Genomic DNA, 144,179 nt, shown 5'->3' on the forward strand with positions numbered 1-144,179 from the left:
AATACAGCTGTGAACCTGTCAAAGAATGGACACCTTTTTAAAATTAGTACTGTTAACTTGAGCAGCTGACAAAATAAGAGTATCTAAATGCATTTCTGAAATAAAAGTAATCTATAACTCTGATCATTACAGTTATTTATAATTGTAAACTCTCCACGTTTTCTTCCAAAATTGTCATTTTACAGAGGGATTAATAAGGGGAGAGCAACATTTTGAGCCAAAATTGGAGACAGTTGAGAGGTTTAGATATTCCTAATTCTATAAAGCGATTTATTTACAAGTACCTCTCAACCTCTTAATGCAGGAAATCTGGATATGGCCAAATATATTGGGGGAACATACAAACAGTACTAAAAAGACAGTTGATAGAATAATAGGTCTTACTTTATCATGCATTTTTCTGAAGGTTATGACGTCTGAAACTCAATGTCTGTCTATTTAGTGACTTCATTCCTAAAAGATTTGGCAAAAAACCAAAAATTTTATGAGGAACAAACCAAAAATAAGAAGCAAAAATCTATTCATTCTGCAAAAGTCTGGACAGTTGAGAGGTATAGTTCAGCCGGGGCTGTCTGAGTTTGCTGCCCCCCCCCTCACAAAATCATGGTCAAATGGAGCATCCCCCTGCAGCCATTCTAATGTCCCATTCCTTGGTTATTTCACCCCATTTGCCATAAACACTGTAATGTGCATACTGCTTTACTTCTGCGATGATATGGATTTCATTTGAAAGTTTTATTTTATATTTTTACAGCATAAACCCTAATAGATATCTGTTAAACAAAGCAATGCAGTCTCACAATGAAAATAGACTTAGCATTAAAACTTCTCTGCCCTTGAAACTCACATTCATTGAAACAGCATTGAAACCCACATTCAAAGAAAATACATTTTGCCAGTGGCAGATAAAGATTAATTTTGGGCTGTTTTCAAATCATAGGCCCCTTGAACATGAAACATACACATGCTCTTTGATACACCTTTCTGACTGTATTAAAAGTATATTCCTTGTACAATACAGTACAGTTGAACTGCCCAATTCAGAACATTTCCACCATAAAAGTCTACTCAAACTTCAACAGTCCACCAAGATCAGTAAATATGCACGATCTCTGAAGAAGTAAAAGCCATCTAAATAATTCCACATTAAATAAATCTGTTAAGTAATGAAGAGGTTACTGCTAGCAAACAACTTTATATGTCATTGTTTCATCTACAAATAAAGTGCCTGTTGCCCTTGAGGAATAAATTGCTTATGTTGCATTAAAAAAATTATAATGCTAGTAATATTGCAATAGGGAATGGATGGCAAACTGATAACAGGTTCATAGTTACTAGGTATCTTCGCCAAAGAGGACTGCAGCATCCATCCCCTTTAAAACAGAGTACAGTATCAGCAATGGATCTACCTACTGTGGGAGTAGAACCCACAGCCTTCAGCATCAAAACCAAGTGCATTACCTGTTGTGCTATTTACAATGCAAGCAGACTTGACATAAGCAGCACTAAACTTTTGTTCCCCTGCAGCTCTCAGCTCCTTGTAAAATCTACTTGATACTCAGCTGTATCTCTGAACTTTGCAGCACAAGAAATTTGGACAAAGCCAAAATGTATTGGGGGGGGGACAAAAACCAGGGACACATTTTAAACATTGCTTGTATAACGTTGGAAAGTTTCTAGAATAAAATGCTGTGTTGCCATCATCTATCTCATTGCCAAGTATAGAACCCAGTTCCTTGTGTTAAACAGCCAGAGCAACATACCACTATGCCAAATCACCTATTTTTTTGAAAGAAAGGAAGACTGAAACTTAAATGGCTACCATTTAGAGAATTCAGTTCTCACCATAGCTGTCAACATCATCTTAGCACAAAACAACTAAACAAAGCCAATAATGGGGGAGTACAGCCCCCAAACATATTCAGTGAGTTCAGTTATCACCATAGCTCTCAATCTTGGCCCAAAAAACCTGGATGAAGCCAATAATGGGGGAATACAGTCCAAAAAATAGGGACAAATATCCACTAAGGACACCAGAGCAAACCCACACAGAAGGCACACCAGCCAAGAATCAAACCAGACAACCCATAGCTGTGAGACAACACTGTTACCACTGCACCACTGCACTACTGTCTGCTTTAAGTAAAACTAATACAGAAACCACAGAGTTTATGAGGAACAGAACAAATATGAGGCAAAAATCTGTAAGTGTCTTAGAAATGGTGGTGGGTATGGAATTCAAGCTCTTGTCACTTGGGCCCAAAGTGCAGGGTTCAAGCCTTATTCTCTACCCACCACCATGAAGCAACTGGGGAATTTCACAAACACATGAGCACCCACAGTCATCTAAATAGGCAAAACCACCAAATCCTTAACTAGCAACTGATGTGAAGTAGTACCAATAATAACAGAGATGGACTCCTGTGACACATTTTACTTACCTGTTGTTATTTACTACCTTGTTTAATAATCTAGATTTTCTCCTGGGTCTTTGCTATAAAGGGTGCATTCCCAGTCAGACTTATCGACTACATAACTGCAATAAATATGTGGAATATATAAACTGAAATAAGTAACAAAAAAAAAACATTTTTTTGCAGGCAAACAAAATCTCCCTTTCTAGTATTCTGGAAATTTGCCTAACAGTAGAAGCAGACAAAGCTGTCTAGGTCTTAGGCAGCTACAATGTAATCACTTTATAGAAAAGCTGCATGTGCAACATTAACAATATTATTTTATATATTTTATATTATTCAGTGACTATCTATGCATCATGCACTCTTTTAATTGTCACTGGAATATTTTCATATTTGTATTTTAGATGTCACAATATTATGATCTCAATCTTCCATTTACAGTGTACATGAGTTTTATTGCTATATTAAGCAGCACTTTTAGTTTGTCTCATTTATGCATTACTAAATGCTACCAATATATTAACCTAAATCTAATAGTTTGGATACTTGTATTCATTTTATGGCCTGATTTGCTGTGTAAGTAAGCTGTAGTAGAAAAAGCAACCCAAGGTAGTGACTACCATCAAAAAATACGTAAATAAAATAAATAAGCAATCAATATTAAATCTCAGAGGCACAGAACATGGTTAACCATATCTTCATCCTGATATGTAATTTAGGATTCCTTCAGGACTATTGTGTCTCAAGATTTGATTTTTAAAACTGGGGTTCCCTAAGACTCATTCCCCTGGACCTCCCCTATTTCATTATTTATTAGACATCTGCTTATTGACATTCTAAAAGCTAATCTCACTTTATATACAAATGCTGCAACACTGAGGGTCAGCTTTCTCAGTTAAAACATCTTGTTCTTGTCTGAATCTTATTGCTTTTTAATAAATTGACTATCAATGCACTAAATCAAATCATGCTTTGTTAGAACCCCACAAAGGCTTTCTAGTCCTCCCAAAACTGTAATTCAAGATCCTATAATGGTTACACTTGAATGAGTTGACCGCTAGAAGATCCTAAGTGAGGTCACAGATTAAAGTCTTTCTTTTACAACACAGACTAACAAATAATGGAAAAAGTCATGAACCAATTGAAACACATGTATAAACTGTTTAATTTGTTAGCCACTAATGTGAGTCTTGCTATCATATTTAATGGTCTGTACTAAGGCATGTATATAAACTGCCTACTGTGACCACAAGCTCAACCCACCAATTCCTCACTGCTACAAGCTTCCAAAAAATTCCCTTTCTCAGAAGATGGAATACCACTGCCTGTCTCTGACAAAAACTAACTGGAAGCTAGCCATGGCTGAAGCTACATTTCTGTAAAACTCATTTCTTAAGGTGATTAATAATCAGTTTTGCCTATTCATGGCAAGGAAATGATGTTTTAAGACTACTGTCTGTTCTTTTAGTTCATACTCTGGAAGCACCATTCTGTCAAGGTCCTGCATTCCTTTGTTCCCTTGGTGAAAGGGCATTTTTCATTAAAGTATCAATATCATGGAATAGCTGAAATAACTAGCAACTATGTGGATTTAGAAAAAACATTTTGAAAATATCTTGATGAAGATTATAAATATAACTGCTTTTTTTGTTACAGGATTGCTATTTTGGCTTACTGTTAAAAGATAGGTCCACACCTTCACTTCTTTATTTTCCTTCATGACTTTGATGATAAATTTCCTACTGTTGTTGTTGTTACTTTGTTTTCTTAATGTAAGTTATTGCTACCTTATTATTTTAAATTGTGGCGGAAATGACTCCTCAGAGTGATTTATTTATTATTTTATTTATTTTACATTTGTTAACCGGGAGAGTCCGACTGGATACATGTCCATTTTCAGTGGATGCCCGGGGAGAAAAGCTCCAGGTACATAACAGACATATGAACATTGTTAATGCAAAAAAGGAAGATAGTTGAGTTCTAAATACAATATAAAGATACATCACATCTTGGGACAGCAGCATATAAAAGAAAACATAGGTCAGTTACAAAGGTGAGGCACCTTGTTGATAGTGAGGTAAGAGAAGGGTAAATGATAGTGGTTAATCAGGTTTGGAACAGGGACATTGCCAGAGTATTGAGATGGGGTTTTTTTTGAATTGTAGGAGTGAAGGTTCTGAGGTGAGCATGGTCGGTAGGGAGTTCCACATTTTACCTACAAAGTTTGAGAATAGAGAATCCCCAGAAGAATTATTGGCTTCGGTAGTTTGAGCTAAGATCTTATTGGAGGAGCGTAAAGATTTCAGGTTAATATTGGGGTGAATGATGTTTTTCAGAGCTGGTGTTTTCTCTGGGTGATACAGTATCTGGTGAACCATTTTGAGTTGGTTGAAATGGAGTTGGCTGGAAAACTCTAACCACTCTAAGTGCTTCAAGTTAGTGCAGTGGTGCGTTCTAAAGGTGGAATTTGTGGCAAATCTAGCTATGTGATTGTAACAAGAAGCAAGTTTGTTAAGGGTTGTCTTGTTTAGGTTTGTAAAAAGGGGGGAGGCATAGAAAAGAGTTGATAGTAGGTGTGTGCTGGCAATTGTAATTTTAGCGTGAGGAGTGAGAAAGTGTTTTACTTTATAGAGAGCCAAGCTTTTATTGATGGTTTTGATGGTTAGATTGAAATGGGTGTCAAATTTAAGGGAGTTATCAATGGTAACACCTAATAGCTTTGTGTGAGCGTCTGGTGATATAGTGATTCCATTGGAGGATGTAATAGAGAAGGTGGGGGGAAGAGTCTTGTTAGTGGGTGAGAAAGTAAGTAGTTTTGTTTTGTTGGGGTTGAGAACTAGTTGTGAGAACCATTTTTCTATTAGGTTGAAGGTGTTTTGGGTTGAAGCAGTGAGGTCTGCCAGGTTGGAGGCAGTGCTGATGATAGTCGAATCATCTGCATATTGAATGCATGTGGCATGGGGGGTGATTGTGGGCAGGTCATTAACAAAGATGGTGAAGAGAAGAGGGCCAAGAATAGATCCTTGGGGAACTCCAAGTGTAACAGGTAGGCATGTGGATAATTTGTCCTGCCATAGAACAGCCTGTTGCCTATTGGACAGGTAGGATTGGAACCATTTCAGTTTTGATCAGTTCAGATCAGTTCAGATTTGTCTACAGTCTTAACAGATAAGGCTCTTTAATCAGACGTTTAAAGCAATGTCATCTTTCTGAAGCAAACTCAGACATCTATGAATATTATCCTAAGGATGTTTCTGTGATATGCTACAATCTCACATATTTCAATGTGCCTGGTTTCCAAACAAGAAAAAAATGGTAATAATAGCTTTTTGTCACTAGTTGGCATGAAAAAAAACACAATTACCCAATGCAGTAGGTAACAAAGTTACAATATCTTAATCCTTGATTTCATGCCCACACTCAGACTAAATGGCAGCAGTGGACTAAAGGTTTCTCTTTGCCCCTGCTTATTATACTAGTAAGATATTTTCATAATGGAATTTTATTCATTTAAGCATAAAATACAGTTGCCATTACTTTTTAAATACTACCCCTGAAGGGCTGATAGTGGATCAGCTCAAACATGATCACCATATGTGCAGCCAATGTAACCAACTATCTGCATTTTATAAAGTACAGTGGAAGAGAAACTAGGCGCCATTACATGAAACAATGAGACTGGGGAAATCATAATTATTATGGATGTACTATTATATTCAAAACTGATTAATGAACATTTTTTCAAGCCTATTTTTATATTACATTTACATAATCTTTTATTAACTATAAAAAGAGAATTAGCCTACTTTTATAAAACCATAATTCTGAAGCAAATTTTGGTGATATTTTGAATTTTTAAGCTGAGTTTTTTACAAATTATCTACGGACTTCCAAAACTTGTACTTTCTTCAGTCTAGTTTATACAGCATATTATTTTTAGAAGGGCTGGCTAATTTATTTATCACTGTTTAAGATAAATATAAAGTAATGTCCAGCTTATAGTAGAGAATTTTAATATTTCACTGTTTATGTAACTATGCATTATAAGGACATAATTAATTTTTTTATTTCATGTGTTAAGAACCTATACTTATTTATTTAACATGTGTTTACCAGGAAAGTCTGACTAGGACAGAGTCTATTTTCAGAAGAGGCCCAGGGAGAAATGCTCCAGATGCCATGTCTTTGAAATGAGGAAGAAAACTGGAGCATCCAGAGGAAGCCAATGTGAACATGGGGGTGATATGCAAACTCTGCACAGAAGACACCCCTGCCAAGAATTGAACCAGAGAACTTCTTAATGTGGGGCGACAACACTAACCACTGCACCACCCATTAAACGTTCGACCCTTTCCATGGTAGAGGTTTGTTATACAAATATTTTCTTTAGCAATTAAATACATGAGTACAGATTTTTCATTTCAGATTGGCTTTCTTAAAATGCATATAGTGATATATTTATTACAATATTGCAGCTTATTTTTCCTATATGCTTTTTTTAACCCAAAGCTTCATTACACACATAAAGTTTACATTATACTTACTAAAACATAATTCTCTATTCTAATTTCTCTGAAATACTTTCATATGTTATACTTTTATCTTGAACTAGAACATGTCATGGTTACTTCCTCTGATCTTACCCAAAACTAGACTCACCCTGACTTCTGCAGCCCTCACCCTTAATCCCCCCTCTAAAAGCACCATTTACATTTAGCTTAGAAATGGGAGGGCTGTCAGATTGCGCTATGTTCTTAGACAGTATGGTGTGCCAATGAAGTTTTGTTGAAGTTCTAATGGCATTACCTAAAAAGAAGCAAACAGAATGCAAAGCTCCTATAATAAATTGTTTCATGCTTTAAGATACTGTTGCAATATACTGAAAGAATATATGTTTAGGCACAGGCTATGCACTACTAAAAGGCTTCAACCTGTATTCCTGGGATTAATTCTATAATTCTATCAGTCTATTTTTGCCTGGTGTATGATTCAGAGCAAACCAGTTAGACAGACAGTACTTCTGGATCTCCAATCCAGCTAACAGCCAGTTAGGATCTCCAATCCAGCTAACAGCCAGTTAGGCGGACAGTACTTCTGGATCTCCAATCCAGCTAACAGACAGTTAGGAAAACAGTACTTCTGGATCTTCAATCCAGCTAACAGACAGGCAAACAGTACTTGAATCTCCAATCCAGCTAACAGACAGTTAGGCAGACAGTACTTCTGGATCTCCAATCCAGCTAACAGCCAGTTAGGCAAACAGTACTTCTGGATCTCCAGTCGAGCTAACAGCCAGTTAGGCAGACAGTACTTCTGGATCTCCAATCCAGCTAACAGCCAGTTAGGCAAACAGTACTTGGATCTCCAATCCAGCTAACAGCCAGTTAGGCAAACAGTACTTGGATCTCCAACCCAGCTAACAACCATGTTAATAAAATCTATAGATAGGTACTAAAAATCTTGCACGGCATATTTGCAGCAAAGTAGCCCACAGTGTAAACTGTTGCATTGGTAACTGTGCCATATTTTATCTGCCCTTCTTACAAAGAATCTCACTTAAATGTTTAGTCTGAAATAAAAGTACCTTTATTTTTTCATACACAAGTAAAGCAAAATGTTGCCACAGTTGTAGCCCTGTTAGAAAAAGGTAGACATACTTTAATTGTTAACAAAGCTGTAAATCTTCAAATATCTGCAGCACTGTTTTGCATCCAATGAGCACTTAAGCACTGTAGCTCTGTCTCCTGTGATCTGATCTGCTTACTTAAAGATGCTATTTTAGTTAAAGTAGAGTGATTTTTCATACTGAAGAAATACTTATTGGCTATCTTAATTCTATAGTTATTACAGATGGAAAATAAAGTGCCTTAGATTTCTTAAAAATAAATATATGATTTATTTATTGGAAAGTAGTTAGGCCAAGTGGCCCTTTTTAGTCATCTGATGCTTATATTATTTAAGCAGCATGGCATGCTGGGAGAATAGCATTCTAGAATTATGTCTTGCTTCATAGTTGTGGGTTCTTATATATAGACTTAGCTTAACCATACTGAAGGGCTGTTATCCTAACAAAATTATCACCCCTATTAGGTTGTCTGATTTGATTCACAAAATGAGTGATGTTTCTCTAACATGTATACCTTTTTAATAATATTAATCTGAGGTGGGCTAGTAAATGTAGCATAGTGATTCAGCTGATAGTGAGAAATTAGAATGCCAGGTCTTTCTACCATTTGTTAACTGTATGTAGAATGTTAAGAGATAACAACTTCACGTGCTCTAATAATAGAAAGTACATGGTTGTTTAGGTATGTCACTGATAAAATGTTATATTGGAAGCCATACACACTGGGAATGTATTTTAAAAGATGAAGAAGTGACACAAACTACAATATGTTACTAGTATAGCTGCACATACAGTTAAGTCTGGCTTTCGCATATTTGTTTAGCTACCCAGATGTTGTAGTCTAAGCTCCATATAACTTCCATTCCAGTTTTATTTATAAAATAAAACTAAAATGATCACCCTGATAAAAATGCAGCTTTACTTATAATTGTACTCTTCTTACCAGCATTCTATCATTTTTTATTTTTTTCTGTACATTGACCTGATGGGCTATTTGAAGACATAATAGAGTTCCCAGACTCTGTGTCCCAGGCTGGTATGAGCCTAGCATTGTGCAGCATTCTACCCTCCCCAGTGATGATGCCACAGTGCCAACAGAAGATAGATGACTTTAATAATTAGTTTAGTTGTTGGTGTCACCCCAAGTGGTTACAATATTTGTCTGGGAGGAGATGTTAGACATGCCACACTGTTTTGCCAGTGATGGTCTGCACCTGTCCTAATTAGTTTTTTTTGTTTGTTTGTTTGTTAATGTTAGCTAAACTGCCTTTTTCAGACACTGCCAACTTAATAAACCTACCAACATAGCTAAACTGACCCACAATAATCTAAAGGTGTTACTGTTCAATGCCAATATTCTAAACAGGCAACTGCACTCCCTTTTAGCTGTTCTCATCCTGCATAGATACAGACATCTGTGCAGTTGCCAAAACTTAGTTTAAAGCCATTTAGATTACCCCAGCAGTACAAGGCTACAATCCCTCCCACACATTTAGATCAGCTAGTACCCAGGTGGCATCTAAAGGTATGGAGGATTCTCAATTTACATCAAATATGAACACACATCGAGGCTGGTCAAACACTATGGCTCATTTGAGTTTCTCCACATCCAACTTACTATAAGTAAAGTCCCATACCATATCCTTGCAAGCTATAGCACCCCCTCCATGACCCAGAAAGCCCATACTGCCTACTTGAATGTTCTAGAAACACTTCCCATTCAACCAAACACAAAATTCATGGGTGGCATTAACTACCCCAACATTAAATATAAATCATACACAATATCAGACATGCAGGTCCAGAGATTCCTAGACTTTCCTAACACAAACACTTTTTAACAGCTAATATGCTTGGTCTGGTCCTCACAAATGTGGGTGAATGATAAATAAGACATGCTGGAGGGACAGATTCATAACCCAGAGGCTCCCTTCACTCTGGAATAAAATCCCAGTCCAGGTTAGGCAGAGTCCCTCATTGACTCTCTTCAAGAGGAATCTTGATGAGTGGATGGGAGATCGTAGGTTTACCCCGGGTATCACTTCTGTGTCACTGTTAGACAGAGGCACAGTATACTAACCTCAAAAAAGAGCATAGCAAAATTAATTTAAAATGGGTGGTGAAAGCCAAACACACTCTGGCTAGGCTTATAAATGCCCTAGGGCAGATAGCCTAGTATGAACCTATGAACGTATGAACCTATGAATGATACACTACCCCTAGTGTAAAGTCTTCACTGTTCTAGTCAGACGACAAAGCTGCCTTGTTTGAAATAAATACAAAGTCTGGGACCTCAGCTATCCATAGAACATTTAAAAAATAGTTGAAGGGTAACTACCTCCTTTCAAAGGATAGCCAATCAAAATTTCAAAGTCCCCCCAACCTCTGATAACACAGCTGCCAAAATCCTGTACAATCATGTAAATAGCTGCATAGAGGTAGCTGTATCTATGAGAAATAAGCATAGGACAACCTCCAAAAACAAGCCAACATGGTGGAACAAAGAAAACAGTGTGTCTAAAAATCACAGCATTGCCCTACAAGGTAAAATGTCCCTCACTATTTTTCCACTATCACTGGGTCTTCACTGTGCTCTCTAAAACCAAGAATAATGCATTGATGGGCCCTAATAATATCCCAGAATGCCTCCCAAAAAGCACGAGACATGACCTGTCAGGTCCATTAGAATCTTTATTTAACAATAGCTTCCAGAAAGGCTTCATATCAAATGAATAGAGTACTGCAGCAGTTATCCATTTACACAAAGGGGGCCTTCCACAGACACAAGGAACTGCATCCCCCAAGTCTGATTAGTCTCATATGCAAGATCATGGAAAGAATTATCATGGATCTTATAAACAGTGATAGTGGAAATCTACGGACACTGGAACCTACTCAGATTGGCTTTGTCAAAGGTAGGTCATGTCTACTTTACCTGGTGGTATTCTATGAGAAGGTCACTAAAGCTATGGATGAGGGCAAAGCAGTGCACATTGCCTACCTCAACCTTGCTAAGGTGTTCAACACAATACTTCACTTACAAAATTAGGTATAAACCCATATATCACCCAGTGGACAGTTATCTGGCTCATTGATAGGACACAAGAAATTAGGACAGGTGAATCCAACTCCTCAAAGAGACTAGTCACTAGTGTAGCCACAGAGGGATCAATGGTGGGGACTGTCCTTTTTGGCATCTTCTTCTCTGAAGTAAAAGCAAATGTTAAGGGCCTCTGGACGACCAGGTTTGTAGATGACTGCAAACTAGGTGTGGTCATAGAATTCCCTAAAGATACAGATACCCTTTAAGTGGGCCTAATGCAGACAAACAACTCATGCCAGTGCCATGGGCTAAAACTCAATATGAAAAAAATGCATAGAAAGATATCCACCTGGAAATTATCACATTGGTAATAAACCCCTAAAAGTAGATGCATTGATCAGGGATCTGTGAATGCATGTTGACAGTAACCATCATGCGTCTACTGTGGTAAGAAAATCATTCTGTGTGGCACAGCTTATAAGTTAAAGGATGGTATCCAGGTCCAAGGAGGTCACTGTTGTTCTGTAATCGGTACTCATCAGACCAGTCATTGAGTATAATACACCCTACTGCATGTACCTGACCAGGCAGTTGCAACAGCTTAAGAGATCACAGAGGTTCCTCATAAAAAGAATACAGGGAGTACACAACAAGTCATATGCAGACCATCTCAAAATACTATGCCTGAACTCAAGGATGTTGGCAGGCATACGCTATGCACACAATAGCGTACACTTGCCTAGCCGGGGGGCGGGGGTAGTAAAACTGTCAAGAAAGAAAAAAAATGTTACCTGTCCCTTCCACAGTCCCCTCCCCACCTGAAAAACTTGCCTCAGCAGACTTGCAAGCATAGAGGGAAAAGAGAGGAGGTGGTGACCTGACCAGAGTTCTTCATTATTGGCTGCAGTTGTATTTGGTAGGCTGATTAATTCCGGGTAAATATAGCTCCAGTCAATTGATTTTCCATTTAATCTTTCTTACTTGCCTTGTTGCTGGCTACTTCATACCTGTGGTGGACTAGACAGGTGGTATTCCTAAATCCAAAATCCTGGTGTAGATCATTTGTGGTGGTCTGTTCATAGCGCTGAGTCTTGTGGCTTGCTATTTATGATATTTGCTGATGTATTTTGACTATTTATGCACCCCATAGAGTAAGACCTTTCCTTTAACAAAATAAAATTGGTGCATTTCTGCCATTGTGTGCATTTTTCCATCATGTCACCCGGTAACTGGAACCGGTCAGAGTCGGAAGAGTTGAGAACAAGCAACAGAAATTCAGAACAGAGGGACAGTGAGACAAGACTGAGCAGAGTTTCTTTAGGAAGTGAGCTACAGGGACTAATTGGTGGGTTTGTGTTTCAGAGAGCAGGTAAGTGTGTGTGTGTGTGTGTGTGTGTGTGTGTGTGTGTGTGTGTGTGTGTGTGTGTGTGTGTGAGTGAGTGTATGCATGAGGCTGACTGTGAATGTGTGAGAGACAGAGAGAATGAACTAAAAGCTTGAAGTAAGAACAGATTTTGCAGTGTGTGTTTGTGTGTGTGTGTGTGTGTGTGTGTGTGTGTGTGTGTGTGTGTGTGTGTGTGTGTGTGTGTGTGTGTGTGTGTGTGTGTGTCTGCATATGTGCATGGCTGTAGGGGCAAGAATTAAGCTGGGTGAGTGTGTGTTAGTTTATGTATGTATGTTGAACTGAGCATGTATGTCTGTGGAGGCAAGAATGTGTGTGTGTGTGTGTGTGTGTGTGTGTGTGTGTGTGTGTGTGTGTGTGTGTGTGTGTGTGTGTGTGTGTGTGTGTGTGTGTGTGTGTGTTTGTCTGTGTGTCATAACTATCAACCATACCTCTCATCCTCTTAGTGGTAGAAATATGGAGAAAGCCTGACAAAATGGGGGGACAAAGGCCCAAAAATTGGGACAGATTTTAAATATTGCTTTTATAAACATAGAAAGTTGCTAAAATAACAGCGTCTGTGTTAACATGCATTTTTCGAAGGCTTTTAAGTCTGAAACTCAACTGTATGTCACTCTCTCTCTCTCTCTCTCTCTCTATATATATATATATATATATATATATATATATATATATAAAACAATCACCAGATCATCACAGTGATTTGCCAGAAAATCACAAATTTTATGAGGAAAAGACCAAACATATGAGGCACAAATCTGGACATTCTGTGAAAATCTAGATGGTTGAGAGAAAATCTGTGTCACATCATTATGATAAAAAGAAAAAAAAAATATTTGTCACAGATAGATATCTTTCCATTCATTGCAGAAATTAGATGCATAGCTCATTTACAAAAGCACATGGGCTTTATTAGCAAAGCCCATCACTACTTTGGAGAGGCATGCTCTCAACTAAGCAGATTTTTACAGAATGTCCAGATTTTTGCCTCAGATTTTTGGTCTGTTCCTCATAAAACATGTGTTTTTTTGACTAATCACTGAGGATAGCCAGTGCCACTAAATAATACGTTTCAGACTCCATACCTTCAGAAAATGCATGCTAACACAAATTCTTTTTAGCAACTTTCTAAGTTTATAATGCAAACATTTTAAAATTTGTCTCTATTTGTGGGCATTTGTCCCCCATTATTTTGGACTTTGTCCAGATTTCTTGCACTAACAGGTTGAGAGATATGGTGATGCAAGTGTCTCTGCTTGGATTGTTGACCTAGGGGAATTAGATAGGGAATTGTGAGTCTAGATGTATGTGTGTGTGTGTGTGTGTGTGTGTGTGTGTGTGTGTGTGTGTGTGTGTGTGTGTGTGTGTGTGTGTGAGAGAGAGAGAGAGAGAGAGAGAGAGCATATATGTGGGTAAATGGGTGAGGTGTCAATAAGTCCAAGTGACTGGGGGGGGGGGGCTTGTTTAATGCTATCTGGTGTGTGTATGTGAGAATGAGATAATGCCCTAAAAAGTAAAGACAGATTTTGCAGAGTGTGTGTGTCTGCATGTGTGCATGTCTGTAGGGGCAAGAATAAAGATGGGTGATTTTGTGTGTGTGTGCATGATATGTGTGTGTGTGTGCGTGTGTGTGTGTGTGTGTGTGTGTGTGTGTGTGTGTGTGTGTGTGTGTGTGTGTGTGTGTGTGTGTGTGTGTGTGTGTTGTGTGTGTGTGCATTTTTCTCTCTCTCTCTCTCTCTCTCTCTATATATATATATATATATATAGATATATATATATATATATATATAATCATCAGAAAAAATCACATTTTATTCACAAAAGAAAAAACAAAAGGAAAATCAAAAAGGAGAGAATCTAGAAACATATCATGAATGAGAGAAAAAATTCTGTGAGAGAAAATTATGATAAAAAAAAAAAAAAAAAAAAAAATAGATGTAAAAAAAAAAAATTCATTTTCCAGAGATATGAGTGCATAGATTTATTAAAAAGCATGGGCATTAGCTAGTTTTATAAGCAATTTTGAGAGGCATGCTCTCAAATGAGCAGATTTTTGCAGAATGTCCTGATTTTTGCCTCATAATTTTTATGCTGTTTCTCATAAAACATGTGGTTTTCTGGCTAATCATTGAGGATCGTCACTAAAGTTTGAGATCTCATATCCTTCAGAAAACGCATGCTAACACAAATCCTGTTCTAGCAGCCTTCTAAGTTCATAAGAAGATTTAAATTAAAAATCTGTTATTTTTTTTTTTTGGGCCCCCATTTTATTTATTATCCAGATTTCCAGTTTCATACACAACTCTTCCCTTCCTCATATCCCATCCCCTAACATCATACCCTCCTCTTACTCCCTTGATTTACCCTCTTCCCCCTCACCACTGTTCCCACAACTACTTAGGCTTTCTCATTTCAACCTGTCTCCCCAAGTACTATTAAATGGCTCCTTCTCAAACTCAAACCCTGCATTAACTCTCCAGACAAGCTTCCAGTTGAGTACCTCAAAATGTCATCTGAATCCATAGCATATCCTATTTCCATCCTCATTAACAGATCCATCCTAGAAGCTTACACCCCATCACTCTGGAAAAGATCCTTCATTATACCTCTACACAGAGGCGGTAACTCCATTCAAATGTCCAACTTCCGGCCCATTAACCTTCTGTCACCCATCTCCAAACTTCTTGAAAAATGCATCCACTCTCAACTTCTTCACTATCTCAACTTTTCACACCATACAGCATGGCCTGAGGCCTGATCACAGCACTAACACTGCCCTGCTATGATTCACTGATAGTGTTAACAAAGCATGGGACTCTGGAAAACGTGTCTCCTCTTTGTTCCTCTACCATTCTAAAACTTTTGACACTGTTCCACATCATCTTCTTATTCAAAACCTAAATGACCTTGGACTATCCCCTCCATCTACCAGGTGGTTTACTAGCTATCTGTCCCATAGACAACAGACAGTTAAATGGCTAGACTCCATCTCCTCATTCTTGAATACCTCAGCTGGAGTTCCCCAAGGCTCTATCCTTGGTCTTCTCTTATTCAAGATCTTTACCAATGACCTACATGCCTCCACCCTACAGAGTACACTCATACAATGCATCAATGACTCAACAGTCATCTGCTCTTCCAACTCTATTTCACACCTTCAGCAAATCACTCAAGCTGCTTATATATCCATCGAAAGTTGGCTTACTAATAATCATTTACTACTCAACCCCTCTAAAACTAAACTTTTACTTTTCACCCACAAGTCTCTCTCCCTAAATAAAAGCCAATTTACAATTCTCTCAAAGAACAACACCAAAATAAAACTTGTTCCCCATAACAAACTTCTAGACATCACCATTGATGAACACCTCAAGTTCGACCTCCATATTCAAAATAGTATAAAGAAAACACACCAGAAGCTAGGTATTCTATACCGGTGCAAACCTTTCCTTGATCCACACACAGAACTCACTGTTTCACCTCCTAATTTCTCCCCACTCTCTTATAAGGTGCCCCCATTCTTACAAACTTACACACTAACCTCAAATCTGAGCTTGAAACTTGCTTCAATAAAGTTGTAAAAGTTGCCATTGATGGAAAACACTCCACTCATCACTGCAGACCCCTTTGCTCTCTTAACTAGCTCAAACTTCCACAATATCTAACCTTCCTACAACTTAAGATAGCTCACAAGATCATTCATAAACCCTTGTCCTGCCCAACAATCAACACTATCTTCCATACCTACATACCCACTAGATCTCTTAGGTCAGAAAACAATCAACTATTAGTCGAACACCATCCCAGGATATCTGCTGTTAAAAGTCTATACTTCTTCTCCATAGCAAAAATCTGGAACACCCTCCCCTTTACTGTCAGGTCCAACCACATACCCTCTGTCTTTAAACACTCACTTAAGCAACACCGCTCTAAGTTATGGAGCTGTTCCTGCTCAACCCCAGGTTGACAAGCTATATACTAAATTATTCACCCACCTCTTATCAACCTTTTACTCAGGCTTCTCCTGCTTGACCTTACTCTCTCTTTCCATCTTCTGTATACAGTTCCATCTCCCCTTTCTTCTTTAATTCCTATCTCACCATTTGGAATTCTCTCTAATAGGACCTCTTCAAGTATTCCCACACCCATCCCATTCTTCTTGAATGTTCCCACTAGGAATTTTCCTGCATTTGTAATCATAGTATCCTATTCACTTTTGTATAAGTTTAATGTTTTTTTCCAGATTTGTAATACTGTATATATTGTTCAGCTAAAAATGAAAAGTCATTTTGAAACTTTTGTAACTTCTGTCTCTTACATGTTGGAGCTTTTCTCCCCAGACCTCCACTGAAAATGGGTTCTCTTAGGCCCAGTGGACTTTTCTGTAAACAAATATCAAATAAAAATAAATAAATAAAATGGCAGAATGGCTATATGTTAATATGAAGTGTGTGTGTGTGTGTGTGTGTGTGTGTGTGTGTGTGTGTGAGTGTGAGACAGAGAGATTACAAAGGCCCAACACTAGGGACAGATTTTAAATATTGATTGTAAACTTGGACATTTGCTGGAATAATTTGATCTGTTAGCATAGATTATGTGAAAGATATGAAATGTGGTTTCTGTATCATGCAAAACATGATGGTGGGACAAAGGCTGAAATATAGATTCAGATTCAAAGATTCAAAGAAACTTTATTGTCATTTAGGAAGCATAAGTGCTACCTAAATGAAATTTTGAGTGTCAGCTGTTTTACAGGAAAAAAAAAACATACACAAAAATACAAGACATGATAGGTATTAAAGAAAAAACAATAACTATAGTAGAATTACTAAAGTACAAGTAGGGACAGATTTTAAATATTGCTCTTATAAATTTAGAACATTGCTGGAATAATTGCATCAGCATGTGTGTGAAGAACAACACAGTAATATGGAGAGATTTAAAATATTGCTCTTATTAAATTAGAACGTTGTTGGAATAACTGGATCTGTGTCAGCATGCATTTTTGTGTCAAAGACCCAGAACTGGTGGCAGGTTTTAAATACTGCAGTTTTAAAACTTAGAAAGTTGCTGGAGTAACTATTTCTGTGTGTGTGAACATAGACCCAGTGATACGATCAGGGTTTAAATATTTCTCTTAGACACTTGCTGGAATAACTGGATCTGTGTTGGCATGCATTTTCCTTGTGGTTGGTAGAATAACTGGATCTATGTTAGGGCTCATTTAAAAATACCACTGTTAGAAACTGGAAAAGTTGCCAGAATAGCTAGATTGTATTAACGTGCATTTTGTGTGTGAGAACAAAGACCCGATAATAGGGACAGATTTTAAATTTTGCTGTTATAAACTTAGAAGGTTGCTGGAGTAACTGGCTCAGTGTTTGCATGCACTTTTGTGTGTGTGTGAACATAGACCCAATAATATGAACAGATTTTAAATATTTCTGTTAGAAAGTTGCTGGAATAACTGGACCTGTGTTAGTATCCATTTTTGTGTGTGAGCAGACCCAGGTATAGGTTCTCATTTAAAATGTGCTGTTAGAAACTGGAAAAGTTGGTGGAATAACTGCATCTGTGTTAGCATGCATTTTCCTTGTAGTTGGTAGGATAACTGGATCAGGGCTAACATCCATTTTTGTGTGTGAGCAGACCCATATATATGGGCTTATTTTTAAATACTGTTGTTATAAACTGGAAAAGTTGCCAGAATAACTGGATCTATATTATTTTCTATGTGAAAACAAAGACTCAATAACAGGGCCAGATTTTAAATTTTGCTGTTATAAACTTAGAAAGTAGTTGGAAGTAACTGTCTCTGTGTTAGCATGCATTTGCAAAAAACAAAATTTGCCTCCATTTACCATGTAAATGTTTCCTACTGTAACTATTTATATATACTGTGTATGTCAGTCTTATTTTGTAATTGTGATGTTTTTACAATGATATTTCAGAGTTATTATGTGCAATTTATTTTTGTCTATGTATTGGAGTTTTTCCTCCTCGGGTCTCCACTGTAAATGGTCCTTGGCTCATTTGAACCAACCCGGTTAACAAATGTCAAATAAATAAATAAATAAATTTTTGTGTGTGTGTGAATAGACCCAATAATATGGACAGATTTTAAATAGTTGTCAACTTAGAAACTTGATGAAATAACTGGATCTGTGTCAGCATGCATTTTCTTTGCTAGAATAACTGGATCTGTGTCAGTGTTTATTTCTGTGTGTGTGTGAGCAGACCCAAACATAGGGATTCATTTTAAATACCACTGTAATAAACTGGAAAAGTTGCTGAAAGAACTGTATTGGTGTTAGTATACATTTTCTGAGGTGTATGAAGTTTGCACAAAACTAAACATGAGGGGTAGGGGAGAGGTGAGAAAATAGCGACAGCTTACGTACTGCTCTTAAACTTAAAAAGTTTACAGTTTGCTGGTATCAGTTGCAGTTTCACTGTTTTGCACTCTGTTTCATTTTTCTGTTGTATTATATGCTGAGATTCACTTTGGTTTGTGTTTACTGTTTAGGACATAAGTAGTATATCCATCTTCATGCTTTGTAATAACATACCAAAGGGAAAGCCTTTCAAAGACTGATCCAGTTCTAGTTCATGTCTTGGCTGTCATAGCCTTAGTTTAAGGTGCTGTGCTATTTTCTCAGTGTTGCAAGCACTGTTGGCTGGAAATTCTTGATACAAATACATCAGCTGGGGAGAATTATTTGCACTTTTACTTGTAACATAAAGCAGCCTGAGTGAAGGATAGCAAGTCAGAGGTGTGTAGCACCGTTAGCCAAGATAGAATTGCAGCTTAACTGTTATAACTCACTACCCCATTGCCATTTTATCCCAATGTAATACCATAGATATGCTGGTCAGTACCCAGGATTGCATTTAGTAATGACTGTCCATGTCCAGAAGGGTTGTGGGTGCTATCTCCGGTAAGAATTTAGGATGCCCCATCCACTCATCCAGGTTCCTCTTAAACAGTGTCATTGAGATGTTCTGTTTCACATGAATTGGTAGCCTATTCCAAAGGATTGGCGGTCGCTGGGAGATAAATCTGTCCCTCCAGCATGTCCTATTTAAGTTGCAGGCCATATTGTGTCTCTGGAACTGTAAGTTCTAGTCCCGTTTGATTTACAGATATGCAGCAAGTTCATTAAGTTTGGTTCTGAGATTGCAATGTAAGCCAGGCATAAGTCTCTCCTAAGAAGTCTATATGATACAGAGTATAGTGACAGGGAATTTACTCAGTCTGTGTAAGGCACATGCTGGAGTCCCTTGATCTTCTTTGTTAGAAACCTCTGAAATCTCTCCAGTTGCTGCAGGTGCTTTTTATTGTAAATTGTCGAACTGCGCATTATACTCAATTATGGGCTGGGTTAATGCTGAGTATAGAGGGGTTAGAACCTCCTTTGCTCTCGAGATGATGCCTTTACTAATCAAGTGTGCTATGTAGAAAGCCTTCCTTACTACAGTAGACACATGGTGGTTGAACTTAAGGTTGCAGTCAACTTGTGAAACCAGATCCCTTACCACTTCATGGGTACTTAGGGTATTGCTGCTGATTTGATAGTTTGAAGGGACATGATGCATTTCTTTGCATTCAGTTTGAGACCATGTCTAAGACATCAGTCATTGGTCTATGTAAGACCCTCCTAGAGTATACTGACATCCTTTGGGGATTCAATAATTGCACCCAGTTTGTTGTCATCCGCAAACTTGATAAGCCACAACCCCTTAGTTTTGACCTGAACATTTGAGACGTATATACCAAACATTAGGAGGCCCAGCACTGACTCCTGTGGAACCCCACTGGTGACAGGTCCGCTGGTTGATGTGGAGTCACTCATTTTGATAGCATGTGTCCAATTTTTGAGCCAGATGGCAACCCATCTTACAACAAAGGGGTTTACATTCAGTTTGCTAAGTTTATCAGTAATGCCTGAGTGTGGGATTGTGTCAAAAGCCTTTGCCAAGTTGATGTATGCTGTGTGGACAGATTTGCCCTTGTCAATGGCCCTGGTTACAGTTTTGAAGAAATCAACCAGATTTAACAGGCAGGATCTGCCCTTGATGAAGCCGAATTGGGTTGGATCCCAGGTTTGGAGGTCACCTATGTCTTTATTTATGAGGTCCATAATGATATGTTCCATGGTCTTACAGATAAGGCTAGTCAGGCTTATTTATCTGTAATTCACCAGGTCTGCTGTTAGGTCACCTTTATGGAGGGGAATAGCTGTTGCTGTTCTTAATTTCACAAGAATAAAGTCTGTGGTTAGGCTATGGTTGAAAAGGGTACTTAATGGTGATGCTAGTAAATGTTTTAGCCTGTTATAGAAAATAGCCTAGGATGCCATCTAGTCCCATACAGGCTGCATTTTTTTGCCTTGGATAAGGTTTTAATGACCTGCTCTTCAGATATGAAGGGTGTGGGGGGGGGGGGGGGTTGTGATAAGACTGGAGGGGATAAGGGAGTGAAATTTTTGCCAAACCTATGTGCTAACGGGATCAGTGTTTGATACTGTTAGTCACTAGTTCTGTACATGCTGGGGTTCTACCTTTTAGGCTATGTACATAGCTATAAAAGGCCTTATGGTTATCCTTAGCTGTGTTTGCTAATTTCTTCTCAAAGAACCCTTTAGAGAATTTGACATGTTGTTTTATTTGCCTGTTGAGGCTGAGGAGTGTGTTTTTCCATTGTTGGGGCTTTGCCTTTGTTTTCTTGGACAGCATCCTTTTGCATTTATTGTAAAGTTTGTTGATGCTGGATGTCCATCATGATGACTATTTTTACTTGGGGCTCTAGCTTTGATTCTTTCTGGTACAGCCAAGTCTGTACATTTATGCACTTGATTGTATAGGGCTTTAGTGCAAGCTTCGGTGCAGTTACCACTTCTAGCTGGGGGTGGGGCTTGGAATGCATTTATACATTCTCCTGGGAGGTTATAGTTTGCCTTGGTGAAGTTTTTTAGTTTGATTTTACCCTTTGTGAGTTCTGGTTTTAGTGCTAGCTTGAAGGTGACTGATTTGTGGTCAGATTTAACTAATGAGAGTCAGACAGTTATGACAGTGCATCTGTTTGACATGTTAGTGAGGCCCAGATCTAGTATGTTTGTTCCTCTTTTCAGGATATGAACATTGTTTCCAGGCATTTGACTAAACAAAATCAAAAAAAAAAACTAAAACAATAAGTGAGAAGGTCACACTGAAAAACCAATCAGTAAAAACTAAATGAAAACCCCAGCAAAGCTGGAACTTCCAATGAGTGACCTCTCAATCCTCTTCAGTCAGAGGCACATAGGATATATGCAAATGACCCTTATGAACACCAGGTGTTTCAGCTAATTGGCGATTCTGAATGCCCATGACTTGTTTCATTATTTTAATGGACAGTTTTAGGCCAATAAATCCAAACCCCCACTAGCTGTGGATATGCATATTTCGGCCTTATTATGAACTCATCAACACAGCACAAGCAGAGTGTTTGACTACGCATAAGAAACACAGAGATGTTATACCCAACTGATGTCCATTATCATTAGGGTGACTGCAAAATATCTCAAATAACAAACTTGGCTGGGGTTTTCATTTAGTTTTTACAAACTGGTTTTTCAGTGTGACCTTCTCACTTATTTTAGTTTGTTATTTGGGTTATTTAGCAGTCACCCTAATGATAATGTACATCAGTTGGGTATAACAGTCCTGTGTTTCTTATACATAGTCAAACACTCTGCTTGTGCTGTGTTGATGAGGTCGTAATAAGGCCGAAATATGCATATCTGCAGCTAGTTTAGCTTTATTGGCCTGAAATTGTCCATTAAAATCACGAAACAAGTCATGGGTATTCAGAATCGCCAATTAGCTAAAACACCTGGTGTTCATAAGGGTCATTTGCATATATCCTATGTGCCTCTGACTGAAGAGGTTTGAGAGGTCACTCATTGGAAGTTCCAGCTTGGCTGCGGTTTTCATTTAGTTTTTAGTAAACAAAATCAAGGAACTTTTGTGATAGCGAGTTAGGGCTAGCGTAGGACAAAAAAAGTAATCGGACAAAACTGTTGATAATATATCAAATTGAACCAGGAATCCAGGACACCAGTAGAATGATGTAAAAGTTTAACAATGACTCACTTTGGATGGTACTTTATATAGCGCTTAAGGAAGTGACATCAGACATTTAATTTAAATGTATTATATACATAAAAGTTTATACATTTTATATAGAAATATAAAACAAAAACAATGTTTGATAAATGCTTAATAAATACTTAATGATGTTTAATAAGTATTTAATAAATATTAATAAAAATATTAATAAAAACTGGCACAAAAGATGTATTTTAAAACACATTAATTAATATAAAAACTTGTAAATAATTCATTGTAAACTATTGGTTTTGTTGATGAATATTTTTATATTTTTATAAATAAGTAAATATATATAAAAATATATGAATTGAATATTTAAAACATTATTAGAGTTCTTGTTTTTGTTGTTGTTATATGTAAATATCATATAAATGAACTTAGAATAATTCAAATATTGTTGGCCCGTTCAATAAGAACCTTCTTTTAATAGTCTATTTTAACAGTGTCCAAAATACCAAATACAAATTTCTTGAATTCTGAACAGGATATACTATGTTTATAAAGAGAGTTAGTATTCTTGTGGTTCTTTATATCATTAAGATGTTCATATATCCTGTTCTTGAATAATCTAAATGTTGACAAGTATAACATATAGCAAGATACACCACCCCCCTGGTATTACAATTGCCATCTTGTAAATATACTTTACTATTCATGACATTGTTAAGCCTTATGATGGGTTCAACACAAATGTATTTTTGTACCCGTTTGTTATGAAGAATACAAGGTCTTTGTATTCCAAAGTTGTTTCATGTTAAAGCCCACTCTATTAACAAAACTTCTTGTGTATACCCTCATTTGTTCTAAAAATGTTCTTATATGTTAAAACACAAGTAGTGTGAAAATTATGTGTGTCTGCCCTATCCACTATATTGTTTTCAAAAGAGCCCAGTAGGGGAATGTATTTTTTACCCCATTGTTGGTGTATATTATGTAAAGTAGAATTAATCAAATCTAAAGGGTATCCCCTCTCTAAAAACATTTCCCTTAGCACAATAAATTCTGCTTCCAGATCTTCTATATGCGAAGTCATCCTGGCATTGATTATACTGACTTTTTGTGATATAGGATGACAACTATCAAAATGTAAATAAGCATTGCAGAATGTTTTCTTTCTAAATATTTTAGATTTAAACTCTCTATTAAATGTATCTTTATGTATACAAGTGTCAAGGTAATTAATATTCATGTTGTTATACTGAAAAGTAAAAGAGAGAAAGGTAGTGCTGTTGTTAATGTAATTTATGAAATTGATAATTTCCTCTTTACATCCCCCCCATAAAATAAAAATATCATCCAGGTATCGGAGATATAATTTGATATGGGGCCAAAATGGTCCATTGAATACATACTGTGATTCCCAACCTAATAGGACCAAATTAGAATACACCGGTGAACAGTTAGCACCCATGGGGACACCAGTGACTTGTTGGTAAAATTCCCCTTCAAAGCTTAAAAAATTATTTTCAAGAACTATGTTCATCAATTCACATATTAATAAAATTTTATCATTCTCCAAATCAGAATGTTTGAAAAGTACTTCTTCAAACAGATTCATTCCTTCATCTTTAGGAATACATGTAAATAAATCTCTTACGTCTATAGTTAAAAATAGAACGTCATCTTGAAATAAATCTTGTTTGATACTTTTCAAAAATTCCCATGAATCTTTTAACAAATGAGAGGTCTTTTGAACTACATGTTGTACATAGGAATCTATATATACAGATAGTGGGTGTATTTTCGATCCCTTTGCTGCCACAATGGGTCTAAATGGAGGCCTAGAAATATCCTTGTGTATTTTTGGTATTTACAATGAATTATTTACAAGTTTTTATATTAATTAATGTGTTTTAAAATACATCTTTTGTGCCAGTTTTTATTAATATTTTTATTAATATTTATTAAATACTTATTAAACATCATTAAGTATTTATTAAGCATTTATCAAACATTGTTTTTGTTTTATATTTCTATATAAAATGTATAAACTTTTATGTATATAATACATTTAGGTTGATATATATTTTTAGGGCTATGTTAGTTTAAATTTTTAATTAAATGTGTGATGTCATTTATTTAAGGGCTATATAAAGTACAATCCAAAGTGAGTCATTGTTTCTGATGAAGTCTCTACAATGAGATGAAAGCGCTTAAACTTTTGTTTAAAATAAACGGACTTTTGTTTTTACATCATTCTACTGGTGTCCTGGATTCCTGGTTCAATTTGATATATTATCAACAGTTTTGTCCGATTACTTTTTTTGTCTTCCGTTTTGGTGTATTTTTTGAACCATGGACATTTCTGGGGAATTGAATCTATCTAACAATACGCTTCAATACGCAAAATCTCCCACAACAAGAGTGCTCGGGAATATTTGGTTTGACTCCAGTTTGGTCAAGTAGGCTTTGGGCATGTCATGACCCATGGAGGGGGATCATTAGCTGGCAATGACTTGAATAGGGGTCTTACCCATAGTAACCTGAAAATGGAGTAACTCCATGGAGTTGTCGAGTCTAACTAGACGGGAGGTGAATCTATCTCTAATATAGATAGAAACACTGTCTCCTTTGGTTTTCATTGTTCATTTTGCAGTCTGAAGGTATGTAAGGCATTGTAGCCTTGCAAGGCCAGGGTACTCTCTGAGGCCTTGAACCAAGTTTTAGTGACTGCACAGACATTTGCATCTTTCAATGACAGAAGTGCTTCCAGGGTGAGCAGTTTTGGTTTAAGCTCCTAGCATTTAGCAGTATGACCCTTATTTTGTTATAACTGGGAAATTTCACATCAGTAAGTTTGTTTTCGAGACCATGCCTAAAAAAGGCACTATGGGGGAAGCAAGAACCTTTGCCAGCAGACAAAAGCTTAGTGGTGCCAGGTGCAAACCGTCTCTGGCAAAGCAGTGAGGTTTGTCGACCATGGCTTCCCAGGCTGACAGAAACTGGATCCTCTTTGAATGACACCAAAAACTAAGCCAGTTATTGAAATCAATAATTTTTTGTTTATACTGTGGCATCATTCTAGGTGAAGATAGTATGCTGCTCAGGGCTAGGGACATACCTGCCCGGGACACGTACTCAGAGAGCTCAGTCATGTCTCTCTTCATATAGTCCAGTGAGGTACTTCTCAGGTTGTTCACTTCAATATGAACTATGACAGAGTCATAATGATACTTGTTGCTGAGAGAACTGAGAGCATATGTGATCTGATGAATCCTGGCACAGGACAGGCAGCTGGTGGTGACTTTCTCGTCGTCCAGCCTGGTGAGTGGGACATCTGTGTGTCTCACTATGGAGACCCCAATGACAAAAAAAATTGTTTTTTGAGTATTATACCTTACGGGCTTGGTAGGTGACACACTGATGTTACTATGTGTCATGAGTCCTGTGGGAACTGTGTTGTTGTAGCAGTCTTGTGTTTTGGAGGTCTCTGGTGTTTCAGTAAGTTTTTGAGAGAAACTCTGAATTTGTTGATTTTTGTGTTTGATGCATACTATATGTATGAGTAGTGGTACTATGTGTATGAGTAGTAGTGGGTGGGTTGACAGCCTCTTCAGTGTTACTGTTTTCAGTGCAACAGAGTATGTATTCAAGATTCCTGGTATAGATACATCTATCACACTCTTGTACTAGGGTGAGTTATTCATAGATGGTTGTCAGTGTACATAAGACAATTGCTACACTGCCTTCGGAGACCTAAGTCAACAAGGTTGGCAGGAGAAACAAGGGTAGTCCAACTGTCCATAATGCTAGGTTGAAGAACTGTTATCACAAAGGGGGGGGGGGGTGTTTCACGACCAATCAAAGAGGAGCTCAGTGGATGGATATTTCTGCTGTTTTGTTTTTAGTTTTTTTTTTGCTGGTGGTTTAGTAGGTTACAGCTCACTAGCAGTATTTATTTGACAAGAAAAGTACTAAGGATGAGGACTACACTGATGTGCTACAGCTGTATTTAAGGGAAAAACTGTTGAAATTATTGTTCCGGCTATGGTGCACAATTGTGCAGTGCTGCGAGATGCTGTGCGATGCACAAACAAGCAGAAACCTCCTCAAATGTAGGGCTTAAATACCAGAAGCTCAAAACTATATAAACAAGTTTAAACAGGTTCAAAAGGACCAATGAGGATGCTTAATCCAAGCCATAGATGAACCACTCTTCACCAGACAGGTTCCCATCAGCAGACTTCTCTCACTATGGCCTGGAAAATGTGCTCAGAATAAACAGCCACTACAAACAGACCCAAATGCAGAAAACCTGTATCTGGACTATACTACAGCTGCTAGCTATCCTAGTTCAGAGAGAAACAGTAAAGAATGTTTAACACAGCAGAAAAATAGCAGTAAGACACTATAAAACATTTTAAACAGCAGAAAAACAGCATGGAAACTCTAAATAATGTTTTAAACAACTAACAAATCGGTTATTTTAATACTGCTTGGAAGGAAAACTAAAACAAGCAGAACAGATTGCTTTGCAACAATGAAAAGTACCAGCAAATAATGAACAAACAGGAAAAATAGTAAAACAAGTTTTGCAAACAGTGAAAACAGCAAAAAAATATAATTCAACAGGCACAGTAAGGCAGACAATTGCAGTACAACAGTGCAGCTTAGTACACAGTATTTAAATACAGTATTAAAGTAGGTGGCAAGCAATATAAAGTGCAGTAAATAGTATAAATAAGCAAAAAAAAAACAGGCAACCTATGGATTTTGGGAAGCTCTGAAGCCTCCAGTCATCTGGTATCTCAGCTCAGAGTTGTTGCTGGTAGCCATCCTCATTTCAGCTTGGTAGAAACAAGCGGACACCTGCTCAGATGCAGGATTTAAATACCAGAAGCTAAAAATTTGAAAACAATTTTACAAAGGTTCAAAAGGACCAATGAAAATGTTTACTCCAAGACTTAGATGAACCACCCTTCACCAGACAGATTCCAATCAACACAATTCTCTCACTATCGTGCAGAAGGGCCCCTTCCAATCAAAGATGGCCTGGAAAATGTGCTCAGAACAAACAGCTACTACAAACAGACCCAGATGCAGAAAACCTGTATCTGGACTATACTACAGCTACTAGCCACCCTAGTTTTGGCGGGAAACACTAGAGAATGTTTAACACAGCAGAAAAATAGCAGCGAGACACTAAAAAACATTTCAAACAGCAGAAAGACAGCAACGAGACTCTAACTAATGTTTTAAACAACTAAACAATCAGTTATTTTAACACTGTTTGGTGGGAAAACCAGAACAAGCAGAACAGATTGCTTTGCAACAGTGAAAAGTACCAGCAAATACTTAACAGTGAAAATAACAAAAAGAGTTTGCAAACAGTGAAAACAGCAATAAAATACAATTTAACAGGCACAATAAGACAGACAATTGCATTCCAACAGTGCAGTTTAATACACATTATTTAAATACAGTATTAAAGTAGGCAGCAGGCAATATAAAGTGCAGTAAATAGTATAAATAAGCAAAAAAAAAACAGAAGAAATATGTTTTATTTTTAGATTGTGGTAAGTTACAGTATTCCTTTCATAATTCAGACATAATAAGATTATTTGTTTTAGGCATGTCATGGAACCATCAGTCCCTGTGGCAGCAGCAGAGCTGGGTGTTGTAGGCATGTCATGGAACCATCAGTGCCTGTGGCAGCAGCAGAGCTGGGTGTTGTAGGCATGTCATGGAACCGTCAGCACTTGTGGCAGCTTAGCTGGCTGTTGTAGTCATGGCATGAAACCGCCAGTGTCTGTGGCAGAAGTAGATCTGGGTGCTGTAGGCTTGTCATGTAACCATCAGTGCCTGTGGCAGTAGTAAAGATGGGTGTGGTATGCATGTCATGAAACTGTCAGTGTCTGTGGCAGTAGCAAAGCTGAATGCTGTAGGCATGTCATGGAACTGTCAGTGCATGTGGCAGCAGCAGAGCTGGGTGCTGCAGGCATCTCATGGAACCATCATTGCCTGTGGCAGCAGCAGAGCTGGGTGTTGTAGGCATGTCATGGAACCATCAGTGCCTGTGGCAGCAGCAGAGCTGGGTGTTGTAGGCATGTCATGGAACTGTCAGTGCCTGTGGCAGCAGCAGAGCTGGGTGTTGTAGGCATGTCATGGAACCGTCAGTGCCTGTGGCAGCAGCAGAGCTGGGTGTTTTAGGCATGTCATGTAACCATCAGTGCCTGTGGCAGCAGCAGGGCTGGGTGCTATAAGCATGTCATGGAACCATTAGTGCCTGTAGTAGCAGCAGAGCTGAATGCTGTAGGCTTGTCATGGAACTGTCAGTGCATGTGGCAGCAGCAGAGCTGGGTGCTGCAGGCATCTCATGGAACCATCAGTGCCAGTGACAGCAGCAGAGCTGGGTGCTATAGGCATGTCATAGAACCATAAGTGCCTGTGGCAGCAGCAGCACAGAATGGTGCTGTAGGCATGTCATGGAACCGTCAGTGCCTTTGGCAGCAGCAGAGCTGGATGCTATAGACATGTCATGGAACCATCAGTGCCTGTAGCAGCAGCAGAACTGGGTGTTGTACGCATGTCATGGAACCATCAGTGCCTGTGGCAGCAGCAGAGCTGGGTGTCATAGGCATGTCATGGAACATTCAATGCCTGTGGCAGCAGCAGAGCTAGGTGCTGTAGGCATCTCATGAAACTGTCAGTTCCTGTGACAGCAGCAGAGCTGGGTGCTGTAGGCATCTCATGGAACCATCTGTGCCTGTGGCAGCAGCAGAGCTGGGTGTTTTAGGCATGTCATGGATCCGTCAGTGCCTGTGGCAGCAGCAGAGCTGGGTGCTGTAGGTATCTCATGGAACTGTCTGTGCCTGTGGCAGCAGCAGAGCTGGGTGTTTAAGGCATGTCATGGATCTGTCAGTGCCTGTGGCAGAAGCAGAGCTGGGTTCCGTAGGCTTGTCATGGAACCGTCAGTGCCTGTGGCAGCAGCAAAGCTGGGTGCTGTAGGTATGTCATGGAACCATCAGTGCCTGTGACAGCTTCAGAGCTTGGTGCTGTAGGCATGTCAAGGAACCGTCAGTGCCTGTGGCAGCAGCAGAGCTGGGTGCTGTAGGCATGTCATGTGTTGTAGGCATGTCAATGAACCATCAGTGCCTGTGGCAGCAGCAGAGCTGGGTGTTTTAGGCATGTCATGGAACCATCAGTGCCTGTAGCAGCAGCAGTGCTGGGTGTTGTAGGCATGTCATGGAACCATCAGTGCCTGTGGCAGCAACAGACATGGGTGTTTTAGGCATGTCATTGAACCGTCAGTGCCTGTGCCAGTAGCAGAGCTGGGTGTTGTAGGCATGTCATGGAATCATCAGTGACTGTGGCAGCAGCAGAGCTGGGTGCTATAGACATGTCATGGAACCATCAATGCCTGTGGCAGCAGCAGAGGTGGGTTCTGTAGGCTTGTCATGGAACTGTCAGTTCCTGTGGCAGCAGCAGAGATGGGTTGTGTAGGCATGTCATGGAACCATCAGTGCCTGTGACAGCAGCAGAGCCTGGTGCTGTAGGCAGGTCATGGAACCGTCAGTGCATGTGGCAGCAGCAGAGCTGGGTTCTGCAGGCTTGTCATGGAACTGTCAGTTCCTGTGGCAGCAGCAGTGCTGGGTGCTATAGGCATGTCATGGAACCATCAGTGCCTGTGACAGCAGCAGAGCCTGGTGCTGTAGGCATGTCATGGAACCGTCAGTGCCTGTGGCAGCAGCAGAACTGGGTGCTGTAGGCATGTCATGTGTTGTAGGCATATCAAGGAACCATCAGTGCCTGTGGCAGCAACAGACCTGGGTGTTTTAGGCATGTCATGGAACCCTCAGTGCTTGTGGCAGCAGCAGTGCTGGGTGTCGTAGGCATGGCATGGAACCGTCAGTGCCTGTGTTAACAGGAGAGCCGGGATTTGAGCAAGATGATCTTCAATCAAGTGATGTGACAGTGGACTACACAAGTACTGCAACAGGATATGTGCAACTCTCCAAACATTCTGCCCCCCACCCCCACCCCCACTGGAGGTTGTAATACCATGAATGATGCCATAAAAGATTACGCCACTGGCTTGTACAAGCATCGTCATCTTACAGATCTTACAGATATCGACAAAAATACCATCTTGACCATGTGGTGGCTACCCCCTGAAGGCTTCAAGTTCCCTAAGCATTTCATGAGGTATTCTGGAATCCAGCAAAACAGAATATTCAGTCCACAACTTCTACATGAATTCCAGTTTGAAAAGTATTCAGAGAGTTTGGATGGGGCCTTCTGTGGTCCATGCTTTGTCTTCAACACAGCTAGAGAGTGTGTGTTGGTTTTTATGCCTATGACCAATTGGTCTAATGCAAGGAAGATTTTTGAATGACATAGCAAGTCAAAGAACCATGGAAAACCACTTGCAAAGTCAGAGGAATTTCTAGAAGTATGGTCTGGCCAACTGCAAACAGCTTATCAGTGCATTGCACAGAAAGATAAGAATTTGCAAGTATACACAGTTCTTGTCTTGAGACATATCATGCAGAGAATTCTTCTCTGTGGAAGACAGAATTTGCCACTGTGGAAAAATTACTTGCACAGGAAACTTTAAAGCATTGCTTGAATGCATGGCAGAAATTAACTTTATAGGAGGGTCCATGAAATGCACTATATACTTTGACATAAATTCAAAATGACATTATTAATCTTATTGGGTTACAGATCCAGAGAAAAATTATAAGTAGAGTTAAAGAGGCAAAGTTCTTCAATTTAATTGCTGATGTAACAACTGATATCTCCAATAAGGAGCAAGTGACTCTGGCTCTACATTATGTTCATAGAAGTGACAGAAATGTAGAAATCCATGAAGACTTCATTGAATTTGTGGAAGCACATGACACCACAAGAAAACTATTAGTTGACCTCTTTATACAGAGACTCACAGCATGGAGTGTGGACAAGGAGGTATTGCGAGGACTAGGCTATGGCAGAGGAAGCAACATGTCTGGCCATTTTAATGGTGTGCAGGTAAGGATTCAAGCCCTCTTTCCAGAAGCTGAGTACACTGCCAGAAAACACTGCCATAGTTCATTCATGTGCACAAACAGTCTTGATCATCATCATCATCATCATCATCTTTTGGCTGTTCCCGTTAGGGGTCGCCACAGTGGATCACCTGTTTCCATTTCTTCCTGTCCTCTGCATCTTGCTCTGTCACACCAACCACCTGCATGTCCTCTCTTACCACATCCATAAACCTTATCTTAGGCCTTCTTCTTTTCCTGTTACCTGGTATCTTCATCCTTAGCATCTTTTTCCCAATATACTCAGCATCCCTCCTCAGCACATGTCCAAACCAATGTAATCTTGCCTCTCTGGCTTTGTCTCCAAACCTTCCAACCTGGGCTGACCCTCTAATATACTTATTCCTAATCCTGTCCACCCTCGTCACACCCAGTGCACATCTTAACATCTTTAACTCTGCCACATCCAGCTCAAACTCCTGCCTTTTCGTCAATGCCATTGTCTCCAACCCATATAACATAGCTGGTCTCACTACCCTCTTGTAGACCTTCCCTTTCACTCTTACAGGTACTCGTCTGTCACAAATCACTCCTGACAGTCTTCTCCACCCACTCCATCCTGCCTGTACTCTCTTCTTCACCTCTCTTCCACACTCAACATTACTCTGAACTATTGATGCCAAGTATTTAAACTCATCCACCTTCACCACATCTACTCCTTGCATCCTCACCATTCCTCTATCCTCCCTCTCATTCACACACATATATTCTGTCTTTGTCCTGCTGACTTTCATTCCTCTTCTCTCTAGAGCATATCTCCACCTCTCCATGGTCTCCTCCACCTGTTCCCTACTCTCACTACAGATCACAATGGCAAACAGTCTTGATACCTGAGGAAAATAATTGCAATGCTAAATTCATCTGCTAAATGTCTCAATGAGTATTTAGCCCACTTTAAGGAATTCACACAGTTCCTATGTGAGGATGAAGATGATAGAATTACCTCACTTCAGGCACCTGGCAACAAAAGGTGCATGACTCAGGCTGATTGCCTGCAGAGCTTTAAGAATAAATATGTCATCCTTGTCACCACTTTAGAGAGTACAGTAACCATATAAAATAGATATCCACTATGAGAGATCCCTTCCTGTCATAAAACGGCAAAAGTAAATATTTAAAATCGAACTTAGACAGGAACTGAAGCAGCAATTTGAAAAGTTCAACGACCAACAGAAAATAACTCCAGATGACTTTGTTTCGTAAAAACTGGAAACTTTTTTAATACAGATACAGAGTAAGCACTTTCACCATCAGGCTTCTTCAGACTACTAGGCTCATACAATACATTTACTTATAAAGTAATATCAGGTGTTAAAAACAATCAAGTTAATTAACTTTTAAAGTGACAAAACACAAAACAGTTCAAAAAACGCAGACATTTCAAATGATACAAATGGGTAAATCCTAATTCATTCTTTGATAAAATTAATACATAATGAATTACCCAAAGCCCTAAACATTCAGACATATCCTAACAATTCATAAAAATACTAATAAAACACTACCTAATTATTCTAATCCATTACGTAAAACACTACAAATTTAAAACAAGTATGTGGACCTAGTTCATGTCAATGAAACACAAATATTAATCCTACAATAACTAATATTAGACAGCTACAACATCTAGTGACTGCAAATGTAAAAATTATTATTATGCAGCTGCAGCTCTAGACTATGTCGTCAAACTAATGGAATCTCCAGGTATAGAATAAATTAAAATACTTGCAGGTGGTCATATTCATACTAACTACTAAGATGATGCAGTACTGTACCTAATAGGTTTGGGTATTCTTCTCTTCTTTAACACTGGTTTCAGACTCACTTTGTCATTAAGTCCAGGGTATTGGTCAGCTCTGCAGTGAATAATCCATCTTAATTCGCATTCTTGGAGAAAATTATCCAAGTCCCCACCCCTAATGTTTGGTGTGATGATTTGTATTAATGTTCACTGCCCAAGCTGTTACTGTGTTTCACCAGGGCATTAATATCTGAACCTATACGTATTTGATAAAGATGCTCTCTAACACGCTCTCTAAGCTGTCTACAAGTTTTCCCTATGTAGAAAACTGAGCAAAGCTGACATGTTGCAAGGTAGACTACATTGGTGCTTTTACAAAAACAAAAATTCTTTACCCGTCACGGGATGTTTAAACATGATGTTCTTATCAATAAAACTACATTGATTACATTGCTCACAAGGGATAGTATTAAAAATATCAGTACCAGTCTTAGGGGTGTTTGGAGTTAAAGGATGATAGCAGAGTAACTGCTTGAGATTCCTTTTATTCTTATACATAAATTTAGGTTTATCACCTACTATACCAGTTATATCATTATCCAACAAAAGCGTCTCCCAACGTTTTTCAATGATGTGTTCCAATTCCTTAACATCACTGGTAAAATGTATTGGTATGCTTAGCTTGTTAAAGCTGCCTTTCTGAGAAATAAATTATTCACCACTAGTGCAAGGGTATCAATGTGCTTAGCACTATAGCACCTCTGAATCAGCCTATTCCTAAGGTTACATATTTCATCCTTAAACCCCTCGATTGATGGATTGAGTCTTGAGGCTCTCATGAGCTGCCCTTTCACAACATTGTCAAATACATGCCTAGGATACATACTGCCACGATGTAACAGTGTGTTCCTATAGCAAGCTTTTCTATGTACTGATGTATTTATCATACCATTTTGTAGTCCAATGATATCAACATCAAGGAAAGAAATATGTGTCCTGGAAGAACTAAATGTAAACTCAAGAAAATGTGTCAAATTGTTCATTTTAATAACAAAAGCCTCTAGTTGTACTTCATCACCCTTCCAAATTAAAAAGAGGTCATCTACAAACCTCTTGTAAAAAACAACATACTGTTGGAATTCAGTCAAAGGGAAGAGCGAGTTACATTCCCATTCAGCCATTACTATATTGGCGTAGCTATTGGCACAAGAAGTGCCCATAGCTACGCCATCTTTCTGAATGAATGTTGTTTCATTAAAAATGAAAACATTATTATCTAATACTGTTTCCAGAAACAAAGCCAATAGGTCTATTAGACTACCATCCAGGTCAGAATTTATATCAAGGTATCTCTGTACACTCACTACCCCGATGTCGTTGGGTATAACTGTAAATAAACTTTTTACATCCAGTGTAACTAGGATATAGGACTCATCCTCACTCAATGTCTTAGAAAAATCATAGAGTTCCATCAAAAATTGTTTGCTATCTTTCAATATAAAAGAATTCTTCTCAACAATCGGTCGCAGATGATGCTCTACAAAAACCGAAAATGGTTCAGTGAGCCAGCCTTGACCCACTACTATTGGTCGCATAGATGGATTGTACACAGATTTATGAACTTTAGGAAGGCCCTGTGTAATTGGAATGAGAGGGTTGTCCACCTTTAAATATTTAAACAGACGAGATGTTATTACAAAACTTTTCATTAAATCATCCAACATATCATAGACCTGGAACACTTTGGCAGTAATGGTTCCCATGTCAGTTATCAAATAAAAGGTGTCATCATCCAACATCAGCCTCATTTTCTCTAAATAATCTGAGGTATCCATTATTACAATAGGGGTAACAACTGACTGATCTTTCCTCAATTCAGTAAGTGCTGTTCTCTGCTGAAAATTTAAGTTTCTCTTATATTTTGGTTTACTTTTTATTTTCGTATCATAGTAACTATAAAAATCATTCTCTACCAACCTAGTAAAAGTATCCAAAATAGGATGCAAGAATGGTTGGTAGGTACTAACATGTTTAAACACGTTAGTGTTACTAGCAGAACTTTCTAGCATTTCATCACAACTAAAATCTAATTTCAATTGCACATTACACGCAAACATTCTTATATCTAAAACAGAATCTGTGATGTCACTTGTATAACTGGGTATAAACGTGAGGCCTTTATTGAGAACTTCTTCTTCACAATTAGTCAACATTCTGTGTGACAAATTCATTACTAAGGATTCTCTACTCTTTCCCAAAACTTTTTCAGGGTGGGACCATTGAATTCCCCTCCGGATCCCTTCCTCTTCTGGATAACGCTACCTCTGAAGGTCATGTTATTAGTGAAGAGAGTAATGTTATTATTACGGGTGATGCGAATTTGATTAAAGATGCTCGTACACTAAATGTTCAAGTTGATAACAGTAATACTTTAGTTACTGCAACAGAAGTGCATGCTGAGTCTAGCGATACAGTAGTTGATTCAGCTCGTAATACTTCTCATGTATTGAATGTTTTGAAACCCGTTGAAAGTAACAATGAGCCGATAGTTAGAAGTAAGATTGGTAAGAACAAGGCCAATACATCCTCTAACTTTGTTTTGGCAGGTAATCAACAGATGCAGTCCCCTTTTCCAATAGAATTGCCTCGCCAAGGGAGGAGGTCCAGGTCCATGAGCAGGGGACGACAGAAAACAATTTTTGATGGAACTCTATGATTTTACTAAGACATTGAGTGAGGATGAGTCCTATATCCTAGTTACACTGGATGTAAAAAGTTTATTTACAGTTATACCGGTAGTGAGTGTACAGAGATACCTTGATATAAATTCTGACCTGGATGGTAGTCTAATAGACCTATTGGCTTTGTTTCTGGAAACAGTATTAGATAATAATGTTTTCATTTTTAATGAAACAACATTCATTCAGAAAGATGGTGTAGCTATGTGCACTTCTTGTGCCAATAGCTACGCCAATATAGTAATGGCTGAATGGGAATGTAACTCGCTCTTCCCTTTGACTGAATTCCAACAGTATGTTGGTTTTTACAAGAGGTTTGTAGATGACCTCTTTTTAATTTGGAAGGGTGATGAAGTACAACTAGAGGCTTTTGTTATTAAAATGAACAATTTAACACATTTTCTTGAGTTTACATTTAGTTCTTCCAGGACACATATTTCTTTCCTTGATGTTGATATCATTAGACTACAAAATGGTATGATAAATACATCAGTACATAGAAAAGCTTGCTATAGGAACACACTGTTACATCGTGGCAGTATGCATCCTAGGCATGTATTTGACAATGTTGTGAAAGGGCAGCTCATGAGAGCCTCAAGACTCAATCCATCAATCGAGGGGTTTAAGGATGAAATATGTAACCTTAGGAATAGGCTGATTCAGAGGTGCTATAGTGCTAAGCACATTGATACCCTTGCACTAGTGGTGAATAATTTAAGGTCCTCTAGAGCCCGTCCCTATTTCTCAGAAAGGGACGATAATTTGTGTGAGAGTTTCCAATACATTTTACCAATGATGTTAAGGAATTTTTGTTGGATAATGATATAACTGGTATAGTAGGTGATAAACCTAAATTTATGTATAAGAATAAAAGGAATCTCAAGCAGTTACTCTGCTATCATCCTTTAACTCCAAACAGGTACTGATATTTTTAATACCATCCTGTAATCAATGTAGTTTTATTGATAAGAACATCATATTTAAACATCCGTTGTAAAAGCACCAATGTAGTCTACCTTGCAACATGTCAGCTTTGCTCAGTTTTCTACATGAGCATCTTTATCAAATATAGGTTCAGATATTAATGAACACAGTAACAGCTTGGGCAGTGAACATATTAAGATGGATTATTTGCTGCAGAGCTGACCAATACCCTGGACTTAATGACAAAGTGAGTCTGAAACCAGTGTTAAAGAAGAGAAGAATACCCAAACCAGTACTGCATCATCTTAGTAGTTTGAATATGACCACCTGCAAGTATTTTAATTTATTCTATACCTGCCGATTCCATTAGTTTGAGCTGCATAATAATAATTTTTACATTTGCAGTCACTAGATGTTGTAGCTGTCTAATATTAGTTATTGTAGGATTAATATTTGTGTTTCATTGACATGAACTAGGTCCGGATTAGAATAATTAGGTAGTGTTTTATTAGTATTTTTATGAATTGTTAGGATATGTCTGAATGTTTAGGGCTTTGGGTAATTCATTATGTATTAATTTTATCAAAGAATGAATTAGGATTTACCCATTTGTATCATTTGAAATGTCTGCGTTTTTTGAACTGTTTTGTGTTTTGTCACTTTAAAAGTTAATTAACTTGATTGTTTTTAAAACAAAGTCATCTGGAGTTATTTTCTGTTGGTGGTTGAACTTTTCAAATTGCTGCTTCACCACTTTAGAGAGTACTTATTTATTTATTTGACATTTGTTGACCAGGTTGGCCCATCTGAGCCAGCAGCACATTTTCAGTGGAGACCCGAGGAGAAAAGCTCCAGAGTTGTACTATACACAAACGTATTTATGAATACAAAAAATAAAATAAAAAAGAAACACAAGAAAAACTCGTAGTAGATACATTTGCAAGAAGAGATGTATTTTTTTTTACAAAAAAAGAAAATAAAAGAATGATGGTATTAGGTAGGGAAACCAGTGAGTTAAGAGAAGAAGGAAACAGTTTTAGTATACAACGTATTTTAAGAGGCGATATTAAAGTAGAGAATAATTATAAAGCAGAGAAAGATAATTAGGTCGAGCTTAAGATATACATATTTACATAGGTTTTATTAGCCTAGCTCATAGAGTTTAAAAGAAATAGACAGTGTGCTTAGAGGACAGAAAAATAAAGGACCCTACTATTCTTGTACAGAGTACCGGAGAAAAAGGGATGTGGTGGATTAAGTAGGGTCATGACAGGGGCAGGACCTTGTGTCAAGTAGAAATTGTTTTAGTACCTTTTTGAAGTGCTTGGGATGGGAGATGGTTCTTATGAACAACGCTATTCCAGGCATGGGCTACAGTATTTTTGTATAGTAGGTTTCCAATGTTTTTATTAGGTTTATAAATATTAAGAAGTTGTTGATCGGTGGTACGAAGAGGCCGATAGGGGGTGTAGTAGGATACAAGGGAGGATAGAGAGGGGCAGGATGTAAGTTTATACAGAATGTTACGTGTTATTTGAAATTGTGGCAATTGGAGTTTTGGGGGAACTCTAGCCATTTAAGTGTGTTGAGGGCTACGCAGTGGTGAGAGTTATGAGGTGAGCTGGTAACAAATCTTACTATTTTGTGGTATGTTCTAGCTTAGATAAGAGTGTAGACTGGATGTTAGTAAAGATTGGGGTTGCATAGAATAGGAAGGAAAGGAGGAGTGCCTGAGCCACGGAGAGTTTAGCATTAGCAGTAAGAAATTTCTTATTTCTGTATAGTAGGCCTAGTTTTTGGTGGTTTTTAAAATACTTTTCTGGATGTGCAAGTTAATTTTAGTTTATCATTAATACTGGTTCGTAAAAGCTTAGTGTAGGGTTCTGCTTTGATGGTGGTCTTGTCAAGGGATGTGATAACAAATGTTGATTTATGGTGAGACGGTGGTCGAGAAAGGAATAGCAAAAGTTTAGGTTTTTGGGGGGGTTTAAGATGAGCTGATTATCAGACAGCCACTTTTCTATGAACAGGAAAGAGTCTTCAGTGTGTGCGTGAAGATTTATTTATTATTTGTTTACCGGGAAAGTCCGACTTGGAACAAAGCCAATTTTCAGTGGGAGGCCTGGAGAGAAATGCTGTAGATGCATGTCTTTGAAATGTGGGAGGAAACTGGAGCACCTGGAGGAAACCCACACAAACACAGGCAGGACATGCAGACTCTACACAGAAGGCACCCCAGCTGAGAATCAAACTGGAGAACCTCTTGCTGTGAGGCAATAATGCTACCGCTGCACCACTGCGGCATCCTAAAGATGAAAGATATTGTTGGAGATGGAGATGAGTATAGAATCATTGGCATAATGAATAAGGGTGGGCTGTTTACAAGAGATATGGAGGTCATTGGTGAATGTATTGAACAGAAGGTGGCCCAGAATGGAGCCCTGGGGTACTCCAGATTTGATGGGTAGGAAGGAGGAGCAGGAAGTGAGCCATCTCACTGATTGTTGCCTATTGCTGAGCATGGCAAAGATGCTGACATATATCTATACTCTATCACAAGATTTGATTTAATTGTAGCTCTGGTTACAGTGGAGTCTGTGCTTGATATGATTAAGCCACTTCAGCTGTACCTGCAGCAGGAATGTATTGACTTGATTCAAGCTGATGAACAAGCAAAGGTGTTCACTGGCACTCTTCAAGCAATGAGATCAAATGCTGACAATTTTTTTTCATAGTTGTATGAGGAAGTCAAAAAGCTGGCAGCTAGAGTCATGGTAGAAGAAAGTGTTCTAAGGATCTCTGGAAGGTAGACTCAAAGAAGCAACATTGCTGCTGCTGAGCCAGAGAAGTACTATTGAAGGAACATGTTCATTCCATTCCTAGATCATGTCATAGGCAAAATAAAAGACTAACTTATAGAATGCCGCCCATGTTTCATTCCACAGTGTCTGGTGCCATCCATGCTGCATGCTTTGGAAGATGATAAGAATGTGGTGGAGTCATACAATGCATACAAGACTGACATATCCATTCTGCCCAATTTCAAAAATGAGCTTACTGATGGGTAGCCAGATAGAGAGCAGTTGTACGAGACAAGTGCCAACTACCATAATTTCAGCCCTACAGCAGTTGACCCCAACATTTTATCCAAATATAAACAGTGCATTAACAATTCTGACCATCATGCCAGTGAGTATTTCCTCTGCAGAGTGGTTATTTGGTGCTCTACGACACACTAAGACTTGGTTACAAAACACTATGTCTGATGCACGTTTAAGTGGGTAGGGCTTGATGCACATACATGATGACATTGATGTTGATATCACACCAGTGCTAAAAGAATTTGATCCATGTAATGATCGCCAGTTTAATGTCTTCCCAAGGTGATACAGCAGGCCATCAGGGTGATGGCAGGTGGCTACTCATGGCTGGTTGTACACTGCAATGTGCTGACAGTATGCTGTGAATGGGTGCCTCCCCTTTTGACTGGACTGTAGCCTACTTGGTGTGAATGGTTTAGGCTGCAATTGCCAAATGACCTGAGATCCAGAGCATCCAACAGCTCAACACAGCTGGCTTCCCTTTGGACTGGAATTTGATCTGCTTACTGTGAATGGTTTAGGCTGCTTCAAAATGCACCCAAACCAGAGCAGTTAGTAGCTTTGTGGTGGTGAGTAGACTTTTGTGGGGTTGGTGTGTGGTGGTGTGAATGGACCTCTGCGTGACTGGCTACACTGATGTTGTAGAGGGGCTTGTTGCAGTTAATGGCTCAGGCTGTCTCCCACTGTTGACAGGATTGTGGGCTGCTTATTGTGAATGGTTTAAGTTTTTTTTTTAAGTTATCAAAACCAGAGTAGTTAGCAGTTGGTGTGTGTGTGTGTGTGTGTGTGTGTGTGTGTGTGTGTGTGTGTGTGTGTGTGTGTGTGTGTGTGTGTGTGTGTGTGTGTGTGTGTGTGTGTGTGTGGTGTGAATGGACCTCTGTGAGATTGGTTACCTTGATGTGGTGCAGGGGCTTGTTGCAGTGAATCACTGCTACTAAATTCCAGTTAAGACTGAACGTTGACATCTCAGACTAAATTTTGGCAGGGCAGCAAGGATGCATGGGGGCAGAGCAGAATGGATGCATGGAGGGATAGCAGTACCAGACCTTAGAGTACAAATTGAAATAAAACTGTCTACACCCCTGCTACAGACTGCTGTGTGATGATCTATGCCTAGCATACAAAGTATCCTCTGATCCCACACTGATGAATTTATTGCACATCCACAAAACAAATAGTATCAGAAATACCCATTCTAAGGACATAAACCTTGTCTGCGAAATAAACAGGACATGTTGGAGGAACAGGTATGTGTCTCAAAGATTACTCTTTCTCTGGAACAGGGTTCCTATCCATGTGAAGAAAAGCTTAATCCTAACCCTATTCAAATGTAATTTGAACCAATGGATGGGAAATCACAAACTTACCCCTGGATTGGCGCCTATGTCCTTAATAGACAAGGGCATCATGTGAATGTTTGATGTGTACAAGCCTATATCATTACCATAACATTCTTTAGGGTATTGGCACATGTCAGCTGTATGTTGATAAATTTGGAGTAATCTTGGCTAAGCTTAAATGACCCTTGGGCCAATAGCTTAGTACCCACCTGTGAACCTATGAACCTATAACATTGTCCTCATTGCTTTGGTTAAAAACATTCTTATAGTCCATCAAAGCTTAGAAAAATCATAGTGTCATAATAGAATACTAGACTAATCACCCAAGGGGTCATTTTAAACCCAGCCAAGTTCTCCAAAATAAAATCTGACATTTGCAAGCTTCCTCTCTCTAGTAGAGATGGGTTGCAGACAAGGGTATATTTATAGCTCTCCATCCACTGGCCCAGGTTCTGCCTGAATAAATGCAGGGAAGAACTCTGTTTCACATGGATGGGAAGCTGTTCCAGAGAAGAAAGAGCCTATGAGACACATACCTGTCCCTCCAACATGTCCTATTTATGTTGCTGGTGAGGCCATGTCCCTAGAGCAGATGACAATATTGCTTTAGATAATGGCATTTAAAGCAATATGGCAATATGTTTCACATTATTGATTGAAGTAAATATCTGCAGACTTCAGTATACAATATTGGAAATCATGGCATTATCGCTGGTATCAAAATGAATGGATATGCAGCTCAAAAGATACTAATTCTTGCATGCTGAGTTATTTTACATTCATTCATGAATTGTCAAGCCAATATCATTGAATGGGCAATTATTGATCATTTTCTCTAACTTATCCTATGGATTCATGAGCTTGCAGTTAGTAATGTTAGGTTAGGAGTTGCAGGATCAAAGCCTCCTTCATGACAGATGCGGGAAGCTTGCCCACTATATAACATAATTTTGAAGAATAATTATTTGATTAAACTGCCCGTTTGATGAGACTGGCTCATTGGGTCACTTCTTGATAAAAACATTCAACAGCATGAACCATGACTTGTATCCACAGATGCTGTAGCAGTTTATAAATAAAGTATGATTCCATGCAGATGCAGACAACATCATTTTAAAGGCCCAGTATTATCACCCTACCAGTGTAATGCCCACCAGCCCTAATATGGACTGGGATGGAAATCAGTGTATCACGCAGTACAACAGTCACTTCCTTACAACACACCATCTGAACAGTCTAATAATAAATGAGTTGTGCACAGTACAGCAGATGTGTAATTAGGGGAACACGTGCCGTGTTATGTGATATGCTGTTTAACTTACATGCATTTCTGTCTACAGTAAGCTTCTGTAGGTATCACATTGGCAGTGTGGCAAGAGTCGGCATGTATCACACTAGAATTATGTGAAGTAAAATAGGCCAGGGGTATTGTGCTCCCACAGAGCAATTCTGTTATTGCATAAAATACAGAAAACCTATTGCTACATTTCCTAGCTTTGAGTATTTTCAGGTGAACCCTAATTATTGCACAATTTTTTGTAATAAATATTTCTGTACAAAGCTGTCATACAGAAAGCTAGCAACTGTGAAATGAAAAAAAAAATCTGTATCTTTTTTGTAAATGCATTTTTGTTTTGTTTTTTTTTTTGTTTTTGTGTTTTTTTGCCAGGACAATGCTTCATTTTAGGACAGTCAGAACTGGATGTTAAGTCATACTGACTTTGATTTCAGCAAATAAGAATATCCAGATTGTTAAGATACACATAACAATATTTGCTTTCCTGTTTGGCCTAGTCATCAGTAGAATAATTAATTTTTGCATTAGGAGTGGAAAACACTATTTACCTTATATACTCACGGTTTTAAAAGCACTAAACATTTATTATTTTTACAAAACCCTATCAAAAATGAACATGTTTAGACTGGGTCAGAAATTAAAACCATCCTTAGATCTTTGCTGCCAGATGTTTCTCAATCAGTTACTTCAAAAGGTTTACACATTTCTACAGTCTGTCAAAAAGCATTCTTTCTTCAGACAATTATTGTTGATGAAAGCTAGCAAATGGCTGCAGAACAGCTGCCTATGGCAGCATACCATTTCTCCACAACTGACACAAGGAACTGATGAGCCCCTAATTTATTTAAAAAGTGGTATCGTTTGTTGGGATGTAAACACAAAGAATTAAGTACTTAACCAAATTTATATCTGATGTCTTTGTTGTAGTCCTTTTTGGCCAAATGTTGAAAGTAACCAAATCCTTTTCCTCAAAGATAATAATTGGAACCAGCATGGAATGACAAGCACTCTTACCAGAAATAAACTGTTTATTACAAGGAAGAATCTCCTCGTGGATTCAATTTTTACTATTTGTTTTCTGTGAATGATTGCTCATATAATTTCACCACTTCAAAACTGGAATGCTAAAATTATATGGTAACCGCAGGAATCTAAAATCATACAATATCTTACTGTCATTTGAGTATTACAGTGCTTTTTATTGAAGCGGGCTCTCTTTTGTTTATCTATTTATTTCTTTATTGACTGATTGATTGATTGATTGCTTTCTTTTGTTTACTGGGAAAGTCCAACTGGGCACAGCAACCATTTTCAGCAGAGGCCTGGGGAGAAATGCTGCAATGTACAAACAGCAGTAATATTCAGATTGACACTAACATTTGAAAGGCAATAATATACAATAGTTTTTATAACATATTTCAAAATAGGAAGACCTGCATTTTAAATGTAATAAAGTATACAGACAGCCGTATTATTGCTATTTTCAACAGAAAGCAATATCTTTTACAGGAGGTATAGAGGTAAGAGAGCTAGAGTTGAAAAAAGAAGACAAGGGTAGTTGTGGGTGAAGGAGTATAATAAAAGGGGGCTTGGATAGTGAGCTACAGTACAGGTATGAAGAGGAGGATAGTGATGAGGCTGAAGAGGTGTGGTAATCTGGTGCAGCACATTTGCAGAGCAAGGAGCTGAGCAAGTGAGACTAGCTGCAGTTTGATTGACTTTAGTGATCAGTCCTGTCTTCTTTTAGGGGGATGGAGTTCCAGGTTCTTGATATTTGATGAGAGTAAGGGGGAACAGCCTACAAAGTTATTAGGTTATGGTATGTGTAGAAGGTCTTTGGCAGAAGAGAGCAAGCTTCTGGGTGGGTTGTATGGTTACACAAGGTTATGTTGAATCTAATGTGAGATTATCAACCCTTCTTACAAAACTGGGCCTTTGAACCAGGAATTACAAGTACTACTACGAGTAGAAGAGCATGTGTGAGTGTGTGTGTGTGTGTGTGTGTGTGTGTGTGTGTGTGTGTGTGTGTGTCTGTTTAAACAGAATGGAGCATGCACAACTGAACTGCAATCAGCAATGCAGAGACAGGTGTAGGTTACCACCAAGTCCTAGTCCCATGTTGTGCTCCAGTGCAGTGAGCAAAAATGTACAAGGGAAGAGTTATGCAAATGACAGCATAATGATATGCAGTTGTACGGGGGTAGTAAAATGAAGTCCTAATGACATTAAAGATGTAAGAAAGGAGAAGGCAGGCATGATTTGTAATTGTCTACAGCAGAAGTTGTACAGCAGCATGCACCTGACTATAAAATGGCAAAGTACTGCAAAGATATAATCATTGAATGCAGCAAGAATGTTTGGAGTCACAGACATCATCACACAACAGCAACATACTATACTTCTAAGAGCTGCTGCCTCCCACTGGTCTGCACATGATGCCATCTGGCACCAGTGTTACAGAGCCCTGTTAACGATTTACCACAATATCACTGATCCAGAGATTATTAATCACTTTAGAGTTGATCTGAACTCTGTATCAGTCTTGGCTGACCACACATGGAGCCAATGGGAATACATTCCCTGTCCGTAGCAGTGAAGGCTAAACTATGTATAGCTTTTTCCATATCAGTTACACGGACCTTTCAAAGACCAGCTGTTGACATGTTCTGTGTTTCAAAGACTTCTGCCTGTTGAATGCACAACTGCTTCTTCGATATAATTCTTCCACATATGGAAAAGCATATATGGTTTCCTAGCTCACCAGAGGAGAGAGCTGACACCATGTGTGCCTTCTGTGATATTGCTCACCTCCTTGCGGTACTGTATGCCACATGCATGCATGTAGCAATAAAGCTCTCACCTTGTTCATAGTCAGGAAGGTTTGTGAATATGAAGGGCTACCATTCTGTGAAATGCCAGGTACTGTGCAGCATATGTTGGATAATAACCAACAACAGTTTGCATGATTCACACAAAAGGCACACATGCCAGCTGTATTATCACTTTCTGTGTATTCAAATTCTACAGGTCCATTTAGACGGTAAGTGCAGGAACTGTATCTAATATTAAAGTATATAGGTACATGTCTAGTATGTATCCGCAGTGGTACAGCGGTGGCATTGTTACCTCACTGCAAAAGGTTCTCCTGTTCGATTCTCGGTTGGAATGCCTTCTGTGTGGAGTCTGCATGTAATCCCTGCGGTTGAGTGGCCTCTGAAAGACATGCGAGAATGGGCATGCCTTCGCTGAAGGTTGGGCGTCGGGCTGGCAACTCAGCACCATAAAAATTGACTGCCAATAATTAGTGGACCGGAGTTCCGCTGTGGTGACCCCTAACCAGGAAAAGCCTAAAAGACAAACAAACAAACAAACAGGTACATATCTAGTGTGTCCATACCTAACAAACCACACCTCACATATTCAGATGTTGCTACTTATAACACTGGATACACACTGGAGCCCTGGCTTTTAACATCTGTATTTAAAACATTGAGTGTGGCTGAACACCAGTATAACACTGTTCACACATAAACCAGTTACATCATAGAGTGTGTATTCAGCCTGCATAAAGCCTGCTCCCACTACCTCAACATGTTCAAGGTGCTTCAGTATTGTCCTTCCGCAGTCTGCAGGGTGTTTCCAGCATGTTGAATGCTCTATAATATGGTAGTAAGGAGAACTGTATGGCTGGACCATGCACAGCCATTGCCAGCAATGAATGTGTATCAGTACCATCACTTGATGATTGTTTGGGAACAACAGCAACTGGCAGCTGGAAAATCACTCCCAGACAGCAACAGGTGTAGAATAAGGAAGCACAAGTTCCGATGCACCAGTCCTGAAGACCACACAGTGATAGCACAGTCTCACACAGAGCAAACATGATGCATGCAGTGTTCGTATTAAGCTATGGTGGTCAGTGCTTGGTCAAGGCTGTGCACTAGATTCTCCACAGTTACCAGTGAACGTGGAGGGCAGGCGTAGTGGGACAAAGCCATCTTCATGCAGAAATGTGATTCTCAACATAATGACACACATCTGTCTACAAACACTGGAAGGGGGTATATCACAGGAGTCTAAGATGGAGGTCCCAAGCTGTAAACAATGTCTTCCTGTAATAGGTTAAGGATCCCACCATGTGGCTACTGCCTGATGCAGAAGGTGTCAGCCCCAAGGTTACGAGTATTCCATGTCATACACATTCTCTTCATTTGATGTGTTTTGAGTGCCTCTACATGACCATGATCTGTAGCCATGATGCTGGCTTACTGTATGAGGATTGGTGCTCCCCTAGAGAGTAATGTTAGGCCACTGCTGGTCAATGATCTGGAGAAGATCTTCTCATGAAATATCCCATTGATGAGGGTGAGGTCTTTTCTTCCCATGACAAGTTGTGATGGATCATGGTACACAGCAAGATGTAGATGCAGAATGCGTACCCACACTGAACCTTCTTTCATACCGACCCCTGGTGCATACCATCTCCTGACCTCATGTCACACTGACAGTGACTGCAATATGGGTGACACTGGCTATCTTCCTCAAGGATGCGATCATGAAAGGGACACAGTAGCAGTGTGTGTCACCCTAGACCTCATCAGTCTAGTCATTACTGTGTCCCTGGCCTCTATTCATAGGTTCATAGGTGTGTACTAGGCTAATGGCCCTGGGGCCTTTACAAGCCTAGCCTATAGAAGTGCCCTGGCATTGTGCCACCCGTCTTAGTTCCCATTGCCTCTATTGGGTAGAGCCACTGGAGTGATCCCCGGGGTGAACTTTCTATTTCCCATCCACTCATCAAGATTTCTCTTGAAGAGGGCTAGTGAGGTGTTCTGCTTGGCATGTATGGGAAGTCTATTACAGAGAATGGGCAGTCCCCTGGGTTATGAACCTGTCCCTCCAGCAATTTCTGTTGATTTCGGTAATAAGGTTGAGGTCTCTGAAATGTGTGGTGCGGAGGGATTGGGATTTGTTTAGATGTAGCATTTCTGACAGAGCTGGGTCAGACATGGCTTTATAAGTCAAGCAGAGATCACCTCTTAGTAGATGATATGAGACAGAGAATAGCTGAGGTTTTGAGTCTGTCCATGTAGGACATGTGTTTAAGGCCTAGGATCCTCTTCGTGAGGTACTTTTGCGGTGTCTCCAGCTGTTGCAGGTGTCTAGTGAGGTACTTGCCAAATGGAGCCTTATACTCTATGATTGGTCTAATGAGAGAAGAGTAGAGAGAAATGATGACCTCTTTCTTCCTGAATGCAAAACCCTTGGTAATGAGAGGTGCCACATAGAAGGACTTTCTGACCACGGTAGCAATGTGGTGGTTGAAGTAGAGGTTGCTGTCAACCTGTGTCCCCAGATCTCTTATAACATTTTCAGTGTTCAGTGGGCTCCCATTGATGTGGTAATTAGTGGGAACTGCGTTTTTCCCAAAGGGGATGACAATGCATTTTTGGCATTAAGCTGAAGGCCATGGTTTCTACACCAGTCACTGGTCTCAGTGAGGCCTTTCTGTAGGATGTCTGCATCACTTGGGGAGTTAATGGCTCCCAACTTGCAGTCATCTGTGAATTTCGTCAGCCAGAGTCCCTCTGTGTTGTAGTGGACTTCTGAGAAGTAGATGCCAAACTGGAGAGGACTCAGGACCAATCCCTGTGGGACTCCACTCATGACTGGTCATCAGTCTGACTTGGACTTTGCTACTTTCACACTGTGGGTTCTATCTGTGAGCCAGTTTGCAACCCAACTAATGATATAGGGGTTAATGCCTAGTTTGCTGAGTTTATCAATAACTGAGTGAGGAATGGTATCAAAGGCTTTGGCCAGATCGATGTAGGCTGTATGAACTGCCTTACCTTCATCCACCACTCTGGTGACTGACTCAAAGAAGTCAACCAGGTTGAGCAGGCATGATTTACCTTTCAGAAAACCAAATTGTATGGGACCTCAAGTTTGAAGATTCCCTATATCCTTGTTAATTAGGTCCATGATGATGCGCTCCATAGCCTTACATATTAGACTCGTCAGGCTAATGGGGTGATAATTTTCAGGGTCTGCAGTTGCTCCTCCTTTATGAAGAGGGATTACTGTAGCAATGCACCATTTGGTAGGGACAAAGCCTGAGGTGATGCTGTGAGTGAACAGAGCACACAAATGTGGTGACAGTTCACTTTGTAATTCATGTAGAACACAGCCAGGGATATTGTTGGGTCCCATGGAAGCTGTATTTTTGGCCTTATACAATGCAGCTTTAACCTGTGCTGCAGTAATACTGGGTGCCTGGCCTTCTTCTGGTATTGAGATTGGTCCTTTGGGGGGGGGCAGTAAATTTGGCACTGAATCTGACGCCCAGTGTATAAATATAGTGTTCTTGCAAGATACAGAAAACAGTACACCCAAACTTTGCTGCCATTTGATTTACCTAAAAAAGTACATAGCCAACAGCTGATGTGGTCAACTGAAGAAAACATTGGTTTAAAGTGTACTAATCTGGTGCATTATTCATTGAGGTACACAGGGGTGGATCCATCCTAGCATCAGTGTCCACTCCTACAAGGATTATTTCAGAACCAATATCATCCTGCAGGGTCACCAAAAACACATCTGGCCCATTCAGCCTGTTGCTCCCATGTAGGGTTACCATACATCTGGGTTTCCCTGGACACGTCCTCTTTTTGGGCTCCTGTCTGTGCATTTTTTGAAAAAACCCGGACAAATCGCAGAATTTTCAAAAACCAGATGTCCCTATTTCCTCTTTCCTTCGCTTTGTTTTTTTTTTTTTTTTGATTGGCCCGTATACCAGCTAATCAAAAAATTGCAAAATGGAGCTCTGTTCAATGCGGAACTGCTTGATGTTCCGCATTGAACAGAAGAGGGTCCGCTGTGTGAGTTTTTGATTGGCTCGTATATCCTATGAGCCAATCAAAAAATTGAAAAACGGAGCTCTGTTTAATGTGGAACTGCTTGATGTTCCACATCAAACAGAAGAGGGTCCGCTGTGCAAGATTTTCATTGGCTCGTATACTGCCGGCATACGGGCCAATCAAACATCGCCAAACACAGAGCTACTTCTTGTCTTTAATGCAGAACTGCAATGTTCCGCATTAAAGACCTTAGTGTGAAAGACCTTTTGTCCCGACCTGGCCAGTCAAGAATCTGGCTACCCTAAGAGGATGAAAAAATATGTGCTAATATAATACCAGCACATATTTTTTCATCCTCTTTTTCATATAACCAAATATGGTAACCCTACTCTCATGTGCCCTCTCATGTGTACAAACTCAGCTACTATGCAGCATGACTTTGCCTTGGCATGGCATGACATAGCATGCTAGTAATATGCTTACATCATTGCTGCAATGTGCAAAAGAATCCCCTAGAGAATTTATGTCATAGATTACTTGGTACCGCACCTTCTTGTTTAAAGGCCAGCCAGTACTTTCTCTCTCTTTCCCTTCCTGTCTCTCTCTCTCTTTCTCTCTGTCTCCAACAGGTGATGTCTGTGTATTCTAAGTAGTTGTAGTAGATCATAATTTTCAGCAGGGCTAAAATGGTCTAGCCACTGTTGACCGCCTCATATTCTGGACACACATACACCTGTGATCACTTGACAGTTATAGACCATATGGTGTCAGGATTGCTAGAATGGCTGCTACAAAGTATCTTCAGCTGACCTTACTCTTCTTCCTAACAGGCAGGCTTGGTTACTGTAGATCAGAGCATGTGTATGTATCTTTAAGAAGCATTTCCAGATGTAGCATGTGCAAATAAATACTGAGCACGTGCAAGCAGCAGTGCCATTTTGAGAGTGCAGCCAGAGTGTTACCATGTATGAGTGCGGTAGTCAGTCTGTTTATAAATTGATTTAAGTTTAAGTTGCAAAGCCTCATTTCTGATGTGTTTGCATGTAATAAAGCTGCTTGAACAGAACCCATGAATGTTTGTCTGTTTTATCCGGACCAGATGAGCAACATGGTGTCAGAACCAGGATTAAGAGAGAAACTTCTACAAGCCATGAGGTGCAGAGTTGAAGGTGAAGGCAGACTAAGCAGGTTGAGTGAAACAGATCACAGACAAAAGAAAAAGGGCCAGAAATAGCTAAAGGTAAAGAAAACTGCACAGATGGTTTACTGGGCAAAGAAAATGAAACTGTGCATTTATAAGGCACAAAATGCATTATTAATCAAATGAGTAGCACAAAAAATGTGTCATTAAGCAAATGAAAGACGCAAACTACATTATTAATTAAACAAAATGTTCAAAACTACAATAGTTGATAAAACTAGCAAAACTAATCATCAGGGTCTCAGAATTATCTTTGGTTTGCATAATGAGAATGTTTAAAGGAAAATGAGTACAAGAAAAGTATAATGAGCAGGATAAGAGATTTAAAGGGCATAATAAGTACAATAAAAGGGAAAAGTAAGCTTAAGAGCAAGGTGACAGCATGTTTTTTAGTAAAAGACCATACTACGATTTCACACTGACCAAAACATTCAAAGCATAACTAGAGTTTTTGAAGTATCTCAGAGTGTGCAAAGTGCTTGCAAAGCGTGTGCTTTATTATGGTGCTATTATTTCAAACAGTTTGCTGTGTGCAAAATACAGTTATATTGCAAAGTGCAGTCAAAGTACGCCATTTCATTCACAGACTGCAGTGATTTCAAATTAATTACAGTGATTTCAAAGTATTCTTTTGCTACGGAGACATATGTGGCAAAGTGCAGTTATTTCAAAGAGTTTGTTGTGCTACTGGGCATAACTACAAGTACTGGCATGAAGCTCTGGCATTATATATATATATATATATATATATATATATGTGTGTGTGTGTGTGTGTGTGTGTGTATATATATATGTATGTGTGTGTGTGTGTGTGTGTGTGTGTGTGTATATATATATATATATATATATATATATATATATATATATATATATATATATATTTGTGTGTATGTTCATACATAATTCCAAGCAGCATCACTACATTTCTCAGACCAAATCCACTTGTTTTTGATCATAATATAAAAGAGAACTGGAGAGTATTCGAGCAGGAATACAATATTTTCATACAAGTAGCTTTTATCTGGCAAAGATGCACATACAAGGGCATTTATCTTGCTTAATTTACTGGGTCAGAAGCCATTGAAAGAGAGTGTTCATTTGTGTAGGCACCAGAACTATATGCAGGAGAGGGGGCAAACCATCATATTGTGGTACCAGCTGAATCAAGGGAAGACCCTGAGTGCTTAAAACATAAATTTAGGGAAATGTGCACCCCCCCCAGACAAATGTTACTTATTTTATACAAGAGACCTAAAGCCAGGTGAAACTTTTTTGCAGCTTATATTACTGACTTGAAAAACAAAGTTAAAATGTGCAGATTTGGTGACTTGAAAGATGAGTTAATAAAGGACAGGCTTGTGTGTGGTGTTAATAGTGCTGCAGTGAGAAAGATTTTGCTTCATGACAGTGATTTAACATTGCGCAAGGCCATAGAGATTTGTCAAATCCATGAGCTCACAGAAAGGCACACAGGTGTGCTCGCAGGTGATAGGAGAATGGTTTCAGCAGCCTCTGGAGCAAATGTAGATAGCATGCAACACATGGCAAGCAGAAACAGGCCTAAGTACATGGCAGCTGCAACCCCTGTGGGTGTGGCAGGGAGAACCTGGAGCTTTCCTGCAAGCTGCAAGACTAGCTCAATAAAAAGGGCATGCTCAGTACAGTATAAGAGTGAGTCAGCAAAATCCAAGTAAAATTTCATTGTTAACTGTCGTAATTGAGTCTAACAGAGAGAAATGCTTGGAATTTGGTCAGCAATGCCACACATGTAAAAAATAGAATAATTTTCAAAAGTTTTGCAAATCAAGCAAGCTTTATACAGTTATTAAGAAAGGTCACTCAAAAAAGCAGGTTGATCATGTAGAGAGCTGCAACCCTACTTTCTATGTAGATGGTGTTTCAGTGGTTGGTGAAAAGGTTAATGCAGTAGATTTATTGGCAAAGAATGAAGTATTTTGTACTGTCCTGATCAATGGTAAGGCCAAGGATCTCAAAGCAGACACTGGTTCAAAGTGTAATGTAATGTCAGCAGAAACATTTGATAAAGTGAGGGCTGGTGAGCAACTTATTTTGGTCAGTTGTATGAAGCGTATTGCTTATGAAGATGAAGAGTTTCAGACCGAAGGCTCAGTAGTGTTTTCATGCAATTCAGCTGGGAACAGTTACAGCTTGCAATTTTATGTAATCTGAGGATCTGTGCAGTCATTATTAGGTCTCAGAGACAGTTTGAGAATGAAATTGCTTTCTTTTACACAAGAAGTACATATCCCAGTTTCAGCTTCAGTGATACTATTTTTTTCAGAGTATGCTGATGTGTTAAACAAGCTAGGCAAACTTCCAGTTGTGTACTCCATGAAAGTAGACCCAGAGGCCAGTCCAGTGGCCAGACCAGCAAGAAGAGTTCCAATAGCTATGCAGGACAAAGTTAAGGTCCAGTTAGACAAAATGGTGCAGCAAGGTGTGATTTGTCCAGTCATAGAACCAACTGAAAGGGTGTCTTTCACGGTAGCTGCTCATAAGAAAAAGTCAGACGAAATCAGAATATACATTGACCCAAGAGACTTGAAGAAGGCATTAAAAAGACCTCGTCATCCTATTCGTACAATTGAGGAGATGGCAATCCTTATGCCAAATGCCAGTTTTTTCTATACTAGATGCAAAGATTTAATTTTGGCAAGTAATGTTTGATCACAAATCTTCACCACTGACTACATTCAGTACCCCATTTGGTAGATACAGATACTCAGGATGCCTTAAGGAATAAATTCTGCCAGTGAAGTCTTTCAGAGTGCAATGGAGTAAATTTTTTCAGGCTACCCATGTGCAATAAAAGTTGACTGGTTGGAGGTAATGGTGAAGCAAAGCATGACAGAAACCTCAGGAAAGTTCTGGACAGAGAGCATGAAGTGAATTTAAAGGTCAATCTTCTGAAGTGTAAATTCAGACTACCAGAAATTACTTATCTAGGTCATTTATTTACCAGTACAGGCAAGCAGCCATTCTTGAAATGCCATATCCAAGCAATGTTCAAGCTCTATAGCATTTTCTTAGTATGGTTAACTATTTGGGCAAATTTATCCCTGACTTTTATGAATTATCAGCACCTTTAAGAGTGCTGACATGCAAAAATGTTGCATAGTCATGGTTAGAACAACACCAGAGAGCATTTGATAACCTCAAACAGCAAATTGCTAATATGTCTACATTAAGATACTATGATGTCCACAAACCAGTAGTTCTTTCCTGTGATGCTTTAAAGTATGGTCTTGGGACAGTTATTCTTGAAAAATGCAGACCTGTTGCCTATGCATCTAGAACTCTTACCCAAAGTAAGATGCAGTATGCTCAAAACTTGAAGGAACTTTTGGCAATTGTGTTCGCATGTTCGAAGTTCCATGATTATATTTATGGTTGAGCAATCCAGATAGAAACTGACCATCAACCTCTAGTTACTATTTTAAAGAAACCTATGCATTCAGCTCCAGCAAGACTACAAAGAATGATACTCAGATGGCAAAAGTACAATTTCAAAATGGTCTGTACAAGGGGTAAACTTCTTTATCTGGCTGATACCTTATCCAGATCACCCAGAAATACCACAGAACAGGTTGATGCAGAGAATTTTCGCATTAATGCCATGGAAGTGAATCATTTTTCTATCGTGAGACTTAAAGAGCTGAGAGATCATACAAAGACTGATCCAATTTTGCAAAAGTTCAACCACTTCATCAATGTAGGATGGCCATCAAAGCAATCTTGTGTACCGCCAGAAGTGCAGCCTTACTTTCCATACAGATATGAGATGCTGATGGAGGATGGTATCATTTTCAAAGGTCCAAAAGATGTTGTTGCTACTTCCTTGCAACATGAATACATTCACATTTTACATTGTGGCCACCCAGGTTCCGCCTCTACCAAAAGAAGGGCAAGAGGACTAGTAGTTTGGCCTCCTCTAGTGAAAGTCATTGATAAAGTGCTCTCTTCTTGTTCAGTGTGCAAAAGTACTAAGCTGCATTTGCAAAAAGAACCACTTCAGCTAAGCTAAATTCCTGAACTACCTTGGTCAATAGTAGTAATTGACATATTTGAGTGGAATAGTCAACATTACTTAGTGTTAGTAGACTCTTATTCGAACTGGCTTGAGATCAGTTTGCTGCCTAACCTAACACCCAGTGCTGTTATTACTAAGATGAAATGTCATTTTTCAGTCCATGGTAGTCCACACAAAGTTATTTCTGACAGTGGTTCTCAGTTTACCAGTCAATTATTTCAGAGATTTTCAAAATAGTGGGACTTTATCCATGTAACTAGCAGTCCTGAATATCTACAGTCAAACAGGCTTGCTGGGCGTGCAGTACAGAGTGCACAGCAATTACTAGAAAGGTCAAAGTATGATAACACAGATATCTTCTTGAATTTACTCAGTCTCAGAAATATGCCCCGTGACAACCAACTACGCTCGCCTGCTCAGTGACTTCTATCTAGGCAAACCAGAACAACCCTGCCTATTAGTTCTAGATTGTTGGCGCCTAAAGCTAAAAACAGAGCAATCAAAGCCCATCTTTTAAAAAAAACATTCTTCTCAGAAGTCCAGCTATGATAAATCTGCAGATTTCTTCATTTGTTGAAAGAAGGAGAAACAGTGAGGATGCAAATGGTGAAAGGCTTTGATTGAATTGGTGAAGTGTGAGGTACGTGTACAGAGCCGGGATCCTACTTAGTGGAATTTGAGGGTATAGAATACAGGAGAAACTGCAGACATCTTCTTCCTGTATCAGAAATGATATTGCAGCATTGTACCTTTGATATAGACTCTAGATTTCAGAGCAACCCTGATAATGTTCATACCGAAAAACATGTCGCAGTATCCATTCCTGATTCTGATGATGTCCCAGATGTCCCTAGAGTTGAACATTCCTTGAAGACAGTCCCCTTGCTAGAGCCAATTCTGACTTTTATGTTATACGATCAGGTCATATTTCCAGACCTAGTGTAAAATACATAGCAACTTTGACATAATTGTTTTATATGTGTCTAATTTTGTAAAATTTTATGTCACATTACTAGTTCTGTATAATTCATGTCAAAAGAACATTTCTGCAAATTGCATGCCATTGAATACTGTCATTTCATATAAGGACTATTTCTCAATGAGGGAGGATGTAGATCAGAGCTTGTGTATGTACCTTTAAGAAGCATTTCCAGATATAGCACGTGCAGGCAGCAGTGCCATTTGGAGAGAACAGCCAGAGTGTTAACATGTATGAGTGTGGTAATCAGTCTTTTTATGTTTATTTAAGTTTAAGTTACAAAGCATCATTTCTGAACAGAACCCACTAATGTTTGTTTGTTTTATCCTGACCAGACGAGTGACAGTTACCACTGGTTACAGCTGCATACCCCAACCAGGGTGGTCACACTATGCCAGATGTGCACAGAATGCAAGTCATGCTACAGGAGATAAAGCTCTTTATAGCAATGTCTGCTGTGGCACTGCTCACCATCACAGAAGTCACCACCACAGATAGTGTCATCATGGTATGGCTATGTGTATAGACTGTAAGGAGAGGCATGGGATGTGCAAAGCACTAGCACTCATCAGCACAGTGGTACAGGAAGGTGGTCATCAATAATATACCCATTACTGCTGGTCGTATAGCACATGTTTGTTATGATCACAACATGACTGCAGTCAGGTGTGTGGCCACTAAACAGAAGAAGGTGGGCAGTGCAAATACATATGGATCTCCAAAGGCAATAATTTATTTATTTCATTTTGTTAATTGCATAAGTAGACTGGTCATCAGACCTTTTTCAGCTATGACCTAGGCCCACAAGTGCAATATTGAAAACATACTAATAGATTTCAAGATAAAATTGTAATATGCAAAATAATTATATATATGAAACAGTTAACAGTAAACAAGTAAGTTATGTACAATATTTACAGAATAGTATGTTCAATGTCTCACACACACACACACACACACACACACACACACACACACACACACACACACACACACACACACACACACACGTACACTCACTGACTGGCATGTGTAACACATCTTGTCACAGGCCCAAACAGTGGTAACATTGGAATTACATGTTCATGCAGGTGCTAAACACACAAAGCAAGTGCATTCTGGATAAAGGTAAAAAAGACTAGGCAGTCTTTTGAGACCAGATGTGGCAGGGAGTGGTGCAGGATATCAGTTCTGTGGATGGCCCTAACACGACACTAGTACAGATGTGAAGAAGGTTCACAGATATGATACTGCATGCCATGACAAAGTACAGAACATTGCCAAGAACATGTCTACCACAGGAGCTGGGCCACCAATGTAGAAGTATCTCACAGAGGTGGAAGCGTTAGCTGCTTCTGGTATCCATGCCCAGGGCAGGTGACCTGACATTCATACCTGGTGATTGCTTTGATGAGGGATCTGGGCTGGTGAGGACTGTCCAAGTGTCTGTAGGTGATGCAGCAGGTTATAAATAGAAGGTGCATTTCCATGTTGTATACTGGATTGCATGTGAGAAGGTCTTATCAGCACAAATCTCAGCTTATCCATTCCCCAAGTACATTGGGACTGTGACTGCAACATCCTGCACAATAAGGTCAGTATGCATTCTCATGCTATTCGCCGAACTGTTGTGTGTCAGTATGTGAACCATGAGTTGGGGAAGGGGGTGGGGTGAGCTATAGGTTCATAGGTTCATGGTTCATATGTTGGTACTAGGCTATTGGCCCTAGGGCCTATGCAAGCCTAGCCATAACAATTCCCTGGATATTTCTTCCCACAATATTTACTTCTCTGGACCCCTGTCTAGCAGGGTGACTGACATGATCCCTGGGGTGAATTTCCTATCTCCCATTCAATCATCAAGGTTCCTTTTGAAGAGGGCCAAAGAGGTGCTCTGCTTGACATGTATGGGCAGTCTATTCCAGAGTATAGGGAGTCTCTGGGTCAGGAACCTATCCCTCCAGCATGTTTTGTTCATTGTGATGACAAGGTTTAAATCCCAGGAGTGTGTGGCTCTGAGGGATTGGGAATTCTTTAAATGGAGCATGTCCAACAGCTCAGGGTTTGACATGGCCTTGTATGTTAAGCAGAGATAGTCTCTGCGTAGACAATATGCCACAGAGTATAGCTGGAGTTATTTTAGACGGTCAGCATATGGCATCTGCTTTAGGCCTGTGATTCTTTTAGTGAGGTATTTTACAGGACTGCTAAAGGTATGTTATCTTTGTGCTTTCATGAGTTCAACTGGAGGTTCTAGTGCCACAGGATGGCAGATGCCTGATGTCCATAGCTCACCTGTGGTTGACAGTGATGGCAATGTACATGTGGCACAGTCAGATGACACAGTAGCGCTTTTAAGATAGCAAAATAAATTACCACCACATATGAGGTGATGATGGAGTGGCAAGCTGGATTTCTGTTATCACCAGTATTTGGCGATGGACATCCTGAAAGCATGAGCCCCACCTAGGTTATACAAGAGTTACCACCACAGATGGCATCCATCAGCCACACAGTTTCTGATGTGAGTTCACACACCACTGGGGAAACACATGCAGATGAGTTTTGCCATCATGATGGTGAGTATCACCATCATGACTCCAGGTCTTTCCATGACCTCAGAACCACATTTGGATTTAATCAGGGGATATGAAGGTGAGTTCCCCAGGTACAGATAAACACTACATATACAATAGTAGAGATAGTGAGTGCAGTACATGACATGTGTGAGGATGTTGATCTGGGTCATGCATGCAATCCATTTGTTAGTTCCCAACACTGGACACCATATCAGGGTTATCATACATGCTCCAAAATGTTATGTCACCTCTTTTGTAGACTAAACCTTTTGACTACAGGGCAGCTACATGTTCAACATTCATAGCATGGCAGCTCCATCCTACTGGAGAATGTGATCCCTGACTTTTCCAAAGTCCTAGCCACTAGAGTGGCTACTGAATCTACATCCCAATATCCCTACCCACATGATAATATTACTCACATCTGTCACTGAATCTCACCCCATCTGTGGAAATGGACAATAACTGTACCCTACCTAGACTTTAGTCTATGTGGGTAATATAATATCTGATGCACAGTGTAGCTAGTAAATGCACTGTAACTTTACCTTGGTGTTAATATGTATGCATCTGTTTTATTCTGTTTTGTAGCTATTATGGACTATAGTTATGGACCAGCAACAGCTTCTTTGCCAGTGCCACAATATTGTTTACCTGCCTCTGCCTTGTATAGGATACTGCTGTAGCCAGCTCCTCCAATGACTCTGACCACAATTTCTCATCTGCAATGGTTCGCTTAAGCAGTGCTACAATGTTATATCTGCTTGTATACTACCATGCTGTGGATCTTGGTGTACTGCAGTGCCCCATCAAATTTATACAAGTAAAGGAAGTTTCCTTTCAGGAGTCCAAACACATGTCCGACAATGTCATGTGTCTCTAAATATGTGGTGTTGTATGTTATCTCAGTCATGGTCTGGAGGTTTGGATGTTGGTCATCATCCACAGTTTCAGCTCATATCCAGCATCACCTGCATCACATGGCAGTGTACATCATTATATGTGGCTTGTTGTCTGCATGAATGGAAATGTATATTTTGGCCTGTGTACTTGCCACTGTTTACACCTACTAACTAGATGACCCTGACTCTGTGGGAAGTCATTCCACATGATGCAGGAAGAGGTTGCACATGTACCAGATGTTGGAAGCATTGGAACTGCCTGGGTGATGTGCTCAAACAAAGCTCCTCATTAGCACTCTTCAAGAAAAATCTTGATGACTGGATGTGAGATAGAAAATTCACCCCGGGGATCACTTCTGTGGCTTTGCTCGACAGGGGCACAGGAAAATTATTTTCTTGGGTGGCGAAAGCCAGGGTACCTTTTTGGCTAGGCTTATATAGGCCCTAAGGCCAATAGCTTAGTACCTACCTATGAACATATGAACCTATGATACATTGCATATAATATCCTATGCATTGCACATCAGTTGGCAGTTGATGGAGTGTAAGCCCTTATGGTTAACATATTTGACACCATGTGGAGCAAGTGAGGCCTGAATGGCAATGTGTGTACAGTCAATGGCCCAGAAGACCTCAAAGAAATTGGCTGTGTTCCAAAATGCCCACATATCATCGATTCTCTTATCTGCCATCTCTGGAAGCCACAGATGGACCTCCACATACTGTACCATCATGTCAAGGAACCGATGTTTGATCAGTGGCTGACACTTGTGAAATTCTTAGCATGACTCAGAAGGAGCCCTATAGCAAAAATGATTAATGCTGACCAAAATTTCTTGTCCACAGGGATGGGCAAGCAACACTTCCTCGTAAATTTTATTGAGGGTGACACATGCCTACTAACTCTCACATCTTAATCCTATCCACAGATCCATAGCTAGGGTGGGGAGAAGGGGCAGCTATCCTAGGTGCACGCTAATAGGACACCAATCAGGCTGAAATGGAGTACCTGCAATGTATTGCTAACATTCTTTCAGTATCATAGTTTGGCAAATCTCATTAATTTAAACAGCTGAGGCTGTATGGTTGATTACTGAATGAAATTTCTGTTACTACATTATACAGGATTCACATAAAGAGAAGGAATCACTTCAGAAGACTTTGTTCTTCAGCTTTGAATAGGCACTTTACTCTTCAACTTTAATTTGAGGGCAGAGGCATTGCTAGGATGGGGTGAAGGGGGAAGCCATCCATAGTGCAAAGTGTAGGAAGGCTGACTGGCAGATTCTGATCGGTCTTAAAGGCAGTAACAGCAATCAGGAATGAATGCCTGTGTTGCATTCTGCTGTCACAGCTGATGTACGTTAGTGCACTGTGTGTGGTATAAGCTGTAGCAGCTGCTTGTTATGTGTCTGGGTTCTTTATGTTTAATAAAATGTAAGCATTAGAAAACACATGCATTGACTGGTACATAATCTTATATCTTACATAAACCACATTTGACTGATGCATGTCTTGCATCATATTGGTTCCTAATATCCCTTCAGTATTCCAGCACACTTAACCTGATTTTTTCAATCATTTTTCTACTGAAACATTATTACAAAAGCAACTCAGACAATACGTATGACACTCAAATATACTGGCACCTTGTGACACCTTTCCATTAAGCCACCAGTGTTTTCTGCTGTCAACATGCATACAAACAGAAGAATCCTCACAGGTATAAGTTTCAAGGTCATTATCATGACATTTTAAAACACTAGATGGAAAGGTCCCTGAATATGCTCATGTACCTAATAAACACTTTGGGCTGTGATTTCCAAATTGTATTAAGTATCTGATAATGCAATAAAATATGCTAGTGTTTAAAAATAATAACAGTCACCCTACTAACAAAGAGAATGTACTTGATCTTGTGACGTAATGTAACTCTCAAACGTTGTAGTCAGTATGCTAATACACTCAGTATCAATAGACCAAAGTTAATTATCCTTCCATATCTGGTATTTATAACCCCTACTGATCAGTGTCTGTGGCATCTCCAAAACACTCTTACAAATCCTACATATGAGCAGATCATTCTAGCCCTTACAGATTCACCAAAGGATTAACATTTCACTAGACAATCTGGATCAGCACTAGAGGTCATCAAAAACATTTCAACTTCTGCAAACTTTGTATAAAGTGTGGTATTAATTCTGTCATGTTAAACACTTAGCTGTACATCAAAATAGCCAACCTCATCAAATCATGCATAACATATATAAATGCAAGAGACATAGAATTACCCTTTATACGCTGAAAAAGTTCTACTGATTTTAAAAATTATGAATCCTCATATAAAAAGTTCATCTCATATAAACTTATAAATGATTAGTTTAACCTGGGACAAATCTAATGCAAAAATCCATTTTGCTCTTAGAAGAATAATGTTGTTAAGAATGGACAATTCTGGCAGAAGTGCACAAAACATTTGGTCACGGTCAGCTGTTTTACTCCTCTTTTTCTATTGTACTGCATATACATTTCAGACATTTCCTTTGAGACAATTCAGCACAGCAGCTATAAAGTCCTGTCCCTAATCATACCATGCTGGCATACCTTCATAACCAGGTAAACCACCTCACCTCACATGCTTACAAGTTATAGGTGAAGATGTCAACATTTAAAGGGGTTTTGTCTATTTTTTTTCAGTGCCACATTTAGTTAGTAGAACATTTTGATCACTTAGGAATTTATAGAAAACTGGCAGAAAACATAAGTGTTGCATAATGTAAGGTTTCACACAAGCTTTATGCCCTGATGCCCAGAGGTCTAATCTTGCAACAGTTAAATTTAATAAGCTAGTACATACAATAATCAAGAATACTGAAAAGGCAGAAAAGGTAGGCAATGTACACCCACACTGAAACATCAAAAAAACTTAACCATCACAGTGATAATCTGTCAATCTTTTAAAGGAGCTCTTCAAATTAAGGAAATTACAGAAGAAAGAATATAAAATATGTAACAAATGAAGCATGCAAAAAGAGAAACCAAACCCATTAAAGTTAGATAAACACAAAAAGCTTCATTAAATATTTTTTAAAAAGATTCCTTATGGGCAGAATCTTAAGTACATTCATCATATTGACCACTGCTGCAGTAGCCACATCGGTTATCCTATTGGTATGACTTCTCGACCTTCAACTCACAGATGATCAGACCTCTTCAATTAGAAATCATTGTCAACAAGTTGTGGAAGATGTGATTCCCTTTTTGAGTAATTTCCCCTTATTCGACTAACCCTGAAGTTGGTATATATAAGTTTGGGGCGTGTGGGGGTAAATAGGTGGCACTTAAAAAACTGTTTTTTCAGAAAGATTTTTCGGCAATCGAAGTTCCAGGATAACAATCCCCTGGGCATTTGCTTTCATCCCCTCATACTGGAACCAGTCATAGCTACATGGGTTATATCCTGCTAAGGATATAACAGCTGGCCAGCTTCCAAAGCTTATGAGGAACTTCCACACACCCTAATCATCAGTCACCTCAAGATGAACTGACTAAAACACCCTTTGTAGAAACCAAATGAAGACCAATAATGTACTCTTGAAAGGCTGTTAAGTCGAGGCACTAGAGAGATTTTTATATTGTGACTATAATAAACTGAACATGTTTTTTGTAGTGATTACTGGCCTTCATTTGGTGATTTCTGTGAATTTCCTCTTTGGTGTGGTATTAAACCATTGTGCTCGATCAATTAGATTTCAATACCTAGTCTTTTCTATGAAGGAAGTTACTCCTATAATTTGATAAAAAAACATACATTTCTCACTGATGATTATTTACACGTCAGCAAAGACTTAACATTTCCAAACTGAGATTTATTGTCTGTTGTAATAGATAGCATGCTGTGACTGTAATATAGTCTGTATTGCTTATAATAAGGTAACATAGTTAGCCTGGGTCTCTGATTATCAGGACACAAGCCAACACTAAGCACCATATACATCAAAGACACTCAAGGCACAGTTGCGTCTTCACTGCCACTTTACATGTGAGATATAAGGTAAGAGTAAAAGTGACAGTGTTTCTCAGAGTGGACTAGTGTGGCTAAATTGGTACACAGGAATGGACTCCAAAATTCACAATTATTTTGAACTGCATTTTAATCATTACCTATTCCTGTGTAAGCGTGCTCAGTAGCATCTCATTTTACCTTGACTACAGTATCGAGTCCTGACGTATTGCACATCTGTAGTGGGTGGCACTGATATCAATACAACCCACCTGTGAATGCTGGTAAATATATGTAGCTCCTGGGGGAATCTCTATTAGTAATATAAGGATCAATTTGTGGTGTGTGTGTTTGTGCATGTGTCAGCTTGTTTTGTGTGTCTGTGTGCATCTGTGTGTGAATGTCTGTGTGTATATTTCATTTATTTATTTGAATGTTTACCAGGAAAGTCTGACTGGGCCAGAAAGTGCCCATTTTCAGTGGAGGCCCAGGGAGAAAAGCTCCAGAATCACAAGTTTTCAAAAATCAAGTACAGATATTTTAAATCACAAAGTATCATGTTACACTACAAAACATAGGAGTGAAAAATATGTTGCAATGAGAAAAACATAACACATGTTCCATAGTAAAGTGCAATGAAAAACAATAACATGAGCTGGAGAAAATATGCGAGGAAAAACTCAGTAGTGATATCATTTGTTACATAGCTTAGTATGTGACAAATGAGACCTGAGGCAATTCTAATATGATACTTAGAGGTAAGGTAGTGGGAAAACAAAAAAGGAGCGGAGTAGCAGGCTGGAGATGGTTGTGAAGTGTGATTTAGGTTGAAGGGGGTGAAAGAAGCATAGTGAATAAGTTCAGTCAGGGTTGACACAGGAAGATTCTTTTAAGCAGCACTTAAAAGTGGTTATGTTAGAAACAGTTCTGGTGATCAGAGGTAAGCATTCAATTTTTGCTACTGAGTACGAATATAGGCTTTGTCCAGGGGATTTATTTGTTTTATTTACCATGAGAAGTTGTTGGTCTTCTGCTATAAGATTTATTTTAGGGAAATATATGTTGATTAAAGTGGTAAGAGCTGGGCAGGCTAATGGTTTGTGTATGATGTTATATATTGTTATAAGTTGAATGTAGGAGAGGTGGAGGGGGAGTTCCAGCCAGGTAACAGTATGCAGAGCTTTACAGTGATGGGTAAAGGAGGATGAATTTGTAGCAAACTTGTCAATTTTTCTGTAGTAGCTTTTGAGTTTGTTTTTTTATTAAGGATTGTAAATTGGTTAGAATTTGTGCTCGGTAGTGTAGGGAGGGAAGAAAGTAGGTTTTGGCTACAGTATGTTTTTTGTGGTTGTGCTCAGAAAATGTTTAATTCTATATAGCATGCCTAGTTTGGGGGCTTTCTTGATATTGCTTTGGATGTGAAGGTCAAATGTAAGATTATCATCTATTATGACTCCTAATAGTTTTGTATGATAGACTAATTCAATTTCAGTGCCATTTGCCAAAAAGATTTTGAAAGATGGTTTGTTAGGGGTGTGAGATTTTGGGGTATGTGAAGCCCTACCACTGGCCCAGTAATCAAGAAGCCTCAATCCTCACCACTAGCAACAGTGGGGGATGTACACACTGGGAGGATAACAAGTACACACACACACAATAAGGTGCAATTTCCCTTAAGAGCACACAGAGACCACAGTCAGTCTGGGGCTGGTTTCTACCTCTTTCTCCATATCCCCAATAAGACTCCCCACTGGCACAGTTATAGGGTTGAGATCACAGCTGAGTGTCCAAGCCAAGACATCCAGCACCCTCTCTAACCAACCAGTGCTTTGTCTCCCTGCCCAAGTAGCTGACACACACACACTTTGAGGTTTGATTTATACTTAAACACACACACACACACACACACACACACACACACACACACACACACACACACACACACACACACACACACTCTCCTGGGAAAAGCTGTCACATGTTTACTAGATATGTCCCCTTTTTCCCAGACTATAAGGTAGTTTGGACTGCCCCACCAGCCATTCCTTATCAGCTACTTTAAGGCCCTTAGCAAAGGGTGTCCAATCTTACTTGTAATGCTACTGTTAATACAAATGGTAGTTTGACCAAGAGTAAGGCTATTAGGAGTGCCCTGCACAGTGTCACCATATAGATATGCAAGTACTCTAAGAGCATAACTATGTCTCACAAATATCCGCCACAATGAAAGGTTTAAATAAATTTAATAAAAAAGAACAAGAAAATATCAGTAAACAATCACAGTTACTTCAGAGTTCAAAATCACAGGAAATATTTAAAACAACATTGCAGGACAGCCTTAAATAAACAAAGAAAACATCTAAGCTATTGTTCACTATATTTCTAACTGTATCTAAGATAAATTACTGTACCCTAGCTAACTTACTTCCAGAGCCAGACAAGACAGATGTGGTGAGTGGGTTTTCCAGCTGATGCTGTCAGGTCAAAGACAAAATACAAAATGCTCTACCTCTCTCAGAGAGTTCATAAATTAATATCTCAAATATTGCTGCTAGGATACTTGCATCATAATATGATGAAAACCATTGATGCAGCTATAGCATTTAGCATCTATCTGTAAAAACACATAAACCTTAGATCTTTTGGCAAATGATGGAAGTCGTAAAATAATTTACATTCCTCCACATTCAAAGACCATGCGAAAAAACTTATAGTTCTAGACATTTTATCTGCACTGAAACTGGACTGAAACTGAAAGATAACATCCCTTTTGTTTATGGCCAAGTCATAAAGTAACTCAACCTCAACCATTCTTCTGAAACTTCAGTCTTCCCTGTTAAAATATATACATTTAAACAGTTACAATAGTGTATAAAAATGTCTCTTCAGCACAAGTCTATACAATATGACATACAGTTCTAATACATTTTCAACACAGGCATATGAAAAATGGCACACAACCACTTACAAAATTCCAGATAGCTGGGCTGGCAGTATCTCCTTCTGTCACACTTTTATATAAATCATACTGATATTCACATATAAAATAATTATTTACAAAATTCCAGATAGCTGGACTGGCAGTAGCTCCTTTTGTTACATTTCTCCAACCCCACCCGAAGACTCAAACTAGTTTTTCAAGTTATCCTTGAGAAACACTACTTGAGAGGGTCAGCCTATCTGAGAATACATTACCCCATACCCTGTCTTGAGATTCCAGCTGCTTTGGCATTGCTGACCCTAGTACAGTGCTGCACTGTTCTATCATATGCCTGCAACCCTAGGCTCAACCATAGTAATTTGGGATTTGGCTGGCTGGGTTCCTGTAGCCATAAATCTCTCTCATTCTCCTCCTGCCTTGTACTGCAAATACTTAGCACCAGGGCCTCCCTATCATGGTAAGGTCTCATTATGTTAACATGATACAATCTGTGCCCTTGACTCCTGCCTAGCAGTTCTGCCATGTAGTTAACATCACTGACCTTCCTTACCACCTTTTAGGGTCCCTCCCAAGCTGCTTGCAGCTTGTTGCATCTGACAGGAATAAGAAAAATAACCTGCTGCCCTACAGCATGCTCTCTAGCTTGAGTATTCCTGTCATACCATACCTTTTTCTGCTGTTGGGCTTCTGCCAGGTTCTCCTGAGCCAAGCCCATGAGTTCCCTAACCCTTTGTCCTGAGGTTCAGGACATATGCCACAACAGACTCCTTGTGGGATTCACACTCACCCTCCCACTCATTATGAATACAATCTAGATGTCCCCTCACCTTATGCCCATACAGCAACTCAAAGGGTGAAAAACCTGTGGATTCCTGGGGCACCTCTCTGTAAGCAAATAACAGATGGGGCAAATATTTGTTCTAGTCCCTCTTAAACTGGTCTTCAAATGCATGTAGCATGATCTTGAGTGTAGAGCTTAACCTCTCAACAAGACCATTAGTCTGGGGATGGTAGCGGGTGGTCTTTTGGTGCTTCACCCAACAGTGCTTCTACAGACAAGAAATTGGCACCCCTGTCAGCCAATATTTCTTTTGGGAAACCTACCCTGCTGCAAATCTCTAACAAAGGATTTGCACCTTTTCTGCCTTGATGGAGGACAGAACCACCACTTCAGGGTATCTGGTAGCATAATCTACTACCACTAGGATATACTTCTTCCCTGTGGAACTTTGGGGTACTCAGAGGTCCCACAATATCCATAGCTACCCTCTGAAATGGCACCTCAATCACAGGAAAAGGCATCAAAGGAGCTTTCATCCTGTCTCCTGCGTCACCTACCTTTTGGCACTGCTCATAGGTCTTGCAGTACTCTGTTACATCTCTGAAAATCCCAGGCCAATAAAAGTTCTGCATAATATGTCTCTTTGTATGGTTTATGCCCATATGAACTGCAAAGGGAATATCATGGGCTATAGCTAGAAGTGCCAGAAGGTAGGCTCTGGGCACTACCAACTGCTGAATTCTCTCACCGTCTAGCCCTCCCTCAGGGTCCACTCTGTACACTAACCTTTTGTCCCGGTATGCAGATTCCTCTTCTCATTGACAATCGGGTGCCTCACTGGTGACCTCCCTCTGGCCTGGTAATGTAGGGTCTGAGAGATGAGCCTGTCTCAACTCTCTCTTTGTAACCCTTTCCAGCTCCCCTTCTACAGGATGTCTGGTATTCTCTGTCAGCAGTGCCTCATTGTCAGCCTATGTACTGCTACTCACCTCTGCCCTTGCAGTCACTCTGTCCAAAGGAACATCAGTACCCACAAGCAGCTGTGGCTCACCTTTAGTCTCACTGATACAGGGTAGGTCCCTCTCTGAAGTAACCACCACACCAGTCCCGGCTTCAAGTCTGTGGTCTGTCTGAGTCTTCCCCAGGCTACCAGACCCACGTGCTTGTCTCCAAACCTAACTGCATGTCACTGCATGCACACAAGGTACTGCATTATCAAACTCATTCCCTACCAAGGCATCTGCAGGGATATCCTCAAGCACACCTACTGGCTTGATTCCTTTTCCACCCTCCCAGTCAAGGTGAACTCTAGCCCAAGGTATTTGGAATGGGGTCCCTCCTAAAGCTGTGACTGGAGTAGACTGCCCAGGTAAGTAGTGCTCCTCTTTAACCATTATAGGCTTCACAATGGTTAGGTCAGAGGCTGTGTCTCTCTTAGCAGTGGCTTCTTTCCCATTTTCTAAGATAGGATATAACCTCTTGTGGTAGTTTGGTACCCTTCTTGTCTCCAGACAACTCACTGCTGGCATTCTGTTATTCCCATTTACTGGCTCTCCCACCTTTTGCTCCCCACATTGTCTCAGTGGACATCTATATGCTACATAGCCCCACTGGTTGCATTTAAAACACTGAACCCTTGGTCCTGGACATGTACCTGAACTAGTGGCTTACCCTGCTACTAGCAGACTCTGTTGGGGAAGTTTAGGCTGCCCACCATGAGTTTCCCTAGACCCATGAGCAGCACTGGGTATCCCTTTCCTGTGCAGCGATACCCTGGTTGCTAGGTATAGGTCTCCCTTCTTCCCCAACTCGTCTGTTGTATTGCATTGCCTATCTGCTAACCAGATTCTCATGTCCTCAGGCAAAGTGCTAAGGGATTCTTCCCTCACCACAAGGTCTGCCAGCCCTTCAAAAGTGGTGACCTGACACCCACTCACCCACTTATGAAAATAAGTGCTCAACAATATATTCACACACACTTTCATCTGCCTTGCATCTATGCTCACAAAACTTTTTTCTATAAGCTTCAGGTGTTAACTTAGAACATTCTAATAGACAATTTTAACAGTATAAGCAATCCGTATCAGATAATTTAGAAATAGCAGTTACAGCTTTACCATGGAGTAAGGGGGTCAGGAACCCTACACATAGCCATTGGTCAGCATTATATTGTTTACATACCATTTCAAACATATGAATAAAATTGTCAAAATTATCACCATCTGTAAATTGTGGAAGACATTTACTGACCTTTGTTGCTTCTGGGGTTCGGTTACTCCCTTCCCCACTATCTCCATGACCCTGGAGAAGAGTCAGCATCTCCTTCTCATGTTGCCTCTGCCTCTCATTCTCCTCAGCTTCCAGACATCACAGTTTCTCATTCTCCTCAGCCTCCAGATGTCTCAGTCTCTCTGCTCCTTCTATTTCCAAATGTTTGGCCTCCAGTTCAAGTCACTTTAACTCCAGATGGATTTTTAAGTCCACTGTGAAAAGGTTGAACTGTCTGTTTTCTGAGAGTTGTACATCTCCAAGGCAAGTCTGATTGTCGTCCTGGTTGCTGGTCTGTGATGCAGCCATGCCCAAGGCTGCAATCATTTCTGCTTTAGTCAGGTTGTCATGCACCAGTCCTTTAGCCTGGCACATCTCAGCCAACTAGCTCCGTGTCAGCTTGCCATACTCCTCTACTGACATCCTTGCCTGCTCTCCCTGACTAACTAAGCTAAAAAAAAAAAAAAAATAAAATAAAATAAAACTATTGTGATATGAAACTCTGAATGCTTACTGTGTGGCTGATTGAGAGTACAAACATCTTCCTTAGTGACCACTTTTTACAGGCTACAGGAAGTTAGTATCAACACCAGTGAATCCTAATACATGGATATCCCACCATTGCCAACCAGTTAATATGTGACACCCCAGCACTGGCCCAGTAATATCAAGGAGCCTTAATTCTAACCACTGACAATAGTGGGGGACGTGCAAACTGGGAAGATGACAAGTACACACACAATAAGGTGCAATTTCCCTTAAGAGCACACAGATACCACAGTCAGTCTGGGGCTGGTTTCTGCCTCTTTCTGGCACAGCTATAGAGTTGAGATCTCAGCTCAGTGGCCAAGCCAAGACCTCCAGCACCCTCTCTGTCCAGCCACTGCTTCATGTCCCTGCCCAAGTAGCTGACACACACACACACACACACACACACACACACACACACACACACACACACACACACACACACACACACACACACTAGGAAAAGGCTTACACAGGTTTACTAGCTCTGCCCCCTTCTGCCCAGACTATAAGGTAGTTTTTACTGCCACCAGCCACTACATATCAGCTATTGGGCCTTAAAGTAGCTGATAAATAGTGGCCGGTGGCAGTGAAAACGACCTTATATTCTGGCCAGAAGGGAGTATAGCTAGTAAACCTGTGTCAGCCTTTCCCAGCTACTTGGGCAGGAACATGAAGCACTGGTTGGACATAGAGGATGCTAGAGGTTTTGGCTTGGTCACTCAGCTGAGATCTCAACTCTATAGCTGTGACAGTGGGGAGTCTTATTGGGGATCTGGAGAAAGAGGCAGAAACCAGCCCCAAACTGACTGTGGTCTCTGTATGCTCTTAAAGGAAACTGCACTTCACTGTGTGTGTACTTGTTATCCTCCCAATGTGTACATCCCCCACTGTTGCGAGTGATGAGGATTGAGGCTCCTTGATATTACTGGGCCAGTGCTGGGGCATCACAAGGTATACAGGAGCAGTTTGATTTTGGCGGGGGGGGGTTGAGTCAGAGTTCTGCTCTTGTAAGCCAGGTTTCAATGGAGATGACAGCTTGCTGAGTGATTTCTTGGAGGTGAGTTAAGGTGTTTGAAGAGCAGAAGATGGTAGAGCCATCTGCATATTGAATCACGATGCCTTCACAAGAAGATGAATGTAGGTTAACAATAAAAATATTGAATAGTAGAGGGCCAAAGATGGATCCTTATGGAACTCCTGTGGAAGAGGGAAGGTATGCAGAGATGGATCCTTGCCATTTTACATCTTGTTGCCTGTTGGCAAGGTAGATAGAAAACTGTTGAATAGATGGAGATGATAGACCAGGGTGGAAAGTTGTTTGAGGAGCCCACTGTGAGAGACCATGTCAAATGCTTTTGATAGATCTAGAAATTCTACATATACAATGTATTCAAGTTGCAAGCTTTATTGACAGTATGTGTAAATTATAGTAATGCAGTGGAGGTGCTGTAGTCTATGTTGCATATAGGTGATTAGCTTATTTTGTTAGTAAGTGGAAAAATTGTTGATGTATACATCTTTCAAGGATTTTAGAGAGAGGAGACCGGATGGCTATGGGACAGAAATTTGTAATGTCAGTGGAATTACCTCCTTTATGTAAGGGGATAATATGCACCATTTTGCACAAGTTATGGGCACAGGATCATGTTATTGATCTATTAATAAGAATGTTAATTGAGTGTGTTATTGCATCTGCAGCTAGAATTAGGTAGTGTAGGGTAAGGTTGTCAGCTGTGAAGGAGCAAGGTTTTAGTTTATGTAAAGCTTTTTTTATGAGAGTTATAGAAACTGGTTGAAAGGTAAAGTGGGTGGAGTTGTCTATGTGTGTATTGGAGAGGTTGCATTTAGGTGTGTTTTGTGAATGAAATGTGCTAGGATCTAAGGTTACCTATGTGGAAGGGGTGTTTTAGTGAGTTTGAGGTTAAATTGGCTATGCATTCTATGAAGTATGTATTGAAATAGGTAGCTGTTTGAAGAAGGGGAATGTCTGGTATGGGCTGAGATCCTTTTTTTGTATCTGGGTTGATGAGAGAGGATATGGAGAACCAGAATTTAGTAAGATTGTTTTTTGGCTATCTTGTAGGTGAGTATAATATTTTTTTTCTATATTAACTTCTTTCTTGGCTTAGTTCTGCAGTTGTCTGAATACTTGCCAATTCTTTTGCAGTTAACCCACGCTTTCTTTCTGTTTTCATTAGTAGTTTGCATTGGTTGGCGACCCATGGAGTATGGACATTTTTAATTCTTTTTGTACGCTGTGGGGCTACAGTGTTAAAAAATATTTAGAAATGCTGTATTGGAGAAATCAACTACATCATTTAAGGAGAGTCTTTTTAGGCTGTACCAGTTAACTGCCTTCAGAGGTTCAATGAAAGACTCCTTGGCGAAACTGGAGAGATTAGGGGAAGTTTTGAGCTTACACTCCTTTGTTGGTTGTGTAATACTCCTGTGGGTATAAGCTGGCAGGGGGTCACTTTCTGTATCAAGGATGGTACTTGAGGAGATAAAATTCTATGGTTGGTAACCAAAATCCAGTCCAGGATAGATTGCTGGGAGTTATTTTTGCCATATCTTGTTGGCGTGTTAATAAGTTGAGTGAATCCAAAGAGGCTCATGTCATTGATTGCTGAATTTGCAGATAGAGACTGCTAGTCAGTGTTTACATCACCTAGGAGAATAATTTCATTTGTGATCATATCTGCTATTCAGGATAGTATATTTTCAATTATTGGAATGTTCTGTCTTGTGGGTATATAGCACAGTAATGCACATGCTCTTGCGGCTATTCAGTTTTAAGAATGAAATTAGGATTTCTGCTTTTCCAAAATTTGGGATTATGCCTGTATATGGAGTTACTGTGAGCATATTTGGGAAGATTATAGCTATTCCACCTGATTTTGTATGTGTTCTATACACCCTAATAATATTATAATAAGGGGGTAGTATTGTGTGCTTGTTTGTGTATATGTGTGTGTGTGTGTGTGTGTGTGTGTGTGTGTGTGTGTGTGTGTGTGTGTGTGTGTGTGTGTGTGTGTGTGTGTGTGTGTGTGTGCGTGTATGTGTGTGTGTTGGGAGAGTTCATTTATGCATAAATATCTTTATGGACAAGATTGAAGGTCTACATCCAGGGGACAAGATTGAAGGTTGACTACTCGGGAGGAGAACCGGCTAGAAATGATGTGAGAATTGTGGTAAGAAAGAGGCTTCAGAACATAGTGAGGGATGTCATCAGAATTAGTGACAGACTCATGGCAACCCTGCTCCAGCCTAATGATAGGACATTATTCATAAGCTCAGCCTATGCCTCACAGTAGGCTTCTGATAGTGAAGACAAGAGGGTTCTCTAGTAGGTTTTGGGATCTACTAGATAAAGCAGGACAGCACAAATTGGTGTTGATAATGGGTGACTTGAATGCACATCCCAGGACAGATAGAACAGCATATGCTGACTGCCTGGGTACACATGGGTGAGGCAACAGGAATAAAGGAGTGGCCATTTTAGACTTCTGTCTGGCAAATGGCTTAATAGTAAACAACACATGGTTCAGAAAGAGAGACAATCTCAAGATCACTTACAAGAGTGGCCAACATGCAATTCAGGTGGACTGTCTCCTGGTAAGGAAAGGGCACTGGGTAGAATCCTTGCAACGTTATCCCAAGTGAAACAGTCGGCCCACAGCATAATGCACTGGTTGTCCCAATCAGCTGCAAGCAGTGGTCAGAGGAGGCTCTAAGGTCAACAGAGACCAGACTGAAGACCTAGAACTTGACTGGAGAGAAATTATAACACTTTAAGCAATTACTCAGGGTTCTAGTACCCCAAGAAGGTGGTAGCACCACAAGGTATGTAAATAAGGTACATAAAGAAAGCTAGTGGTGGAATGCAGAGGTCTAGGAAGTCATCAAAAGAATGAAAGATTTCAGGAAAAAATAGGAGATAGAAAAGATGGACCAGGTTAGGAAGGAACACTGGTTGGCAGACAAAGAAGCTAAGAAAGGAGTTGCAATAGCAAAGAACAGGGCATCAGAGGCACTCTACCAGCTTCTGGAAAGTGACTCAGTAGGTGCACAAACAAAGTATATCAGTTGCAAGGCAAAGACAAAAAGATAAAAAGTAGTCAGGCAACTTTCATAAGGGATGCCAGCAACAACCTGCTCTCCAGTCCACAAGACATCAGATGCAGATGGAAGAAGTACTACTGGTAGCTTCTGAATGAAGAAAACCCCATAGAAGCTATACTGCCCAGATACAGTCTATGATAAGAGAAGAACAGGAACCCACCAAAGAAGAGCAGCCCTAAGGAAAATGATGCCAGGGAAAACAGCAGGCTCGGATGAGGTCACAGCAGATACGATAAAAATACTCGGTGATATAGGGGATAAATGGCTCCTAAGGGCACATACTCAAGTGGTCCCACACACACACACACACACACACACGCACACACACACACACACACACACACACACACACACACACACACACACACACACACACACACACACACACACACACACACACACACATACAGTAAATTCTAAGTTTATATCTTAATAGGTAAAGCTTAATATAGTCAAGTGGATATTTTCTAGCTATTATCTGTTCCTCCATTACATAACTCTCATAACAAACATCATTGCATAGATCCTTGCTTCTCTATTATGGGTCCCAAACTTTCAAAATCTGTACCTTCAAATTGAAAATATATTTATTCTTTTCCTCAGTTCCACCAAAAATGTTAAATAAAAGAAATGTTTTCAAAATAAAGTCAAACGTCATACTTTCTAATAAAATAAAAACTCAGAAGAATGACCCAGCTAGTCATTACTGCATAATACCTTAAAACTTCTCTAGTGGAGGCCCACTGGTTATATGCAAATGACCCTTTGTGGGCATGCCAGAGTTTCAGCTACATGGCTACTGAATGCCCATGGCTTTCCACATTTTATTTCTTAGGTATTTACTAGTGCATTCAGGCCAATAAAACCAAACCCACTAACTGTATTTATACCATGTTTCCAAACTGCACCTCTAAATTTAACCATCACCGAATGCAATATCTGTTTGATTGTTGTAGGCCTTTTGAAATCCATGTGCATTGCTTTTCTGCATTTGACTTCTTTTGCTTTCCGTAATTTTACTTATTACCTTTGGTAGCTATTACTTATGTAAAACACGTCTCTTTCAATGTGGAATAAATTAACACCCCTCCAAAAGTTTTTTTAATTTTGGTCCAGTGAACACTGCCCCTCTTTCTAGTATTACTATATTAGCTATCTCTGTTCTTTGTTTTATACTCTTGTTTTAAATACCATTTAAACTTTGATTCATTGACTTTCAGTGCATTGCCCTGTGGAAATTAACATAGGCAGCAGCATACCTCTTCACATCTTAGGACAAGAAATCTGGACAAAGGCTAAAATAATGGGGGGGGGGGCAGTGGTCCAAAGATAGGGGTGTATTTTAAATATTGACATTTGTTTACCTGGAAAGTCCAACTAGGTATGAGCCCATTTTCAGCGGAGGCCCAGGGAGAAAAAGTACACATTAAATAGAATTAAAAAATTAACAATGGTTACAAATATTAAAATAATAACAAAGTATAGAACATGTGAAATACAATAAAAGAAAAATAAGCAAAATATAAAGGCAAGCAATAAAGTTGACCATATATTATATACAAGGTAGAAGAGAGTTCCTAATGTGCATGTTAATAAATGTCCCTGCCCATCCATCCCTCTTCATCTAACCAGGGAGATCCTTCATGATAGCGACTCAAGGTATTGTTTGTGTAAATAAAATATCTTAAACCCAAGGTAATATGTTATCAATACCTATTACTCAAATTGAAATGTATGCCTCAGGCCTCATGGATGGTTGTATTTACTATGTCTGCAATCAGCTTGTATGTCTGTAACCTCAATTATTGGACTATGTATTTTGTAATGCCTATAACTTAAGTGCAACATTCCTAGTATCTGTAATTTGTATATGTAATTTGGAGGTTTTCTCCCTGGGACTTCACTGAAAATGGACATGTATCCAGTCAGACCATCCTGGTTAACAAATGTAAAATAAATAAAATAAATAAATAAAATAAATGAAAAAATATATAACAGAATAAGTAATAGGTCGTAAAAGCCATATACTTTTTCTGGCAGGAGAACTAGATAGTACATTTCAGTCAAATTCTGGGATAGTTAAAGGTTAGTGTAAAAATATAAAGAAAAGACATTAGAATGTTAAGGAAGTAAAGAGAGGCGAGGCTAGAAAGTAGGTAAAGCAGGAAGGGAAGTAGGATCTATCAGGAGAAAGTCTATTAATGGTGGGGAAGAAGGAATAGAAAAGAGTACTGAGATGGCAAGGAGCAGGGGCAGATCCAGTTATGGGTTAGATGTTCCTTCAGCCTAGACTTGAAGGAATAGTAGTGGGGTATAAGACTGCTTCTGGAATGTTATTCCATGATTTGGCAACACGGTGAGAGTACAGACTAACCCTGTTAGATCTTTGAGGTTTGTAAATAGACAGTAGATACCAGTGACAGCAGCACAGGTCATGAGATGGAATGTAGTGTTGAAGTAGTGATGATGTAGTTTGCAAACATGAGGAGCTGTACAGTGATTTGTGGCTTAATGTTAGTTCATTAAAGGTGAGAAGGTGGGGTAATTGCTTTTATAAACATAGACAGTTTCTAGAATAACAGGATTTGTGTTAGGAAAAATGTTTCTGAAGGATACGAAATCTGAAACTCAAATATATGTCATTATTTAGTGGTGACAATCCTCAGTGATTTTCCATTAAACCATGAATTTTATGAGGAAGAGACCAAAAATAGAAGGCAAAAATCTGGATATTCTGCAAAAATCTGAACAGTTCAGAGGTATGGTTAGCAGCCAAGTACAGAGCAAAAGACAAAATAGATTGGTATGCAGTGCATACTAATGAGTGCATAATGACATGGAAATGAGGAACACCATGCAAATGAGTCACTAGAATTAAGCATATAAAGGAATTCAAAATGGCTGACCATATCAGAAATGTGTAAAACAGGTGCACAACGTGGTGCTGAATTGCCATTTTGTATGCTGTGATAAATGGTGTACAATGGGAGTGATGCCAGGAATTATAGCAGTAGTAGCACAGCAGCACGTGTTAGGAGCCACTGTTAGAAGCATGACCAATGTTGTGTGTCACAGACCGCCATGCCACTGGATGAGACACAGGAAACTCCTGACATACCACCAGCCCTCATTCCAAGAGACTGTGGCCCATTTCATCATGGACAGAGATACTGTAAGAAGTCCAGATGAACTGTGTCACCCACAAGCTGAACTGAGAGGGATGCATGGTATACTTATTCCTGTGGATACAAAGGAAGGTGCACCTTCAGCCACCTTAGTTATTGGGGCTTTCAAGTGACCTACTAGGCACATGTTAAGGTACCGTAGGCATAAGCTTCATAAAGCTATATCAGTTTCTTGTCATAAAGTTACAATACATGGAGGAATGTAACTGATTCACCAGGGCAACAAAGAAAAAAAAAATCAATGCAATGCAAGCCTTTTATGATACAGCCCATTTCTGTGAGGTCCTAGGAACCACAATTTACACTGGCTGTTGCTGTCAAGGTCTCACCCAGGTCTGCAACACATCAATAGTAAGGACTTCCAGTCCCTAAACTGTCACATAGTCTGCAGTTCCCTGGCAATATTTATAATGTAGCCATCTGCCACACAGGTGATACACATAATTTGCACATTTGCCAAACATCTGACATACACCAAAGGTTCCCTCTAAAGGACTTCCCGGAGGGCCATCTGACTGGCAGGTGCACATACACATGCTACATATACAGATCTATACACACCAGTATTATGCAAGCAGGAAGCAGATCACATGCAATATGTTGTGTTTTGCAGGGGGCACTGGATATACCCTATCTTCTGAGTAATGACCCCATCTACAGCCCCACATACCCTGCAGGAAATGGCCAATAAAACAGCCAATGTGGAAATGTAAAATGTAGTGGAGTACATGTGCTGATTACTGAAGAGATTCTTTTGATGTCTGGCCATCTCAGGAGGGGCACTGCAATACAGTCTATGTATGTGCTGCAAGATCTTTGCTGTATGTGTCATGCTGCTAACTTAGCTTTGTGCAAACAGCTGGAGCAGTAGGTGAACATCAAGGCACGGCTTTATGTATGAGTTGCAGCTGCCACAAACAGGCAGGGTGGAGATTCAGGGAGGAGCATGCAGCAGTACCACAGTAGAGGCAAATATGGATGCAATAAGTTGCAGCACTGGCTAAGAGGTCAATTCTGGTTCACAGATGTGGGCCATGACAAAGACACACAGAATAAAGTGATGCACATATTATCACACATTGGCTAAACAGAGGAGTGCACAGACTGGCACAGTATGTATTAGGTATCACCATATTCACATAGGTCAGGGGTTAGAAATGGCACAGTCATTATCACTACAAAAATGGAGGGGGCAGAGTAACGCGTGACTACCGCAATGTAATATGGGGTAGGGTCATGGGAGGTGAACACAGTAGTCACATATCTGGGATTATATCCCCCAGTGGTGTGATAAAACTTTCATGACAGGAGCTTGTGATGTTAAGACACAATATGGGCTGTGAAAGGAAATAGGTAGAACTATGATACCTTGCAAGTGCACCATGATGAGGTATCTGAGATCTGATCCTAATGAATATCATTGTCCATGACCTGGATGCTTTCAGTGACTGAGGAGATGCAGACTGTGTGCCAGCAGGCAATAGGGAAGAAGTAGAACTAAGTCCAAGTATATGCATTCCCTGTGTTGATCCTGATGAGCCCTGACACCCATAACTGAAGAATGCAGACTGTATGCCCACAGATAACACTGTTGCTGACTCAACAGTGGTCTGCGTAGTCTGACCTGGAACAGTGTCATTCCCATCTGGTTATCAGCTGCTGTTACTGCAATGCATATCCTCCCCCCCATTTACATACTGTAGTCATGGCTCAGCAAATGGCCATAGAATTTCTCATCCCACATGGAATGTTCTTCCCATGGTTTCCTACATTCTTAGCTTGAATCTCCCACAAGCAAATGGTACATGCTATCTTTATGATTTCCCAGTTATGTATGCTTTGTTATATCTGCTTCACTATCACAGTCAACAGCCATAGGGTTTGTTATTACTGAGGTTCTTTACCAGGCTGGACTCCTTCCTTACCTCTGGGAAGCTCCTCGCCTACAGAGGCTTTAGTCTAATTCCTTTATTTCAAAGTTGTCTAGTTGCAAGCTGTGGTACACAAAATGGTACCATTGCTTTATATGATGCAAACAATATCTTAGTTTGTCAGTCATGCTAATGAAGGCAGCTATTGCCACTGTCTGTGAGCCATTGCCTGTGCACACATGGGTGCCGGAACCATAGAGGCAGGGGGAGGGGGAGCCCACCCACTTGTACAGCTGTAAGACCAGTCAGAAAAAAATAATGAAGAGTAGTTTTCACACTAAAGTGGATTTGTGCACGGACGTTAAACTAACTAAACTAGCTGTTCTTGTTCTCTTATTCCTGTGTGTTACATGAGTTATGCTGTCGCTGTTCTGTTGGTGCTGCCAGAGCCAGAATCATGCCAGTAAGGAGAGTTTAGTTCTTTTATTTGCAGGAGTTATGCTGCTCCCCTGTGTGTGTGTGTGTGTGTGTGTGTGTGTGTGTGTGTGTGTGTGTAGCAAATCAGTGAGAACTGAATTTACTAAATAATGGTAGCCCTTTAAGTTTCAGTCTTCCTATCTTTCTGGAAACACATGGCAACACAAAACACTTTATTTTATCAACTTTCTAAGATTATACAAGCAATATTTAAAACGTGTCCCTGGTTTTGGGCCTTTGCCCCCCCCCCCAATAAATTTTCGCTTTTTCCAGATTTCTTGTGCTGCGAAGTTGAGAGATTTAGTTGAGTGTCGAGTGGATTTTACAAGGAGCTGAGAACTTCAGGGGAAGAGAAGTTTAGTGCTACTTATGCTAAGTTGTTTGCATTGTTAGTAGCACAACAGGTAGTGTACTTGCTTTTGATGCAGAAGTCTGTGAATTCTACTCCGACAGTATGCAGATGCATCACTGACACTGTGTTGTCCTTTAAAGGGAGTGGATTTCACAGTCTTATGAATGTCCTCCTTTGGAGGAGTTACCTAGTAACTATGTTTCTGCTATCAGTTTTCCATCCATTTCCCACTGCAAAATTACTAGCTTATCATTTTTTTTTAATGTAGCATAGACAATTTATTCTTCATTGGCAACAGGCACTTTATTTGTAGATGAAACAATGAAATATAAAGTTGTTTGCTAGCAGCAACCTCTTCATTAGTTACAGATCCCTTTAACGTGGAATTATTTAGATGACTTATTTCTGCAGAGATTTTGTATATTTACCGATATTGGTGGATTGTAATGACAGAAGTTTGAGTGGCTTTTTATTGTTGACATTTTCTGAAATGGGTAGCTTTTTTTCATTATTGGTTCATACGTTTTGTTTCATTGCTTACTAGAAGACTGTTCCAAACTACAAATTTAAACTGCATTCTAACAAGTGGTGCTGTATTATACACGGAATATAATTTAATACAATCAGGAAGGTGAATCAAATAGTGCATACATGTATGCTTGCTCACAGAATGCAGGAGATCAAAATAGGGGAAAGAGATCAGTCACCAATGGAGTCCCCCAAGGTTCAGTGCTGAGACTTTTTCTGTTTGGCATATACATCTCAAAAGTAGAAGGAAATACCAAAGGGCTTTGGCCAACTAAGTCTGAGATGACTGCAAGCTAGGAGCAGTTATTGAATCCCCAAATGACTTAGCCATCATACAGGAAGGTTTGTCCCAAACAATAACTGGTGCCAAAACCATGAATTGAAACTAAACTCCAAGAAATACATTATCATATACTTTGGGACATTATCTACTCCAGGGAACTACCAAATTGACAATGTCCCCTGAGAACTGACCCAGGTGTTTGGCATTTGGGAACTTGTGTGTACAGTGACCTAACGTTTGACCATGTGCCCAAAGTCATAAGTAAGTCTTTCTATACTGCAAAGCTTATAAACAAATTGATTTTGACTAGATTTAGAGATGTTATTGTCCCCCTTTACAAAGCCCTCATTAGGTCAATCATTTTGTATAATGCCCACTTTGGCATGAATCTGTCCAGACCCATGCAACAATTGGAATACCCACAGAGATACTTTACTAAAAGGATACAAGTCCTAAACAATAGGTCTTGCATGGGCCACCTCAAAGATTTATCAAAGCATATCATTGCTGGAGCCTTCCTGTGTCCTGACAGAGTGCTCTTCAAACTATCTGGAGGTATACAGAGCTGAATATATTTTTCTGGCACTTCAGAGTTGTGTACTGGTAATTGTTGTTTGACTAATTTTATATCATTGCTGGCTGACGTCAGAGTTGTGCACTGTTATTTTTGCTTCACTGTATAGTTTTTCAGATCTCTGCTGAAGGTGTTGGTTTTCCCATACCTATCCTCCCTATTCCTGTGTTGTTGTTTAAATTTGGAGGCTTTTGCAGTTGCCCGCCCCCACTGTAGATTTGATCTGAGACACTCCCCCCAGTCCCATCTCTTTACCTCATTCTACCTAATAGACTCCTTCTAAACTTGTTTTTAGTCATTTTTAATTTAATTGCATTTTTTAAACTGTTTGGTCTAACATTGCTACATACTCAAGTGTGCTAGCTTGCACTGCATTTGAATTGTTTTTACTGCTACTTTTCTGTATATATATAAAAAATATATATATCTTTTCTGTAACTAGTGTAGTCCAGATTCAGATTTGCTGTATCCAGGGCTGTATTTAAGCTTCTGAGCCCCCCCCCCAAGCTTTCTATGTTGGAGGGAAACCTTCTAGCTTATCAGTGGGAGTGGTAAGCACTAGGTAACCTATCTACCACATAAGGAGTGGTTCTGGCCCAGAAATTGTAGTTATTGGCCGTTTGAGCAGTTTTATCATCTCTCTCAACTTTCTGATTTAAATTCCCACATTTGCACTTTTTTCCCCCCTTTCCTGTAACTAGTTTAGTCCAGATACAGATTCTTAGCTTTATCACTTGAATTTGCTTATTTGTGATCAGCACTTGTTCAGAACTTTTAAGCACTAAATAACCTACTAATTACTACAGCACTCAACCTTCCTCATTACCTAGAGGAAATCAGTTTTGGTACTTACTTTCCTCACTTGCTTAGAGAAAAACAGCACTTGTACTCACTTTCCTCACTTATCTAGAGGAAAATATTTTTTATTCAGGCATGTCCAAGGGTCAGGTCCCAGTGTTCTCTCCTGTCTATCTGATGAATCTGGGCATCTTGGGGCAATGTAGAAATTGCCTCATGTACACAGACAACCCACTCCTCCTACCACCGAACACTACAACCTGTGTGAGATGCAATTATCTAGCCAAACTGGAGGTAAAGCTCTCTCCAATCAAGACTGAACTTGACAGACAAGAGGAGAAGGTAAACACTTGCACCATACCACACTCATCACATAGTCTCAGTAAATCTACACCATCAAAATCCACACATAGAAACACAAAAACATTCACGGAGACTCTCAGTAATAATCTGCTCAAGCAACAGAGACCTCCAAAGCAGAAATGCAAGCAACCTCCACCTCCCAACACAACCCAAATGACACATAGCCCGCAGACTCAGTGTACCACTCAACCACAGCCAATAAGGCAAAACAACATACCCAGCACACTAGTCATAGGTGACTTTATAGTCAGGCACTGATGTCCTACTCACCAGGCTAAACAAGGAAAAGGTTACTGTCAACTGCCTGTCAGGTGCCAGGATCCGCTACATAACCCACGCACTCAGGTCACTCCACAGCAAGTACAAATATGACTCTGTCATTGTCCATGTTAGTGTGAACGACCTGAGACATACCTCCCTGGACTACATGAAAAGAGACATGGAAGAGCTCTCTGATCTTGTAGCCCATGCAGGTATGACCCTAGCCCTGAGTAGCATTCTGCCATCACCCAGAATGATGCCGCAGTACAAGGACAAAATGATTGACTTCAACAATTGGCTAAGCTTCTGGTGCCATTCTAAAGGGATCCAGTATCTGTCTGCCTGGGATGACATGGTCAACAGACCACGATGCTTTGCCAAAGATGGCCTGCACCTGTCACCTCTAGGATTCCGGATACTGGCTAAGGTTCTTGCTGCCCCTATAGTGCCTTTTTTAGGCAAGGTTCAAATGACAAATTCACCACCATAACAGGAACAGGCAAGCAAAAACTGAGGGTGATGCTATTCAATGCTAGAAGTCTAAATCTCAAAATGCACTCATTCGAGGCACTCCTTAAAATGGAGAACATCGATATCTGTGCAGTGACTGAGACCTGGTTCAAGGCTCCAGAGAGCACCCCTACGCTACCAGGCTATAACTCATACCACACTTTTTGGCCATGTAACCTGGACCGGAACGCCAAAGGCGGAGGTGTGTCCATATTCATTAAGGATATCCACACCTCCAGGCTAGTTGCTCAGCATAATGCAGCTGAGGTTATCCAACTGCAACTAACTCTGGGCAAAACTGCAATCCAAATTGTAGCTTGCTACAGATTACCCATCATGCCCTAGGATTCCCACTCCTCTTTTCTTGATGTACTGGAAAATATTAGGGTTCAACCAAACACCCTAATAAACTACCCCACCATTAACTGGGAAAACTACTCATGTACCAACTCCTTCGCTTAACGCTTTCTGGAATTCATAAACTCCAATGCCCTGGATCAACTTACCCACACCCCCACCGGGGGCAACAATATCCTAGATCTAGTCATTGCCAACATGAGTGAATGGTGTTCCACACCTGAAGTCAACTCCTCATTGGTCCGATCCGACCATAAGCTAATCACCCTACATATCCACATCCCGCTCCCACCCCCTATTAAGGAAACCATGGTAAAAATTTTCTCCAAAGCCAACTTCATGCTTCTTAACACAATAGTGGTGAACTTCATAACACCCATGCAGATGGACAATACAGTTACAACTACTGAATCCTACACAATTGCACTTTATAAGCACTTACATGAGTGCGTGGATCGTGCTATCCCAAACAGAACCAAGACGCTATCCTCCAAAAAAAGGAAGCCAATCTGGTGGTCCCCTGCCATAGATGAACTGTACAACACAAGGAAGAAACTGTTGCAAAAGAGAGTAAAATCCCATGAGTGGAGGAGCTCCCTGGTCAGCCTCAGTAAGAAGCTGCGATACCTGATAAAATCCTCCAAAGCTAGTTACGAAAACAAAATTGCCACTGATACAAAAGACAACCACAAAGCATTCTATAGCTATGTCCAGAATCTCAATGGCAACACTCAGATCTGCTCTGAGTTACAGCACAATGGCACTAAATATACAGACCCAACTGATATTGCCAACATCCTGGCAGATAGGTTCAGTGCTAATGTTACCCCCCTCTCACTCCCTAAAGAGCCCATCTCTATACCGGAAGAATGCAAAGTTCCTGTAATCACGGCTGCACAGGTAAAATCCCACACTTTTCAAAGCCAAGAACACAGCATCCATGGGACCAGACGACATCCCAGGCTGCGTTCTACATGAATAACAGAATGAACTGGCACCCCACCTAAGTACCATGTTCAGTCATAGCCTCACCTCAGGCTTTGTGCCTGCTGAATGGCGCACAGCGATGGTTATCCCACTCCACAAGGGGGGAGCCACCACAGACCCCAGGAACTACCACCCCATTAGCCTGACGAGCCTGGTCTGCAAGGCCATGGAACATATCATCATGGAACTTATAAACAAAGACATTGGTAATCTCCAAACTCTGGACCCCTCCCAGTTTGGGTTTGTAAAAGGCAGATCATGCCTCCTAAACCTGCTAGACTTCGTTGAAGCAGTCACCAAAGCCGTAGACAAGGATAAGGTGGTTCACACAGCCTATCTAGATCTTGCCAAGGCTTTCAACACCATCCCCCACTCTGGACTTATAGATAAACTCACTAAACTAGGTATAAATCCCTATGTCACAAGATAGGTTGCCAACTGGCTCACTGACAAAACCCACACTGTGAAAGTAGCAGACTCCAAATCCGACTTCAGACCAGTGACAAGTGGAGTACCACAGGGTTCAGTCCTGGGTCCTCTCCTGTTTAGTATCTACTTCTCTGAAGTACAGGCTAACACATAAGGATTTTGGCTAACGAAGTTCACAGATGACTGCAAACTAGGAGCCATAATCGAAACTCCTAACAATGTGGACATCCTACAAAAGGGCCTCACTGAGACAGATGCCTGGTGTCAGAGCCATGGTCTCAAGCTTAATGCCAAAAAGTGCATTGTCATCCCTTTTGGTAAAAACTCTGTACCCATGAACTACAACATAGGTGGTAGTATACTTAACACCGAAAGTGTGATAAGAGACCTTGGGACACAGGTGGACAGTAGTCTCTCCTTTGATAATCACATCGCCACAGTAGTCAGGAAATCCTTCTACATGGCACACCTCATCACAAAAGGTTCCTCATCCAGAAAAAAAGAGGTCATTGTTCCCCTCTACTCATCACTCATTAGGCCCATTATAGAGTACAATGCCCCTTTTGGCATGTACCTCACAAGACATCTACAACAACTGGAAAGGCTGCAGAAATACCTCACAAAGAGGATTACAGCCTCAAACAGGTGCCCTATCTAGACCGTCTCAAAAAATTCCAGCTTTACTCCGTCGCATATCACCTACTCAGAGGTGATCTCTGCCTAACATACAAAGCTATGTCAAACCCAGAGCTGTTGGACATGCTCCACTTAAAGAAATCCCAATCCCTCCAAGCTACATGCTCTAGGGACCTAAACCTTGTCACCACAATAAACAGAACATGCCGGAGGGATAGATTCCTTTCCCATAGACTTCCCATACTCCGGAACAAACTACCTATCTAATTAAACAAAGCTCCTCATTAGCACTCTTCAAGAATAATCTTGATGATTGGATGGGAAATAGGAAATTCACCCTGGGGATCACCTCTGTGGCTCTGCTCGACAGTGGCACAGGAAAATTATTTTCTTGGGTGGCAAAAGCCAGGGTGCCTTTTTGGCTGGGCTTGTATAGGCCCCAGGGCCAATAGCCTAGTACCTATCTATGAACCTATGAACCTATGAACTATATTCATTATTGTACAGAGTGCTTAGAGGTGACATGTCTGGCATACAAGGCATCCTCCGACCTAACACAGCTGGACCTACTGAACATCAGCAAGTCAAATGGCATCAGAAATACTCAGTCCAGGTATCTAAACTGAATGTTGTGGAGAGATGGATATATATCACAGAGACTACCACTTTTCCAGAACAGAATATCCGCTTAAGTAAAACAGAGCTCATCCCTGTCCACATTCAAATGCAACTTGGATCTAAGGATGGGTAAAAAAAAATGTACTCCAGGATTGCCCCTCATGCCACTAATGGATAGAGGCAGTTCCTAAATGCTGCATTCCTTACATGGGTCCTTTTATAGTATGATCAAATGTATTCTCTCTCTAGGGCTAATATACAATTATCAGTCATGGGATAGGTAAGACCAATCAGGAAATGTTAATTCAAGTACCAAAAATGAAATTGGCTAAGCTTAAAATGTCCTCCAAGTGAACCTATGTTGTGGTAGTAAACAGTTTTAAAAAATTGCCCTTTTTAGATCACTAAGTGTCGCTCTCACCCTCCACCCCCAGTCTTCAACTGCTTCCAGAGCCTCTGTTTGCACAACACATTATCCATACAATGGTGACATTGATGATTCATGCCACTGTGAACCTGAAGCATGTGCCTTGTATGCTGACGTAAATGACATGTGTATGACCACAGTGCCAAGGTGCAACATGTGAGTCATATCACTGTGACATTTTGCAGTGCAGGAGTTCAGCACAATGTTGCAAGACATGTAATTCATAAGCATGTGCACATCTATATAGGGAAACCATTTTGCTCCTCAAGGGGACATGATTGTGAGGTCAGGATTATGTCAGTCAGTGGATAGTGCAGGGCTCCAGCTTGGTATGCCAGGGAGAGCAAAATTTTCCTATTGACCCTGTACAGAAACCTCAGGGACCACTGGCTGGGCCACTATGATGACTGTTGCACAAGCTGGATGCCTGGCATGAGCTGCCAAAGTACATCTTGGTTCAGGCAAAGAGGACATCTATCTGCCCCAGACACATGGTGTTAGGGGTCATGATCTGCAGATGCTGATCAGTTGTTAATGCATTAATTTCTACACCGGCATTTCAGAATCCAGATATAGAAATAATGTGCATGCAGTCAGGACTGAACTGCTTTCTTCAGCCCTTCATGTGTAGTATAACTTAAAGCAAGCAGTTTGCTATGGTTTTTAAAGGCTGAAGACTTTTCTCCTATGTGTCTATAATTGAAGGATGCATCCTTATGAAGCAGATGATGAGTGACAGATTGGAGAACGGACCTATTTTTTTTTCTTTTGCTCCTCAACATAGAGTTGAGAGGTGCTTGATCAGGGAGCAACACTGAGCACTACAGAACCCAGCTATGGTTTTGATGAGCTGGTTGGAATAGTTAGAGATTTCAGTAACATTATTTTTCTGAACAGCAATGCTGGCAGAGATGTAGTGACTTGCCTCACCAATAGGAGGCAGCAGTCCTGGAGAGAGAGAGAGAGAGAGAGAGAGAGAGAGAGAGAGTGAAATCTAGTGTAAGCATGTTTTCACTGCCATTTTCTTTTACTACATAAGCTGCTATATTTTACATACTTTGATTTTCAACATCAGAGGAGCAGCAGGTGAACATGACTGGATGCTGCAGAAGACTTGACCACCTCTGCCAACAGTGGGTTGTGTAAGATATCTATGACCGCCTACTCTCTTAATTGCAATTTGTAACATATGCATCTGATTTTTTTCCTATTGCACTACCTTTCTATAGGTCAAGCTGTGGAAGAGGAAGGTGAGGCCAAGGTCACCTTGGTTTGTAGCAGCTGCTGCCTCTGATACTGGCTCACCAGTAAATATCGAGTCTGCCTGTCAGAAACAGGATGATAGGTACACCTGGAGGTTCACTGGTGACCTCTGTGTCTGCTTCAGGTGGAGGGAAGGGGGAAAGGCTCATCTCTTGAAAGTGGACTGGAGTAGACTCCAGTGGTCTCCCAGCATCAGGATGGGAGCCTGGTGGCTGATAAGTTGTACCAGGACCTGGATACCTGCCTTAGTAATGTGAAAAATGTTCTGCTACAACGGGAATAGTCATATGATTGGTAAGTCCTGCCCATCTGGCCATCAGGAAGTACCTGACACATAACCTAGGTGAGTGGTACCTGAGATTGTTGTCCTTTGCACTGACCTGGTGTCCAGCCATGCATGGACTTACCCTATACCCATTCTGGTGTTTTACCTCTCTTTTGTGTCATTTTACCTTCCTTGTTCATTGTCCAACCCTCTGCATTATCATTTGTTAACTCTCCTATAGTATGTGTCCATGCACTCACTTACCCAACATCTGTGTGTATATCACCCCTATCTGTGTTTGTGCTTTATGTTTGCCTGTCTACCCTTGCTAACTGCTCTTCTCCCTCTCTCCTATCTGAAGCCATCCCTTATTACCTTTCTTGCCTACCCACCCTTGTTTTGTGTCACTTACTAAAGGGGCTTTTCCAAAAATAAAAAATTATAATTTTATTCCCCTATGTTTCATAACTTAGGTTATTAATTCCGTGTTTCCTTCTGTATGCAGATCTCCCATTTTCTGCTTTCCCATCTCCCCATTTCTCCCCATTTATATGATGAAACAGGATTTCTACTTTGTTGTACCCATCCACATTGCTGTATCCACTGGCCACTACACTGCCTTTCTCATGCTATATGGGCATGGTATGTGGTGCTACATACTGTGCATGAGCATGCATTCCTTGGCTGTGCTTCTGTGCCCTGCCTGTGATATCCATCAAATCAGAAATGGTACTACTGTAGCACTACTCCTGTCATAGTGCAGCATAGCACAGTTTATCCTGTTATCACTACACCTCAGTCTTTATCTATGGGATGCTTTTCTCAAATCACCAGTCCTTTTTAATACCTAATAGATGCCTGTTCAGTATGTTCATACTTAAAAACTAGGCTGTCAGTTTACAGACTCCTAAAACCTGAGTCAGTAACCAGAGGTCAGAATCAAACCCTGAGCCTTAGTATCTGTGAAGTAAAGACCTTAGCTATTTTTCCAAACTCTGTGCTTCTTTGCACAGCAATGTCCTTCCTAGGAATGTATTCCTAGATGGCCGCACAGTACACATCTGTGTCTTCTGGTTTTAACATTAACAGGATCATTATTTTTCTTTTTTACACCTTTATTGTACTTTTACTGCTTCTTCATTTTCTTAACATTTGGCCCATTCATTCCCCTGCAGGGGAGACAGAGACAGAGAGAGAGAGAGAGAGAGAGAGAGAGCTGAGAAGCACCCTCACTAAGGCATCCATTTTGTTTTTTTAAATCTCAACGTCTGTGAGAAGACTTCTTGAGATAGTTGCTCAATTAGCATTTTTTGGGTACAAATTGTACAAATGTACTGGTCATTAACACATCTTGTCTGTTGAACGTTGTAATAGGGTGCATAATGTGTTTTGTTACTGCTTTTTATATGCAACATTGCTTTTTATATGTAACATCACTTTAAATAAGTGCAGGCATTAGAACGATAGCACCAGCTGATGCTGATCACATGATAAAAGTAAGTTGTTTTAAGCGGTGTGTGTATTTTACAAAAATGTTTTGAATCTGAAGAAGCTGACACATTTTTGCCAACGAAAAGTGCTTCATTCAATAAGAATAAATTTGTACTTTACTTACAAGTTCCTCGGCTCACAGTTATTAGTCGGATTTTGTGGATTATTAGTTTGGTTTTTGGTTTGTTTCTAGGATATTTTAAGACCAACAATTTTCCTTTTTGGGCTCAAGTTAGCCTATCCCATTTGTTTAGGGATTGGTTTTATCCATCCCCTGATCAATAATTATATATTACCCCTAATGAGAATAACTGGGATCATACCATAGATAATTTGAGGGGTCCCATGCATGGGATAAAGCATTTAGGAGCTATATCTGTCCATTAATAGTTCTGTTTTCCTCTATACATCCGAATTGCAGCACTTGATTGTAGACAGGGATGAACTTTGTTTGATGTGCACAGGGAGTTTGTTACTGAGCAGTGTATCCTGTGCAAGATATAGCTGCCCCTCTAAATCATTCTGTTGATGTTGCATAAGAGGTTTCAGTCCCTAGATCTAATCCTTTCTGTTTTAGTTTTTGCTGCTTGTATTTATTACACTGCTATTCTACTTTCTGTTTCCTTATATTCTATTTGCAGCTCTTATTTGATCATTTTTGATGCATTTCTGTTACCTGCATCTTTTTCTACCACACCTGCTGGCAAATTCTTTAACACAATTTCCTCCACGTTTTCTAATTTCTGTTTGTTCATTCTTAATGTAGATACTTTTACTTTTTCAACATGTCTAATTCTTTTTTCTGTCTGTTGACATATAGCTCACAAATCTACACAAATTGCATATAACTAATTTATTTTCTTTTATTTTTCCTAGCTTCTTAGACAGATAATGTTTCTATCTTTATTCATTATTCATACAATCTCCTCTTCTTTGGATCAAAATATTTACCTGTATAAAAGTTTATTCTATTGTCTCTTCCAAGCCAGCAACTGTCAATAATAATGATGTATTCGGCAGTTCCCTGATTCTGTAAATGTCATTTAGAAAGGACTGAAAATTTGTTTTGGCCCCATTATAGCATCATTCCCATTGGCAGCCTTATTCTTGAGCATTATAATAAAAAGTTTTACATGTGTAACCCACTTTTTGCCCCTTCCTGTTTTTAGGACTTGCATAATGTATCTCTCTGTTTCTTGATATGTGAATCAACATATAAACCAAAAAAATAGGAACATACCCATAGTATTGTTATTTAAGCTGTTGTGAGCAGTCATGTACAAGTCCATCCCTTTCTTATTTATGTATCTATTTCTATTTTTGATTTGGTGGGTGGGGTGGTTGGGATGGTCTACAGACCCTTTTCAATCACAGAGCAGTTGACAGTAGAAGACAGTTCTGGACAGTATACAACAGAAAGTTATAATGTATATTACAGCAATAACCCACGCCTGGGTGTGGGTAATGCTGGATTTGCCCACGGTTGGTGTGGTTTGGTCAGGAGGGCGAAGCCCGAGTGGCCAGACAAAGACAACCATGGGTAAATCCAGCATTACCCACACCCAGAAGTGAGGTATTGCTATTATACAATGACATTATTTAAGAAAAAAATAATTACTTTTCTTAAATAATGGCATTGTATAATGCCTCCTTGCTGCCCTTCCGCAGCTGTCTGGTATTCTGCGGCAGTTCCGATGTACTGCACATGCGTTTGCTTACGCAGTACATCAAAGCTGTGGGCAAAAGCAATGGAGAAAGCAAGATCTCTGTTGCTTTTTACAAAGTGTCTCACTATGTTAAAGGAGTTTAACATAGTGAGACAGCTTTAAAAAAAGCAACGGAGATAGGAAGATCTCCGTTACTTTTTTAAAGCTGTCATGCTATGTTAAACTCGTTTAACATAGCGAGACAGTATGTAAAAAGCAAAGCAGATCTTGCGTTCTCCGTTGCTTAAAAAAAGTTATACTAATGGAAAAAGTCCGGGCGACCAGACCTTTTTCCATTAGTATAACTCTGATTTACAACGTGCATGCTGACCAATCAGCGTGCACGTTTTGGAATATTAATGGGGGGGGGGGGACGTTGTATAATGAGCGATTATATCATATCATTGCAATGAACGATGCCACTACATAAAATTATGTCATATCATTGCAATAAGGAATACAATTAAATATTACACAGTTACATGAGAGATAAACAATATTAAAGCAAATAAAATATTAGTTAAAACACTGTAATGGAGTTTGCTTTAATGAAATGTACTCTAGCTTTCGTACACATTCCAAAGGCATGCAGTAGGTAGACTGGGTACACCAAACTGGTTGTAGGTATATGTGTGCATGTGAGTGGTGTAGAAGAACTGTGCCAGGACTAGCTACCCAGCAGTGTGAACACTGGCTCTAGATGATATGTCACTGTTAAAGTGACACCCTGACCCCATGTGCAAAAATAGGAAAACGGGGATGTGGATGGATAGATAACTGGATGGATGGAATGATTCATCCTTGCTTGGTGATTCATTAACTTACTGCTTTACAGAGCATGGCCCTGTGTCACTTGTTAGCAGTGTTTTGTTAACCATTTTCTCTATAGCAATTGCATTTGCTTTCATTGGTAAGATGTAGAGACAGTGATTTTTTGAATGCTTGTAGTGTCATTAGAATTCCAATTTCTTGGAGGAGGCAGTTCCGCGTTGCAGGTCCTAGACAAGAGGAGGTTTTTTCACCTATTGTACTTTCGAATGGGGTGTGATAAGTATGATGTCATTGTCCTGTCTATATCTTAAGGGGGGGGGATTGTTCTCCCAAAAGAAGTGTGAATCTTAGAGTTGAGCAGTATCCTAGTTTTTAAAACTTTGAAGAGAAGGCAAATGAAAAGATAGAATATCCTGGTATCAACTGGCAGCCAGTAGGATATACTTATAAGGTCACAATATATAAATCTGAAAATCTTTTATTCAGTAATTTGAATTCTTTGGATGTAGTAAGATGAGTGCAATGTTAGTAAGAGTAAGCAATACTCAAGTTTGGGGAGTTGGACATTGTTAGCTAATGTATTCCTAGTTACTGGGGATAGTAGGTGCGCAATTTAGTAGCAGAGGTTGGGTTTTGATAGGACTCTACAAGTGGTGTTATTCATGGAAGCAATGAATGTAAGTGAGGGCTCAAATTTGGTGCTTAAGTATTTATATTTGGAGATGCTAAGGATGGTATTACCATGTGTTTTGGGGTAAAAATAAATTCACTGCATTAGTTTTCCTAGGAATACTTAGAAGTTTATTATTCAGATCATTTGCATAGCTTACAGAAACTAGTTTGTAGTTTTGCTTGCAATTCAGTATTTGACTTTTTGGCTACCAGGAGTTAACTGTCATCTGCATATAACGCAGTGGCAGCTCATGATATTGGACTGCAGGACTGCAGTCCCCCACCTATAAAACAGAAAAAATAAAATAAATTAAGTTCCGGAATGAACTCCACACATGCGTACTCAAATCTGGACTGGTTAAACAGCAGTCTGGATTAGGAAAGTAGGCACCAGTCTACAGATGCCCCAGAAGTCTACTGCATAGATTGGAAGGGGATCAGACTACAATGTCTGCAATGTGTGCGGGAGCTACTGGGACTATGAATTGCAGCAGGATGTCCAGGACAAAGGTGGGTGTATTAGGCAGGAATGAATGGCGCTTGTTTTATCTGATCTGAGCTGTTTATTATATCTGGAGCTTGCTTTTAGTGTGTGTATGTGTGTGTGTGTGTGTGTGTGTGTGTGTGTGTGTGTGTGTGTGTGTGTGTGTGTGTGTGTGTGTGTGTGTGTGTGTGTGTGTGTAATGCCCCCAGTTAACACTAACTGGTGGCTAGAGAGTAGTCTCAAAACCTGTACCTTGGGTACAGGTAGTAAAAGCCTGAATACCCACCACCACTTGTGAAAGTGGTTCAGATTTTTGCCTCATATGTTTGTTCTGTTCCTCATAAAATCTGTAGTTTTCTGGATTGATTTTGAATTCACTAAATAATGACAGCCAATTGAATTTCAGACTTCATATTCTTCAGAAAGTACACGGTAACATAAAACATTTTATTCTAGCAATTTTCTAAGTTTATAAGATCGATATTTGAAATTTGTCCTTATTTTTGGGGCTGTATTCCCCCATTATTGGTTTTGTCCAGGTTTTCTGTGCTAAGACGTTGAGAGCTATAGTGAGAATTGAATTCACTGAATACGTCTGGGGGCTGTATTTCCTCATTATTGGCTTTGTCCAGATGTTTTGTGCTAAGAGGTTGAGAGCTATGGTGAGAACTGAATTCAATAAATGATAGCCATTTAAGTTTCAGTCTTCCTGTTTGTCATGAAACAGCTGATTTAGCATATTGGTATGTTGCTCTGACTGTAGTGCACAGGGTTCTGGGTTCAAGACTTGGCAATGAAATACATGGCAGTACAAAAGCATTTTGTTCTAGCAACTTTCCAAGATTATACAAGCAATGTTTAAAATGTGTCCTTGGTTTTGGGGTTTTTGTCCCCGCCAATAAATTTTGGCTTTTTTCCAGATTTCTTGTGCTCATGTGCTGCAAAAGTTGAGAGATACAGTTGAGTGTTGAGTGGATTTTACAAGGAGCTAAGAGCTTCAGGGGAAGAGAAGTTTAGTGCTGCTTATGCTGAGTCTGCTTGCATTGTTTATAGCACAACAGGCAGTGTATTTGCTTTTGATGCAGAAGGCTGTGGGGTCTACTCCCACAGTATGTAGATGCATTGCTGATACTGTACTGTGTTGTTCTTTTAAAGAGGGTTGATGCTGCAGTCCTGAGAATGTCCTCTTTGGCAGAGATACCTAGTAACTATGAACCTGTTAGCAGTTTGCCATCCATTCCCTATTGCTATATTACTAGCTTATCATTTTTTTAATGTAACATAGGCAATTTATTCCTCAAGGGCAATAGGCATTTTATATGTCATTGTATCCTCTACAAATAAAGTTGTTTGCTAGCAACAATCTCTTCATTAGTTATAGATCTCTTTACTGTGGAATTATTTAGATGACTGTTACTTCTGCTAAGATTGTGCATATTTACTGGTACTAGTGGATTGTAGAAGTCTGAGTAGACTTTTATGATGGAAACGTTCTGAATTGGGCAGTTTTGTCATTATTGGTGCATGCATTTTGTTTCATTGTTTACTGGAAAAATGTTCAAAACAATAAATTTAAAACTCCCTCTAACAACTGTACTGTATTATACAATGAATATAATTTAATACAATCAGGCAGGTGTATCAAAGAACACATGTATGTTTTGTGTGCAAGGGGCCTATGATTTGAAAACAGCCCAAAGTTAATCTTTATCTGCTACTGGCCAGATGCATTTTCTTTGAATGTGGGTTTCAATGGGCAGAGAAGTTTTAATGATAAGTCTATTTTCATTGTGAGACTGCATTGCTTTGTTTAGCAAATGTCCATTAGTGTTTGTGCTGTAAAATGTAAAATAAAACTTTTAAATAAAATCCAAATCATCGTAGAAGTAAAACAGTATGCACATTACAGTATTTATGGTAAATGGAGTGAAATAGACAAGTAATGGAACATTAGAGTGGCTGTTGGATGGGAGGCCCCATTTGACCATGATGTTGTGAGATGGGGAAGGGCGGCAAACTCAAAGACAGCCCTGGCTGAACTATACCTCTTAACTGTCCAGATTTTCACAGAATGAATAGATTTTTGCTTCTTATTTTTGGTTTGTTCTCTTAAAATTTGTGGTTTTCTGGGAAATCATTTAGGAATGAAGTCACTAAATAATGACACATTGAGTTTCAGACTTCATACCCTTCAGAAAAATGCATGCTAAAGCAAGACCTCTTATTCTATCAACTGTCTAAGTTTATACAAGAGCAATTTTAGTACTGTCTGTATGTTCCCCCAATATATTTGGCCTTGGCCAGATTTCCTGCATTAAGAGGTTGAGAGATATGCACAAATAAATCACTTTATAGAATTAGGTATATCCAAACCTCTCAACTGTCCCTGACTTTGGCTCAAAATGCTGCTCTCCCTCTAATAATCCCTCTGCAAAATGGCAATTTTGGAAGAAAATGTGGAGGGTTTACAATTAATAATAATTGTAATGATCAGAGTTATAGATTACTTTTATTTCAGAAATTCATGTAGATTCTCTTATTTTTTCAGCTGCTCAACTTAACACTACTGATATTTAAAAAAGTGTCCCTTCTTTGACAGGTTCCCAGCTGTATTGTGTGTCTATTTTATATTTCTGCATCACATTTTGGTCTGTTTTTCATAAAATTGTGGTTTTCTGGCAATTTAGTGGCAAATCATTAAAGATTGAAGTTAGAAAATGACAGACATTTGAGTTTCAGATTTCATACCCTTCAGAAAATTAATAGTAATGCAAGACCTACTATTCTGTTATCTTTAAGTTTATAAGAGCAATATTTAAAAAAATGTCCTTATTTTTGGGCATTTGTCCCACTTCTATTCATGGCTTTGTCCAGATTTCTTGATCTGAGGTTGAGAGGTATAACAGATGTGTCAGGTGCATCACTGTCAGCCAAAGACATTTCAAATTGTGACATACTTGTTGTACCCCACTCCCCCATGTAGTGACTCAGGATGTGTCCAAGTAAGGCAAGGAGCAGTTATGCAGTGTAACTGTGCAGACTATTTCCCCATCCAAGGTAGACACAAGCACTACAGTGGCTTTTCATCTGTCATTGATTTTGCAGAATGTTCTGGTTTTCTGTCATATTTTATACTGTTGATTTATGCTTCTTATTATTCAGAAAATGCATGTTGTTGCAGTGTCTCTTGCTCTGTGCTTAAGTAGCAATGCTTTAATGACCATGAGGTAAGCTTGTCTGAGATTGTAAGATGCAAGTAAGCATTAAAAAACATACTGTTAAAGAATTACCAACACTGAATGCCTTTTTGTTGTTGCCATGCAGAGAATATTTACATAACTAGATAACGTATAATCCTTAGGTATTGAAATACATATGACAGTATTTACAATAAAGGACAGGATTACAGCTCATTACATTTGTTGGAGACTTCCAGTCATCTTTGCAGGCTTTACCCATAAGCTAAACAGAGTGCCAATCTATCATGTGTGGTCCATAACCTGTGCAGTAATCTTTTAAGCAATTTATCTTGAGCTTGTTTCTTGTTTGCTGCTCATTTTTTACTTTGATCATGTCTTCCCCATGAAACAAGTAGATAGTTGTCAGGCATTAGGTCTTTTTTGGATAAGAAACATTTTTACAAATGGGGATATCACAGAGATTGCTACTTTCAGCATGTTACTTGGTACTTTTATAAAGCTGAATATAAATTATAATAAGAACTGCAGTGCAAGGAGACATGGTTTGAGTTGAGTGCTGCTTGTTTTTTTATACTTGATTTTGACTGGCATTCTAGTCATGTATTTAAAAAGTAATTTATTTTTTCATGCCTCACAACCTTTTTGTTTCCATGTATATATATTATATATATATATATATATATATATATATATATATATATATATATTAAGTAAGCTGTCATGTAGCCAATTTGGCATTGAAATATTTTTTTTCTTCTACACTTTATTTTGTCTTGATTGGACTCTCATAATCATGATTTGGCACCCAGGGCAGCGTATTCAATTAAAGTCCCAGTTTTTGTGGTTTTGAGCCTAGCTCTGCCCCTTTCTAGTTGGTCACACATCCTTTCTGTTGGCTCCACCCATTCAACTGTCTCCTGCAGCACCCCTTTGATTTGAAGTCACCAGCTGTCACTGATATAATGTGAGTTCTAGTGTAGATAGATCTATTGTTAAGTCATTTGTGATTTTTAGACAAAAGGAGTGGGCCTAGGACAGAGCCTTAGGGTTCACCTATTTTTAGGCTGCAATGGCTTGAATCAGATTATTGTAGTAGATTTGAAAAAAAAATAACATCTGTAAGGTAGTTTTTAAACCAATTCTTAGTGTTGTCTCCAAATTGTGCTTTTTGAATTTATGCAGAAAAATGTTATGGTCGACAGCCTCAAAGACACGTATCATAGCAACAGATACTTCAGTTATTGTCAGTCCATCATTTTTATTTCAGTAGATGTAGTTTGTTGTAGAAAGTAAAGAGGTAGTTATTCATTTTAATTGTATTCATTTTGCTGTTGTTTACCGGGTTTGCCCTGCTGGGTTTAATCAAAAAATCCTTTTCAGTGGTGGTCTTGGGAGAAAAAGCTCCAACACATTTTAAACATTTTTAAATAGACATTCAATAATATACCCGATCAGACATTAAGTAATATACTTTAACAATTACACATACATTTGCTAGTTAGATTACATTCATATGAAATAAAGGCAACTATTACAGTATAAAACGTACTCATGCATTAGTAAATATTGAACTTTAAATGTTTGAAAAAGCAAATTAGTAGGTTGTCAAACAGATAATATATTTTGTGATTAGTCATTAGAAATTCAATGAAATGAAAGCGAGGAAAGGAACTGGGTTTCACATAAAATGTTAATATTATGGGTTATTAAGCAATATAGTGCTGCTAAAGGCATTACAGATGCTGTGTTGGTAGTCAGACTGGAGGTCATCACTATTAATGTGTTTAAATCATCATACAGGAGTTTTTCAATGATTTCAGCACAGCTTGACCATGTTTTGCTTTTTTATGAAAAAAATAATCATGCCACATATTCTTTGATTTTATAGTTTCTTTAAAGTGTTACTTTATCCTTTATTAAATTCAGAATTCATGGGCACATCTTTGTTCATAGTTATTTTCATTCTCAGGGCCATATCTATGACTTTTCCACTTCCATGTAATATTTTCAGCTACCTTTCCTTGGGGATACATAATGGCTGACTCATTCTTCTTCTGTCTATGTGTGCATTACTGTTTTTAATGAAAATGATTTTTTTATGTCCTGGTATTTTATTCCTTCTTACGTCTTTGTTTATATTGCATTGTGGTCCTTAGTAGTGCTCAGATGTATAACCTTTCTCACTTTTGACTTTCTTTGGCTTTTCTTTCATTGAACCTTGTTATAGGAGATGAACTGAATTTATTCAAACAGTACCTATTCAGTGTTTTCTGCATTTATATCACTCAAGCCACACATGTCCATCTGATATATAAAAAAGTTTTATTGAGAATTTTGAAACAAGGTAAAAGGAATTGAAAAAAAGAAGAAATAGATACATTTTGGAGAAGTATTTATGAAGATCCTGTGGAACATAACAAAGATGCTAAATGGATAGAAGAAGTAAAAGAAAGAATAAGACATTCAAAGGTACAGGATATGAAATGAGATGAAGTAACAGCCAGAGAGATTGAAACAAAGTTAAGAAAAGCCTCTGATTGGAAAACCCCAGGCCCAGATACAGTACCGAACTTTTGGTTAAAAGTATTAATATCTTTGCATGAAAATTTAGCCATGAGTAAGAACTATTTATGTGCACACCCCAAGCAGACACCAACCTGACTAACAACAGGAAAATCAATGCTCCTACTTAAGAGGGAACCTGAAAGCTACCCTAAAAATTATAGACCTATAACTTGCCTTCTGACGGCATGTAAACTATACACTGGAATTGATGCAGAGTTTACAGTCATTTAGAAGAAAACTCGATTATGGCAATAGAACAAAAGGGCAATAAAAGAAAGTCATATGGAACAAAGGATCATTTGTTGCTAAATAAAGTCATAGTTGAGAACTGTAAAAAGGGGAAGAATCTAAGTATGGCATGGATTGAATACAAAAAAGTAATTGACAGTATCCCACATTCCTGGATAAAAGAGTGCTTATAAGATACACCTTACACTGATAAACTACATCACAGCAAGCATGAAACAGTGGCAAACCACTTTGCAGTTAATCCATGATAAAGGGCAAATTATTATTCCAGGAATAAAAATCCAAAAGAGGATATTCCAGGGTGACTCTCTGTCACCGTTGCTCTTTTGCCTTGCCCTTAACCCATTAAACTGTCTGCTTAACAGATTGGGTCATGGCTAGAATTTGGCTCCCAGAAACCAACAAAGTGTAAAAACTTCACATCTTCTCTTTGTCAATTATTTAAAACTGTATAGCTCATCAGATGAGGAACTGAAAGCACAATTGCTAGTAGGTAAAACTTTTTTAGATGATATAAAAATGTCATTTGGTCTTGATAAATGTGCAAAAACAACCTTTAAAGGAGGAGAGCTGCAGCATCAAGAAAACATCAGTTTGGGACAGGAATGTGATATAAAATAACTTGAGCAGGAAGGATGAAGGATCAAGAATAAAACATGAACAAATGTGAATAAAACTTAAGAAAATTTTAGAAGACTTAATCCTGAAAACAGTATTGACATCTAGGAACAAAATTCAACCTATAAACCAATTTGATCTTCCTGTCCTAACTTGCAGCTTTGGAGTAATTGACTGGCCCCAAAACAATTTGGATGAATTAGATAGGAAAACAAGAAGGTTGCTTCAGACTCAAATGATTTATAAAAATCAGTGCATACCAAGATTATATATTCCCCATCTCAAAGGAGGTATGGGCCTCCTTAAAATTGATTAGATGTGTAGATCTGCAATCGTGGGACTGCATACATATCTGCTGACCTCACAAGACCCAAATATAGTGAAAGTTTTGAAACATGAGGAGAATAAATCTAAGATGCCTTCCCTTCTTAGTCTAGCAGAAGCATATCAGCATCAAGCTGGAATGGAAATTAAACCAGAAGTAAATAAAAATCAGGCAGCAACTGAATGTGCCAAAAAACAAAAGAAAGAATATAAGGTGAAGGATCAGATGAGAAGGCAAGAAATGTGGAAAATGCATAAATATAGTTGCAAGTATAGAAAACTCCTGGAAGATCCTCATGTTGATTAGGATCAAATGCAGGAATGGTTAAGGAGAAGGGAATTACAACCAAAAGATGAAAGGTTAATATTGGTGGCCCAAGAAAGTAGGCTAGGTACACATTGGTCTACAAAGTCCATTGAACATGTAGGAGAAACATGTAGGTTTTGTAAAACAGAATTGGAAATAGTCACACACCTTGTTGCTGGTTGTGACATAGTAATGGCAGTAGGAATGTATATTGAAAGGTATAATACTGTAGCAACACTGTTGCACTGGGGATTGTGCAAACATTATAGTACTGAAATAGCTAAAAACACTGGAAACATGAGCCACAAAGCATCATAGAAAATGATTAAGTCTGCATCACATGGGATCACCCATTACCAACAGTTCAAAAGATAAATGCAAGAAAACCAGACATAGTTGTCCATGAAAAGAAGACAAAAGTAACATTGACCATTGAAATTGCTACACCCAGTGACTACAGTGTCTTACAGAGAGACACAAAATCATAAAATATCAGGATTTGCAGGCAGAAATGAGAGCAATGTGAAAGAAAGATTCCAGACAGCTCAAATAATAGTAGGAACAATTGGTCTTATAAAAAAGAAACACTGACAAAAACTAAACAGTTGCCCAATGGGTAGATCACTTGTAAAATGTGGAAGGAAACACGAAACAGAGTACAAATCCAACAGCTTCTTTAATCCAGCTACACACACTAAGTGCTTTCACCATACAAATGGCATCTTCAGAGTGAGCAGTAACCACAAAACAACTCATTAAATACTCTTGAATTAATCAATCAAACATAAATTAATACAATTACACTTTTCTTAAAGCAAAACAGACTTCATACATCATATTCAACATGAATATGGCCCTGTCCTATGAACAAATAAACCCGATGTCTATAATATAAAAACTTTTACTAAAAATTAAAATTAATTGTTTGTTTTAAAATATATCAAAAATAAACATAGATTACATATTTAAATTTTAGCAGCTCTTAATCTCAATGCTGGGTCCTAAAGATATATGTTCATTTAAACCAGGTGATGTTGTTGCATCTAAAAATCACTTGCCACTTATACTCTAAGAATTCAACTTCCAATTTGGCATCACCAGCTCTGTCATTTTGAAAACCCTATCAATCACAAAAAATAAAAATTTCTTGAAATTTATGCACTTAGTACTGTGCATATATAAGGCATTGTGGGGGTCTTTAATCCTTATTGCTCTTAGGTGCTCTATTATCCATCCCCTCAACCTACGTGTAGCCTTTCCTACATAAAAACTAGTGCAGGAAGTACACATAGCTAGGTAAACCACTTTGGAGGTATTAAAATTGCACCGACCTGGACAGTTAATGCTCCTGTTATAACTTGGGACACTAACATAGGGTCCATTATTGATGAATCTGCAGGACTTACAAGTCCTACATTTATTCATCCTAGAAGAGATGTTGTTTTGAGGCCTCAGCCCCTCCAAATATTCATTTAGATTTCTTCCCCTTGAAAATACAATCTTGGGATACACACCCAGATTGCTTTTAAGTTCGCTATCAAAACTTGTATCTCATAAAGTCCTGATAGTGTCCACTATATCATTTGTTTGACTATTATATTTCAAAATCAAAACCCTGGAATCAAAGTTGTTCATATGGCTTCTGTTTCCTACTTCTATACTTCTCCCTTTTAATATGGGTGGAAAATTAGTCTCCCTTTTACCAATTACTTAATTACGCATTTTTATCAACATTTTAAGGGGTAACCCCTATCTAGGAACATCCCTATCAATGTATGTAACTCTTGTTTACAAACTTCGTTGTCACTGATGAGACGTGACAACCTTACCATTTGCCCCTTTACAATACCCCTACGTTGATGTGAGGGATGCCAACTATTGAAATGGAGCAATGCGTTACTATAGGTCTCTTTTCTATAAATATTGCTCTGTAACCCTTGTGCAGTTAATTAATTAAAACTGCACCATTGGACAACACAGTTTTAAACTGTATATAGTCAGAATGAGCAAGTCAGGGCTTCCAGTTCTGGGTTTGTATGTGTAGACATGTTATGGGTAAAATGCCAAAGTTTTTACACTCAAAATTCTGTGTATTAGACTGCAGATTACTTTCAAACAATGTACTGGCTTCTTAACTCTTTTATAACTCCATTGGTTGTACACCACCCAAGAAGACACAAAACAAAGCCGAAGTAAATCTGGATTTGTATCTTTCCTTTACTGCAAGCAAGGTGAATATAGCTGCGGACCTACCTATAGTCACTGTGCCTGCTACCCTGCATCTAGATGTTGTACCTCTGACAGAGCCATCAAGCTCTGAACTATTGTTGTAGACAGCTTCCATCCAACAGCTTCAGTTTTATATGGAGTCTGTTCAACTGACTAATCAGGAACAGGTGCAGGATTTGAAGATTGCAGTCTTCGGTATTGCAGATCATACAGCTCAGCTGGAAGAGTCTACACAGGATTTAAACCTCTGTCTTGAGGAGGCTAACAATCACATATGTTTCCTAGTGGAATTCATACAATACCTGCATGACCAAGTAGAAGACCAGGAAAATCATTGCTGAAGAAATATTACAATTTTAAGTTTGGGAGAAGGTGCAGAGCAAAAAGACATTATTCACATCCTACAGTCCTGTTTGCCTGCAGCACTAGTATTAGAACCCTCCATGAAGGTGATGTGAGAAAGGGCTCATAGGTCTCTGGCCCCGGTGGCGGCTTCCACTGCTAAGGCCAGACCTCTCATAGCTAGATTTGCTTCTTTTCAGCAAAAAGAGAAGGCCCTTCACTCTGTGTGGGATAAAAAGGAAATTATTTTATTTAGGTTACAGGATCAGATATAATGATATTTTGTGGAAAATTATTCAAAAGAGGAAAGCCTGGCTTACATAGGTGCATGTACTTAAATGACTATGGCTGAAAGGCAACCATGATCTATCCTGTTTTACTTTATGTCACCTTTTCCTCAAGGATTGAAGAGATTACTACCTGTAAGAGAAAACCACTATTCCGATGTCATATCTTATCTAAAGCATTAGATAAGCAGGCTACAGTCCCAGCTGGTCCTGTCCTCTCCTCCCTGTATCCTGAGGCAAGAATCCACCCAAGGTGATGATATCTACTGCTTGTTTGACCACTGACCTGTTGTCATGCAGAGAATCAGACCCTTGTCTTTTTTCTTCTGAATAGTTTTAACAGCCAATCAGGACTTTCTTTTGTATGCTGCTGACCAAGTGCCACTATTTGCATATTGTTAAATTTGTGTGTTGTCTTACCCTTACCCTCCTGCAAAACTATAAAAAGATAGATTTTTGTGTTAAAAAAAAAAAAAAAAATATATATATATATATATATATATATATATATATATATATATATATATATACGGGTGTAGGTTAGAAGATCGACAGCTGGGATTACCGACAACGCATGAGCGGGCGCCAGATGATCGACACTCGGAAGACCGACGCTACGGATGAAAACTCCGACGCCAGGGATAGTGAGTTGGAAAGAAGGCTGTGTGAGTATGCGGTGGTGACGGACGTTAGGGTGCGACTAAGGTAAGTGTGGATAGTGACAGTCTGTGGGGATAGGGGTGGGTTAAGTGAGTTAGGGTTAGCGCAGGTTGGGTAAGTGTCTTGTAGTGGTATTTTTGGGTTAGGGGCGGGTTAAGTGAGTTAGGGTTAGGCTGGTTATGTAAGTGTCTTGGTAGTGGTATTTTTGGGTTAGGCGGTTAAGTGAGTTAGGGTTAGGGCACGGGTTATGTAAGTGTCGGTAGTGGTATTTTTGGGTTAGGGGTGGGTTAAGTGAGTTAGGGTTAGGCACGGGTTAGCTGAGTGTGTGATAGTGAGGGACCTTAGGGTAAGGGTTTGGGTTAGGGTTGGCGTAGTTGTGTGTGTGAGGTTTAGTGTGGGTTTGTGAGGATTTTGGTGTGCTTGTGTTCTGTGTGTGGTTTTGGATAAGGGGATGTGTTTTGTTAGTTGATTGTTGTTATTGTGGTGTGTGCAGTGTGTGGGGTTTCGTGTTTGTGGACCGTCGGTTACTTGTTTGTCGGGCATGTGAGTTGTCGTGTTTCTGGTTTGTCGATAATGTGGTGTCGATGTTTTTGTTGTCGGTGAGAGTGGCTGTCGAGCTTATGACCTAGAACCATATATACATATATATATATATATATATATATATATATATATATATATATATATATATATATATATATATATATATATATATATATATATATATATATTAATTACCTAACAAAATACGTGAACACTCATATAGAATAAAACACATCAGTCTTTTTAAATCAAATCACAAAAGAACAAAAAAAAAAGCACCCAAAACCATTGTTTTATACAGAATGGCAAGCCCCCCGAATCACCCATACCCCATGCTAATTATAAATACCAACTACAAGATCACATCAAAGCAAGGCAAGGGCAAATTCACAGTGCCCACTTTATTATGATTTTACATACATAGCAGCCAGGGAAACCAACAAAAAAAATTGTACAATCTTATGAACTGCAATCTATATATATACATATATATACATATATACATATATATATATATATATATATATATATATATATATATATATATATATATATATATATGTGTGTGTGTGTGTGTGTGTGTATGGGTCTACTTCAGATGACCTGAATCTCATTTGACTGACACCCATTTTACTGACACCCAAATGACCTAAATTTCATTTGACCTAAAACTCATTTGACTGACTCTCATTTCACTGACATTTAACACATAGACTTGTTGTGGGTTTTCCTTCACTTGTGACTTGCTTGTGATAAGCCACCCCCCCCCCCCAAACACACACACAAAACATTGTACTTTTTTATATTTTTGATGCTGTACATTTTGACCATTGTGGTCGATATTGTGAAAGTCGATGTTGTGGGCCATTGATGTATTGAGAATAATTTCGTGACACATTCGAAAAATCTCTAAGTGACTATTTCATCCCCTAGTCTTTATATAAACTCAGTCTTAAAGTTTTAAAACTGCTGATTGGATTAACTTTTTTAGATCTGTAAGTGTTAAAAGCACTGTACATTTTCTGTTTTAAAATATTTCTACATACAATATCACACTTAAAGTACTACCCTAAGGAGCTTTATTTGGGCACAATAAAGTCAACACTAGGTCATAATTCCCATTTCTGTTAATCTGTAATCTGTCTAACAGACTTACCAGTCCATTACTCCAAATGAAACCATCTCACATCATTCCTTTGCTCTTGTGACATAGTAGTCATTTTTTATCTTTAAGTTAATAATAAACAGAATAGCCACATATCAGGTAATGTCTAAAGGCCGAGAAAGATCCACAATAATCTCATTTTGCATCACCATTTTGTATTTGAAATATGCTGAATGCAATTGTGTGGCTTCTCTTGCGCTATGAATAAGGCTTCATACGTTTTGTGATGACAGTTTTAGATTTTTTTCATAGAGATTTAACTTTTACTTTATTAAACATTTTATTCTACCAAATCATGCATATATTTTATGCGTATATTCTCTCTTCATGCCTACTTCAGGTATCAATACTGTTGTCATTCTTTTCCAATATGCCTGATATCTGTCTGCCTGCCTATCTGTCTGTTTACCCATCCATCTAGTTTTTGCAGACCATTTCACTCTTTTTGCCATTTCCCTGGATAGACCTTTGCCAGCACTGTCAGTGGCACAAGCAGCAGTACACTCACCTTTGGTGCTGGAAAGCTGTGGGCTCTACTCTCACTCCAGGTGATTGAATTACTGATGGTAGAACAAAACATTAGGAGGGTGCTACACTCCTGAGTGTATTCTCCATTAGATGAGATGTTAAAATGAGATCTTATTTAATTCAGTTGATGGTAACTCAGATGGATATAAAAGATCCCATGACAATTGTTTAAAAATGCAGAAGTTCCCGAATACCCTGGCCAAATTTCTCCTAGTAGTAGAAATTACTACCAAACGTCTCCTCTGAAAAGATCATGTGACTAACCTAGAACTCGGTTGTTTTTTATTCCTTCTCCTCTTATTGTAATTTCTTAAAATGTTTTTCTTTCAGTCTGTTTTAGTTCATTCTTATTTATTTTAACCCCCCTTAAGGCCTTTTATTCCTTTGAGAGTGCACATTTCCTTTTATCAACTTTCTCAGTCAATGCATTCTTGTTAACTCTTACCCTCTCTCCATATATGAGTGCATTATGACTGACATAGAAACATAGGAATATATTAGGCAAGTGATCACGGGGAAAATAAGATGCCTAACTGTACACACCTTTTTCAATATTAGTGCTCACCTCACAAACCTGAGCAGGGCTGAACATGATAACCCTTGTGTAAATTTTTACCTACCCATCCAGTCATGAAGACTAGCCTTAAAGGTAACCAAAGTAGTACTTTGTTTGACCAGTGGTGGCAATTTATTCCATAGGCTGGGAATACGTTGAGTTAGGAACCTATCTATCCAGCACATCTTGCTTATTTGTTGATGTACATTTAGGTCTTTAGTGTGAGTGTTTTTAGAGTCACTGGTTTTGTAAAGAAACAGCAGGTCAAATAGCAGTGGCTTGAAAAGCAAGGCATGGGTCACCTCACAGCAACCTATAGGCTACTGAGTATAAGCGTAGCCGGCCTTTGGCATAGGCCAACTAGGCGACCGCCTAGGGCGCTGCTCTAGCAGGGGTGCTTTTCAGTATTTATTTGATGTAGGTAGACCAGGATGGGGGTGGTGTGGTGGGGGTGCCGTGGAGCCCATTTGCCTAGGGCACCAGTTGACCTAGGGCCGCTATAAGCAGAGTCATGTTAATATATGGGGATAGCTGAAGGATTTAAAATCTTTAATTTTCTTGCTTAAAAGTCTTCAGAAAATTTCCAACTGAGCAATATGCTTAGATTTGTACATACTAAACGGGGCATTATATTCAGTGATGGGTCTGATAAGGGAAGAGTGCAGTGGTAGAATAACTTCTGTGGATCTAAAAGATATCCCCTTGGAAATAATCAGGACCAGAAAGAAAGATTTCAGATTTTCTGTCTATGGCGGAAACATGATTGAATGAGAGAATTATCCACATAAGTACTGAAGTCTCTTGTGACTGTATCTGTCTGAAGAGGGATATACCATTTATAACATATGAGGTGGGAGCACCTTTTCTGTCAAATGCTATTATACTGTACTTTTGTCATTTGGTCTGAGCCCATTTTTTGATATACCATGTATGTGCATATTCCAGCCCTTGCTGGACTTGTTTTGTATCAGTGGATGAGTAGTTAACAGTGTCCAGTTTACAGTCATCAGTAAACTTGTTCAACTATACTTCTGGGATATTGTCCTGGATGTCTGCAAAGTAAATGTCAAACAGGAGAGGGCCTAGAACTAATCCCTGTAACACCCCACTGGTTATAATTTTACATTCAGAATGGGAACCAGCAACTTTCATAACTTCAGATCTATTGGGTTGCCCATTTGCAATCCAGGAGAATATGAGGTATTACATTAAGCTTGTCTAATTTTTCAATAATACCAGCATGGGGCGACTGTATCAAAAACCTTGTCCAGGTCAAGATAAGCAATGCGCACAGAATAATTACTATCCACAGCCTCTGTAACCTTTTTTCAAAGAAGCTTACTAGGTTCCTGAGACAGGATCTTCCGTTTACAAAACAAAATTTATTGAGATCTAGATCAGTTAAGTTGCCTATATCTGCATGAATTAGTTCTTCTATGATATGTTAGATGGCTCTGCATACAAGGCTGATGAGGTAGATGGGTCTGTAATTAGTTGGGTCTTTAGAGGGGCCAGCCTTATCTGGGGGAGTCATGTGACAATTCCCCAGACATCATGAACAAACCATGTTAGATGGGAGGTTGACTGGTTTAAATAGAGGCTCAGGAAGTGCATACCTGTCATGGATGAGCGTGTGTGTGTGTGTGTGTGTGTGTGTGTGTGTGTGTGTGTGTGTGTGTGTGTGTGTGTGTGTGTGTGCGCGTGTGTGTGTGTGTCTGGTGTGTGTGTGTGTGTGTGTGTGTGTGTGTGTGTGTGTGTGTGTGTGTGTGTGTGTGTGTGTGTGTGTGTGTGTGTGTGTGCGTGTGCATGTGTCTGTGTGTATATCTCTGTATATATCTTTATCACATGGAAAGGCTTCCCTGACAAGCTGCATAATTTTTTCTTCTATATCGAAATCAGCACAGACTTTTTACACTTCAACAACCACTATAGTTATGATAAGGTGGAATTCCTGGACATCGCCATCTATAAGGACAGAAAAGAGTAGAAGCTTAAGAATAACCTTTACAGAAAACCTACACGCGCAAATCTACTTTTACACAGTAACAGCATGCACCCCTAAATTACTAAGAAAAATCTCATCAAATCACAGGGAGTGAAAATAGCTAGAGTTGCTATTGAGATGGACCGATTTCTCACCAACCTAGATCAAATGCAACAAGACTTTCTGGAAAGAAGATATAATAAGAATTTGGTGGCTAACATACTGGGATCCATTAAACTCCTCAAACAAAATAATGATTCAGCACTAGTGAACCCCCCAAGAAGGAAACAGTTACAAGACACAAAAGAAAATATCAGTGAAGGAACTGACAAATATAAAAGGAATGCAGTCCTAACTTATGCAAAGATTCACACATAATAAAAATAAAAGGGTCAAAAACTCTAGCATTATTAGGGGAAGCAATGTATTAGTCAGATTCTGGGCCCACAACCATCCTTCAGTTATCGAAAAGTAAGAAATATTAGAAGCTGGGTAGAAAATGTAAAAGGAATTAATGCACACATAGATTTACAGGTAGAAACCTTTCCATACAACCCCCCAAGGCTGCAGATTCTGGCATTTATAAGTCACAAGAACTATTTTACATGTCCAAACTTAAAAAAAGAAATATGTCTGCAATGACAGATATAACTGCAATAGTAACTTTGTAGTATAAAAGGCAAGCTGCACAAAATGCAAAGCATTTTACATTGGAAAAACAATTAACCCTCTCAAAATAAAAGTGACCAAACACCTTCCAGACATCAGGCTTAATGACTTCGACAACACGTTATCCAGACATGCTCAGGTGTGCAGGAACTATAAGAAGTTTGTTTTTCACGTAATAGAGAGAATAAATTTGGGCCCATAAAAGCAGGTTGAATGCAATGCTAGTTAAAAAAGAACTTGAACGGCAGATTCTACTTAAAGCTTATTGGAAACCATCAAACGGACATGCTCCATTAACAGCATACTCGACTTAAAGAAACTGGACCATAATAACTTTTTCTTAAAATAACTTTTATTGATGGCAACATGTATTTTTCTCTTTTTCATGGCTATGCATGATGATTTTATTTTCCTTTTGATCTTTAGCGCTTGATGTTTAATTTTTATATACATATACACTTTTTTTCATATGTAGTTTTTTAGACTTTTGATTTTTATTTTTTTTATAACTCTTTTAATTATTTGACAATTATTTTAATGTCAGCTTGAAGTGTTCATATTTGATATGTATAATCAGTAGCATGAACTACCACATTAGTACATGTAAGTATAATGAGGTCTGAGGAAGTCCTTCAATTCATTAACGGAAATGGGCAAAAGCACTTTACAATAAAGTTTTGGTAAGCACAAGCTCAAGCACATTATTTCACTTAACACAACTTCCTTTATGTATTACTTGTACAGTTACCCCTCTTTATGTGGTATTTTATTGTGTGCATGTATGTATGTATGTATATATTTATGTACATTTGTGTATGTTTATGTGTCTGTATTTGTGTATGTGTACATGTATGCCTGTGTATTTATATATATATATATATATATATATATATATATATATATATATATATATATACAAAGCACAAAATAAATATGTGCGGCCACCAGGCTGTCAGGCAAAGACATAAACTTTAATAAAATCCAAGTAAAATCCAACAAAGTAAAACACAAAAGTAGATAAAGTCCAACAAAGTAAAACACAGAGATAATCCAAGTGAAGTCTAATGAAGTAAACCACCAAAGTAGATGAAGTCCAATGAAGTAAACCATACTGATGAGTGCTTTTGGGTTCTATCTAACCCTTCATCAGATCTGCCATTACTAAACTCCAACATCTATTTAAGTAAAGGAACAACCGATCAATTACATACTTCAGACACACCACTTCAAGAACAACAATGGCATGAATTTAAAAACTACCAATGCAATTCATCTAAAAAGCCTGTGCCCCTTAAGGACAGGCTTCAGAGGTATATTAGCACTGAGTCCAGGAAACTAGTCAGCCTGAAGCTACGCTATCTATTGTAGCTCAGCGCTTTCTGTTTTATCAGTGATATTGCCACCTAGTAAATCTTCCATTAGAACCTCTAAGGCCACAAACTGAAAAGCATGACCTGAAAATTGCATAATAAGTTTGTACAAAGGACTTGTAACATCACACAATCTAATACCACTCATATACTTTGAGATGCATTCTTTAAATTGCTTTTCAGTTTTTCCTATATAAAAAGCTGCACAAGATTCGTACATGGCAACGTATATGATGTGTTTAGTTTTGCAGTCTGCAAAAGTATGACAGTAATATTTCCCAAAATAGATTGGATACACAAATTCATTTTTGAAAGTAAGGTATTTACATGATGAACATTCTCTGCAAGGGAACATACCAGTTCTTGCAGGTTGGATGTTGTCTCTAGACTGAAAGCCATAACACAGGTGCTGTTTTAAATTCCTCTTAAAACAAAAAGAGGGGGGTCTTAGTAACAATGTTCATGATGATTGGATCACTCATTAAGATCTTCCAATTCTTTTTAATGATATCACAAATGTATTCAATATCACTGGCATATGTTAGGACCACCCTATGCTTTCGATTGGTCTGCATATGATTATTAATTGAGGGGGCTGGGGTTATTGATGTGTCGAAGAAAAGTGGTTTGGCTATATTCTCTCTTTCTAATTGTACAACAGCCATCTCATTATTTATCTCCCATTCAGTGTAGCCTCTGTTTTAAGTCTCTCCTTCATTCTAATCATGGCCACATATTTATACATACACATATGTATATATAGTTTTCTGTATGTGTTTATATGCATGCATGTTTGTATTTATATGTGCATTTGGTTGCATATGTGTATATATTTATGGGTGTGTGTGTATGTGTATGTGTGTGTGTGTCTCTCTCTCTCTCTATACATATATATATATATATATATATATATAGAGAGAGAGAGAGAGAGAGTGTGTGTGTGTGTGTGTATATGTGTATTTATATGTATATACAAATGCATAGATAGATATTTGTGTGTTTGTGTTTTTGCGCATACAATTTACATATTTTTTTTTATTTGTCTTGACTGTCCTTTTGCATGACCCATCTTTGACCCTTACTCTCCCATGTGTGCTCTGAGACTGGGAATTTCCACACACACACACACACACACACACACACACACACACACACACACACACACACACACACATCTTCACACTTGTTTTTTTCTTTTATCTTGTTGTGGTACTACCCCAGAGGATAATTAAACATTATTCTTTTTTCTCAAATACTTCTTAGGCTCACACATAGCTGCTAAGTTCTAATTACACATCTGCCCTTAGCAGCATAATTCTTTTTATGAGTTTGGATAACCACCATACTCCTCCCCTCTAGCATCACAGTATTTTGACACAGAAGTGAATCCCACTGCTATCTGCTTTATTATTTACTATAGTAATATAACAAAAATATTTACATTGTTATCTGTCACTATACACATCATACTAACAGATACCCAGTGGTTTTGTACTTATAGAGTATACAGCACCAATTACGATAAAAATGCAAGCTAAGTATGTACCAGTGTTCCAGTCACTGTCACTGAATGTGATCTGTTTATGTGCTCCTGGATTATTGCCTTCATTGTAATTTACCTGGCTTTTTATATAGGAAATTGAAAAGCATATATTACTTGTTACTTATATGTATAACTTAGATCTAACGAAGCTCTGACAAGTATGAAAGCACACATCTTTTGTTTTTACTCAAAAAACCGTGGGTTAAACAAGCAATGCCAGTTTGAATCCTGTTTCTTGTTTTTAATAAGAATGCAAGGTGATTTCTAACATGGATCCTACATTAGTATTTATTACAACAGTTTATTTGAGCACATCATATGCTATCTGTCCTGTACAACTGGTTTCCCCTTTTTTTATATAGATATAGATATATCTATACATATGAGGGTATCATTCAACTTATCTATCAGTTTATCAAATCACAAATCATTGAAAAAAACGTATCTAATTACATTTTATGTAGCGAAATTCTTCAATACATTTTACCTTTTATAATTATGATAACAAGGAACATTTATGATTTTTTGATCACTGGTATGAGTTTTTTAAGATATAGAAGTAATATTGCAGTTTAATTTATTACAATGTGCGCTATTGTATGAGCTGGTGGTATACTCCCAGTGTTTCTTCCCCTCTCCTTCAATGTAGTGCAACTGTGTAGTTGTTATGTTATGGGTTGGTATGGAATGGAGCTCACCACATGGAGGGAGCAACATCTATTTTGTCTTTTTTTTTAAGTTTTGCTGATTTAGGTGAAATTAATTTAGATGAGCTATGTTTTCATAAGTTAAATTATAGGTGAAATGTCATAGACTCAGATGCACACATATGGTGTATTTCTGTTTATATTTCTGCCCCCCGCGTATACGCACACACGCACATACACACACACGCACACACGCACACACACACACACACACACACACACACACACACACACGCACACACGCACACACGCACACACGCACACATGCACACAAGCACACACACACACACACACACACACACACACACACACACACACACACACACACACACACACACACACACAAGTATTCACATTCAGTCCATCAGAAAATCATCAATTAAGAATGTTTCTCAAGCACTGTACAGACTTCCTGGCAAAATAATCTGTATCACGTATGGATGCCCATCTGTATAAATCTGCACGTGTAATATATTTAGTAGGTATACATGAAGAAGTGCAGTGTTACAGTAGTCTACAAAAGAAGGATTGATTTTATAATATACATTTCAATCCACACCTGTGTATTCAGGTTTACACTTGCTCTGTAACTATTCCAGGATGGGTACATCACTGAAGGACATTTTATAGGTATGCATACTTAACAGGATATGCAGTAGAGCCAACGTATTGCTTGCATAGTTTTGCATACTGAAATGCTGCTTAGTGTAAGCCCTGACATTCTGATTATAAATTTCAGATCAAAATACACACCTCATAAACGTTCCTGTAATCCTGAAGCATTTGTCTGTTATACATTTTTTCTGGGGTAGGCTGTTTGTGGGGTCAGTCACAAAGTCAGCAGTGACTCATATGAGAGAGACAGTGAGAGAGAGGGAGTGCTTACTTTGCTGTAAAACTACTCCTACGTAGGTCTTTCGGCTTTTCCCAGTAAGGGGTCACCACAGCAGAACTCCGGTCCACTAATGATTGGCAGTAGATTTTTACAAAACGCCGAGGTGCCAGCTAGACACCCAGCCTTCAACGAAGGCATGCCCATTTATGCACGCATGTCTTTTGAACGCTACCCAACCACGGGGAGGACATGCAGACTCCACACAGAAGGCACTCCCAAGCCAAGCTGAGAATCAAACGGGAGAACCTCTTGCTGTGAAGTGACAATGCTATCGCCGTACCACTGTGGCATATTGCTGTAAAACTATTCCTAAATATTATAAATCATCGTCTTCCTGTTCAAGATCAAAATGTATCTTACCATCATTATCAGAAACTACTTCTAACTTCATCAACTCATGAAACTAAATACACTTCTAGATTCATTTTTTTTTGTTTTCTTATAGGCAAATAATGGGCCAGATTGCAAACAAAATTTGTGCAATATAAGGGATGCCATACCATCATTGCCTATTTTATACAGTGTAGTTAATTCAAAAACAGTAGGTCAGTAACATGCATACAAATCAAAAACTGTTTAATAAAATTGGGACATATTCCAGGCTGCACATGATTTCAGAACCTGATATAGCCTTCTAATATCAATTTAAACCAAAACTAGTAGTTAGTGTAATATACCATTGTATGAACTCCATAAAACAGAGAATGCCGTAGTGACGGAAGTATATTTTGGATTGCAGTTTTCATGGATAATACTGCAATGCAAGGTTATGCTGCTGAAGCAATCATGCAGGCTGCTGTCTTCCTAGTCACAGATGATCAACAACATTCTGTATACCATCCATCCAGGAAGCATCCAGGCCTGGATCTGTCCAGGTTTTGGTTCAGCTCTGTGATCAAGACACAGTAGATTATTGCAGGCTGGACATAGAGCTGGCGCAGGCTGTGTGTAAGATGTGTGCACCTTACATGTCACAACACAGTTTAAGGGGTAACCCTGCCCCCTACAGACATACATCTTCTTATCATTTGACATACTAGCCTTTAGAACATTCCGCTATCATATAAGTGGCACTGCTGGGGTGTCCCATCCAACAGTTTCTTACGCTCTAGACAAGTACTGGCAGTTATATTTCAGATGACAATGGAGCACATTAAGTTTGTATTAACCCTAGTGAAGGGGTACAATACTATGGAATGATTTTATGGAACAGCTATCTCCCATGTGGCCACTGTACCGCATGCCACGTATGACGCCTTACAGTGCAGATGCTGAATATGCCTAAGGAAGGAGTATCCATCTCACAATTGTCAAGGCTTTTATGACTTGAATAACTTGGGCTAGCTGTACCTGAAGTGCTTTTACTGGCAATTTTCTAGTTGTACAATTGTGAATAATTGATTTAGTTTTTCTGGTATATCTTTAAAATCTGGCAAGTGTTTATTTACTGCATTGCTCTCTTGCTTAGGTTTCTTAGCTATAAATCTTAGTTCATTCTGAAGTATGCTACTTTACCCCCCCACCAAACCTTTCTGAATGCATTATTATTTCTGCTTTTCTCTTTTCCTAGTTGAACTCTACAGTTCCCTACAAAACGGTGTCTACAGGACTGCAATCAGTTTCTCTCAACATTTAAACAGAGTAGGTTACACACAAAAAGCATTCGTTAAGCTTTCACTTACAGTGCTTTGTAATTAAGCAGGTCACCATATTGGTCAGCCATAGGGCTCTTTGTTTCTACTTGAGTGGTTGCCTCCTTCCCCTGTAACTGCAGTAAATTGACTCTTACATTAGAGCTGTAATACTTACCTTATAGCTTTAGGACACCTTAGGAAACCTTGTAAACTGCAATAGCCCCGCTACGTTCACCCTCGCTACGCTCGGGCTCTCTTCGCTCCCCTCCCTGCCCCCAATTTCCTCCCACCCCCAGTACCTCTAAATTTATAGTACTATAGCCACTCCCCCACTTTCTAGATCCTATCTGCTTTCATCTGGGATAATTCCACCCACCCCTATTCTACTACCTACATTTAATAGCACCTATTAGCTTTCATCTGGCATTCTCCCATCCCCCCTTCCAGTACCTTTACCTCACCACTCTATCTTCTGGTGCTGCATCACCAGGTAAAACAGTTCCTTCACTCACTAGCTGAATCACATATAATGATATACTCCTCTTTACTACCCCTCTTGTTCACACCCCTCTTGTTCACACCATACCTCCTTACCTTGTATGAAAACCAGTTTCTTACGGGATTTCAGGTCCCAAAGGCCATACTTTCACCCCAGCTGTAAATCCTTCCACCTTCAACCATACTTACAGTACCAGATCCTATCCAACATCTTGTTCAGTCTATCAACATCTCAACCCCAGGCACATTAGCTCTAGATCCAAACACTACCACAAACTAATAAACAAATTCCTGAAGTTCATCACCAAGTATAGACTCAACCTAATACTTGGTGGTGATATTCACCCCAACCCTGGCCCACTCACTTCAGATACACATACCCCCTCTACTTGTAATCTAAGCTACAAACCTACAATTAATAGGCCAACTAACTCTCTCCTAGTCTGTTAACTCAATATTAGAAGCATTAATAACAAGGTACATGAATTGCATGCACTTCTGAATGTCCACTCCCCTGAGATTCTCTGTTTATCTGAAACCTGGTTAAAACCTAACACTAAAGACAATGAAGTGTTACCACCTGGGTACAACATACACAGGCTGGATCATGCTTCGAGGAAGGGGGTGGGGTAGCTGTACTCTATAAATCTGAGTTGAATGTCACCATAGATGTAATACAATCTCCTCAGATTAATAACTCTGAGATTCTTGCCACCAAATTGCAACTTAATAAAAATAAATGCATTAATATCATCTGCATGTACATTCCCCCAGGTAACAACATATGTATATTTGAAGATATCCTGCACTGGTTATCATGTCACTACCCCCAAGAAACCCTACTACTTGGAGACTTTAACATAGACTGGGGCACCTGTTCCTTAGCATCCCCAACCACCCATATTAACCTGCATGCATTTACACAAATCATATCCACCCCTACCAGGATAGGTAAACCCAACCAAAAAGAAAATATACTTGACTGGGTACTCATAAACAGTCACCCCAACTGTACACCTCTGGTACCCTCCTTAATGGCCTAAGCGATCACCTTCTCACATATGTAATTAAGCACAAAACCATTAATTCCCAACAACCCTTACTCAGAAAGGTTAGAAACAATAAAAACTTTGACCCTGCAAAATTCCAACAAGAACTAAACTCATGTAATTGGTCTATTCTAAAACACCTCCCCTTTGAGGAAGCAGTAGCATACTTTAACAACAAATTCCTTGAGATCCTTGATTTGCATGCACCTGTTCGTTCAAAGAGAACCAAGGCAAAAACTGCACCATGGCTTTCTATAGAGTCTAAACTCAAAATTACCCTTAGAAACAAAGCATGGGCTTTATGGTGTTTTTCTAAAGACCCTCAAGATCACATTAAATACAGGCAATCCAGGAATGAAACCAAAAAATCAATTTTACAAGACAAAAAACAATACCACTGTAATTTACAGACAGTAAATCAAAATAACCCTCAGAAGTTTTGGGCAGGTTTAAATAATCTCCTACATCCTGGACAAACTTCAACCCCAATCCCTGCTGCTACTATTGATAAAACCCCTGAAGATGTTTCTAATAGTTTTAACCAATTCTTTACTGAGACAATTCAAGCCCTAGCTAGCCAACTACCTCCTAGCTCCCCTGGTCCTGAAAGTAGCACCCCTAGAAACCTACTTGCGTTCAACTTCCATCCAGTCGCCACTTCACTTATCCGTACCTTGATCAAAAAATTAAAACCCACTACACTTTCTGCTGATCAACTCCCTGCCGAGTACCTACAAAAATCAGCTGATGCTATTGCTTACCCCATCTCAATACTAATCAATCGAACCATAGTAGAAGCTAAAATTCCCACCATCTGGAAAATATCCTATGTAATCCCACTTCACAAAGGAGGCAGCTCTACTGAATTCTCCAATTATAGGCCAATAGCTATACTCTCCCCACTTGCAAAGATTATGGAAAAATTTATTCATAGACAACTCATGCACCACCTAATCCAAAATCGCCTTATGGCAGACACTCAGCATGGCTTCCGTCCTCATCACAGCACTACTTTAGCCCTCCTAGCCTTTACTAACACCATAAACCATAATCGCAACAATAATTATATATCCTCAGTCCTCTTTTTGGATCTTTCCAAGGCATTCGATATGGTTGATCACCAACTTTTAATCCACACCCTGCAAACATTCTGTCTAGATACTGGAGCCCTCCAGTGGTTTCAATCCTACCTGAATGGTTGACAGCAGGCTGTCCTCTGGCAGAACAAACTCTCTAACCTTCTACCTAACACCCTCGGAGTACCACAAGGCTCTATACAAGGGCCCTTGCTGTTCTCCATCTTCATTAACGACCTTTATGCTGTCATCCCAAATGTCAGCTGTATCCAATATGCTGATGACTCTACTCTGATTTGCTCAGCCACATCTCCAGTAGAGTTATGGTCAGCTACCCAGACCACCTTTAATACAATAGAAAACTGGCTTTCTGAACATCGTCTGATCCTAAATCCCAAAAAAACTAAAATGCTGTTATTTTCACCAACACGTAGGTCTACCGCTTTCACCTTTACCATAAAATCAAATGATGGCACAATAATCTCCCCTGACCCATCTACAAAACTATTAGGTGTCATCGTAGACAATAATCTCAAATTTGACCTACATGTTAACCAAACTATCAAAACCATCAATAAAAAACTAGGGTCACTTTACAGAATAAAATCCTTTCTAACCCCCCCAGCTAAAATTGCCATAACTCGCTCTCACCTTCTTTCAACCCTTCTGTATGCATCCCCTCTACTCTCGAATTTGAACAAGACTGTCCTTAACAAACTCTCAATTTGCTACAACCACATTGCCAGGTTTGCCACTGGGCTGCCTTTTAGGACACATCATTGCATCAATCTAAATCAGCTTGGATGGCTTGAACTACCTAGCCTAATCCAGTATAACCAACTGATTATGGCCTATAAAATCCTCTATAATCCGGACAATACTCCTGCACTTAAAAATATTATCACCCCCCTATAACAATCCTAGACCGCTTCGATCCTCTAACGAACTACTAATTCAGACTAGCAAAATTAATAAAGCAGCCGGTGATTCTCTCTTTGCAAACTCTGTAAGTAGATCCTGGAACTCTCTTCCAGCTGATATTACCTTACTTTCCACCTTAGGTCAACTTAAAACTAGACTCAAACAACATTTGTCACTTAACTGGCTATGTCAATGTATCAAGCCTGGCTAACTCGAATGTGTAAAAATCTGTTAACCAGTTTACTGTGTAATTTAATTTAATCCTGACTTGTGCTCAGGACTAACTGTAACCTGTGGAACTTGTTTAACTTGCTTACTTATGTAATCTCTGTAAATAGTCTGTTTGTAATATGTAATGCTGGTGTTATGTAATGCTGTTTCTGCTTACCCTTGGAGCTTTTCTCCCCGGGCCTCTGCTGAAAATGGACATGCATCCAGTCGGACTATCCCGGTCAACAAATGTAAAATAAAATAAAATAAATAAAAGTAATGTGCTCGGCAGAAGGCCTAATCTTAAACCATATTGCTACATACCCCAGAATTGTACATGACACATCTAAATGAAGGTGACTATATTATCAAAATTTGAATGGAAATATAGCCAATACTCAAATTGCTAGTACGTTTCTATTATTCCAGTCAGTCAAAATGGAAACAAAATAAATCAAAAAGCATGTTTTTCAGGAGAGCAAACTCTCTGTGCCCCCTGTTACTTATATAAACCCATTTTCAGGTTGTACAACAAGAGGGAAAGGGAAAGTACCTGTCACTGTCAGGTGACATCACAGCTCCTTCAGCAAGCTGTATCTCTGATGAACCATGACTTGAACAAAATATCCATCAAGTCACACTTTGATATAATAAATGTTCAAATACCTGAACTGCTTCTCTAGAGGCATATTCACCTAAAGCAATGGTTCCAGGATGAATATATTCCTGTAGGGTATCTAGCAGGCATGTATACAAAAAGGCTGTGCAGTGAAGGATGGTGTACCTGATACAGTTACATAGATTACTAATAATGTAATTTTCTCCACAGGTGACTGTGGTTATCCACTGGAGCCATCGCATATGACACCAGGAGGAATCCCTGATGACTGCACAAGATTGGAAGCTTATAATAGAATCCACACCATAACCAGGAATAATGTTGAAAAACCACTTTGCATACTGAAAGTTACTTTGTGAATGCAATAATGCAATATAATGAAGTTTACTGTAACATAATGTAGTATTGTCTAATGTAATGTATTGAAATGAAATGCAATATAACATAGTGTGGTGTAATGTAATATACATGCAAACTCAGAGGTAAGACCATTACTTTTGCTGTATTTTTTCTACCCATAAAAGTATCTTCTTTCCCTTTTCTGTTTTCCAGATGGCCAGAACCTTGCTTTCTAGTATTTGCGTATTTCTTGTGAATATATATCTCCTTGTATTACCCTCTTCTAAGCCTTAATACACTGGACTGATTCTCCCTTCTATTCCCATTCAGGACCACCTTCTTCCTATCATATCCCAGCCACAACAAGACTGTTTTATTCTTGTTGCATTTAAGCTTACATACCTTTATAAATTCCTCACAAACTTGACATCCAGTACCTGTTCTAAAACCTCAGACAACAGAATGCAGTCATCTGTGGATAGATGAAACCTTGCTCTGTGATCAAAGTTGGATCATGTTCAAATAGGACCAGAGCCGAGTCCAGCACTAGGCAACCTAGGCAGCTATCCGATGGTTGGAGGGGCAAGCCACAACATTAATTTAATTAAAAAGAAAGTAAAAGTTTAAGTTTTCCTACATTCTCCTTATTTCTGTGTCTGTCCATATTTCTCTCTCTGTCTCTCTTTCTCTCTCAGTTTTGCTTCTGCATGCGTGCATCTCCTTTAAGTCTCACACACACAGAAGCAACACTGTGAGAGTAAGAGTAACACACAAGATTTAATTTCTGAAATACTGGAGAGGCAGATGGGTATGAAGCACCATTATGGATTACTCTTGCAGCAGATATGAACCCCTTCTTGACTGATTTGCTGTAGCATTTTGAATGTCCTGAGGAACTTACAGGTATGTGCATGTAAGTAATGTCTTTCGGCTTTTTCCGGTTAGGGGTAGCCACAGCTGAACTCCGGTCTGCTAATGATTGGCACTGGATTTTTACAGTGCCGAGTTGCCAGCCCAATGCCCAACCTTCAAAGAAGGCACACCCATTCACGCACGCACTTACCTGCATGTCTTTAAATGTCACTCGACCACTGGGAGGACATGCAGGCTCCACACAGAAGGCGCTTCAGCCGAGAATCCAACAGGAAAACCTCTTGCTGTGAGGCAACAACTCTAACCACTGCACCACTGTGGCATACAATGCCCTTGTTAGAGAGGACTGGTTAGTTATTTAACTTGAAAATATTTTTTCTTGGCCTAAGAACACTAGGCTGTTGAAGGCAAGCATTGGTAATTCTATGCATTAACTAGGTAACATTACTTTACTAATGACTGCCTCTGTACTGAGAGGTGGTGCATCTAGTCCATTCATAAATTAATGTTTCAAATGTAAATACTGCACATGATGATGGTGTACAAAATATCTGGTTACAAAGGAACTTACCTGCACATGCCAGCAATAATTGTAGTAATGTTAACCCCCTACAGCTAATAATGAAGTTTCCCATAAGAAGGATTTCTGTCACGTTCTAACGTCCATGAAGTTGAATCTCCTGGAGAGACTGGAGCTACCATCACGGGGAAGAAATACAAATTAAAGAGGAACAGAAAATGTCCATATGAGATCTAATGTTCCGCAGAATCGGAGACGATAGAAAGTGAAGAGATGAACAATTTTACAGACAATTTTGAAATTGTTAATTTATTTAGCAGCATACGTTCTTCTGCTGTTACTTCCCTGCTAAGCAGAGGCTTGCAGTTTATACCAGCAGCTAAAGATTATTGTGGACCCTATTAATCACCGTAAGCTGTTTGTAAAGTATTTAAATCTTAAATTAATGTTTTAAAATGTTGTCGCTACCAAACAGGTATGTAAACGTTCAAGCACTTTTGCTCCTGTTAGCTGTCCTGTAATTACAGCATTTTATAATACTTGTGAGAAACGTTTCTATGAGCTTTTTAATAATTCAAAGCATAATAGGAGTTGTAATTTGTCAAAAGAAGAATTTGATTCTTTAAAGCAACTGCACAGTAATACTAGTATCGTGATTAAACAGGCAGAGAAAGTGGGTGCCATAGTTATAACGGAGAGTGAAAAATATAATCAGTCTATGCAAGCATTTTTAAATGATCCAAGTACTTTTCATTTATTAAATAGGAGTAATGTGAACAATAAAATATGTAGGGTTAATGATGTTATTCATGAGGTTCAGATACAAGATGACATTACATATGAACTGTTCAACTTCTTACATGTTGCTAATCCTGAACTTCCCATTCTGTATGGGTTACCTAAAATACATAGGTTCATAGGTCTGTACTAGGCTAATGGCCCTGGAGCCTTTACAAGCCTAGCCCATAGAAGTGCCCAACGTTAGATCCTAGTGCCACTATCAAGTAGAGCCACTGGTGTGATCCCCGGGGTGAACTTTCTATTACCCATCCACTCATCAAGATTTCTCTTGAAGAGGGACAGTGAGGAGCTCTGCTTGACAGGTATGGGAAGTCTATTCCAGAGCATGGGCAGTCTCTGGGTGAGGAAACTGTCCCTCCAGCATGTTCTGTTGATTGTGGTAATGACGTTGAGGTCTCTGGAGTGTGTGGTGTGGAGGGATTGGGATTTCTTTAGATGTAGCATTTCTAATAGAGCTGGGTCAGACATGGCTTTGTATGTCAAGCAGAGATCACCACTAAGTAGGCAATATTTATTTGTTGTTTATTTATTTTATTTTATTTTATATTTCATATTTAATATGAGACAGAGAATAGCTGGAGCCCTTTGAGTCTGCCCGTGTAGGACATGTGTTTAATGCCTAGGATCTCTTCGTGAGGTACTTCTGTGGCCTCTCCAGCTGTTGTAGGTGTCTAGTGAGGTACATGCCAAATGAGGCATTATACTCTATGATTGGTCTAATGATGGAAGAGTAGACAGAGATGATGACCTCTTTCTTCCCGGATGCAAAATCCTTGGTAATGAGATGTGTCACATAGAAGGACATTCTGACCACAGTGGCAATGTGGTGGTGGATGGAGAGGTTGCTGTCAACCTGCTTCCCCAGATCTCTTATAATGCCTTCAGTGTTCAGTGGGCTCCCATCGATGTGGTAATTAGTGGGAACTGAGTTTTTACCAAAGGGGATGATGACGCATTTTTTGGCATTAAGCTTAAGGCTATGGTTTCAACACCAGTCACTGGTCTCAGTGAGGCCTTTCTGCAGGATGTCAGCATCACTTGGGGAGTTAATAATGATTCCTAGCTTGCAGTTGTCTGTGAACTTGGTCAGCCAGAGTTCCTTTGTGTTGGCCTGGACTTCTGAGAAGTAGACGCTGGACAGGAGAGGACCCAGGACTGATCCATTTGGGGCTCCACTCGTGACTGGTCGGCAGTCTGACTTGGAGTTCACTACTTTCACACTGTGTGTTCGATCTGTGAGCCAGTTTGCAACCCACCTAGTGATATAGAGGTTGATGCCTAGTTTGGTGAGTTTATCAATAAATCCTGAGTGAGGAATGGTATTAAAAGCCTTGGCCAGATCGAGGTAGGCTGTATGCACTGCCTTACCTTCATCCACAGCCCTGGTGACTAACTCAAAGCAGTCAATCAGGTTGAGTAGGCATGATCTCCCTTTCACAAAGTCAAACTGCGTGGGGTCCAGAATTTGGAGATTTCCTATATCTTTGTTAATCAGATCCATGATGATGCACTCCAAAGCGTTACATATCAGACTCATCAGGCTAATGGGGCAGTAATTCCCAGGAGCTGTAGTCGCTCCCCCTTTATGGAGAGGGATGACTGCAGCAGTGCACCATTCGGTAGGGACAAAGCCTGAGGTGAGGATGTGACTGAACAAGGAACACAGATGTGGTACCAGTTCACTTTATAGTTCATGTAGAACACAGCCAGGGATATTATCAGGTCCCATGGAAGCTGTGTTCTTGGCCTTGGACAATGCAGCTTTAACCTGTGCTGCAGTAATGTTGGATGCCTAGCATTCTTCTGGTATTGTGATTGCTGCTTTGGGGGGGGGGGGGTTTGGCACTGAATCTGTCAGCCAGTATGTTAGCAATATCTGTTGGCTCAGTATAGAAGATATCATTGCGCAGTAACTCAGAGCAAATCTGGTTATTGCAGTGGAGGTTCTTGATATAACTATAGAAGGCTTTGTGATTGTTTTTAGTGTCTGCCACGATTCTGCTTTCATAGCTGGCTTTAGATGATTTGATGAGGGATCTCAACTTTTTGTTGAGGCTAATAAAGGACTTTTTCCAGTCTTGGGACTTCATCTTTTTCTGCAACAGTTTCTTCCTTCTGTTGTAGAGTTTATTAATGGTGGGGGACCACCAGACCAGATTGGCTTCCTTTTTCTGGAGGAGAGTGTCTTGATTCTGTTGGGTATGGCTAGTTCCATGGATTTATGTACATGTTTGTACAGTGCATTGGTGCATGATTTGGCAGTCATACAGCTATTTTCCATTGGCATGGGTGCCGTGAAGTTAGCCACATCTGTTTTTAGGAGTACAAAGTCAGCTTTGGAGAAGTTTTTCAAGGTGGTTATTTTGCGGAGGGTGTGGATGAGATGTGGATTTCCATGGTGCTTAGTTTATGGTCAGATCTGACCAGGGAGGGATTGACTATTGGTGTATTGCAATTGTCGCCCATGTTAGCCATAACCAGGTCAAGGATATTGCTTCCTCTTGTGGCGGTCAGAATGAGATGGTCTAGGGCATTGGAATTGATAAGTTCCAGGAAGTGTTGGGCCAGTCTATTGGTGCTTGAGTAGTTTTCCCATTTGATGGAGGGGTAGTTGAAGTCTCCTAGTATGAGAGTGCTGGGTTGGACCTTAATAGATTCCAGGGTGCTTAGGAATATAGAGTGAGAGTCAAGGGGCATGGTTGGGGACCTATAGCTGGCTATGACCTGGATCGCCATCTTACCCAATGTTAGTTGTGCCTGAAGTATCTCAGATGTGTTATGCTGGGCTACTAGTCTGGAGGTGTGAATATCCTTTATGAATATGGAGACACCACTACCTTTGGAGCTTCGGTCCATGATTTGGAGCCGAAAGGTGTGGAATGAGTTATAACCTGGTAGTGTAGGGGTGCTTTCTGCTGCTTTAATCCAGGTCTCTGTTACAGCACAAATGTCGATTTTCTCCATTTTGAGGAGTGCTTCAAGTGAGTGCATCTTGAGATTTCGACTTCTAGCATTGAGCAACATGACCCTCAGATTGCATTTATTTTTATCTGTTATGGTAGTAATTTGGTCTTTGGAATACCACCTAAAAAAAGCAATATAGGGATGGCAAGAGCCTTAGCCAGTACCAGGAAATCCAGGGGTGACAGATGCAGGCCATCTCTGGCAAAGTTCCGAGGTCTGTCAATCATGTCATCCCAAGCAGACAGATACTGGATCCTCTTAGAATAACACCAGAAACTTAGCCAATTGTTGAAGTCAATCATTTTTTGTTTGTACTGCGGCATCATTCTGGGTGATTGTAGGATACTGCTCAGGGCTAGTGTCATACCTGCCTGAGACACATAATCTGAGAGCTCTACCAGGTCTCTTTTCATGTAGTCCAGTGAGGTGCATCTCACGTCATTCACACCCACATGAACAATGACAGAGTCATACTTGTACTTGTTGTGGAGTGACCTGAGTGTGTGTCTTATGTGTTGGATTCTGTCACCTGATAGACAGCTGACCTTCTCCTTATTCAACCTAGTGAGTGGGAGATCTGTGTGCCTCACTAGTGAATCACTTATGATTAGTGCACCGGGCAAGATGTTTAGCCTTAGGGGCTTAGGTTGAGGGGCACACTGTCGAGGTGAACTATGTATCCTGTAGTTTGTGCTGTGTTGTGGTGGTCGAGTGCATTTCTGTCTTGGAGGTCTCTGCTGTTTGGGTAAATTTCTATTGAGAGCCTCCATGAAGGTGGGTGAGTGGTTTGCTTTTTTATGTGAGAGCTGGGATAGTGGCTGTTTTGGAGGGCTATGTGTTCCATGTGCTGTGCTGCAGGTGTTGACCTTCTCCTCTAGACCAGCTAGTCCAGTCTTGACTGGAGATGCATAGCTTCCAGTTTGGTGATATAAGTGCATCTCTCACAAGTCTGAGTGTTGAGAGGTAAGAGGAGAGGGTTGTCTGTGTACATGAGGCAGTTGCTACACAGCTTCAGAATGCCAAAGTGCACCAGGTTAATAGGAGAAAGGACAGGGAACTGCCCTTTAATCATGCCAGGAGAGGTGGTCATAACTATTAAGTACTGGAGCTATTTCCATGAAGAACGACTAGTGCTGATGGTACTTAGGTGTGTTATAATAATTGCTATGAAAACCTGTTGAAGTGCAAACTGATTAGGCTATTTGAAGTGCAAGAGAGAAAGAACTAACAAGATCTAAGGGAAAAACTGAAGAGCGGACTTTCTGGCACCAGTAATAGTTTACCTCAGCTCGGTACCACTGAGCGGATCTTAAACAAGTGCAAACCCATGCAAAAGCAGGCTTTTAAGACAGAAAGTTGAATGTAATGGAAAAAGCACCCAGACAGCCAATAAATTACAATTTCTGGCCCAGAAACCACTCCTCTTGTGGCAGATAGGCTACCTAGTGCTTACCACTCTCACTGATAAGCTAAAAGGCTTCCCTCCAACACAGAAAGTCTTGGGGGGGCCTCACAAGCTTACAAACAGTCCTAGATACAGCAAATCTGTCTCTGGACTAGACTAGTTACAGGAAAGGTGAGAAACAGACACAGACGCGGGCTTTTAAACCAAAAAGTTGAAAGGGATGGAAAGACTGCCCAAACAGCCAATAAACTACAATTTCTGGGCCAGAAACCACTCCTCTTGTGGTAAATAGGCTACCTAGTGCTTACCACTCCCACTGATAAGCTAGAAGGCTTCCCTCCAACACAGAAAGGCTTATGGGGCTCATAAGCTTACAAACAGTCCTGGATACAGCAAATCTGTATCTGGACTAGACTAGTTACAGGAAAGGTGAGAAACAAGCGCAAACACGGGCTTTTAAACTAGAAAGTTGAAAAGGATGGAAAGACTGCCCAAAAGAAGAATAAGCAACAGTTTCTGGGCCAGAAACTACTCTTCTTATGTTAGATAGGCTACCTAGTGCTTACCACTCCCACTGATAAGCTAGAAGGCTTCCCTCCAACACAGAAAGGCTTGGCGGGGCTCAAAAGCTTACAAACACTCCTGGATACAGCAACTTTGTAGTTAAAGGAAAGGTGGGAAACAAACTTAGGACTTTTTTTTTTTTTTTTTACAGAAAAGCAGCTAAAACAGCAGTAAAAACAATTCAAATGCAGTGCAAGTTAGCACACTAAAGATTGCTTGCACCCCCCCAATGTGACCCATCATCTCTGAGATAACTGAGCCCATTTCAGTTTTCTTAGAAGAATAATTAAAACCCTTGTTAAAAAATCTTCAAAGTTATATTTGTGATACTAATGACTTTTTAAAATAAAGTTTATCAGTTTAATTCTGGGAATGAGATCGCCCAGTTTATTTTTGTAACACTGGATGCCAACTCATTGTTCACTGTCATCCCTAATGAATATAGCATACAGGCTGTGAGAGAATATGTATGTAAGAACACAGCATTCACAAATGGGAAAATAGAAATCATTTGTTGTCCCTTAGAAGTTGTGCTAATAAGTATTGTTTTCCTATTTGGAGAGAAGTTGTACCATCAAGTATCGGTTGTTGCTATGGGTACACCAATAGCAAATACTTATGCTAACACAGCACTACATGAATGGGAGAGTAGGCACATATTTGGTTCAACAAACAACTATACTGATAAAATTTGATTTTATAAATGCTTTGTTGAAGATATTTTGTGGTTTGGAAGGGTGATGAAATTGAGCTACAAGAATATGTTTGATTCTTGGAAACTGCTACAAATTTTCTGAGATTTAAGTTGACATATTCTAGAACAGGATTCTTTTTTTTTTTTGGATCTAACACTTAAAGATACTGATAGGATGACATCAATTTATATCCATAGGAGGAAGGGTCAGGCTAGCAGATTTATCCATAATTGCAGCATGCATCCTGGTCATGTTTTTAAAGGGATAGTTAAAAGCCAACATATGAGAGTGAGTAGACTGACTACAGATGTAAAATTATGTAACCAGCATTGGATATGTTAAGGCAGGAATTTCAGATGAGAGGCTATGAGGAAGGTCTTTTGAATGAAGCATCTGACCATGTAACTAATGACAGAGATGGTAGAGACAAACCATAGTTGTGTCAGAACATCCACAGACTAGCCAAAGTCATAATAATAACATTAAGTTTAGGTACATCATGAAATATAATGTTAATACTAGTGGTGTTTCTGATATTATATGGAGAAAATGGGACATATTAACTGCTATGCCAGAACTGGGCAAAATAATAGGTGCATCTCCCAGTTTTCCTTTTAAGAAAAACCTAAAAAAAAATATGCTATAAGCAAATGTAGGAAAAGATGGACCAATCCACTGGAATTAAAAGAAAAGGAACTGTTCCATGCTATAACTGCATTTTTTGTAAACACATTGATCCCTCTGCCACTTTTAAGCATCCATGAACAAAGTATATTTAAGAATTTGATTGTTTTGTGACTTGTAACACAGAAAATCTGGTTTATTTACCTGTGGGCACGTCATTCACTAGTTTCTATATAGGTAAATCTAAAAGAAACTTTAATGAAAGAATTTCTGAACATCTTTCAGAAATTAGAAGGAGTATACTTACAATTCCTTGGCTAAGCATATTCATGACAATGGTATAGATTGTGCATTTAAATTTAGAATAATACAAAAGATATTTTTTAATATAAGAGGTGGTGATGCTCTAAATGCCATTGAACTAGTTGAATACAGGTGGATTTTAAAATTGCAGGCTGACCATGCACCTGAATTAAATGCTTCCCTTAGTTTAAAACCTGTATTAAAACATAAGCAAATGAAACTGAAGTAAATGTTGCTACTGGCTGCCTGTATCTGTTGTGCTTTTTTTTTATTAAAGTGTTATATTAAAAATGTTTTAAAAGAAAATAATGATTATAGAACTAACAAAATTTGACAGTAATATAATATTTAAGTTAAATAAATCTTAACATAAGAAGAGAAACTAGAATAAAACTGTTTACAATATGTACAAAAGGTCTGAGATCAATATTATAAAAAATGAATCAAGACATTTTTGAGATTATAGAAATAAAAGTATAACTTAGTAAGTTGCTTTTAAATGTTCGTTTTATATGTGTTGCTGTGTCTTTAACCTTTAGGTTCTCTTTACAACAAGCTGAGTTCTTATTGGGTGATGGGATCATGTGCTATATTTAAAAACTCTGTATTTGAATTATGTTCTATATGCATTAAAGAAGGTATTATTCCCAAAAACTCTGCTATTTTTATTTGGAGTAAAATAAGTGAGTTTTTTTATTTCTGGTGTTGAGATCCAGTTTTTATTGTTCTTATCATTTGTTGTATTTAACCTGTTGATCACTCCTTGCAGCTGACTAGTTATTTAACTTAATCAGGCTTACCTTAGCTAACTAGAGACAAGAGGCCTCAGTCCTCTACACCAACTGCCCTTGGCTACAGTTGAAAATGTATGCAGGGGTCCCAAGATTTGAAAACAGCCCAGTGACCAAGGTACACTTAATCTGCCAATTGCTGCTTGTTCTGAATCTGACCCATAAGTTGTTGTAAAATTTCTAAGACTCTTTATGTTTGCTCCGGTGCTTGTGCCCTGCCCTCATACATTCCCTAAAGGGCTGTTTGAATAAACTCTTTTAGCATTGAGTGAAGAAACAGGAATATCCAAATTTGTGTCAATGGATGAAACTTCAGATGTATCATAATTGTTTTTCAAAACAGAATGGCTAGAGGAACATCTTTTCCACTTGGTAGTTACCTCTTGTATTTCCCACTATATTCAGATTGTATGAATTTTGTAGATTTCTTTAACTGTTTCCATATAAATTGTTTATTATTGGTATAGTCCTGCAGATGCCTCTGATATTGTTTTTTTTTTCAATTTGTGTTGTTTTAACTCAGCTTGTTAAGTTCTTAAACAATATTTTTTAACTGTTCAGTATATACATCGAAGCTATGAAAAGTTTTAGCCAACTCACACAGATGATTAACCCCCTGCTCCTGTGTAATAATTTGTCTCTTATAAAGTGCAACCAAAACACAGACAAACATAGCTAAACTGGCCTGTTGTATCTGTTTTCATTATCCGCGTCAAGTAACACTCATAAACCTCTATCAGTAATACCTACCATGTCATATGCATTAAGTAACTTCAAATGGCAAACCAGAGAATGAAGTTTTTTTGGTTATTATATTTAACTGTTTAAAATATACAGCCATGAAGTATTGCATCTATTTCAATTGTCTGCATGGTTAAAAGACTGATTGACTCCCTGTTGTTCATGAAATAGTTCCAAGTCATCCTAGTCCATTATTAGTCAACTTACCATCAATGCTAGATTCATAACAGACAAATGCTAATGAAATGGGTTCAAACTCCAAGAGTGACGTCTTCCACAGGAAAGTAAAAATCCAAAGAAAAGTACATAGACCACGTGTACAACTCCATAGGTGCAAGGCTGATACATCCAAAGGATTCTAAAATAAGAAATGCACAAAAAGCCAGCAGACTGCAAATATTGAAAGACCAGTTACTTTAATAGGATCCAGTCCAGTCAAAATGAATAAACTGGTTTTGGCAAATAGGGGATTTTGATGATGACGATGAATAAATATCTGGTATGGGATAAATAAAGAGAAAACACAGATCAAGACAATCAGTTTCCAGAGGAAGTGGGCAGGATGGAGTGTATGCTGGAGAAATCACTAAGAATTATTAAATATGTGGAGGTGTAGTTAGGAAGAACAGTGCAGGAATCTTTTAAATGTATTTACTTTAAGGTATGAGAGAAGGTAAGAGAGACCTTGTGGAGATGGCAAATAATTTCAGTGGAATTAGGTCACTGAGTGCAGATTATGCAGCCATTTGTTTTACCCCATATACTGTAGCATAGCCAAATGGTTGTTTGACCTTGAAGGGTTAAGAATTGAATACATGGAAACTAGTAATGGACCAATTTCTCTAGGATGGAAAAATACCTAGGAGACAGTGACAATGTCAAACAATAAAGGAAGTTTAGGGATACCAGATCTGAAAGCTTTTTTGCAGGTGACTGAAAAAAACAAGGCACAGAAACATGACTGGAGGCATAAAATGTTAAAAGTTTAATGAGGTAAGCATTGTTGTTGGCTTGCAGGCACAGTTCATACATTTTGGATTTTCTTCTTTGTTTTTTGCAGGTGAGTGAATGGGCATTGTTAATCAGATGCTTGCAGAAGGAGTACACCCCCAAATGTCAAATTATGTTTAGGGAAGGACTGGGGGAGATTGATGGAGAGCCTGATAATATGGCTCTTGATGGAAGTGCCAAGGCTTGGGGGATGTACTTCCCAGAAGAAATTATTAGAGTGGTAAAGCAGATGTTTGGGGTGGGGGGAGTTGGAAGGTTAGAAGAGTGAAATGAGAATGATATGCAGTGGTAGAATGGAAAGAATGTGACAAACAACATCATGGGGATGGGTAAAAGTGAAGAGTTTGTCTATCACATAGTAACAAGAATGAGACCTAAAATATGGGAAGAATTAAAGGAAGAGTTTGGTCTGTAGGAGTGATTAAAGTAGACAATTGTTATGGTATGAAACACAATTGGACAAGTGAAGTGGTGCAGACTTCATAGTGAGGAGCTTTGTGAAGCCTGTATGTCCCTTCTGTGTCTGTGTGAATTTCTTTTGGATCATCTACTTTCCTCCCACATTCCACAGACATACAATAAGTAAATTGGGGATCTTCTCCCAAAGGCATGCAGCAGGTGAACAGTATTTTACCTGCGTTTGTGTGGTGTGTGTGTGTGTGTGTGTGTGTGTGTGTGTGTGTGTGTGTGTGTGTGTGTGAGTGTGTGTGTGTGTGTGTGTGTCTGTGTGTGTGTGTGTGTGTGTGTGTGTGTGTGTGTGTGTGTGTGTGTGTGTGTGTGTGTGTGTGTGTGTGTGTCTGTGTGCATGTGTATGAGTGTAAACATCCTGCAATAAACTGACATCCTCTCCAGAATTAGTTTTTCTACCTTGTTCCCACTGAGTGCCATGATAGGCTTCTGTTACCCTGAATTGGATTAAACAGGTAATCAGAGAATAAAGGAACACATGAGTAACGAAATAACCTCCAGCATAACATTTATAAGTGGTCAAAGCTAAAGGTAACATAATAAAAGTGATGCTGGCAATGCCAATGTTTTTCAAAACTGAAATATTACTGAACTTAGAGACTGGATAGATAAATCCAATAGAACCAGCTCCTGGAAAAAAACAAACCATTTTGTGGGGTAAGGTTGAGGTTGAGAGTGGGGAGTTTACCAAATAGATCAGACCATAATAATCTTAAATCAAGGAAAGTAAAGTGGTATGGGTCATTCCAGACTTAGTACAGTCATGTTCCAGTGACTGCATGTGGAAACAGTTATGCAGTTTATGCAGGTTTACAAATGAATGTTCAGTGCTGCCAAGGTTAAGTTGAGCATTCAACAAAACCTTTCCACAAATGTCGGAATGCGAATACCGGCAAGCACTATTTCAAACACCAAAACCCCCTATCACTCCAGACCCAGGATCAAGCGCTAATGTGGGTCTGGAAGGAGAACAAGTCTAGACAGTCGTAATGTTGGTATTCAAAATGCAAAGTTTGCACAGCTCAACTCGACCTTGGCAGCATCAGGCATTTCATAGTAAACCATTTCTGCAGTTAGTATTATCTGGCGACCATTTAAATATTATTGGGATTTCAGTCAATGGCCTTCTGATTCACAGCTGGGGTGCCTTCTGTATGGAGTCTGTATGTTCTCCCTGTGTTTGTGTGGGTTTCCTCCAGGGGCTTCTGTTTCCTCCCATACTTCAAAAACATGAGTTGGTAGACTGGACACTCTAAATCGGTCATAGGTGTGAGTGCTTACACGTGTGTGGTGTGGAAGAACTACCATGGAAAGGCTAGCCACCTGGTGGTGTAAACCGTGGCTCTATATGATTGTCACTATTGAAGTGATATCCTGACCCCCATATGCAAAAATGGGAAAAAGGAGTTGTATATGGATGGATTTGTACCATTTCGCCCAATAGTGACCAAAAATTGTGTACTACCCATTTCTGCATGAAGTTAACTATGATTTTAGAAAAGGAAAGTTAAAAAAAACAAGCAATCACTGTGGTATCCCTGAAGTCTCAAACAACCCACTAAATAAGTATAATGGGTAAAAAAATAAACCAGTGTAAGAAACTTCACTGTGTGGAAGATTTTCAATCCATATATATCTAGTTAATTACTGTATATTAATCAGATCATAGGTTCATAGGTTCATAGGTTCATAGGTTAGTACTAGGCTATCAGCCCTAGGGCCTATACAAGCCTAGCCATAACAATTCCCTGGCTATTTCTTCCCACATTATTTACTTTCCTGGACCCCTGTCTAGCAGGGCGACTGACGTGATCCCTGGGGTGAATTTCCTTTCTCCCATCCAATCGTCAAGGTTCCTCTTGAAGAGGTCCAAAGAGGCACTCTGCTTGACATGTATAGGCAATCTATTCCAGAGTCTGGGGAGTCTCTGGGTCAGGAACCTATCCCTCCAACATGTTTTGTTTATTGTGATGACAAGGTTTAGATCCCTGGAGCGTGTAGCTCTGAGGGATTGGGATTTCTTTAAGTGTAGCATGTCCAACAGCTCTGGGTTTGACATGGCCTTGTATGTTAAGCAGAGATCGCCTCTGAGTAGACGATATGCGACAGAGTATAGCTGGAGTTTTTTAAGGCGGTCAGCGTAGGGCATCTGCTTTAGGCCTGTGATTCTTTTAGTGAGGTATTTCTGAGGCCTTTCCAGTTGTTGCAGATGTCTTGAGAGGTACATACCAAATGGGGCATTGTATTCTATAATGGGTCTAATGAGGGATGAGTACAGTGGGACAATGACCTCCTTTTTTCTGGATGAAAAGCCCTTTGTGATGAGGTGTGCTACATAGAAGGATTTCCTGACTGTTGTGGCGATGTGGTTATTGAAGGTGAGACCACTGTCCACCTGTGTCCCTAAGTCTCTTATCACACTTTCTGTGTTTAGTGTACTGCCACCTATATGGTAATTCATGGATACATGTTTTTTCCCAAAGGGGATAACAATACATTTCTTGGCATTGAGCTTGAGCCCATGGCTCTGGCACCAAGCATCTGTTTCTGTAAGGCCCTTTTGTAGAGTATCCACATCATTTGGGGATTCAATAATGGCTCCCAGTTTGCAGTCATCTGCAAACTTTGTTAGCCAGAGTCCCTTAGTGTTGACCTGTACTTCAGAGAAGTAGATGCCAAACAAGAGCGGCCCCAGGACTGAACCCTGAGGTACTCCACTTGTCACTTGTCTGGAGCTGGATTTGGAGTCGGCTACTTTTACAGTGTGGGTTCTATCAGTAAGCCATTTAGCAACCCATTGGGTGACATAGGGATTTATGCCCAACTTATTAAGTTTATCTATGATTCCAGAGTGGGGGATGGTGTCAAAGGCCTTGGCAAGGTCTAGATAGGCTGTGTGGACCACCTTAACCTTGTCCATGGCTCTGGAGACTGATTCAAAGAAGTCAATCAGGTTCAGGAGACAAGATCGGCCCTTCACAAACCCAAACTGAGTGGGGTCCAGTGTTTGAAGGTTGCCAATGTCTTTGTTTATAAGTTCCATGATAATACGCTCCATGGCCTTGCAGATAAGGCTTGTCAGACTGATGGGACGGTAGTTTCCGGGATCCAAGGTGGATCCCCCCTTGTGGATTGGGATAACTGTAGCTCTGCGCCACTCAGTGGGCACGAAACCTGAGGTGAGGCTATGATTAAACATGACACTTAGGTGAGGTGCCAGTTCATATTGTAGTTCATGTAGTACACAGCCCAGGATGTCATCTGGTCCCATGGATGCTGTATTCTTGGCTTTAGAGAGTGCGTTTTGTACCTGTGTGGCCGTTATTACTGGAATTTGGCAATCTTCCGGTATTGAGATGGGCCATTTAGGGGGTGAGAGTGGGGTGAAGTTGGCACTGAATCGATCTGCCAGGATATTGGCAATATCCTTCGGATCAGTATATTTAATGCCATTCTGTTTTAGCGCAGAGCAGATCTGAGCATTGCCATTTAGATTATTGACATAATTATAGAATGCTTTGTGGTTGACTTTGGAATCTTTGGCAATTTTATTTTCGTAACTAGCTTTGGAGGATTTTATGAGGCATCTCAGTTTCTTACTGAGGCTAGTAAGGGAGTTTTTTGCATCCTGGAATTTTCCTCTTTTCTGCAAAAGTTTCTTCCTTTTGTTGTACAGTTTGTTTATGGCAGGGGACCACCAGATTGGCTTCCTTTTTTTGGATGAGAGCATTTTGGTTCTATTTGGGATGGCACGATTCATGCATGAGTGGATGTGCTCGTACAGTGCCATAGTGTAGGATTCAGCAGTTGAACTTTCAGTTCCTGTCTGCATGGGTGTCATGAAGTTTGTCACTTCTGACTTGAGTAGAATGAAGTTGGCTTTGGAGAAGTTTTTTATGGTGGTTTCTTTACTGGGGGGTGGGGTGGGATGTGGATGTTAAGGGTGATTAGCTTATGGTCAGACCTGACTAATGAGGGGTGACCATAGGTATGGAGCATTGATTTCCCATGTTGGTAATGACCAGGTCTAGGATATTGGAGCCCTGGTGGGACTATGGATTAGTTGATCCAGGGCGTTGGAATTTATGAATTCCAAGAACCGTTGCGCAAAGGTGTTGGGACATGAGTAGTTTTCCCAGTTAATGGCAGGGTAGTTAAAATCACCCAGTATTAGGGTGTTTGGTTCTATCTTAATATTTTCCAGTATGTTTAGAAAGGTGTAGTGAGAATCTTGGGGTATGGTGGGGGATCTGTAGCAAGCTACAATTTGGATTGCAGTCTTACCTACTGTTAGTTGCACTTGGAGAATTTCAGACACATTGTGTTGGGCAACTAGCCTGGTGGTGTGAATATCCTCCTTAGTGAATATTGACACTCCTCCACCTTTAGTGTTTCGGTCCTGGTTTGGTGGCCGAAAAGTGTGGTAAGAGTTGTAGCCTGGTATTGCAGGGGTGCTCTCTGGAGCCTTGAACCAGGTCTCAGTTACTGCACAGATATCGATGTTCTCCATTTTTAGGAGTGCCTCGAGAGAGTGCATTTTGAGGTTTAGACTTCTAGCATTGAGTAGCATTACCTTCAGATTTTGCATGCTTGTACCTGTTATGGTGGTGGTTTTGTCCTTTGAAGTTTGCCTAAAAAAGATAATGGTAGTAGAATTAGCAAACTTAAACTCGTCCTAAATAAAAAAATAATAAAAAATATATAATTTGAAATATTGTACATAATTATTAAGTATTCAAAACTAATCCAAGCAGAGTAGGCAGTCTGTTTCCAGTCGAAAATCCTTTATTAAATACACAGACAAGCGATCCAAGTAAAACAAAAATAACAGAGTAATGGTTTCCTCACAAGCTTTCCAACTGTATATATATATATATATATATATATATATATATATATATATATATATATATAGATATATATATACACTTTTTATCAGGCAAGGGAGTGGTTTATTGTTCTGTAAAACAAAGTGTTATTGGTATACATGTTAAATTCACATCCCTTCCCCCATCAGTGTGACATTCGAGCTGGTTCTGCCGTGCTTAGTAGCTGTACTTTAAATAAAATTAATAATGATGTGGTACCTCTAATTTAACCAGATTATTAAATAGATTATTAAGTCAGTGATTTTATCCAAGACAATATACTACTTGGCTGGAAACATATAAACCTTAGACCATTTGGTAATCAAAAAATATATATAAATATATACATACATACTTTGCATGTAAAAAATCAATTGTAAGAATCGTGTTCTATTTTCATAACCTATTGTTAACAAACATCACTTTCGTCCTTCTAGACTTCTTCAGGTCTGTGTACAAGAACCCTAAAAACTATCTATAAAAATGTTATTGTATAATTAGTTAGTATTGTTATTACACATCATTTTGAATAAAGTGGAAAAAAGAGAACAAGAAAAAGAAAAAATAATAAGAAAAAATGTATGTATGATGATAGAAACAAAATATACACTTAAATTGCAACTGATTTAAAATGGTATTTAAAAGCAACTGGTAGAATAAAATAAAATTAATCATGTAAACAATGTGGCAATTTTCTAAGTTCCAGTACACTTTTAACTGGACAGTAGTAGTTTAGTCTAGGCTTCCTAAAAGAGTTCAGCTTTAATTGCCACATGAGTTCATGTTTCTCCAGAATATTTGGGATGTCTCCTTCAAGATCACCCATGTCTATACGATCCAGAATCTGGAACATAAAACCTGTGTGTATTTTATGAAGAGAAAGGTGTTTGGCTAGTGCATTATTTTTACATCCAGAGCGGGTATCTGACAGATGACATGAAATCCTATGCTTAAGTTTATTTACAGTCTTGCCCACATAAAATGAATCACATTCATTGCACTGTCCCTTGTAAATTACTTTTATAGTGTCATAGTCACCCCCTGCACTGGTCTTAATGACTTTTTTTAAATAAGGGCAATAAAAACTATAACCTTGCTGTATAAATCTACAAAATGTACAATTAGCTTCACACCTTTTAGTATTTCTCTCATATGGTCTAGGTTTAAATTCAACAAAGCTTGTAATATTCCTGGCCTTCCTGTAAACAAAGGATGGGGCTTCACCTAAGATGTTAATCAGAAAAGGGTTTCCTGTGACAATGTCCCAGTTTTCTTCAATAACATTTTTGATACTGTGATAATCCAAAGTGTATGTCTGGATACAGCTATTTTTGCATTTGTTATTCTCTGTGGAATTTCTTAACATTCTCCTACTGGGGGGGTTGAGGGAAGGTGCTTCAGTCCTTTTCAGTTCTATACTGAGTTCCAGGATGTTTTTAAACATCTGACTTTCATAACTTCTCACTAGAAAATCATTCTCTAAGTTGTTCAGGTTTCTCAAAAATGGTTCCATCTCTGTGGTAATTCTGGTTAATCTATAGCCCTGGGACTTCACTACATTATACTTGTTTTTTGCAGGATGTAGACTTTTACTGTGGAGTAATAAGTTAACCCTCGTTGGTTTTCTGAATAGATCAGTGGTGATTCTGTTATCGTTGAATGGATTCTCATTTATTGAGTAAAGCAAGCATTCAATACATTACATTACCCAAGTTGGCCCATTCACTCTAGCTGAGCTCCAAAGTATTAAGGCTTTTTGCATCAGAAACTACAAAGCACATTATAGCCTCATTACAACTTGAATTTCTAAGATGCCTAGAGCCCAGGTAGCCCTGACATTAAAATAATAATTATTTGGCATTTATGAGAGACGTAGCTCAGGGGATATTCCTAATTATCCTCACTACATTACTGGTTGTAAATACACACACATGGATAATGATGGCTGGCGCAGGTATTAACAAGCAAACACTGTTTATTACTAGTCTTAAGTTACAATCTATTGCAGTGCACTTTAATTGAAAACAGTATTCATTTAGTCAGTCAAAGGAGAAAAAGACCTATATCTCATGATCTCTGTCTGCCTGGTTTTATATTCCTTTTTGTGAAGACTATCTACTCCAGTAATATCAAGTGTTTTAAAAAGCTTATTCAAATGGCATTCCGTTTTTTAATCAGGAAAGCATAAGACATATCAAGATAGCTTAATAAAATAAGTAGAAATGCAATGCACTTTAGAGACCACACTTCCTGTCTTACTTATTTATTGCTTAAGAGTGTTTTTAAAAACAGTGGGCGTAATGTTTCCATCAACATCAGCACATCTGCAGTAAGATTACCCATCAGTGATATTATTAACAGCTGACACATAAAAATACTTGTCTTTACACTGACCTTTCATTGATTCTGTATGCCATTTTTTACCGTTTGCTGTGTTTAAAGAATAAAGAATAATTTATGCAGAGATATACATCCCAGCTCTCGCAGTGTATAGCTATTCTGTTCTGTAGTTAAGTGTAGCTGAATTGCATTCATATTATTTCCTTGACATTTGGAGTCCATTGTTAACTATTTCGTATTTTGAAGCACAACAGTTCTTTTCTCTTCTATAATGGAGTAGCAGTTAACTTTTCATGCACATTGAATGCTTACAACAACCAAGGGGCTAAGATTTCCAGAGCTGTAGCTCATACCTGCTCAGTGACTGTGCAGCATCACAGCAATGCATGGCAGGGAATAGACATAACTGCTGCTGCTGCTGTGCTGCTGCTGTGTCTTTCAGCTTTTCCCGGTTAGGGGTCGCCACAGCAGAACTCCAGTCCGCTAATGATTGGTAGTTATTTTTACATGCCAAGTTACCAGCCCTGATGCACAACCTTCAACGAAGGTACGCCCATTCACGCATGTCTCCACGCAGAAGGAGCTCTAGCTGAGAATCGAGCCGGACAGCGTCTTATTATGAGGCGACAACGCTACCGCAGCACCACCACCGCGGGTAGGGAATAGCCATAACTATATACCTAAAGCAGGATGGACAAGCATTGGAGCAGTTAGCTCCATATAAATGAGCAGTGCCCCATGCAGAGTAAGATGTGCATACAGAAGCATAAGGCACAGTATGTGCAGCGGCTGTTCACTTCCTTGTGGGAATATGATGATAGCTGAAAACATTAGTATACAAACTGCTGTGTATCTGAATAAAGCAGCATATCGCAGCATATATGTAAACAGTACTGCACATGCTAGCATATTCCATGGCAGAACAGTATAAAGTAGTGCATAGTGCCATGCAGTAAACAGTAATGGTACAGCTGTGTTATAGTGTCTGCATACATGAACAGCTGTCTGATGCATAAAAGGGTTAGGAAAGAGTTATTTAGGAAAGCAGGAAATGGGATAAAGCAGCAAGTAGAAGAACACAGGCAAGGACAACACATAGTAAGGTGCAGGATGGAGGAAAGGTACGGCGACAATTTAGTTATTTATTTTTTTATAGAACTGGGCCCCACATTAATTTATATACCGATAAGAGCTGAGTAGAAAGTGTGACAGGAAAACAACAGAAGAAAAGGGGCAAGTGATCGGGAGCAAGCAGACCGATACAGAAAAGCACAGACAAATGGGATAGATGTGCTGACATTAAGATAAGGAGACATGGGGATGGACAAAGATACACAGAAGGAAGACAGATGGTGATGGGGAGGGTGGGACAATAGGTGTAAGGTAGAGGGTTGAAGACAATCAGAAGTGGGTGTACCAGATTGGGGATAAGGTAAGCTATGAACAGCATGAAGTCTGCTGCCCTGGCCCATGGGGAGACACTACTACAAAACATCACCAGCAGATGGATCACTGCAGCCAGCAGTATGGATCACTGCCTCCTATGGTGGCACAGTAGTGCAGTCCAGTCCTTCTTCTGGTGCTCCAATTGTTGGGGGCACCTGGTTGAGAGAACCTGCAATTGCTACCAGAAGTTATTCCACAGGGGGCTATATGTCTGTTCTGTTCAGCTGCAGGCTCCACCAAACACTTACGTTGTGGTTGTACCATAAGAAGTGGGGTCTGGGTACCTGCTGATAAAATCAAGATGCTCCCTCTAGCAATGCACTTCTAGTCCTGTCATCCTCCCAAACTGCAGTGTTAGAAGGAGTGGGCTGTGACTGATGCATCTGCTGAGCCGCACAGTCATCTGGAGCTAAGCTGAGGAGGTACACTTGGGAAGGTTTCCATACAAAATGAAACTATCTTACCAGTGGAATGGATACATACAAAAGAGGCCAACATATGTCAGTACAACTATCCCTACCTAGCCATCAGTCACTCCTGCCTGCTATGGTAAACTACACTGTTTAGATTATATTCTGCTTGTGCTGAAAGAGAAAGGGTCACATGAGAGAACTGTGACTGGTGGAATGTAAGGTGACAGAGCAGCAGTTTCAACCTATAGTCCCATAGCTGTGTCTAATAACCTCCATTCCATGCAGAAGGCAGGTGTGTGCATCATCTGTACATAAGTTAACTGACCTGCATGCACATATGACTCTCATACACAGGGACACACTGGGTAACATGCTGACACCTAGAGATGGCTCATCCTAACCCCACCATATAACAGGGCCATGCAGCATACCATCATTCATATCACTGGTATTTTACAGTTCTTCCCACGTCCCCCTCCACCAGACATAGAAGTACCATGTAGTAGCCTACCTGCCTAAGTTATGCTACATGAAAGAGCTGCCAGTAGTAATAACACATCTGTTCATGACAATGATTTTGCTTTCCATTAATTCCTCCTCCACATACATTAGCCCCTCACATTACTCACCATATATTTCAATTATATATGATAGCAAGGCCTGCAGGTAACAGAAATACTCCTGCATTGAAAACTGACAACACTTCCCAAGTAAACAAATAAATCCATAAAATTAAATAAAAAGGTTTACAGTGACAGATGCAGTTTGTCTAACTTCTGCTACACACTCAAATACATCTTCAGTGTGTTGGCCATTGCACATTATCATAGCTATGTCTGCACTACTTCTCACCCATCTTGGTAATGCCCACTGCTGTGGTAATCATTTCAGCCAGGTCATACACTGTATCAACTAGCAGAAGTAGCCATCATCATACCTCTCAACCTCTTAGTGCAAGATATATATAAAAATCCTAAAATAGTTGGAGGACAGATGCCAAAAATAAAGACAGATTTTAAATCTTATCTTATAAACTTACAAAGTTGCTAGAATAATAGGATCTGTGCTAGCATGCATTTTCTAATGAAGTTGAAACTCAAATTGTATGTCATTATTTGGTGACTTCAATCCTCAATTATTTTACAAAAAAGCACACATTTTGTGAGTAACAGACAAAATATGAGGCATAAATCTGGACATTCTGTGAAAATCTGGACAATTAATAGGTATGGCCATTGCAATGTGAATGTCCTCTGAAAATGGTGTTAGTTTTAGGAAATGTAACATGGCAGCCAGTGAATCACGGGTAGAGTTTTGTGCCAGAGTACCTAGCAGTGTTACTTGCCTCATATGCACAGCAGCAAAAGAATGAAAAAGAAAGTGATTTGTAGTGGCTATGGAGAATGTATAAACCAACAGAGAATGTGAAGAACACAAACACAGCAAATAAATAACTACACAGGATGTGTTTTATTAAATAAACAAAAAATGGACAAGTGCTTTCACTTGGAAATTCAGCACTTCCTCAAATCCATACAAAACTCTAAAACAACTAATTCATAGATACTAGCATCCAATCACAAAAAAGATGCAAATTACAAAACCATTCTAAAAATACTGAATGAATTAAAACAAAACATCAAAACCAATCAGATCATCTAAAAAAATAGGCATGTTTGAAGATACAGTTTCATAGGTACCCCCACAGTCAAGCTAAGATCCCTTACCTACTGTTAGGTGTATGATCCAAACTGCTCAGTGGGCTAGCTGATTTGTGAAAACTAACAACCAATCATAAAAAGAGGAGCAAGCCATATTATAGTTCTAAGGAGTACACAATGAGCTGACTCTAAACATTACAGTTAGTCCATTCATCTAAAGAGGGGCCATGTTTTAAGGTGCGGTTTGATTGGTACACACACATTTAGGCTAAACCCCCTTATCTGCCTTCAGGCGTATTATCTATCTAAGCTGTTTGCCTTCTGCCCTATTAGTGAGATCTCCTAATCTAGAATTATGCTGACAGATTTGCAAAACTAAAAAAAAACAAAAGAATGTGTAGTATCAGAACTCAAAATGTGTTTAGCTAAAGTACTATTCTCAATTGAAGTTCTGATATCATATATAAACTCGCGAATCCACTCCCTCAAAGAGCAATTCGTCTTGCCGACATAGAAACAGGGGCCCTTAATACCTCTAGCTAAGTAAACTAAACCCCTCATTCGGCAATCAGCATAAAAAGAATACGTGTGAACTTCTCCTGTTGTAGGATGTATAAAACGATCAGCATTAGTATCTTTGTAATGGCAAAAATTGCATGATCTACAGGCATAAGTCCCTCTACAATGTGATAGAGGTTATATATAAGATACATTACTGTTCTTGTAACAAAGCAGGCACTAGCAATTTTTTATTCTTGAATACAAAACTAGGTTCAACACGCACAAATTCTTTAATCTTTTCATCAGCCAGCAATATATTCCAATTTTTTCTAAAAATGTTACAGATAATGTTAACATCATATGAATAGAACAGATAGAACCCTACCTTAGTCGATTTAGAGTCAACTAAAGGACAGCTCACAGCAAATGGACCAAGGGCTGAAAAATAATGTCTACCACTCCCGTAACTATCAATGCTCTCATCAGTTACACACATATCCAAATCAAGATCGATATACCCTCCTAACTTCAAATCTGTCCTGAAGTTGGATACCTGCTGTTCAAAATCCATATCATCGACAACCAACCTAGATAGCCACATCCCTTGACCCTTGACTATATTCTTAAACGGATACTTTGGATGCATGCTTTTCCTATGCAAAATGTGATTTCTTCTACACAAGGTTTCCTGTATAAACTTGAAATAAGATGGCCATCTGACGCCTTACGACGCATACATCTAGAAATTCTGTTTTAAACAAGGAACA

The sequence above is a fragment of the Protopterus annectens genome, chromosome 1.part2, assembly GCF_019279795.1.
Source record: "Protopterus annectens isolate FY-2018-M chromosome 1.part2, PAN1.0, whole genome shotgun sequence".
Lineage (NCBI taxonomy): Eukaryota > Metazoa > Chordata > Ceratodontiformes > Protopteridae > Protopterus > Protopterus annectens.